Below are 138,363 nucleotides of genomic sequence, written 5' to 3'. Positions count from 1 at the left end.
TGTTACCCAGGCTGGAGTGCAATGGTGCGATCTCGGCTCACCGCAACCTCCGCCTCCTGGGTTCAGGCAATTCTCCTGCCTCAGCCTCCTGAGTAGCTGGGATTACAGGCACGTGCCACCATGCCCAGCTGATTTTTTGTATTTTTTTTTTTTTGGTAGAGATGGGGTTTCACCATGTTGACCAGGATGGTCTTGATCTCTTGACCTTGTGATCCACCCGCCTCGGCCTCCCAAAGTGCTGGGATTACAGGCTTGAGCCACCGCGCCCGGCCAGATTTCTTTTTAGTAACACACAGTTCTGGCTCTCATTGTAGAATATTTCCTGAGTATATGAGTGTCCTTAAATATCCATTTATATTTATGAGAGGCATTAAAAAGTGCTTCTGTGGGAACTCTGTGTCCATTGGTAGGTCTTAAAGGCTAGTGGGATTCCCCTAGGGTGATCAGGAAGCAGGGTGGCATTTTCATTGAGGAACCCTCAAATGTCAGTATTTTTAGTACCCATAGCTGAAAATAATGAAATTATCAAGCAATAATACAATGCTATTCCTTTCAGATTCCAGATTGAAATGGCCCACCAAGACCTATCATAATGAAGTTATGGAAAACTAGAGATCCTAAAAGTGTCTTAAGAGCGGGGGGAAAAGTCATAATCCAAGGACTAGAATTCAAAATGGCATGAGCCTTCTCAATAGAACATCGGAAACTAGAAGACAGTAGAGCAACTGACATCTTCTTCCAAATTGTGAAGAAAGTTATCATCTTAGAACTTCTGCAGCCAAATTATCATTGAAGAGAGAGAATAGAATAAAGACATTTTCATACCTTCAGGGTGTCAGAATATTGACCCTCCATGTACCCTTTTTCAGGAAGCTCCTGGAGAATACATTCCCACAATGGTAGCTGTACAGCTGGCCTGGAGAAGAATTTCGTACAGATGGGAACCAGAGGACAGAAGGTTCTCGGGGTGACCAGAGGTGGGGTGGTGGGGGGATGTCAGGAAATATCAAGGATCTCGCCTGTGTAAGCCACACTGAGGAGAGGAGTTTTACAGCTCTGACAAATGTAGCAAATTAGGCCAAAGGAAGACAAAAAGGTTATGCTTAATGCCAGGAAAAATGAAAAGTTGTACAAAGAGATATAGTATGTTATGCGTAGGTCTTAAAATCACCTGTAAACACTACATGCAGAGTCACATTAACATAAGTAACCACTGCCGAAAGGAGGGGAGTCAAAAGTGTGTGAGAGTAAGGATGAAGAGAGATAGTCTTATTTTTCATAGTATGAAGTCAATAATGTCAAATTTTTTAAAAAGGGTAATACAGTCGTAGTATTTATATAAAAGGAGGTAAACACCAGAAGCAATCGCTAAAAGAACAGTCTCTGGAGCACTGTCTGTGGAGAATGACAAGTGAGTGGGAAAGGCTGAGGCAGGGGCCTGTTGTTTTGGGTAACAGACTTTTTTTTTTTTTTTGAGATGGAGTCTTTCTCTGTCACTCAAGCTGGAGTGCAGTGGCACAGTCTGAGCTCACTGCAACCTCTGCTTCCTGGGCTCAAGCAATCCTCCCACCTCAGTCTCACCAGTAGCTGGGATTACAGGCATGCGCCATCATGCCTGGCTAATTTTTGTATTTTTAGTAGAGGTGGGGTTTCACCATGTTGGCCAGGCTGGTCTTGAACTCCTGACCTCAAGTGATCCACCCGTCTCAGCTCCCAAAGTGCTGGGATTACAGGTGTGAGCCACCGCACCTGGCCCAGACTTTGGAGTAGTTCTGACATTTAAAACTCTGCCCATGTATTACTCAGAAGCAAATGAGATTTAAGTTGAAAAAGCAAGCAAGCTGGCAGAGGAGAGTCCTGACCTCGGGTGTAGGCGCTGGGAAAAGGTGCTCTGCCTCCTGAGCGATCTGTTCCCATCAGGCTAAGGTCTCAGAGGGGCAGAGGACAGATGGTGTGTGAGCAGCCAAGGGCATTCCTTCCTTTTCTCAGGCATCCACTCATAAAATTCAGGTAAGCATAATGTGTTCTCTAAATTGGGTCAGTTTTTCTTAATACAGCTGCAACGTGCACATTAGAAGAACAGAGAACAGAAATGCTGTCAAGATTCTGGCATCAGATTTCTTTCAGATTTTTATGGTGTTGGGGATTCCTAATTTTCCATTATCTTCAGATATTTTAAGTAAGGAATTGAGAGACAATAGAAGACTACTAGGAAGCTGCTGTTTTTTACTGACATCTGGGCTTTTTTAAAAAAAATTATTTTTTTAATTATTATTTTGAGATGGAGTCTCACTCTGTCACCTAGGCTGGAGTGCAGTGGCACAATCTCAGCTCACTGCAACCTCTGCCACCTGGGTTCAAGCAATTCTCCTGTCTCAGCCTCCCGAGTAGCTGGGACTACAGGTGCCCGCCTCTATGGCTAATTTTGGTAATTTTAGTAGAGACAGGGTTTCACCCTATTGGTCAGGCTGGTCTCGAACTCCTGTCCTCAAGTGATCCACCTGCCTCAGTCTCCCAAAGTGCTGGGATTATAGGTGTGAGCCACTGCACCCAGCCTTTTAAAAAATTTTTTTTGAGACAGGGCTTCACTCTGTGGCCCAGCCTGGAGTAAAGTGGTGTGATCATAGCTCACTGCAACCTTGAACTCTTGGTCTCAAGCAGTCCTCCCACCTCAGCCTCTCAAGTGGCTGGAACAGGTGCATGCCACCACGCCTGGCCAATTTTATTATTATTATTGTTATTATTTTGTAGAGATAGGGGTCTCCCTATGTTGCCCAGGCTGGTCTTGAACTTCTGGGCTCAAGCAACCCTCCTACCTTGGCCTCCCAAAGTGTTGGGATTACAGGTATGAGCCACTGTACTTGGACTCTTTCTTTCTCCCCTCTCATTGGGGAATAATTACGGTAAAATGCACAGATCTCAAGCATACAGTGGATGAGTTTTGACAAAAGTATACACCTGTATAACCAAGCCCTCAGCCAAGATAGACAGTACTGTTAAAGCATCCCCCTGTGTTCCTTCCAATGCCTATCAGAGGCAACCCTTATTCTAAATTATATCCCTATAGGTTATTATTATTATTAGTATTAGTATTATGTGAGACAGGGTCTCGCTCTGTCACTCAGGCTGGAGTGCAGTGGTGAAATCTTGGCTCACTGCAACCTCCGCTTCCCGGGTTCAAGCAGTTCTCCTGCTTCAGCCTCCCAAGTAGCTGGGATTACAGACGCCTGCTACCATAATTGGCTTTTTTGAGTAGAAACAGGGTTTCAGCATGTTGGCAGGCTGGTCTCGAACTGCTAACCTCAGGCGATCCTCCCATCTCAGCTTCCCAAAGTCCTGGGATTACAGGTGTGAACCACTGCATCTGGCCCCCTATAGATCATTTTTACCTGTTCTTGAACTTCATATGAATGGAATCATACTGCATGTATTCTCTTATATCTGACTTCTTTTACTCAACATGATGTTTTGAGATTTATCTGGATTATTGGGTGCATTAGTAGGTTCCTTCCTTCCTTCGTTCCTTCCTTCCTTCCTTCCCTTCTTCCTTTCTTCCTTCCTCCCCTCCCTCCCTCTCTCTCTCTCACTTCTTTTATTTTTTGTAGTGACAGGGTCCCACCATGTTGTCCAGGTTGGTCTCAAACTACTGGCCTCAAGTGATCCTCCCACCTCAATCCCAAACCACATGATTACAGGTGTGAGCCACTGTGCCTGGCCTCATTTCTTTTTACTGATCAGTATTCCTGTGTATGAATATACCACAATTTTTTTTTTTTTACTTTTTGAGACAGAGTTTTGCTCTTGTCACCCAGGCTGGAGTGCAGAGATGCGATCTTGGCTCACCGCAACCTCTGTCTCCTGGGTTCAAGCAATTCTCCTGCCTCAGGCTTCTGAGTAGCTGGGATTACAGGCGTGTGCCACCACACCCAGCTATTTTTTCTTTTTTTGTATTTTTAGTAGGGGTTTTGCCATTTTGTCCAGGCTGGTCTCGAACTCCTGACCTCAGGTCATCTGCCCACCTCGACCTCCCAAAGTGCTGGGATTACAGGCGTGAGTCACAGCGCCTGGCCACCACAATTTGTTTATCAATTTGCTGAGCAAGTCTCATCTTTCTGGTGATCAGCCTTGTTTCTGAGCTGCAGCAAGCCTTCTTTGGCCCTTTTAACTAACATGCTAATGGAGTTGTTGTCACTACGGAGTTGGAAGTTGAAAGAACTAGGCTTTTTAAAGGACCAGCATAATTTACACATAAGCTATAAATGGAAACTGGATACAATACATGCTCATTTAGGTTAAAGCTATTTCTGTACCAGAAGACCAATTAAAAGCTTGTGGCGGCTGGGCGCAGTGGCTCAATGCCTGTAATCCCAGCACTTTGGGAGGCTGAGGCGGGCAGATCACTTGAAGTCAGGAGTTTGAGACTAGCCTGGCCAACGTGGTGAAACCCTGTCATCTCTATTAAAAATATAAGAATTAGCTGGTCATGGTAGCACATGCCCGTAATCCCAGCTACTCAGGAGGCTGAGGCAGGAGAATTGCTTGAACCTGGGAGGTGGAAGTTGCAGTGAGCTGAGATTGTGCCACTTCACTCCAGTCTGGGCAACAGAGTGGGACTTCCTCTCAAAAAAAAAAAAAAAAAAAAAAAAAAAAGCCTGTTGCAATAACCCATGTATGAAGTGGCTGAAGTCTAGAGTATGTTTTTTGTTGCGAGAAGAGAGAATGAGGGACAAATAGCGTAAATATTTCATAAGAAGACTTGACAAGGCTTTGTGACAGACTAGCTGCATTACATAAAGATGCAGGAGGAATCAAGTCCTATTTCAATGCAGACACCCGTCTGTTGAGTTCCTCTTCTCTTCACAGCTTGGGCCAATCAGCCCCTCTGCAGGCTCTGTCCAGTCAGGGAATTTAAGGAGCCCTGGCTCAATAGCTCAGCCTGCCTTCCAGGCTAATTTATACCTTTCATCCTACTTCTGGTATCCAAGCTCTCACCACAAACCTCAGGTCTTTTTTAAAAGCGTAGTGATATTATGGAAAGAACACTGAATTTGGACTTGGTCAGTATTTCCTTTTTTCATTCACTGAGGCTCTCTACATCTCAGTATCTCCACTCCTCCAGACTGTTTGGTAATCAGAACAATTGACTTCAAAGTTCTTGTAATGGTTCATAAAAACTGAATTAAGAAAAGTCACCTGTGGGAGCGGAGTAGGTGGGATGGGGAAGAAGTAGGAGTGAAACTTTTTAGTGCATAACTTTTTATACTTAAAAATACTTTTTGAAACATATGAACATATTACTATTTCAAAAAATATTTTTGAAACCTGAACAGAATAAAAAACATCTCTATAAATTAGGCATTCTAGGCTGCTGAAAGGAATGGGGTGCAGAGATTGGCTACCACCTATTTGTGAGAATGTTGAGGTTCATTAGCCAGGCAGTTCTGTCACTTTGAGGCAGATGGATTGCCGTTTCTGCTTAATGACCAAAAAATGGGAAATGGGTTACAGTGGAAAGAACTCTGCTCTGGAATGAAGACATCTGGGCTGGGTCCTGGTTTAACTGTGTAACTTAGGTGGGTTCCATTCTCTCTCCGTGTCTTCTGTCAACTAAAGGAGAGGGACTGCATGATCTCTGAAACTCTTCCAGCTGTGACATGCTAGACTATAATGCTAATTTCTAAGCAACAGAGGTTGATTCCAACTCTAGGATGCAGTGTGCAATTAATCCTAATTTATCAGCATTGTCCCACATCATGTTACACTTATTGATTCAGAAGTGAGCACTGTCTTAGGTTGAGTTCCTCAGAAACAGAATTTAAGATGGGAAGGTGCATGCAGAAAGGTTTTTATTTTTATTTTTTCTTATTTCATTTTTTAAAATATTGAGACAGTGTTATTTTTTCTTATTTCATTTTTTTTAAAAATATTGAGATAGGATCTTGTTGGGTTGCCCAGGCTGGACTTGAATGCCTGGGCTCAAGCAATCCTTCCACCTCAGCCTCCTGAGTAGCTGGTACAGGATTGCATCTGTACCTAGTATAGGCAGCACTACTGTGCATGGCATGCAGATTGCTTATTGAAAAGTGTTCTCAGGACATACAGCTGTGGGGAAATGAAGACCACAGGGTTGGGTGTAGAAAGAAGCTGACCAGCAAAATAGTTGCTGGATAGTTACAATGAAGCTTTATCAGGTCCCACTAGGAGGTCAGGAGCTGGGATAGCCCTTCAGAGTTGTCCTAAGTTGAAGTGTATTCCCCCATCAGCCTGTCACTGGCCTCAGGCTGCACCCTAGGAGAACATGAAATGGTTTCCTGAGGCTGAGAGCAGGAATATCCCCTGCAGTGGAAGGGTGGGTGTATCTGCAGGAAAAGGGGTACTGGGCAAGGCCCCACATAGCCACCGTAGGCATATGACTCAGTTTAGATGAACAGAGATTCTCTAGGGGCTCCCGAGAGAGAGGCTTCTAGAAATGACCTTTGTCTATCTGGATATGGACAAGGACTTATGTAGCTCTGGGAATTGTTGGCAGGCATCTCACATCAAAGTCAACTTTAATGACATTGGTGATCTGCTAAATCAAACCAAGCCTGGAGCCTGAATTACCCTGGACTTTTAGTGTCAACTTTTGTTGAAGGTCAGTCTTTTGGTTATGTTTTAGTTACTTACAAATGAATGCATTTTATTTCTTTGAGCAAGGATGGGTTAAGAAAAACAAAAACAACAAATCAATGTATTTTAACTGACCGATCTGCCAACATGGAGCTGCATTCCCTGGCAATCACCTGCTGAGTAGTAGCTGCCTCCCTTTTAGATGGGTCACTTGCTTTCCAATTTGCTGGTGCTCAACTAGTAAGTAGGGATGGCAGGAGAGAGTGAAATGAGAGTCTTCTAAGAGTAGAAAGTCAATAGATAATGTCTAAAATGGAAAAATCAAGAAATAACAGAAACGTGTGTTTATAAATATGGAGTGAATATTAGAAATAACAGCTAAAAAAGTTGACAGTAGTTGAAACTTTTTAGTGCATACCTTTTTATACTTATTTTTTTATTCCTTTTTTTTTTTTTACTTTTTTATACTTTTTTTAAAATAATTTTTTTTTTTTTTCTTATAGAGACAGGGTTTCACCATGTTGGCCAGGTTGGTCTTGAACTGCTGAGCTCAGGTAATCCACCCGCCTCGGCCTCCCAAAGTGCTGGGATTACAAGCATGAGCCACCACACCCGGCCTACCTTTTTATACTTAAAAATACTTTTCGAACCATATAAACATATTACTATTTCAAAAAACATTTTAAAATCCTGAATACAATAAAATAAAAATATCTCTATAAATTAGGCATTCTAGGCTGCTAAAATGGGGAGTTATATCAGGGTGAGGTGGAACAAAGGACTTCAGTTGATTTTTGTTAAGGCTTGAAGTACTCTTGGATTCTGAAACTCTGTGTATCCCTGTTGAGAATGTGCACTGGGTGGGCCCAGTCGGTGGCTCACGCCTGTAATCCCAGCACTTTGGGAGGCCGAGGCGGGCGGATCACAAGGTCAGGAGTTCGAGACCAGCCTGGCCAACATAGTAAAATGTTGTCTCTACTAAAAATACAAAAAAATTAGCCAGGCGTGGTAGCAGATGCCTGTAATCCCAGCTACTTGAGAGGCTGAGACAAGAAGAATCGCTTGAACCTGGGAGGGGGAGGTTATGTAGAGCTGAGATCATGCCACTGCAACTCCAGCCTGGGCTACAGAGTGAGACTCCGTCTCAAAGAAAACAAGAAAAGAAAAGAGAATGTGCACTGGGCATCTCACTCGGCTCTGTGACTCACCCATCTCCTAGTTCTCTAGTCATCCTTGGGCCTTTCCTCTGAGTAGGGATTTCTCAGGTGCTATCTGAATAATTGTCTTAACTACCCTTTCTCTCCTTGTGAATGCCTTCACTCTCTTGTCTTCTTTTCCTCCTCCAGATCTCTCCCCTTAAGCTTTAGGTTCCTGTTTCTTCTACAGGATTTCTTCCGCCGGATTATTCTGGTACAGGAAGCACGATTTTCCCTGCCTTACCTTTAACTTGCACCAGGAGATCCCCAAGGTCCCTCTCAGCTCTAACACTGTGAAGTCTGAGAAGTATGGAAACATCTTTCTAATGTCACTTAAGTGATAAAGTCTCTTTCATTTATTTAATATTATTAGCCATCTTTTTTCTTTTGTGAGAGGAAACAGGTGGCAACCATGTGCAACAACCATGTGCCAAGTTTGATTTTGCTATCACAGGGATTTGCTGTTTTAACATGACTTTACAACCTGAAAGTTTTTATTTCCTCTCTTGAGTCATCAATAAAATGTATACAAGGTTATATGGATTAAGTGAGTCAATGTTTCTAAGGCTTCTAAAAAGTACCTAACATATAGTTATTAATGAGCACATTTGTGGTAGGCATGTGTTTGTGTATGTGTGTGCACTATGCTTTAGGGATAAGAAAATACTACTCTTGGGCCGGGCGCCGTGGCTCACGCCTGTAATCCCTGCACTTTGGGAGGCCGAGGCGGGTGGATCACGAGGTCAAAAGATCGAGACCATCCTGGTCAACACGGTGAAACCCCGTCTCTACTGAAAATACAAAAAATTAGCTGGGCGTGGTGGCGCGTGCCTGTAATCCCAGATACTCAGGAGGCTGAGGCATGAGAGTTGCCTGAACCCAGGAGGCGGAGGTTGCAGTGAGCCAAGATCGCGCCATTGCACTCCAGCCTGGGTAACAAGAGCGAAACTCCATCTCAAAAAAAGAAAATACTACTCTTACAAGTCACCTTGAGGGAGACAGACATTAACAAAAAGTGATATGTTCTAATGTGATTCAATGTGATAATGTCTTGTATTAGGACTATGTTAAAAGGAATAGGACCAAAGTACTGTAGAAATCCAGAGAGGCAGAAAGGACAAATTCCTGGGGTATGTAGTGGCCCAGGAAGATTTTGCAGAGGGAGTCATTTTAGATGGGTTTCAAAGGACAGGTAGTAGCTTTTCAGGTTGACAGAAAAGCTGTTTCAGAGAAACTAGCATAGGCAGAGTTAAAAGAAGTGGATTTAAAATACCTAGCGTGTTGGGGGACTAGGGAAAATGCTTCATTACTTTAAGAATTGTAGCTGGGACATGGATGAACCTGGAAACCATCATTCTCAGCAAACTGACAGAAGAGCAGAAGATCAAACACCGCATGTTCTCACTCATAGGCGGGTGTTGAACAATGAGAACACATGGACACAGGGAGGGGAGCACTACACACTGGGATCAGTTGGGGGGAAATCGGGGAGGGACAGTGGGGGGTGGGGAGCTGGGGAGAGATAGCGAGGGGAGAGATGCCAGCTGTAGGTGATGGGGAGGAAGGCAGCAAATCACACTGCCACATGTGTACCTTTGCAACAATCTTGCATGTTCTTCACATGTACCCCAAAACCTAAAATGCAATAAAATAAATAAATGGGAAAAAAATTTGTAGCTACTGAAAGAATTGTGGTAAAGAGGAGAACTTCCATGTGCTGGTTTCAAACAGCACATAACAAAGAGAACTTCCAAGATTAGAAGACCCTCAAGAAGCTTCCATTCTGGATGGGAAGAATCTCCCATGCACTACAATATGTGATATTCCCTTTTGTGTGTGTGTGTGCGTGGTAAAATTCATGTAACAGTCACCATTTTGAAGTATATAATTCAATGGCATTAGGACATTCACAGTGCCATACAAATGCCACTGCTAGCTAGTTGCAGAACATTTTCATCAAAAAAGGAAATCCTGTACCCATTAAGCTGGCACTCCCCATTCTGGCCTCCCCCAGTCCCTAACAGCTACTATCTGCTTTCTATCTCTATGGGTTTACCTATCCTTCCCTTCCCCTTTCCCTTCCCCTTCCCCTTCCCCTTCCCCTTTCCTTTTCCTTCCCCTTCCTCCCTTCCTCCCTTCTTCCCTTCCTCCTCTCTCTCTCCCTTCCTTTATTTCTCTCTCTCTGCTCCTTTCTTTCTTTTCTCTTTCTTTTCTTTCTGGATTTGGCTCTGCCACCCAGGCTGGAGTGCAGTGGAGCAAATTCGGCTCACTGCGACCTCTGCCTTCTGGGCTCAGGTGATCCTCCCACCTCAACCTCCTGAGTAGCTGCAACCACAGGCATGCACCACCACACCCAGCTAATTTTTGTGGACATTTCATGTAAATATAATTATATAATATGTAGTCTTTCAACACTGTGAACAAGTCGTACAACATCTTAATAATATTATGAAAATAATTTTGACCTAATGAACCTGCTGAAAGAGTATTAAGATCCCCAAGAGGTATGCAACTAGACTGAAAACCACTGGTCTAGGTCATCAAGAAGTGTGGTTCCAGCTTCTCTTTCCAGCTTCTGTTTGCACCAGGTGATCGTCAAGCCCCTGTGTCCAGCCTGAGGGCTCCCTATCTCAGCTGCTCATCTCTATGAGGACTGTCAGCCATTTCTACAAAGCTGAGATTAGCCCTACAACAATGGCTTCACATTTCTAACTGCTCAAAGGAACCAAACAACCAAATGGGGACACATTTTATTAGTAGTAAATCTGAAAGTTTTCTTAAAACACACTCTGACACAAACATTTCCTATCAAATGCTGATCACTACCTGCCACGATCATTACATTTTTAATGATTTCAATAATTCCCTTTTACTGGAGATGAGAGCCATCATGTACTTTTGAATATCAAGCAGCAGCCCATGCCATAAATTGCTAACCCCTTTCTCCTCTAATGATCACAGCTTATTTTATTCTTTAAGTATTCTTCTCAGAGTAATTAGCATGCTTATTATACAGCATATTCAAATGTTAATGTGCACACTGTACTGACGCTATTGTGAGACTCGTTTTGCTCAGGAGCTAAAATTATGTTGCCATTCTGCTTGGTGCTAGGGGTTCTGTGCTTGAAACCTGTTTCCCACATGCAAGGAGCCAAGGTTATTTAATTGGAATGCTGAGCTAGAATGAGAAGAGTCTGACACTTAATATAGAACCTGTAAGCTAAACGGGGTCAGCAAGTACAGGGCCTACACACTTTGAATTAGCTATCAATCACTGGGGAGACAATCAATATTTGAGCAGACTGGCTTAGGGGCATGTTTGACATCGTTCCTCCAGGGTCTCCAACTAAACTCTGCCTCAGCAGGTTAGACGGCCAGAAGTCACAGTTCTGACAATTGGAAACAATTTCCTTGTACTGAGCTGAAATCTGCTCAAATTTTCACTTGTTTATTTTTGCTCTGTCCTCTGGAGTGCTCTGTAACTGCTCTTTGGAGACAGAAGACAGTGACCGTCCCTGTGGTCTGCTCTCCTAAGGCTCACTTCTCCCAGGTCCTTGTATGGCATGTCACCAGTCCCTTCACCATCGTGGTCAGTTGTTTGCGGTGACCTTTTTTTTTTTTTTCACTCCTGGGTTTTGTTTTTGTTTTAAAGAGAGGTGCTCAGAGCGTGAAACAATGATCCAAGAGTGGTCTAATCAGTGGGAAAGTGAGTAGGCCTATCACTCTTGTTGGATGCTATTCTATTGGTTCTTTTTAAGAGTTTATTATCTTGTTACCCGCCACGATTCATAATCAGCTAACGCCACCAAGTCTTCTAAACCATATATGCTACCTTGGCAGTTAGCCATTTAGACCCAAATACAGGATTGGAAATTGATCATTGTTACGTATATCAAGTTGAATCTGGTCTAGTGTTTGGCTTGTCAAGAAATGTTTCATTTCTTGGATTCTGAATCTATCTTTTCCACCCACAAATGTACTCAGTCTATTAATACTGGTCTTTTAAATGAATCAAAGTTAAAGGTGCCAGACAGCAAAGATCTCTGGGGATGGACCACTTCACCTACTACCAGAGACTTCCTATCAAAGTATTCATGTAACCAGTTATACACACACACACACAGCCCCAGTACATACAACTCCATCCCAACTGTTCCATTCTCTAACTCAAGTTGACAGGGAGGGAAAACGTTAGAGAATATCCCAGGTTACTAACTGGTTGGTTCAGGTAGCCAGGAAAAGAAGGGAGGAGTGAATATGGCCTACTGAAGGACCAAAAGTGTGGAAACAGGATCCAGTGAGGATATATTACCTAGACCCACACACCAGCAAAGGTTGGGAGGTGCCAAGGCTGAGTCAAATGGAAGGTGGTTCAGGGTTCTGCCTTGATGACAGAGAGGAAATCAATAGCCAGGAAACAGGTTGGGCGTGGTGGCTCACACTTCTGGAGGCCAAGGTGGAAGGATCACTTAAGGTCAGGAGTTCAAGACCAGTCTGGCCAACATGGTGAAATCCCATCTCCATTAAAAATACAAAAATCAGCCAGGCATGGTGGCACACGCCTGTGGTCCCAGCTACTTGGGAGGCTGACATAGGAGAATTGCTTGAACTTGGGAGTTGGAGGTTGCAGTGAGCCGGGATTGTGCCACGGCACTCCAGCCTCCCAAGGCTCCTCTGTCGCTCTGGGTGACAGAGCGAGACTCTGTCTCAATAAATAAATAAATAACCAGGAAACAGAGCTGATGTTGGAAGCTGGAAGGTAGCCAATGAGCATGTCAAAAAGGGGAATGAAGCAAGGAAGGACCACGTGAAACAGAATCTGGACATGCTAAGTGGACTCCAGAGCTGTGCTGTCCAATATGGTAGCCACTAGCTGCAATATGGCTATTTGCATTTAAATTAAAGCAAAATAAAAATTTTAAAAATCAGTCCCTTAGTTGCATTAGCCACATTTCAAGTGCTTCAATAGCCATGTGTGACTAGTGGCTACCATATGGGATAATACAGAAGACAATTTCTATCACTGCAGAACATTCTGTTGCAGAGTGCTGCTCTAGAGCATTCTAGGTGTACTTCTAGAAAAGGGCTATAACGGCCGGGCGCGGTGGCCCACGCCTGTAATCCTAGCACTTTGGGAGGCCAAGGTGGGTGGATCACCTGACGTCAGGAGTTCAAGACCAGCCTGGCCATCATGGTGAAACCCCTTAAAAAAAAAAAAAAAAGAAAAGGGCTATACCAGGGAGGATACTATTTTAATGTGCTTATTTTTCTTTGTTTTCCTTCAAGACTCAGCTCAAATACTAATTCTTGTGGTAATCTGTCCCTATGTTTGGTGTGTAATTGTATGCTACAGGCAGCAGAGCATTCTGTGTGATACAGCTTTTAGTGGCAATGCATGGATGTAGACAGGACTTAATATGGAGACCTCAGCACAGCGGTTTCTTAATCCTTAACCTTCCTCTATCTTGGGAAGGCTTCTTCCTTGACAAAGTAATTTGTTTTGAGGCTAAGACATGAGGGTGTGGGCAGGAGGAGAGGAGGAAGGGAACACTGGCCTAGACGGTCAGATCTGCTGAATCCAACTCTGTATCTGTAAAAAAAAAATTATAAAATTGCAATAAAAAGTTTTTGATCTATTGTCCACAAACATTACATAGGCCATCTTGGCCAGACAGTCCAGAAGGTGAAATCAAGGTTTGATTTGCTTGATATAAGGTATCTTGTCATCTTTTTATTTTTTATTTTTTTCTTTCTTGGTATCTTGTCATCTTACCCATGGGCGTTCACTAAGTTTTCAGTCTTCCTTCTTTCTCTTTTAATTTCCTGTCCCAGAAGCTCTTAGAATTTCTAATAAGAAAATCAATCAGTTCTACCTTCTAAATCTCTCTAGAATCTGTCCCTCACTTCAATACCCCAGTTCATTTCTCATCTCTTTCCATTCAACCCTCATACTGCCACCGCTCTACGAGGTGCACCTGCCCATTGCACTCTCCTCCCTAAAACCCTTCTGTGGCTGCCATGACATATAAAGGCCAGGCTCCTTGGACTCCAACTACTTCTGTTTCAGTTCTTCCACTCCCTGATGTGTAACATACACTCCAACCTCCCTGTTACTGTGCCCGGACCCAAGATGTCCTTTCACTTCTCTGTGCCTTTGTACTTGCAGCTCCCTCTGTCTGAAATGTCCCTGTTAAAGTCCAGTTCAAATCTCATCTTTTCTGAGAAGCCTCCCCTGAGCCTCAGTCCTCAGACGGATTTCAGTGATCCATCAGCTATGCTCAGACACTACAGGCTCTGATCCTAACACATCCTATGTATAACACTCACGAGTCTGTTTTCTCCCACTAAACTGTGAGGTCTCAGGGGCAGGCAGCACATCTGACTCATCTCTTATCCCCAGTGGCTAGCACAGAACCAGAGTCATAATAAATACTTACTAAATGCCTATTAGGATGAACAACAATGTGTGCCTTTATAAGGGACTATGAGAATCCTCTGTGTGGCCGCCTGTTGCCATGCTTAGGGCTCACCCATGCCGATGGAGTCCTAGCGAGCAAGTGGCCTCAGTAGTTGAAGATGTGGGGAAAAGCAAGAGGCCTGCAGCTGTTCCTGCTGAAAGCCTCCCATCTGCTGATTGTTAACCCCAGCAGACAGTGTGGCCACACAAGTCCATTCCTTGTTTTTTGTGAAAAAACACAGGACCCCTTGAAGAATGCTCTTATAGTGACCCATCTGTGGCTAACTCTGGGGAAGAATTATGGCAAAGGGGAGGAACCTCTTAGTAGAATGGAGAAACATGAGGCTGGGCACAGTGGCTCATGCCTGTAATCCCAGCACTTTGGGAGGCCAAGGCTAGTGGATCACTTGGGCTCAGGAGTTTGAGACCAGCTTGGGCAATATCATGAGACCTCGATTTCTACAAAAAAATAAAAAATAAATAAATAAACTTGCTGGGTGTGGTGGTGCACGCCTATAGTCCCAGCTACTCTGACAGCTGAGGTGGGAGTATTACTTGAGCCCAGGGGTTTGAGGCTATAGTGAGCTATGATTGTCACTGCTCCAGCCTGGGCAACAGAATGAAACCCTGTCTCAAAAAAAGAAAAAGAAACATGAACCATTGCTACTCTTTCATAGCATGTGGGATGTCTCTGGTTATGGAATGTAGGCACTAAGAGCAATACTTTTATACAGTATTTAATTTAAATTTTATTTATTTATTTATTTTTTGAGACAGGGTTTTACTCCCATCATCCTAACTGGAGTACAGTGCAGTGGTGTGATATCGGTACTGCAACGTCACCTCCAGGGGTCAAGTGATCCTCCCATCTTGGCCTCATGAGTAGCTGGTACCACAGGTACATACCACCACGCTTGGCTTATTTTTGTATTGTTATTATTATTACTATTTTTTTGTGGAGATGGGGCTTTGCCATGTTGCCCAGGCTGGTCTTGAACTCTTGAGCTCAAGTGATCCACCCACCTCAGCCTCCCAAAGTGCTGAGGTTACAGGCATGTGCCACCACACCCATTCTTATACAGTATTTTAAAATGTACACCATACCTTAATGGTTACCAAGAGGCTTCCAATAATATTATCTTTTTTCTTTTTTTTGAGACAGAGTCTCACTTTGCCATCGAGGCTGGAGTGCAATAGCGTGATCATGGCTTACTGCAGCCTCAATCTCCTGGGCTCAAGGAATCCTCCCACCTCAGCCTCCTGAGTAGCAGAGACTACAGGTAGGCACTACCAACCCTGGCCTTTTTTTTTTTTTTTTTTTTTTTGAGACAGGATCTCATGATACTGGTCAGGTTGAATATCATCTTCTTTAGCCCATTATTTACCCTGAGTGGCAGGCAGGCAAGGCAGGGCTGGAGTTGTTATTTGTTCATAAGAAAACTAATGTCCAGAGAGGTGAAGTGACTTGCCCAAGGTCTCACACATTGTAAGCAAAGGATCATAAAAGTGAAGTCCCTTTCTTTGGGCTATGAAGTAATAATCAGAACTGTAACACATGGGAGCTATTTTTTAAATATTTGCTGGCATTTTGTGTTAATAGAATGCTTAAAATCAGAAACATTTTCTAGTAAATTGAGTCTATAGAAGGCTTTCAGGCATCTCTTGGGAAGTTTGACTAGATGACATTAAAGATTTCTTCCAGCCAGGACATTCTATGAAATTTAGTGTTTACTGTGTCCCAGGTTCATGTAACTCCTGAAATGATCAGCTAAGTAATTCCCAAAACAAATAGCTCTCCTGCCCAACCCAGCATCCCTGTCTGGCTTATCAAAGAGTCTCAAGCTTATTATTTACTTATTCTATCACCAACATCTCACTGTTTTTTCTACCCCTTCACTTCCTACAACACAGCAATCCTATTACTTGATCAATTGTTCATTTCTTCTATCAGAGATAACCATGAATTAAAGCTAGAGGAATAATTTCTATACAAGACTAGAAAGCAGAAATGTCATCATGCATTATTGAGTTCTTAATTTAATTCCCATTAAGGGGGAATTAAATTGACTGGATTAGTGAAGGTTCACTCGATCCATTTCTTTTCAGAGAGATGACTAAATTCATTTGGGTGCCATATTTGGTAGTGGGATGTGCTAAGGGAGTTTTTGATAGGTCAGTGTAGGTGCATCATTTTCTAGGAAGGACAGTCTGCCTTTGTTGGCTGGACAAGCTGTCTGACAGCATTCTCCCAGCCTCCCTGCATAAGAACAAAATATTATAAATCCAATATAACTCTATCCACTGCACCACATCACCACAAACTTTTCAGGGTGACAATTGCTCCTATTAGTTAGTGTTTCCTGAGACAGACATGAAATGCAGTCTCCAATTTTAATGATATTCTATTTTTGTTGTCTAATAGGCTGCTATAAAAATGGTATCCTATTTTCATTTTCATCAGGAAGTCCCAGGCCCTTCAGATAGAAGTATTGGTAATTCGTAGGCCAGGCGTGATGACTCACACCTGTAATCCCAGCACTTTGAAAGGCCAAGGCAGGTGGATCACCTAAGGTCAAGAATTCGAGAGCAGCCTGGCCAACATGGTGAAACCCCATCTCTACTAAAAATACAAAAATTAGCTAAGTGTGATGGCATACGCCTGTAATCCCAGCTGCTCAGGAGGCTGAGGTGAGATAATTACTTGAGCCCAGGAGGTGGAGTTTGCAGTGAGCTGAGATCGCACTACTGCACTTCATCCTGGGCAGCAGAGCAAGACTCTGTCTCAAAAAAAAAAAAAAAAATGCTGTGTGTAATTCTTGGTGTTCCTAGCAGTCCTTGAGGATAGTGATTCTGCCAGGGTTTAATTTTTCTCTTGATCAGCAAGAACATTCTGACATTTAAACATATGAATAAGGTGTACTTCTTCCTGATGGTGGCGGGGGGAGACCCTCATTACAAAGTTCTAAGGCAGACCTGCCACCTTCTTTACTTCCAGTGGTGCATCAGACTTTGCAATGTAACTCCCACACAGGTGTCTACCATGGCTGAGCAAGGCTGGCCTCTTTAGAATGAGACAAGAGCACTAACAATAAAGGGTAATGATACAGAACATGAAGAAGCACAAAAGGTTCTTCATCCTCACATTGGCTTTGCACAGGATATATGCTGATAAAATCAGATCAGATCAGGTCCTGAATACCGTGTGTTAAAGGTATTCACAGATGCTTAGGAGAATGCCATGCAAGAAAGACCTGGCAATACATTTCCTGCCTGCTAAAGTAACTCCTCCTTTTCCCTCTCCAACCTGGCTAAAAATATAACCTAAGTGTCACTAAATTCTAACAAAGTACAAAAAAGCCTAACATTTGTTGAGCAGATTGTGACAGAATATCAATTGGCTAAGTGCTGGGTATGCAAACATCCCCAGTGCTAACTTACCCAGAGGACGACTAGGCGGGAGGGGGAACAGAGGGTGTCAGAGAATTAGAGAGCAACGCCAACTGCCTCTAACAGAAAGTGCTGGATCCAGGGCTCGTGACCTAGTTGACAGGTCAGAATGGTGCAATTGCCATTTATGTCCACCTAGTGGCAGCAGTTACAGCCAGAAGCACCTGTGCCTCAATTGGTTCAGGCATTGACTGGTACACGCCATGTACCAGGCCTGCTGGCAGCCACCTGGAATGGAACCATTTGGAAGGTTGCATTTGTCAACAGTGGTCCCTTTTAGGTAGGGACTAATCTAGGTTATTCCAACTCTAAACCCCAAGTCCATGTGATAGAATCTGCTGGAAACAAGGTGCTAAAGTTTTCAAACAAATGAGCTTCATCATGTTAAGTTCTAGTACATGTTTTATGCCAGGGATCTAAAACTCAAAGGAGTAAGAAGTTAGCTAAAAGAGGTGAGACCAGTATTCAACTAAGGACCCGTGGTAGCTGATATGAATAACACTGGGTTGGTGGCAGGCCAGGGAGTAAGTGGGTCTTATGTTCTGTGCCTTCTGAATATAAACCAGCCACTGAAAAGGGCAGTTTGGTTTTAGGATAGATTTGTACATGATCTAGAATTTCTGTGAAAGGAAAAGAACTATATAGGTCAGCATTTTCTAAGATGTAGTATGCATTTCACTCAAGGCAGTGGAGATAATTTTTGATGGAACACCTTTTATTTTAATAGTTCAGTATTTAAGATGTCTTTGAAGAACTGTATTATACCACAAACCTATGATTTCACAGGTGATATTTTTGGTTTTCCATTTATGATAATGATATACAAGTTTCATTTTATTTATTATTTATTTTTGAGAGAGGGTCTTATTCTGCTACCCAGGCTGGAGTACAGTGGTGTGATCATGGCTCACTGCAGCCTTGACCTCCTGGGCTTAAGCAATCCTCCCATCTCAGTCTCCCAAGTAGCTGGAAACAGAGGCACACACCACCATGCCTAGCTTTTTTTTTTTTTTAATTTTTGGTACGGATTGGGTTTCTCCATGTTGCCCAGGCTAGAATTTCATTTAAAGTACTTTTAGTAAAAATGAGTTTATTTGAAAAAAAAAAAAAAAACAACTAAGTAATAGCAAAAGAGAATGTCAATATAAGAACATGACAAATATCCCGAAGATGGAGTATAAACAATTGGAAAGTTTGAGAACTACTTCATTAAGCTGGGTGATGAGGTGAGTTGACTTGTAGACAAAGGAGTTTGGAATGTCAGATAGGTGAAGAAAAAAGTAGAACTTTCAGAGGATCTGGATTCCAGTTCCAAGTGCCACTCAGCCTGTGTGACACTGGCTTCTCTCTGGGTTTCCATTTCCTTATCTACATAATAACTTTAATGCTCTACTTAACTTTATTATTTAGTGGTTCTATTTCACTTTTTATTACTGAGATTATAAACAATCATCATAACAGCCAGCACATAAAGTCTGCTTTGTGGCAGGTACTGTGCAGGATGCTTTCCATAAGTCATCATTCTTATTCTAACAACAGCCTTAAAAGGTAGGTATTATTATTATTATTTTGAGACAGGGTCTCACTCTGTCACCCAGGCTTGAGTGCAGTGGCATGATCTCGGCTCACTGCAACCTCTGCCTCCCGAATTAAAGCGATTCTCCTTCCTCAGCCTCCCAAGTAGCTGGTACTACAGGCAGGTACCACCACACCCGGCTAATTTCTGTATTTTTGGTAGAGACAGGGTTTCAGTATGTTGGTCAGGCTGGTCTTGAACTCCTGACCTCAGGTGGCTGACCCACCTTGGCCTCCCAAAATGCTGGGATTACAGATGTAAGCCACTGCACCTGGCCAAAAGGTAGGTATTATAATGCCTGTTCTACATATGAGAGATTTGAGTCTGGAAGATTTTAATTAACTTGCCCAAGGTCACATAGAACTTGATTTGAATGAACTTGGATCAGATTCCGGAGCCTATGTTTTTTCCCCTAAGCCTTGCTGTGTCCTAGTAGTTGATTCCTATTCACTCTTCAAAACTAAGGTCAAGATCATCTCTTCCAGGAGGGCTTCTTTGACCTCCTCTCTCCATCCTGTTTGGACATCTCTCTCCTCAGTGTTCCCTTAATTTTCTAAGTATGTCTTTTGCTGTTGTTGTTGTTGTTGTTGTTATATTTGCCTTTGTGTCCCCAACACCCTGCACAGAATAGGTAGTCAACACATGACTGCAGAAACAGGGAGAGTGTGAAGGAGAGGAAGAAAGGGGACAAAGGAGAAGGAAAGAATTACAAAAGAAAACATATTGCTACCTTATTTTATTAAATACTAAAGAAGCAGAACTGAGACACAAGAGAGGAAGGTGGTTAAGCATATGGCCTCTAGATCCAAGCCACCTACCTTTGCTACTTACTAGGACAGCACCTTAGAGCCCAGATTTAAAGCCTGTGCTTTAGTTGCTTCCTCTATAAAACAGGGGTATCAATATCACCTTCCTTAAAGACTGTTGTAAAGACTAATGAGTTACTATAGGTAAAGTGCTTAGAACAGTGCTTGAGATGTAGTAAGCAAGTATATTAAATATTGGCTATTATTATTCTTTCTGTGAAATGTATAAAAGTGAATGTAACGTTATTACATACATATAACGCCTCTTCATTTCCCAACTGATTGACTGATGCCAGGGTCTTTCTAAGGCAGTGTGAATAAAGACAATTATACCTAAAGGATGAAAAATGTAATAGCCTTGTCTTTACAATCCCATGGTAGCAGCATTAAGCACCCCATCTCTACACTCAGAACATTTAGAAATATTGATATTAAAATTATCACACTGTGCTGAGTGCGGTGGCTCATGCCTGTAATCCCAGCACTTTGGAAAACTGAGGCAAGAGGATGGCTTGAGGCCAGGAGTTTGAGACCAGCCTGGACAACATAATGAGATACCATCTCTACAACATTGCTTTAAAATTTAACTGGGCGTAGTGGCTTGTGCCTGTAGTCCTAGCTGTTCAGGATGCTGAGGCGGAAGGATTGTTTGAGCCCAGGAGTTTGAGGCTGCAGTGAGCTATGATTGTGCCACTGCACTTCAGCCTGTGTGACAGAGCAAGACCTTGTCTCTCAAATAAGTAAATAAAAAAATTATCACACTGTATTATATTCTAAATCCAGTTTACTTGTTGTCTACCACCCTCAATTAGGCTGTGAGTTCCTTGAAGGAAAAGACTCTCGTTTCATTTCTTTTTCTGTCTCCAATTCTTAGCAAAGGGCTTAGTAAGAAATAAATGCTTAATAAATGTTTGCTGAGTGAATACAGTAGATGTGTACACATGAACAATAAATTAAAAATATTATGTAATATTCACCACAAAAGAGGCTAAAATCAAGCACAATTATAGCTCAGAAGGGAGAGACCACACCTAGGCAGGTGAAGGCAATAGAAAAGAATGGTTAAATCTCTAAACTTTAGAGTCAGACAGCCTTAGTTTTGAGCCCAATTTTGCCAGTCATAAGTTTATGTGATCTAGGGATATAGTCTCTTTAAACCATGGTTTTGTTTTCAGTGAAATGGGGATAACATTAGTTGGAAGAAAATGAAATGAGATCCTGTATATAAAGTTTTACCCCTTATGAGTTTGTGGAGTGACTAACATCTCATCATATCATTGTCACCTTTGTCATCGTCATCATCATCAAAGGCTTTATGATGAAGGCACTCACTATCTGGATGGGCAGACACACAGAAGGCTGAACAACCAGAAGTTATGAAGATAGGTCCTGTGGGTGTTAGAAAGATTCACGGCCAAACAGGAAAGGCAAGTGGCAGTATTCAATGGAAACATTGCATAGTTCCAGGAAAGTAATGGGAAAGAACATTGGGAAGTTAGATTTAAATGCCAGAATGGGAAATTTAGTCTATATTCTGCAGGCAATACTGAGGCTTTACAGGACTCTAAACTTGGTAGTGACTGGTTCAGAGCCAGCGGTAGGAGGAATGTTCTGGATGTTTGTGCAGGATGGACTTGGGAGGGTGAGGGCAGATGAAAGCAGATAAGCCACTTAGAGAGCTTTTCCAATGCTTCCAATGAGAAGTTGAGGCCGCTCCCTGGGATGGTGGTATAGGACAGGTAAAGAGGGAATGAGCATGTGGGACTGGGAAGAATGAACTGGCAGAACTCTATCCAGCTGGATGTGAGAGACAAAGTGAAGAGGCAGGTTCAAAGAGAGTTCTGAAGGCTCAGAACTGATAGCCAGGCAGGGTGCTACTATTCTAACAGAAATAAAGCACAGGGAGCCTAGTTTTAGGGGAGAAGATAAATTTGCTTTTAGTTATGCTAAGTTTGAGGTGCAGTGAGACATCCAGGTAATAAATGATGACCAAGAAACATGTGGAAATATGATCTTAGGACTCAGACATATTTATTTAGAAGACATCTGCAAAGAGGTAGTAGCTAAAAGTATATAGTTGGAATTGTCTTTGGGTGAGAGTGTTACTCAAAAGGATCAGGGACTCTTGGAAAACACCTCCTACACCTAGGAGAGTGAAAGAGAAGCCTGTGAGCAAGGAGGAGGAGGAGGAAGGGGGGAGAGAGAGAGAGAGAGAGAGAACACCACACCATCAGAGAGGCCAAGAGTGGAGCAAGTTTCATGGAGGATAGATCCCATGTACTCAGAGGAATTATGGGCTGCAGAGAGGTCAAAAAGAAAGAACTGAGTATAGACCATGGGTTTGGCCATTAGGAAATCATTGATGATTTATGAAAGAAGAGTGCATGAAAGAAAAAAAAAAACTAGATTACAGATGCAAAGCAATGAAATGGTGTGGGAAGAAATGGAGGTACTGAGAATACATTAGTTCAAGAAGTTCAGAAATGAAAGGACAGAGATAAGCTGGCGGCTCAAGGTGGGACCAGCATTGCTCTTCCCCAGATAAATGACCACTCACCAATGTTTATTCAGAGATGCCTATTTGTCTATGCTCTAATAGAAGGGCGTATTTGTGGGAGGATTCCAGAGAAGGGACTTTGGAACAAACTAGATTGAAAGGCAGGCTACAGCCATTCTAAGTTATAGAACATGTTATCTATATATGTACAGTAGCATCTGTTTTAGCAGACAGAAGTCATTTATCATGCATCAACAGACAGAGAGGGGAACAAGAAATTCTCCTTCCCCACTTAGGAAAACAAAGCTTGGTCCAGTCTTTGAAAAGTATTTAGAGGCTTTGAAAAAGTATGTCAGCAAGGAAGGAAATGCTAAGAAAAACAAGTGTTCATTGTCTTCCCTTCCATGACTTTTCAACCCAAATGCATTTTAGGAAATTGCCCGGGTGCATCATTACAACACTCTGATATCACTGTTAACACTGTCCAGGTTGATGAGACTCATATCTGCAGTTTTCATTTTATAAAGAGCTCTCATGATCTCTTTTATCCTTATGGAATCCCCACAAAGTATTACCTTTCTCCATTTTAAAAGGGAAGAAATTAAGTGATTTTCCCCAAATTACCCAGCCAGGAAAATGATAGAGCCCTGTACTCCTTGTTCTTTTCAGTGTATGCTTTCAAATAGTATGGTCTTCACAGTATGACACTCTGGCTAAGACACGACAAACCAAAGTGTATCAGGACTCATCTCTCTGGTTTTGGAGGCTCTATAATTTTATCAACATAGCCTAAAATGGCATTAGCTTTGGGGGCACTTTTATCTGGTCTTGTTTTTGACTAAACAGTATGCAGTATATGCATTACATGACCTGAGCTATTTTTTCCTGTGCTCTCTTTTCACCACCCGTCTTAAAGGGCCCTCGGGCAGAAGTTTCAGCAATGTGTTTCCTTCCCTCCTACATTTGCCCAGTTCAGTCAGGCCTCTGAAATGCATGACCAAGTTCTCAATACTTACACCTGCTCCAGATGGTCAGGAGACAGGAACACAACTCTCTCCCTCAATACCTAGTTTGTTCTAGTAGGAAGAGGGCCAGGCCAGGCTTGGTAGCTCATGCCTATATCCTTAGCATTTTGGCAGGTGAAGGTAGGGGGATTGCTTGAGCCCAGGAGTTCGAGACCAGCCTGGGCAATGTGGCAAAACCCTATCTCTACAAAAAAATACAAAAAATTAGCCAGGCATGGTAGTGGTGGTGTATGCCTGTAGTCACAGCTACTCGGGAGGCTGAGGTGGAAGGATCACCTGAACCTGGGGAAGTATAGGCTGCAGTGAACTGTGATTGTGCCACTGCACTCCAGTCTAAACAACAGAGGCCCCATCTCAAAAAAAAAAAAAAAAAAAAAAAAAAAAAAAAAAAAAAAAAGGAATTAGAGGGAATTGGAGCCTAAAGGCCCAGATTCTGGTACAAACTACCAGTCTCATTCTGTGGTCTTAGTTATATCACCCAATGCAGTGAGCACCAGTTTCTTGATCAGAAAAATGAAGACAATAATAGCTATGTTATAAGTCTGCTACAAGAATCTGGTAAAACAAGTGTGAAACACTTGCTGGGTTTAATTTTCTGCTATAGCCACCTTGAAATTCTTAACAATTTTTGAAGGAGGAGCCCTGTGTTTTCATTTTACACTGGGCCCCCCAAAATTATATAGCTGGCTTTACCTGCATGCCCTTGGCCAAGTTACTTCACCTCCATATCTGTAATTAATTGAAATGAACTGAACTGTTAGGAAATCAATTGTGAGGACAATTCTCAATCCTTCCTCTACTTTAGCAAAGTTTGACACCATTGATTAGTCTCTCTTCCTTGAAACTTTCTTTCCTCTTGGCTTCCAGGACACTATATTTTTCCGGTTTTCTTCTACCTCAATGGCTGCTGCTTTGCTGTTTTCTCCCTACCCTGTTAGCACATCCAAAATGAAACTCCTGATCATCTCCTCCAGGCCTGCTTCTCCCAGTCTTCTTCATCTGTTCATGCTAATGCCATCCTTCCAGTTGTTCACACCAAACCTTTATCCTGATTCTTTATGTCACGCCACATACAAGTTATAAGTTAATCCAGAATCTGACCATGACTTCACCACTACCATCATCCAAGCCTTAATCACCTCTCCTCTGGATCATTACAATATTCTTCTGATTGTTCCTCTTGCTTCCTCTGCCCCTGTCCCACACATTAGCCAGAATAATTCTTTAAACATGTAAGTCAGATCATATCACTCCTCTGTCCAAAACCATGCCATGACTATCCATCTCACTCAGAGTAGAAACCCTACAAGGGGCAATAACAGGCTTCTTCTCTGATCCCACCTCCTTATCACTCCCCTCCTTGGGCCATTTGCTGGTGCCTCTATACCTGGAATGCCCTCCCAGATATCAGCATGGCATATCTGGCCTCTCATCTGCTTCAGTCGTGTTCACCTGTCACCCTATCAGTGGAGCCTTCTCTGACCACATGATTTAAAATAGCAGCAATCATCCTATTTTCCTTATCCTATTATGCCCAGCTCAGTTTTCTCCAAAGCACTGATCACCATCTGATACATTATATATTTTACTTATTTCCTTATTGTTTATCTCTCCCCATTAAAATGTAGGCTTCATAAAGACAGGGACTTTGCTGTTCAATTACTTTATCCAGCACATAGAACAGTGCTGGGCATGGAATGAATGATACTAGAAAGAGCCCTGGCACAGATGATAGTATTGCCATTATGAAGTCACAGCAGCATCAAGCCCTGAGTGAGTAAAGTACTGTGCCAGGCTGCATGTCCATGAAGCAGGGAGAGAGGGCAATTATGGGGACTACATGAGCCAAGCCTCCCACCAGATCATACTGTGGAGACAGAAAAGTGGACCAGGAGTTGAAACTGCTCTCTAAGGGTTTATGGCCTAGAGAGAGGTTTATGTATACATGCAAATAACTCTAGAACAAAGCAGCATTTGTTAAAAATATGTGGACTTTAATGGCTAACACACATTCTGGAAATTCTAGCTAGAGAATTCTAACTAAATTTCTAACTATAGTTTTCTACAGAGAGACCAGACCATGAACTATGGTTTGTAAACTTACTGTAGGCTATTTCTGTCTCAAATTCCCGCTCTGGCCTGTTTATCATGCCAGAGACACCTTGCCTGACTTCCAATCTAGTTTGCTCCAAAGTATCTCTCCACTGGCTCCCTCCACCCAGTATTACCTTCAATTTACTGTTAACTTGAAACCCCACCCTCTTACAGTCCCTCCACACTCTGCTTCTAGATACAGCGAACATGGGGCAGGGGTGGAATCGACTTAGGTACATCATAACAGGATATAAAGAATCTAAATATTATTTCCTTACAATACAGATGTACATACCTTCTCCTCTATGAGTCTACAGGACACAGAGCTCAGGGACTGCACCATCCAACTCTATAGCCTCACAGCCTTGCTCAGTATGTAGCACAGAGAAGGCATTAAATAAAATTTGCTGAATTGTTGAACTGGGTGTTATAAGCTCTGAGTAAGGATAATTTTATTCAAGAAGTACCTCTGCATTCTCTGAAGGTGTCCCAGAGGGATTCTATAATGTTATTTTATTAAACTATCCTAATGTAAAGAAACAACCTAACTAGTAAGAATTAAAATATATCAAGTAAAGGGACCAATATTTAAAAGACACTATTTTCTAATTTTTAAAGTTACTTTGAGATCTTTAAACCCCACATCTGATAATCTAAAATTTTCAGGAGATAAATTACAAAGAATGCCTGCTGTTCTACGCAGGATTCCTTTGAGTAGGCTCCCTGAAGTTATCTGGATTTTCAGATACAGAGATTTACTTAAGAAAAAGACCAGGGAACTGAGAGAGGTAAAGCTAAACATTAGAATTTAGTAATTAAAAACCAAGTTAAATTTTAATGGCAGATACTTGGGTGTTTGTTATATCATTCTTGATACCCTTCAGTGTATCTGATAGCTTGTTTCTCTAATATGTTTACATCATACACACATTTTTATACCCAGGAAAGATTAAGCACACAAAATGATAACCTATCTCCTAATCCATAAGAGATGCTGCTGGCAATAAGTAATAAGTATAGGCAACTCTCTTCCTTGGTTCTCAGTTTCTTTGTATATAAAATAGGGAGGGACTACATGATTTGGGGCTCTTCCTGTTCCAATGTGTTAAGACTCCATGGAAGTAGTGGGCGTCTATTCACATTACAAAGGTCTTTCTTTATAAAGAATTCTTTTCAGATTTTCTCTTTCTTTAGTGCATTTAAACTACAACTTGGTTTACCAAAATCTGGTTACTGTATTTTTATTGGTAGCTAACATTTATTGACCAAGTTAAACATGCTAAGCACACATAAAATGCCTCATATGGATTAGTGGACTTAGGTATCCCAGTAACTTTATGAGGTAGATACCAATATTGTCCCCATGTTATAAATAGGTAAATTAACTCGAAGGCTATCTAACTTGCCTCAGGTCACTGAATTAGGGAATGCCAACACTGGAATTCAAACTCACTTCAATCTGAATATGAACACACATATTAACCCTGCATCTCCCATACTGGCTTCCTGTATGAGGAGGTGCTCAGGGTTTCTTCCTTAGTTGAACCATAGTAGTCTGTGGCTCCTTGTCTTCCAAAATGGGGTGACTGCTTGGAGACAGGATGTTTCCTTTGATGATCTTAACTTAATTTCTGCGATACAATGTGGTGATATTTTCATTAAGAAATAATTTTTTACCTTCCCCTATATGAGTAACAATGGATTTCACTAGTTATCTTGAGTCACTTGTGAATGATTTAGTAAGCAAAAAAGGGTACAAAATTACTGTGAATTTCTAACTTGGTTCTTTATGTCTATTTCTTATCGAAGTCTAACAGCATACACAGCAAAATTGTACATTATTTTGCAACAGATTAAGGTGAAAAAATCCACATACAGGAAACCATGTAAGATTAACATATATCATACTTTCTAAACATTTTCACATCCATTATTTTCACTTTCACAAGAACTGTATGAATTAGGCAAGACAGAAATTATTTACTCATTTTGTAAATGCAGAAAGAGAGTCATAGAAAAGGGAGGTGACTTGCCCTGGGCCACTGAGCTGGTTGGAGCCTACATTGTGTTCTATACCAAGCCACCTCCGTCTGTAAAAGGAACATCGGATCCAGACACTTCCTGGCAGATAGAACCAAAAGAGTGCTGACTGGAGGCTGTGCCATGCCAGGCTGTGGCCAGAGAGTTTCCCTGTATAAATAGCAACCTATGCTAGAGGTTGCTGGCACCCGCCATTTCCCCTACTCACACCTGTGCAGTGTGATAAAGAAAGTAGAATTAGCCTGAAGTTGTGGTCCAGCCAGATAAAACTTTTAGGCGGGAAGTCAAGTGACAAGCAAGCTTGTGTGTGTGTGTGTGTTTTTTTTTTTTTTAAGTGTTAGTTGTTTTTGATATTTTTAAAAAGCGTTTAGACTGCTTGTGGAAGTCAGACCAAAATAGCAGGAAGGTATTACAGCAAGATGGATTTCGGAAAGGACCAATCTTATTTGAAGCACCATCAGATACTTGATCCTCTTCAAGAAGAGAACCATTCTCCAGGTAATGAAAAATACCTTAAGGGCTGGTGGCTATTGGGAAGAATTTGGGGTATGATAATTTTCTCTTTGCAGTGGATCTGGCCAAAAAAAAAGGAAATATACTTAAATGAAAGCTAATGAGACTACCCAATACTTTCATTGGGTAGTTCATCCAATAATTTCATTAGATGGTTGCGGTAAAACAAGTGAGTTCATACATTTCTATGGTAGCATAAATTTGGTCAAACTTTTGGAAAGAAATCTGGCAATAAGTGGTGAGAGCTATAACACTGCTCATTCTTTTGACTCACTAATCTCAGTCCTTGGATCTATCCTAAAGCAGCATTTCTCAAAATGTTTTGTGGAACCTTAGGCCTTCAGATACTCTAAGACATTGTTTTAAAATTTTTTTCCTCCACGGATCTTTTTGGCATTCTGATGAACCCATAGGCCCCTTCTTTGAATAAAAGTTTTAAAGGCATAAAATTAAATATATAAAATTACAAAGGAAATAATTATATTAAGATACAAATATCAAAATTAAAAATTGTGATATAGTAATCTATATACGATTATTTATAGATGCATTAGATAACAATATCCAGTGGTAGGTAATAATAATAGTATCAAGTCAAATAAATTATAGCCAGTAAGTGATATTTTAAGGTATCTGCAACAATAGCAATATTATATAAAAAATATGTGATTTCTTAATAGGGACAAAGTCGTATACTGTGGGGGAGGGAGAGCATCAGGAAGAACAGATAATGGATGGTGGGTTTAACACCAAAGTGATGGGATGATCTGTGCAGGAAACCACCATGGCACGTATTTACCTATATAACAAACCTGCACATCCTGAAAATGTACCCCTGAACTTAAAAGTTGAAGGAAAAAAAAGTCATATACTGCCAAAACTACTGTGGTTTATTATCTACATTCATAATTGAAGGAAATGTCAACTTTAATTAGATGTTGGTAAAATAAAGGTATAATTTTTCTCTATAAAGAAACCTTATCCCAAGAACAAGAGGTACCCTGGTTCAAGGGGCATGCTCTATCCTTCAGAGGTCCCAGTGCAGATGTGCATCACTTCACAGGCTCTAGGAAGCTCTACATTAAAGACTCATTAATTTTTCTCTACCTTATTTGGCAGCAGAAACTTTTTTGATCATACCCTTAATTTTCCAAAGAACTTGAAGAAACACCATTCTAAGGAAAAAATCCAAAAGAAAAGCTATATGCAATGACTATGCTTATTATAATTTGATATACAAGGCAAAGATTACTAGCAACAACCTACATGTTCAATCCAAGAGAAAGCACTGGGTAAATGAGAGTACATCAACTAGATTATGTATTATATTGTCATCGAAATTATCATTATGAAGACTACATCATGGAAAATAGTTCTAATATAATGTTAGGTTAATAAAAAGATAAAATTGTGGTATGCTATTCTTACAACTTTGTATAATAAAAGTAATGGACAGAAATGAGTATAAAATGAAAACAAATTATCATGTTAAAGACAGCAAAATATGGCTGCTTTTTTCATTATTTGTACAATATGTAAAATTATTTTGAAGAAATTAATAGGTTGGTAGCACATTTATGTACAAATACTCTGTATGAGTAGGTCTCTGACCTTTTCATTCAAAAAGATTTGCTGAATGTCTGCTTCCAGGCTTTCTCCAGCGATACAAGGATAAATGAGATGTAGTCCTTGTCTTCAAAAAGCTAGGAGGAAAACCTAGCATAGAGATTCTGCTACTTGACTGCAGGACTTTTGCTGATAAACACCACAGTTCATCACTTTCTCTAATAACTTTCATTTTATTACAGAAGTCATTGGAACCTGGAGTTTGAGAAACAGAGAACGACTTAGGAAAAGAAAAGCCGAAGTGCAAGAAAAGGAAACGTCACTATGGCTATTTGGGTATGGCAGCATCACAAGGGAAAGGGAACTAATATATTTATTGAAGATGTTATGCATCAAGTAGTGCTGTGCACTTTTACATTGCTGTATTTTATCTTTCCAACGATCCTGTAAATCAGGCATTGTTATCCCTATTTTACAGAAAAAAAGAGACTAAGCCTCCAGTGAATTAAATCTCTTGCCGAAAGTCACACACACAGCTGGTAAAATGGTGGGAACAGATTTTTTTCCCTGGTCTCTTTTAATTAAAGCACTGAGCAACCAAATTATATTGTAGAGAAGCCCGGCATTTAGCTCCTATGGTAATATAAACATAGAAGCATCTTGTTGGGAGTGGAAAGCATCATTGAAGAAGCCTCCAAGATTGTTCTCCAAGCTTTCTATTAGCTAAATTTTTACTGAATGAGTATGATTAACTCTCCATGGAGTAAGCCAAAACATTTGCTGTAAATGAGTGACACAGAGTTTAGATCACCTATATGTTTACCTGTACGTAAACACAGGAAGGGAATACAAGAGTGTGATTATAAATTAGGCGGCATCTAATTGCATCCATTTCAAATACGATTGTGACAACTGGGGACTTGCTTGCTTGGGAGGGGAGCCCAAAGAGCCAACAGTGCAGCATCCATCTAAGCCAAAGTGTCTCCACCTTGGCACTGCTGACACTATGGGAAGAATTGTTGTGTGGGGCTGTCTTGTGCACTGCAGATGTTTTATAGTATTTTCTGGCCTCTAGATGTCAGTAGCACCTTCTACCCCAGTTGTGACAACAAAATGTCTCCAGTGGTGGTGTGGGGGGGAGACAGGCAAAATCACCCCCAGTTGAGAACCACTAATTTAAGCAAAACACTTGTCCTATGAAAGGACATTTTCCAATCCCACAAACCCCACCATGGACTGAGCACTGTCTGTTCTGTTACAACAGATGTTTCTATAACACCAAGCTCACATGCAATTGGTAAATAGAAGAATGATGTCAGTATAATACAGGAGTTTTGTTGGTTCATGATTTTTTTTCCTAATCAAAAGGAGCTAGAATAGTAGGAAGAGAATTACAGCTTTCAGCTGGAAAGAAAAAGCTTTCAGCTTGGCTGCTGTATAGGCAGGATTCTTTTCAGCCGGCATCCAGGGTTCCCTCCCCAGAGATGCACAACACCAGCCTTGCACAGCTCTCCACCAAGTGACAGCTTGCACTTCCCTCCTGTGCCCAACTGAACGGCAACCCCTGCTGGCTCAGAGGTCAGGTCTCAGCAGCTTCAAGCCCGCAATTACACTATATTTGCATTTACTATCCCCTGAGGCAGCCTCCCACCACAGTAAGCCGCTTGTCTGAACCATCCAAGTTCTCTCTCCTGGTACCAATTATTGTTTTAGTTAAAATGTTGCATAGGTTTTGAATCATTTGTCCCAAGCCTATTTGCCGCACCTCCATAACCACTGTGTCTTTATAGAGGATGATTTTGCAGAAAGTGAGTTTTTTTAGGAATACATGTATTATTTTATAGTAGAAACTTCTGTACTACGGTCCTTCTGTAACTCTATTGAAAATTATCCAGTTAGCTCCCAAATTCCATACCCACTAAGCAATCTTCCAATCATTACTTGGCTTCCTAAGTACTTACCTACAGAGAGAGTGCATTTGTTTGCAAGCCCAGTGCCCAGGTATTTTCTTTCCCTTTTTTTTTCTTTTTTTCTTCTTTCTCTCTCTCTCTCTTTCGTTCGTTTGTTCATTCATTCATTTTTGAGACAGAGTCTCACTCTGCTGCCCAGGATGGAGTGTAGTGGCTGATCTCTGTTCACTGCAACCTCTGCCTCCCAGGTTCAAGTGATTCTCATACCTCAGCCTCCTAAGTAGCTGGGACTACAGGTGCCTGCCACCTTGCCCAGCTAATTTTTGTATTTTTTAGTAGCGATGGGGTTTCACCATATGGCCAGGCTGGTCTGGAACTCCTGGCCTCAAGTGATTCGCCCACCTCAGCCTCCCAAAATGCTTACAGTCATGAGCCACTGTGTCCAGCCAGCCCAGGTATTTTCTACTATGTGTCTTTGTATTTCTGGTCATTTAAAAATTGGTCTTTAGGTTTATAGGTCAGTCTCCTTAAATCTGATTGATGAGATCTGCCCCTGATAAAAGAAGCTAGTTTCAGTGTGCTAACAGAATCAGGTTTCTGGGCTTGCTGGGCTGAGGGTATTCGCTCAAGTGGATAACACCTTGGGCGAGCCTGTCAGCAATTGACTGGATTTGCTCTGGTGATACATCTCTATAATGCTAAGGCCTGTGCCCTCTTTTCTCACTAAAACATACCATACAGTGAAGCTTTATTAGTTTCAGACAGAAGCAGCAGAGTGCATGATTATGAGCTTGAGTATTAAAGCCAGAGTGACTAGATTTGTAGCCTGGCTCCCCTGTTTTGTAGCCAGAGCCCTTGGAAATATATGGAAAATAAATAATTCTCATTATAAATTAATAGATTGGCACTCTGGTTTATACACTAGTCTCTTTGCGTTTAGTCTGTGTTACTTCACTACCCCTGAGCAAACTCATACAATCGAATTTCTAGGCCTGCAATCCAGGCACGGCTCCTCGTCTGTGCAGCCTGCAGGTGGATGATGTATATGGCTTGATTATTAAATACAAGTGTTGGGCAAGTTACTCAACGCCTCTGTTTCAGTTTTGTCATTTGCAAAATGAAAATAATACTACCTACTTCATAGATTGATGTAAAGATTATATGAGATAACAAAATAAATTAAACAGTGCCTGACATACAGAAGCACTAAAAGTGTTTCATATATTCATATTAGAGTACTAATTTATATTTGAATAATTCATTCATGTAAGTTATGATATATAATTTTATAACCACCACATGAAATTGGGCAGATATTATTTACCTCACTTCACTTACAAGGCAACCAAGGCATGTGGAGGTTAAGTGACTTGCCCACAATCATGAGAGAGTACAGACTAAAGTTTAGGCCACAGAGGTATTTTTTGAAAAACTACCAGGGTAGAACATGGACTATTATATTACTCAGATCTCCTCATATAGAGATCTACATATTGAATAGCTAAGAAAAAAAATGTGTTTCCTAAGGAATTTGGATATGCTATTCATACCTTTTTTCAAAAAATTTACAAGAACTTTATAATTTATCTTGTCACTTGTAGCAATACTGAGATGCCATAATCATCATCTTTAGATTTCCTTTTAAATACAATTTTCAATGTTATTTTTGACTGTTTTATCTATATCTTCTTTTTCCTTTTTTTCCATAGCCTTATATTAGAAGTGAACACATATCCTTTTTTGATATTGACTTCAAACTGTGTTTGGTAAAGTAGTCTTTTTAAAAAACTTTTTTACAATGGAAATTTCAAACATACACAAAAAATGGAACAGGGTATAATTTTTCTAAATACGCATGGAATGATGGGCATTATAAAGATATAAAAAACACTGTTTTTTATCTCCAAAGAATGTCTAAAATGTTTACTAAAAGAAATATAGTTTATTCAGAAACAACTGCAGTATGAGACAGCCTACGATATAAAAAACACTGTTTTTTATCTCCAAAGAATGTCTAAAATGTTTACTAAAAGAAATATAGTTTATTCAGAAATAACTGCAGTATGAGACAGCCTACATTCCTTGCCTTTAGCATGGTACTCACAATAAATCCTATAGGAGTGCTAGGCTGGGAGAGCATTTTAGTCCTGTTGTCTGTTAGAGAAGGCTCCATGGAGCAGGTAGCATGAAACAGAATTTCAGTAGATTTAGAAAAACGATGAAATGATTATTTATAGTACTTCCCCCAGCCCCCAGCCCATCTGTATTAGCCATCTGTATTTGCCTATATTTGCAGTGCCTAACAATTTGTCACTGGCTGCAATTTCTATGCATATCCTTTCATCTTCTAGATCTTTAATCTATTAATTAGGGATAGGTATAATATGGCCACTAATGCCCATCTACCAGGGTTCTTAACTTCAAGAAGTATTTTTGCAGCTTTTGACCCATTTACAGTATACCTCATTTGAAATGTACTGTAGCAACTTAGAATTCTTCACACTAGACAATGTATTGTTAATCAAGCCATCTACAGCATCCACCTGCAGGCTGCACAGACGAGGAGTTGTGCCAAAATTGTATGAGTTTACTCAGGGGTAGGGAAGTAACATACACAGACTAAATGCAAAGAGACTCATATATAAACCAGAATGCCAGTCTATTAATCTGTAATGAGAATTATTTATTTTCCATAACCAAATTTTAAGAACATGCTATAACATGTGCGTACACACACACACACACACACACACACACACACACTACCAAGCTCCACCAAGAGGGTTCCAGGTAAGCAAGGCATCAACGCCAAGAAGTCCTGGAGAAACATTCCCTCTCCTAAGAATTGAGAACATCTAGCTCTGCTCCTTCATTTTACAAACAAAGAGATTGAAGCCTAGAGAGATTAAGTGACTAGTTCATGATCCTTGTGCAACAAGGCAGTGGGGGACCTGGCACTGTTATTACAGCATTTATTTGAATTCTGTAGCACCATTATTGACACTAATTCTGATCTCTCGGCAGAGAACAGAAAAAACGCAAGCAGCAGAGAACAGGAAAAGGAAATCAAAGAGGCAGAAAGAGACAACAAAATACAGAATTGAAGGTGGAGCCTCAGTCACAGATAGAAAAGGAAATAGTGGAGAAAGCACTGACACCTATAGAGAAAAAAACTGAGCCACCGAGGAGTATAACCAAAGTATTTCCTTCAGTAGCCCCTCACCAGAAAGTTGTGCCTGAGGAACGTTTTTCTGAAATATGTCAAGAAGGTAATATACATCAGGAGAATTCTTCTGAGTACCAAGATATAGCAGTACAAAACCATTCTTCTGAAACACGCCAACATGTGGCTGAACCTGAAGACCTCTCTCCTAAAATGTACCAAGAAATATCTGGACTTCAAAGCAATTCTTCCAAAATATGTCAAGACATGGCTGAACCTGAAGACATCTCTCCTAACACATGCCAAATAATAGCTGTAATTCAAGACCATCCTTTCAAAATGTACCAAGATATGGCTAAACGAGAAGATCTGGCTCCTAAAATGTGCCAAGAAGCTGCTGTACCCAAAGTCCTTCCTTGTCCAACATCTGAAGACCCAACTGACCTGGAAGGATGCTCTCTTCAAGCATATCCAAAACCAGATGTGCCTAAAGGTTATATCCTTGACACAGACCAAAACCCAGCAGAAACAGAGGAATACAATGAAGCAGATCAAGGAAGAGCTGAGACAGAAGGCTTTTTTCCTAAAACACAAGAAATAGCTGAGCCTAAAGACCTTTCTACAAAAACACACCAAGAATCAGTTGAACCTAAACACCTTCCTCATAAAACATGTAAAGAAATTACTTTGCCTAAAGCCCCCTCTCATAAAACAATCCAAGAAACACCTTATTCTGAAGACTATTCAAGTGAAATAAACCAAGAAACACCTGGGTCTGAAAAATATTCACCTGAAATGTATCAAGAAATACCTGGGCTTGAAGAATATTCACCCGAAATATGCCAAGAGACACCTCAGCTTGAAGAATATTCACCTGAAACATACCAAGAGACACCCCAGCTTAGAGAAAATACACCTGAAATACACCAAGAAACACCAAGGCCTGAAGACCTCTCTACTAAGACATATAAGAATAAGGATGTGCCTAAAGAATGCTTTTCTGAACCATACCAAGAAACAGGTGGGCCCCAAGGCCAGGATCCTAAAGCACACCAGGAAGATGCTAAAGATATTTATACTTTTCCTCAAGGTAAGGGCTGTTTATAGCCTCAAGGTAGGTATATCTTCCCTAGAATAGTGATTTATAATCTTCTCTGACAATCCTGGGTTATTCCCAGTTATTTCAATGGATACTATGAATTTCATTGGCTAGTTTTAAGTAAACAATATTTTCATGCACCAATGTCTGTCTTGGCATATTTCAAAAAGTTAAAAAAAATTGAAAATGCAAGCAAGTACAGTAAGTACTTACTCATACTCACTATCCATTATAAGATGCTATAGTCCATGAAATAACCCCAATATAGGACAAATTATGTGCAACACATTTAAAAAAAATGATTAAGTCTACATTAACAAGAAAGCTTGATGAATGAAGTTTTTCTAGGAAATTTAATTTTCCTGATAAATGGAAGGCAGGTAAATTCATAGTACAAGGTACTGAAGGAGGCACAAAGGTATAAAATATGATCCTGTTACTAGGGAACTCATTTTCATAGGTTTTATCAGGTTTACCAAAAGCCCTTTCTATTTCAAGATTTGTTCCTGAAAAACTTTTTCCTAAGCATAGCATTTTGAAAATAATGCAACCTTTGTTTAATTTCACTTGCCTCAGAAACATAACTGAGAACTTCAGTTCTCTTTGTATAATACTGTAGAGAGTATAAGAAATGGACTGAGTCTATCAGTTACCCGGGCTGGAGTGCAATGGCGCGATCTCTGCTCACCGCAACCTCCGCCTCCTGGGTTCAGGCAATTCTCCTGCCTCAGCCTCCTGAGTAGCTGGGATTACAGGCACATGCCACCGTGCCCAGCTAATTTTTTGTATTTTTAGTAGAGACGGGGTTTCACCATGTTGACCAGGATGGTCTCGATCTCTTGACCTCGTGATCCACCCGCCTCGGCCTCCCAAAGTGCTGGGATTACAGGCATGAGCCACCGCGCCCAGCCCCCAGGAAACTTTTCTAAAGAAATCCCTTTGGTAGTTTATTTGCTCTTTATCCTAAAAGATGACTGTAACAAAAACATGGGGTTAGTTGGTTTCTAAGTAATACCGGTTTTGAGGAACTACTTTAAAGAAATACATTGCAGTGAAAAGCAGACATGTGAAGCGCTACGTGCATTCACAGGATACCCTGCTGGAGAAGCAGCTCTAACTAACACAGCGTCCTGATTCCGAACAGTTTCATTCTAAACCCAGCAAGGTCAATATAGTCAATTAATTCACGCTCATTTTATTTTTTGCTTTGTTTAACCAAACAAATGGGAATATCTATTTTTGCTGATTATAAAAGTATTAAGTATTCATTATAATAAAGCAACATGCAAGTGAATATCAAGTAAAGGTCCCCTATAATATCATCTTCTATCTCCAGTTTCCAATGTTAAGGTTGTTTTGTTTCAACAAATGAGACAGTACCCATCCTATTCTGTGACTTGTTTTTGTTTTCATTTACAATATGTATTGGAGCCATCTTTTTTTGTTGTTCTCTGAAGTGAATGAATTGAACCAAAGTATTGGAGCCATCTTTATGACGTCTTTTGTAACATCTGGGTGCTACTGTGCTATATGTATGTGCAATAATTTAGTCAACCAGTCTCTCTGTAAGGATGAACACTTAGGTTACCGCCAAGTTTTACTATTACAACAATGTTCAATACATATCATTGGGAATAACATTTATTTAGTTAACATTTATCTGGTACTCTTCTATGTGCCAGACCATATTAAATATTTTATGTGGATTGTTTTATGCAATGTTAAAAACTCTAGTGGATAAATAAAACTCCCATTTTTAATATAAGGAAATGGAGGCACTGGAGGCTTAAGTTTGTCTGCTTATTTCCTTTGAATCAATCCCTAGAAATCGAATTGTTGGGCCAAAGGGTACCCACATTTAAAGTCTGGATTTACAGTCAGTCAGACTAACCTCCAGACACGTGGTAGCAATTCACACAAGACAGGTGCCTTTTCTCATACCTTTGTCAGCACTGTATATTATGACATTTAAAAAATTTTTGCCTGTCTGCTAGGTTAAAAAATACATTTGATCTTACCTAAAAGGCTAAGAAGCAATAGGTTAAAAAATAAAACTCACCTAATGGTCTTAATTACCCCCTTTTATAATTAATGCTACTAGACATCTCAGGATTATTATAAATATAATTTTTAAAAGAATTGTCTGTTTGAATCTTTGTCCCATTCAACATTTTTGATTTCTTTTTCTGATTAAAAAATCTCTTTAAATAATAGTTTTTACTGTATATATGTTGCAAATATTTTTCCAGTTGTCTTTGATTTCGTTTAACTTTGTTTATAGTGGTTTTTGCCATACATAATTTTAATTTTTAGGTATTCAAACCTACTAGTCTTTTTCCTTATGGTGTCTGGTCTCTGTGTTCTACTTAGAATCCTAAGATTATTAAAAACACTATTATTTCTATAACTTTACGGTGTTTAAATATTTACTCCATCTGTAGTTTCTTTTTGTGAATGTTGTGAAGTAGTTTTTCTTCCTCCAAATGGATAGTCAATTTTCCCAATACAATTTATTGAATCTGTTTATTTGATTTTACAGAAATGAAAGAAAAACCCAAAGCAGAAGAACCAGAAATACCAGCAATTATGAATGAGATTCATCCAGAAAATGATGTCTATAGTTATGTTTTGTTTTAACATTGCTCAACCATAAAGTTGTAGTCCAATGGAACATACAGCTTAATAGTTTATGCGTGGCTTTCTCAAAATGTTGTAAAACTTTCGACAATGCTCATTGATACTTACTATTTTTTCTATTTGTAGACCATATCTGAAATAACTAACATTTTTTAAGGCTCTACCACATAGATAATATTATGCTAGGGTGTGTGTGAGTGTGTATGTGTGTATATGTTGAGGGGAGGATAGTGGTGGGAAGAGACAAAGAAGGGGAGAGGACTGGATAGTGGAAAATCATGTAAGTCTTAAGAGCAGATAAATGACTAAGACTGAACACTTAGATTTTGGGGAAATGTAAGTGTTACATTAATTTTCTTGTAAATGCTGTCCAATTATTAATGTAACAGTAGCATCAAAATTTTTTTCAGGCTTTAGTTGGCTCTTTTGGTTAGTTTTAACAAATTTCCTTAAAAGATATTTTGGAGTGATGAATGTAGTTTACTTTTGTATTTGAATTTTGATTTTCTGTTTTTACTTTTTAAATTGTATTTGTGCAAAATGTACATTAAATCATTATTACATGCTTAACTGTGTGGATGGCATAATGTTAAGGACTGTGGGGTTAGAAGACCTATAAAACAACCCATGCAGGATTTAATTTAGTTTCATGGGGAAATAGAAAATAACTAAAAAAGAAAATGTTAAGTGTTAGTGCCATTTGAATGGTAGACACAAACAGAGAATGCTCACTTTTTGCTGGAATGACCTGAAAACATTACACAGGTATGGAGCCTTGAAAGATGAAAAGGATTTGTGTAGATGAGGATAGCAGCATTACTGTATGTGACACAGAGAAGGGTAACATCAAGACATGTTCAAGAGAATGGCAGGCAAACTATAGTTAATGTAGGCTCCATATAAAATAGTAGTAGGCTTGCATGAAAAAGCTTATGTTATTAAAGCATAGAGATTTTTGCATACCTTACCAAGAAGTATATCATTTGTTAAGTAATAGGGAATGAAGTAAGATTTTTGAACAATGGAGTGGCAATTTTAGTATTTTAGGAATATGATAAAGATGGTGATAATGGTGAAGATGAACTGAAAACAACAAGAGACAGGGGGCAGGAATAGAAACTATTCTGGATGGGAAGATGTCTGAAAATCTACCCTGGTATTTTTTGTGTTCAGTTTTCCTTCTGTTATTACAGAGGACTAAGGAGATTTTTGCAAATAAAGGTTCATTCAGCAAGAACACACTTGCACAAGGTTTCTGTATAGGCACTATGCTAGGCTACATCAAAGAACAAGGCAGAGACTTTTGCAAATAAAGGTTCATTCAGCAAGAACACACTTGCACAAGGTTTCTGTACAGGCACTGTAGTAGGCTACATCAAAGAACAAGGCAGAATTCCAGTCCCTCAGGTATTTATGGCATAATGAACATGAGAGAGCAGTGGTTCTCTCAACCCTTCTGGTACATTAGACTCACTTGGGAAAGTTTCAAAAATACATATATGTCTAGACTTATCCCCCAGGGATTATGATTCCCCCATCTGAGTGATGTACAGGCATATTTATTGTTTGTTTTATTTAAATAATAGTTTTTGGAGAAATAATTTTAGAATTACAGAAAAGTTGTCAAGATAGTACAAAAGTTACTATATACCTTTCACCCAGTTTACCCCAATATTAACATCTTATATAACCATGGTCCATTTGTCAAAACTAAGAAATTAAATAGTTACGCTACCATTAACTAGAGACACTATTCTGTTTTCATGAGTTTTTCCACTAATGTCCTTTTTCTGCTTTAGGATCCAATCCAGGATATAGCATTGCATTTAGGATGTTTTTATTTTAAAAGCACTCCAGACAATCTTAATGTGCAGCTAGGGTTGAGACCCACTGGTACAGTGGGATGTTACAATATTGTTTCCCTCCTATCTGCCTACCCCCTTTTGGGTATACATTAAATTTTTTACCATCAGGATGTATTCACTGTAAAATTATTCATACCCCCATTATATTTATTATACAACATAATGAGGGCAGCACAACCATATAATAGTTCCTTACCTCTCAGTGACACTTCAACATTTATACTTTCACATAAACTATTTTATTTGATCTGTACAAAAGTCTGTGAAAGAGGCCAGGCTGTGATTATCGCTTCCACTTAGAGATGAGGGGATAACACCATAGAGGGTAGGTACTCACCCAAAGTCACATCTGACTTCCTCAGTGCTTTTCGTTTCTTCTTTGGAATGCTTCTGTCTCAAGTTCACCTGCCAGAGTGGGTCAAAATTAGAAGGAAAAAAGAGTAAACTGAAGTCTCAAGTTCCAATAGTGTTGCATTAAGTGTACAGGAGCACAAAGATGAGATGGGGAAGTAGAGGGAAAGAGGGATGCAGTACGTTAGGGGAAGCAGAATTTCTCTCTCCACTTCTAGGGACCCTTTCTGCCTGCCCTCTTACATCACTCCCTGTATTCACACACAAATCTCTGCTTTCTCACCATTCTTGTTCAAACATCAGTGTGTATCTAAAATTCTTCCATCGTTCTTGGCTTACAACCTTGAGGTGATAGAATTTAAGTTTTGCAAGAATCCACCTAGCTTGACTTTGTGCTACTCTCCACTCATGTTAAGCTCTTAGAAATCCATGAAACCTATGATATTATATTCAAAATGATGTGTGAGATGGTCCAAAGCTTTTATTGATTCTCAAAGGGTCCTTCACCCAAATGAAAGGTTAAGAATCATTCTACTGAGAAGCGTTTCTAAAAGTAGTACAAGCTGAAGACCACAGAATTATTTAGGTCATTTCTTTAAGGCAGATTTCTAGGTCCTATCTCTGGAGAAGAGGTTAAGTCTTATTAACTGCAAATAATCAGATATAACTCCAGACAGATAATAAGAACTTCAAATCATAGACTAATAAGTGTGATGCATGTTTAAGTTCCTGTTTTCAGTCCAGAGTAATTTTATCTTTAAAAGATGTAGCAATCTATTGCACTAGTATCCCCAAGTCAGCTTTGCATTTCAGCACTTGTAATATTTGGTAATTACATATTTTTGTGCATCATTATCAACGTCTACCATGACCTCCAGCAGACCGAATATCTCTCTTCAAACCTAGTCTTTCCACAAATTAAGCGGAACTATCATTTTCAGCAACACCACCATCTAGTGGCAAGTGCAGTAATTCTGGCTCAGTTTTACAGCACACATGTAACTCCAATGGTTCTAAACTTGTTTCTCCAGCTGCCCAGAACTGTTCCCCCGCCCCCCCAAAAAAAAAAGAAAAAGAAAGAGTAATGGCAGCCTTTTCTAAGTTGTCATACAAAAAAGACCTGCCAAAAGACAGTATATGAATTTGATCAACTTTATCTTTTAAACCACAATCTTTAATCCTTTGGCTCCTACTGCTTGGTATTTTCTACTAGAAATCAACAACAAATGGACGGACATAGAAACATCTTTTCAAGGTCGTTAGGCTTTTCAATCTGTGAACTCATATGCTTTTGAATATTTTATATTGCTGATAACATGTTAACAGGTAAAAAGATAAAAGATTAAAAAATTTCTCCCAGAGTAAAAAGTACAGAGAAACTTGCTATAGGTGAGACAACACTACAAGTGGGTAAAAGATAGGCTATCATTGAAAGGACAACTGGTCATTACATGGGATTAAAAATAATTCTTGTTAGCTCTTAGCTTCTCAGAACTGTCCAGAAACGACAATAATCCTCTCAATGTACATGGCATGTTGACTCTTATAATTTCATTCTCACTTCAGTTCTGGTAAGGTGTGGAGCACAAGAAACAGTCCCCACTCCTTAACCTTAGCACATAGTAAGGCTCCTTTATAACATCCACCACAATTGAAGTAAGATTTATTTGGGGTTCATTACTGACAAAGCATATAGAAAAAGTGGAGCATAAAAAGGATAATCACATGTGTTTTTCCCCTCACCCAAGAAGAATTTCTTTCTCTCTTTTTTTTTTTTTTTTTAAGAGACGGGGTCTCACTCCGACACCCAGGCTGGAGTGCAGTGGCGCGATCACGGTTCACTGCAGCCTCGAACTCCTGGGCTTAAGCGATCCTCCTGCCTCAGTCTCCTGGGTAGCTGGAACCACAGGTGCCCGGGAATTCTTAACATTGCTTAACGTCCAGTCCTTCCGCTCTGTGATAATTACATATACACATCCTTTAAAAATTAGGGTCATACTGGATGTGTAGGTTGCTTAATAATGTTTCGAGAAAGACATAGTTGCGCGTAGTTCTTCATCGATGTGTGCTCCCTCTCAGAAAGCGCGGGAACCGGAGCCGCAACCTGGAAGGGCCGGCAACCGCAGCAGCTTTGCGTAAGATAAACGATATCGTGGTCCCGAAGGGAAACACGCCTAGGACACAGGTTCAACGGTTCATGTAGACCTCCCAGCAACCCGCAGCGCCACGCTGCGCGGGCGCACTCTCCTGGGCTGGCGGAACCCCGCCGGCGAGGCTACTACGCTTGCGTCAGCCATGAAAAGCGGAAGCGGAAGACTGGACGCCTCGCTGGGCACCTCAGCAACCAGTAGCCATGCGCGGCTTGGAGAAGCCAGGGCCTCGGCCTACAGCGAACTTGTGCGGCTGCGTGAAGCCGGCTCTGGAGACAGGTAACTTCCAAGAGACTGGCGGTGCCGTACTCTAGAGAGGCTTACCTCCAGGCAGCTCACTTCATTGCCGAGAGGGGCGTGAAATGCAAAATCTAGAACTGACGTGCGTCATTCTCATACTTACGGCGAAGGCATAGGTCACGTGCTGCTGCGATCACGTGATGTGCCTAGGCGCGCGGGATGACGTCATCCGGCTTGTTCCGCTTTGGTACAAGATTTATCTGCTTAGTCTTGGCTCAGCCGGTTGAAGCGTAGCAGTCTTTCCCTTAGGGGGTTCTCCGTGCCATAGGGAATGGGAAGTGGTGTTAGGCGCGTTAGAAATTAGTAAATGCCGTAGAAGAGAGGCATCCTGCCCTGTAAGAATGAGGAGAGAGAAGGGGGAAAGTTTGGGGGGGGAGAAAATAGTTTTAAATTGGGCCTAGAATTTGTTTCTCTTTACTCACACGTCTTCGTGGAGGAATATATTAGCTTTAGAAACTAGAAAGCAGTGTCAGAAAACTAAAATAGCCTGCCAGAGAAAGCCATTGTCAATATCTTGGTGTCTACCTTCCATTCTTGTTTCTTTGCATGCACACTTGGAAAGTGAGGTACTATGCGACCCCACTGTTTAGTAACTCTAAAAGAATTTTAAAAATATCTTAACGGGGCAATTCATGTTAATTTTAACGCTTTGTTTTATTATTATTAACTTTTATAGAGGCAAGCTATTTTATTATTAATTTTTGTAGAGGCAAGCTCTCACCATGTTGCCCAGGCTGGTCTCAAACTCTTGGGCTTAAGCAGTCCCCCTGCCTCAGCCTCCCTAAGTTTTGGGATTACAGGCATGAGCCTCTGCAACTGGCCTAACGCTTTGTTTTAGAGATGTGCTCTGATTTATGTAACCAGCTTCTTGTTACTGAGCATTTAGGTTATTGCCAGTTTGCATTATTCTAAAAGAAAGCTCTTTAAGCCGAAATCTTTGTGTACATTCTAAAGTTTGAACTTTGTTAAATTTCCAGGCAGTGCTATTACCTGGTGAAATGTGCTCAAAAAAAAAACAAATTGTTGTACACTGCCAGATTACAAGTCTAATATTTTGACAGGAAGGAAAACGCAGAAGCCAGGGCTCAGAAGTCCACAGTATAGGTTTAGGGAGCTAGAAAATCTAAAGTTTTGAATAGAACAGGGAGGTGGGAACCTTGATGACCAGGCTAAGAAATACAAAGTCTGGTAACATGGAACATGTAGAGTTTGAAGAGTTAGCGTCACACAAGAAACTCTAGGAGTATTTTGAGAAGAGAAAGAACTTGCAGTGGGGAGAGAAAGCATAACAAGGGCAACTTAATAGTCCAGGCAGAAATTTTTAGAGCAAGACGTGTAGACAAGCCTTGTATACAAAACCCCTTACATTGATCACTTGCTGTCTTTTTACTTATTACCGTTAACACAGTTGTAATGTTTAGAAGAGGAAAAAGCCTGAGCAGGGACTTTAAAAAGCACTTCTTGATGGGTGCCTTCATTTTACTGGATGCTTACATATTTTATTAGTACTCTTACAGCTTTCCAAAGTAGATATTATTATCCTTGTTTTAGAGATGAGAAAACGGATTCAGAGAGATAAGCTGGCTTTGCCGATGGTCACGCAGCTAGTGTAGTGGCCCTGTGTTGTTTTATCCTTTCTCTAGTCTGAAACTGGTCCTAATTCTCCCTTGCTCCTTTGAGGAACCACTTCTCCCCATTTCCATGAGGTTCTTGTGCTCATATTTGGCATACCTGTGCTTGTCTTCATCCCTGCAAAGGCACCTAGCTAGGATGGTTGATTTACTTGTCCTCTGTCAGTGTACTGGAAACCCTTGAGGATGAGAACCGGTTCTTATTTGTACCCCAGGCCCTTAGCACAGTGCTTACCAAATGATAGGTGTTTACTGTTCCTTTGGTTTTTGTTGTTGTTTTGAGATAGTCAAGGGGACGAAGACCAGAATTCCCCCGGGCAAATGGTCTCAGTTCTCTGCTTCAAATAGCATTTATGTTTCATACCATTATCCCCAGGAGGGCACAGAGAATATATAAATATGTCCCAGAAGAGTTCACACATACTAAGATATGGATATTTGATATTTTGAAAGTGGTCCCAAACGTTTTAGAGTAGCAGAGTTCGAGGAACTCTTACAAAGTAGCTCTTGAGTATACTTTGAGTTCGTTGCTAATGCAGTTCATTGTCTTGCTTGTGTTCTTAAGGAGATGCACAAAGAGGATAGAAATAAATCTAATTGGCAGCCACTTATATTTGTTATATATGTGTAATCTGTGAAAAACAGGCATAGACTGATTCAGTGGAATGATAAATCAGCTATAATATAAATTCCTAGGTCCCAAATCAAAGAGTCAAGGGCGTCTTTGATCATGTTACTGCTGACAGGACATTTCCCATGACATTGAAGCATGGCGTGAGATTCTCCCCAACCATTAATTCCACTGTAGTAAGAGTTCTTGGTTTGTATCTTTTCTCTAAACTTAGCACAATGTCTGGCAATTGTAGACACTTGGAAAATAGTATTTCTTTTTTCTCTTTTCTTATACTGCTCTTTGTGGAGCAGGGCAAACTCATAGGCAGTGTACCCAGAGTACCAGCCAGAAAATGTTTCTTGAACAAGTGAAAACAAGACAGGGATTCTGTGGTTAGGTTAGCAGTCTTTTTTGGACATTTATCTTCCAGTCATATAGAAGATACACTAGGTCATTTGGCTTCAGTTTTTTCTTTTTTCTTTTTTTTTTTTTTTGAGACGGAGTTTCGCTCTTGTTACCCAGGCTGGAGTGCAATGGCGCGATCTCGGCTCACCGCAACCTCCGCCTCCTGGGTTCAGGCAATTCTCCTGCCTCAGCCTCCTTGAGTAGCTGGGATTACAGGCACGCGCCACCATGCCCAGCTAATTTTTGTATTTTTAGTAGAGACGGGGTTTCACCATGTTGAACAGGATGGTCTCGATCTCTTGACCTCATGATCCACCCGCCTCGGCCCCCCAAAGTGCTGGGATTACAGGCATGAGCCACCGCGCCCGGCCCAGTGTTTTCATTTTTAAGATATTTACTGTATCTCTTCCATAGAAGCATGGATGAGAATCAAAAAGAAAAAAAAATGCCTGTAAACATACTTCAACAAAAATTAAAGTTGTGAAAAAAATACAGAGTATGCATGGATCTTAGACTCATCATATTGAGAGAGAAAAAGCAAGTCTGAGAAGACAACAGTTTGATACCTATTTTTATAGATCATAAGACAAAAATCAATGAAATGCGGTTTAGGCATGCATGTACATGTAATAAAATCATATTTAAAAAGGAAGTGAATGATGAAGACCAAATTCAGGCTTATGTTTATCTCAGAGGGAAAAGAAGGGTGTGAGATAAAACCTAAAAAGACACAAGTTGGGCTGGGCGTGGTGGCTCATGCCAGTAATCCCAGCACTTTGGGAGGCTGAGGAGGGCGGATCACGAGGTCAGGAATTCAAGATCAGCCTGACTAACATGGTGAAACCCCATCTCTACAAAAAATACAAAAATTAGCTGGACTTGGCACATCCCTGTAATCCCAGGTACTCAGGAGGCTGAGGCAGGAGAGTCACCTGAACCCAGGAGGCAGAGTTTGTGGTGACCAAGATCGTGCCACTGCACTCCAGCCTGGGAAACAGAGCAAGACTCCATCTCAAAAAAAAAAAAAAAGACACAAGTTGTTGGTAATGCTCTAGTTGTTGGGGTGGGTGGTGGGTGCATGTGGTTTCATTATAATATGCTGTATAACTTGTATGTTGCATATAATATTTATGTGTGTCAAATAATATAGCTTCTAGAAATAAAAAGTAATGAAAGAATACTTGAGGGACAGCCCCAGACCTATAGTCTTACTGCTTATGCTGGTAGGGTAGATTTAAAGAATCAGGAAATAAAATAAAAGTCTGAAATGTCTTTATATTATCTCTCAGAATTGATAATGCTCTCATGAAATGTGAAAATAAAAAAGTTATCTATAAATTCAAAGTGGTAGTCATGGAGACCTTAGACTTTAAATTTATATTGATGGCCTTTTATTTTTCTTTTGAAATATGTTATTGCTTTTAAAAAATTGTGTGTGTGTGTGTGTGTGTGTTTTGTATGTTTTTTTGAGTTGGAGTCTTGTTCACCAGGCTGGAGTGCAGTGGCATGATCTCTGCTCACTGCAACCTCCACCTCCCAGGGTCAGGCGATTCTCTTACTTCAGTTTCCTGAGTAGCTGGGACTCCAGGTGTGCGCCACTAGGCCTGGCTAAGTTTTTTAAAATTTTTTTACTTTTAGTAGACATGGGGTTTCACCATGTTAGCCAGGCTGGTCTTGAACTCCTGACCTCAGGTGACCTGCCACCTTAGCTTCCCAAAGTGCTGAGATTACAGGCGTGAGCCACTGTGCCTGGCCTAATGTTTGTGTGTGTGTGTGTGTGTGTGTGTGTGTGTGTGTGTGTGTTTATTTATTTTTTAAAGACGGGGTTTCACCATGTTGGTCAGGCTGGTCTTGAACTCCCGACCTCAGGTGATCCACCCACCTTGACTTCCAAAGTGCTTGGATTACAGACGTGAGCCACCATGCCTGGCCTAATTTGTGGTTATTGAAAAAATTTCAAATATAGAAATTACAAAGTTAATATAAAGGTAATTTAAAAATCTCACTACCCAGATTAACAACTATTTAAAAAAATTGGTGAATATTGGCCTGGTGCCGTGGCTTACACTTGTAATACCAGTACTTTGGGATGCCAAGGTAAGCAGATTGCTTGAGGTCAGGAGTTTGAGACCAGCCTGGCCAACAAGGTGAAACCCCTTCTATGCAAAAAATTAGCCGGGCGTGGTGGCGCACACCTATAAATCCCAGCTACTTGGAGACTGAGGCACAAGAGTTGCTTCAGCCTGGGAGGCAGAGATTACGTTGAGCCAAGATCGTATGCCACTGTACTCCAGTGTGGGCAACAGAGTGAGACTCTGTCCCAAAAAAGAAAAAAAAACTGATATGTATCTTTCCAGGTAGCTTTCCAGACATAGCTGTACATGTTTAAGTAGGTAAATATATAACAAATTCCCATAAGTGGGATTATGTTATACATATTATTTTACTTTTTTGATTTCCATATTAATTTGTTTAGACTGACATAATCTTTTCTTCCATGCACCATGAATTTTTTGAGTACCTACTCCCTTGCAGGCATTATACTAGACATTGAGAATGCAGCAATGAACAAGACAAAAAACTCCTGCCCACATGGAGCTTACATTCTAGAGGGGCAGCAGGCTACTGGACCAAGGCTAACTTGAAATCTACCCTGCCTCTAGATATTATAAGCTCCCTTTATTTCTTAAATTAGTTTGTTTCATATGTTCTGTTGCTTTCAATTGAAGAGTTCCTTACTTATGTACAACCAGTGTTTCCTCATTTACTATTCTCTGCCTTTTTTGTTGTTGTTGTTAATTTTTTCACACTCTAGAGGATTCTAGAGTGGGACCATTCTCTGCCTTTTATTTAATATTCCGGCCAATCAAAATAGCTTGTTCCCTGCGTATACTATGACATTTCTCATTTGCTTTTGTATACACTGTCTCCTCTATTAGAAATACCCTCATAGCTCTGGCCAGAGTCACATAACTTAGTTTTGGTAGCATAGAATTTTAATTGTGGTCATAGTATGTATTATGAAAATGGCCCCTTCCTTTTATTCTTTCTTTCTTGGACTGTTATTCTTTCTAGTATATCTAAAGGTATATTACTATGTGCGTATGATGTATGTGTATGTGATGATGAGAATACTTAAATGTTTTCATGAATACTATAAAAATCATTTTTATAGTTGTACAACACCAAGATTTTAAAACTATGAAACCAATGCATTAGAGAAAACATGTCTTACAATTTGGTTTTTTTTTACAATTTACAATTGTAATTTACAATTGTAATTTACAATTACAAAATGTAGACATTTTGACTAATAATTTCTTATCTAATTTTCTCCCATAGGGAATATTTTAACTGAGCCAATTGGCTACTTGGAATCCTGTTTCTCAGCCAAGAATGGTACTCCAAGACAGCCATCCATTTGTAGCTATTCTCGAGCCTGTTTGAGGATTAGAAAGAGCATCTTTAATAATCCTGAACATTCCCTGATGGGCCTAGAACAGTTTTCTCATGTTTGGTAAGTTATTTTATAGTTAGATATAGGACTTGGGGCCAGAACTTGCCCCTGAATAAAGTACTCCAGTTAAAGGCAAGCTTGGAATCTGCCATCCAGACCACCCTCATCTTTTTGTTTTGTTTTGTTTTTGAGACGAGTCTCACTCTGTCACCCAGGTTGGAGTGCAATATCAGCGCACTGCAACCTTTGCCTCCCAGCCTCGAGGTATCCTCCCACCTCAGCTTCCCGAGTAGCTGGGACCACAGGTATATGCCACCATGCCTGGCTAATTCTTTTTTGTATTTTTGGTAGAGATGGGATTTTACCATGTTGCCCAGGCTGGAATCTTCGTCTTTTGCATGGAATTTTTTTTTTTTCTTTTGACAGGTGCAATAGTGAGAAGGGAAGAACAGAAAGTTCAATCTGTAGCTTACCATGAACAATCAGTTGAGATAACTCACTGCCTTCAGACCAGCCTGTTCTATGGAATTTTGTCCTGTATTTTTGTATATGATTGTCTGTGTTATTTAGACATCCTCAGGGAAGCTTGGGATCCACTGAGGTGGCATGTTCTGTTTGAAGTTGGTTCTAATTGTGATGAACACCTGCTGAGTGAGATTGATAGACCTCCTTGATTCTGCCCCTGGGTCATTATTCTATCCTCTAGACCAGGGATCAGTAAACTAGCCCATTTTTGTAAGTTAGTTTTATGGGAACACAGTCACGCCCATTTGTTTCTGTATTGTTTGTGGCTGCTTTTGTGCTGCAGCAGTGGAGTTGAATAGTCTCCCCAGTGACTGGTTGGCCTGCAAATCCTAAAATACTACTCTCTGACTTTTTACAGAAAAAATGTGCAGATCCTCCTCTAGACTCACACAGAATTAAGTCTACTCCTGAAAGACAAGACACTGTAGAAATCTAGATGCCTTATGTGTTACCTATATTAGGGCCTGTGTTATACTAGCATTATTTGTGTCATTTCAAATTCTGTCTGTGTTCATTATTCTTCACCTCAACATCAGCAGTCTACCTCAGTCTATTTTTTTGGGTAGAGAACTGAAAATTAAGTATTTATTCTGAAATAGTTTATTTTTCATGTTAGTTTGGGGCAAGAGTATATTAGAAAGAAAATGTGTGTTCTCACCTAGTTTGTATTATGATCCTGATTGAATAAGTTAAAAACATCGATGGTGGAAAAAATGGGTTCAGAAGTATATAAACAGATTTATCCTTATCACTCCCATTTTTTCCCCCTCTCCCAACCCCAATCACTCATCAGAGATTATTACTGTTAACGGCATGGTGTAGATCCTGCCAGACCTTTTAATGTTTTCTTTTTTGAATATACATAGAAACAAATATATACCTACAGAGTAGGTATTTATTTTTTAAAAAAGTGTACTTCACTTAGGCTATACCATGGAGAGCTTTCATGGCAGTAGATTTACCTTTTTTTTTTTTTTTTTTGCTTTATTAGCTGTCTATTATTACAAAATATAGATGTACCATGCACACTCTTGTTAATGGAGGGCTATGTTGTTATTATGATAATACCGTGACAGACCTTCCCTTAGACACATTTTTGGCCACTTGTGCATTTTTATGGACAGGATATCAGAAGTGGATATGCTGGGCTAGAAGATAAGCATATTTAGAATTTTGGAGAACTACTTCAAAATTATCCTCTAAAATTAACCAATGTATACTTCAATAATATATTCAAATGACCTTTTTACTGCACCCTTCTCAACACAATATGTTAGCAGTTTTTTACGTTTTTGCCTGACGGTGAAAAAGAGTATTTTTGTTTTTTAGTTTAATTTCTAAATTTAGAAATTTCTAAGTATTGGTGAAGCTCAACAGATTTTCTTATGGTGCTTAGCTACTTGCCATTTTTTTTTTGTGAATTACCTATTCATATATTTGTGTTCTTTGCATAGTATCCTATTAGTAATTTGTAGGAACAATTTATGTACCACAGATATTAACCCATTGTCCATTATGTATGTAGCAAACGTTTTCTCTTAGGCTGACATTTTGTAGTACATAAATGTAATGGTTTCATGAGTTCAAATCTGTTAGTCTTTCTTCATGGCTTCTTGGTTTTGTATATTATTTAGAAAGGTCTGGTAATGCCAAACGAAAAAAAAAAGGAAGGTCTGATCAAGTTATTTAACATTTCCGAACTTCAATTTCCTCATCCCAAAAATGGGGGATAAATTATATTACTTAAGATTGTTAAAAAGATTGAATGAAACAAGTGTAAAAATGTTTTACCATACTACCTGGCAAACAGCAGACACTTAGTAAATTTAGTTTATTGGGTACTTGACAAAGATCTCTTAAGTTCCTATTGTGTGCCAGTTGTTGTGTTAGGTGCAAAGAATGTAGAGATGAGATTCTGCCTTCCTTTAGGGAAGGGGGATGGTGTTATTTTCTTCCTACCAGATTATAATTTAATACTATTTAAAAGATGATTTCTGTTAATTTGTGGGAGATTGCATTTTTTTCCCCATCAGATCATCGTGATAAAATAACTTGTGCTCTTTTCTTATTCCATGGTTTGGTTTGTTTTCAATAGGATTTTGTTTGTTTTTCACAAGAATGGTCATTTGAGCTGTAAGGCAAAAGTGCAGCCGCCTAGGCTGAACGGTGCGAAGACTGGAGTTTTTTCCACAAGGAGCCCTCATCGCCCCAATGCAATAGGATTGACTCTGGCCAAGCTGGAAAAGGTAGAAGGTAATCATTTCATTTCTACTTTTACCTTTTTCCTTACCCAGAAAAGTCTTATAAATAAACACAGCATTCACCACTGGCTGTTTTTTCAGACAAGTACCAATGATTTTAACTCCTGAGAACCACAAGACATTGAAGAAAATACGGTGATTAAAAGAATGTTAGCATTGAAAAATGTTGAAATAAACTCTCATAGAATGCTTAGAGTTTGTTTATATTATTACATATATCCCAAACTAGTAAATTATTTAGAAATAACACAAAGATTTCATAATCATTAAATTAGTAACCAAAGTTTCTCTTGACTTGGAATGTAATAAATACAGAATGATTTAAAATAATTTTTCAGTTTAACACAGGAATAACTCATTGTACATGCACATATGAAAAACACATAGACTGGTGGTATATTATTCCTTCCTTGTAGTCGTGGGGAAATAGACATCATGGCTGCAGCGCAGATGTCAACTGTACAATGTGGCAGGAGTCTGGGATGTTCTTGTTCACTTCAAGAACAAACATTGGTCAGGTTATAGAAGTTTTAAACTAACTAGCTTTAACTGTGTGTTCATATATAATATAGTTACACATGTATGCAAAGCATTCCATTTTTGTTTTCTTTTCTTTTTTTTTTTTTTTTTTTTAGCATTCCATTTTTGAATCACTCTGACCTAATAGATGCATTTGTTAGGCAGAAGATGAAATGGCAGGTAAACTAGGAGTCAGGAGACCGTTTCAGGCTTCAGCCTACTGGTTGTGAAGTGGGCAAAGGAGAAGGACCTGCTTCCTCTGTGATTCAACAGGATATTTTGAGACTCTTGTAAGACAAAAGTTCTGAAACTGCTTTCCAGGCTATTGGGCACTAGATAGATGAGAGCAGTTATTTTGCTTGTTCTTTCCCATAACTTGAACTCCCTCACTGGATTGTACTCAACTAGGCCTTAGGTAGTTGTCCCAGAAAAATTCAGTACCTGATCCACCTTGAATTTTATCAATTTGTAATGGCTAACCAATTTGGGTAGCAAGTACTAGAATATTTTATGATTATTCATGTAACTCACACATATTTTCTAGCACTGAATATGTGCCAGGCAGGCATTGTCCTAGGTGCTGGAGCTATAGTGGTAAACAAATCAGATAAAAATAGAAATCCCTGCCCTCAAGAACTTAATGTTTCAATGGGGGATGTTAAGTCAGAAAGATTAAAAGGCAAACACAGTAGCACTGTAGACATTACTATATAAGCTTTATGGTAGCTAGTGTTTGTGCAGTGCTTTACAGTTAGTGTTCACATACCTTATCTCCCAGTGGCTCTGTGGCTTTGATAAAGTAGCAATCCCCATCTCATACATGAGGAAACTGGGGCTCTTTAATGTTAGAGAATCTGTCTAATAGCTTCCAGCCAGGTGGTTGTCTGACTCTAAATCTCTTGAACTCTTACTTACGCTACAGTGCCTTTCTTTTTCCTACAGATATTGTTAGGCATAATTCATCATCTAGCAAATCCAGAATCAGCTTTCCAGAGCTCCAGTCTCATTTATAATAAACATGTTTCAGAAATCAGGGTCCTGTATTAGTTACATTTTTCTTAAATGGAGACGGAATCAAATGTGACTACATGCAGGTTTTCTGTTCTCATTTGGCTTATTTTCTAAGAGTCAGGTTAGCAGATGACTATTTGTAGCAGGAACTGGACAGTGTCTGTCCAATGGGATGACTGGAGTCTTGTTTTTAGTATTGGTAATGCAGACTTATGTGCTACTTAATCGTTTGAGTCTTCATGGATGTATTAGATTTCTATTGTTATGTAACAAATTACCACAAAATCATCAGTTTAAACAACACACATTTATTATGTGTTTGAAACATTATTATGTACCTGTGGGTCAGAAGGACAGGCACAGCTTAACTCGGTCATCTGCTTAGGGTCTCACTAGATTGCAGTTAAGTTGTCAACTGAGATGAGTTCTTATCTGGAGGCTTGACCATGGAAGCATCTGCTTCAAGGGTACCCAGACTGTTGGCCACATTGATTTCCTTGCTATTGTAGGACTGGGGGCCTCAGATTTTTGCTTGTTGTTGGCTGGAGGCTGCCCTCAGCTCCTAAAGGCTGTTTGCAGTTTCTTGCTACATGGGCTGCCAGCATGCCTGCCTACTTCAGCAAACCCTCAAGGAGAGACCCTCGAGTCAGTCTTCCAGTCAGCAGCAGTGCTCATGAAAAGCATAGTCACTGGAGGGACATCACACCTCTTTTGCCATATTCTGTCGGTCAGAAGCCATTCACACTCAAGGGGAAGGATTATATAAGGGCATGAACTTCAGGAGTTAAGGGATCACAGGGCCACCTTTGGATCTGTTTGCCACAGTAGAAACCCTCATTGGTCCCACAGAGATATATTGAGGACTACTATGTCTCTGGAACAGAAGCACCAATGATACAAAGATTAGCTGTCCCCAGCCTGTGTTAAGGGGCCTGCCTGCTGTCTAGGGACAAAGACTCTAAGCAGGACACTGCCTGACCATGGGGAAAGGGCTGTAGCAGAGGTTTGTGCACAGGCTTTTCTATGGGGACTGTAGGAATGAATGCTTTTGTCTGAAGCAGCCAGAAAGGCTTTGTAAAAGATGTGTGCTTTGAGGGCCTCAAAGAGCAAATAGGCGTTTGATAGGTAGAGAAGAAGATGGGCTTCCAGGTAGAAAAAGGATGTGTGTTGGTACCAGGTCTGTGTGAGAGAATTGTGAGTAAGCGCAGTGAGGCATGAGCAGACAGTGTTAGAGGATTCTGGGGTATGATTGTATTCTCTAAGTGTTTGCACTGTTCTTCATTTTTCACATTTTTATGTCATAGGTGGAGCTATATACCTTTCTGGAATTGACATGATACATGGCACACCCATACTAGACATCAAGCCCTATATAGCTGAGTATGACTCACCACAAAATGTGATGGAGCCTTTAGCAGATTTTAATTTACAGAATAATCAACATAAACCAAAAACTGTGTCCCAGTCTGACGGCAAGACTGACAGCTGTGACCAGCGACAGCTCTCAGGGTGTGATGAGCCACAACCCTACCATGGCACTAAGGAGAAACCTAAATGTCCTGAAGACAGGACTTCAGAAGAAAACTGCCTGACACACAGTGACACAGCACAAAGTCAGCAGGCATTCCCTATGCACAGGGAGATCACAGCGGATTTTGGTTTGGAATCAAGAAGTGATCAGAGTTCCAGCGTGGCAGAAGAGCAAATTGGCCCATATTGCCTGGAGAAGAGCTTTTTAGAGGAAGGTACAGATAAGAAGCTAGAAAGAGTGGAAGGAGCAGCAGTCCTGCAAGGAAGCAGGGCGGAGACACAGCCCAGGGCTCCTCACTACCCTGCTGGAAGGGCTGATGGAGCTCCCCACAGCGTGGTTCCTGCCTGGGTGAGAGAGGCCCCTGTGGCCACTTTAGAAGTGCGGTTTACTCCTCATGCTGAGATGGACCTTGTGCAGCTCAGTTCACAAGGTGAGCCAGGTATCTTCAGTTTCTTCATTCTGAATGAGAGATGAATTTTTACTCTGAGATTTAGCCAAGTTTAGCATTTCTGAGGTCAGTTATATGGAGTGTTTTTCAGTATGACTGGTTTTTAGGAAACAGGTGTAAAATAATATTTTTGCAGCACCATCATATGATAACTTTTGTTGGACAACTGTGTGGTCAGCACATTTAGTTCCAGGCTGTCAGAACATTGGCAGAGGGTGACTGCTGCCTCACAATGTGGCCCATGACTTTCAGCCCCTTGTCTACTTGTTACAGTAGTTCTTAGAGTCTTCAAATATCATTCAGAAGCTAAATTGTGCTTGTTCTATACTTAAGTACATAAAGTTTTCTCATTTGTTTTGCTGTATGACTACAGAAATGTTACATTGTACTCTGACAGTCAGGTAGCCCATAGCTCAGCCTCTGGCACAGAGGACTCCAGGAGCACGGGAATTGCCCCAACAAAGTCCCACTGCTAGAGGCATATACTTTCTTGCAGAAGAGAGGCCACAGGGCTCTTATGTGGAGGCTGCTTACTTTAACACATGGTTCTTAATAAATGTTATCTGGTTTCCCTAGCCCACAGCAGATCCCAAGCAGCAGCCTAGAATGAAGGAAGAGGCTGTTAATATGTGGATACAGCAATACCAGTAAAAAGTAACTAGTTGCAGGCTGGGCCTGGTGGCTCACTCATGTAATCCCAGCACTTTGGGAGGCCGAGGTGGATGCATCACTTGAGGCCAAGAGTTCGAGACCAGCCTGGCCAATTTGAGGAAACCCTATCTCTATTAAAAATACAAAAAATTAGCCAGGTGTGGTGGCAGGAGCCTATAATCCCAGCTACTCAAGAGGCTGAGGCAGGAGAATCGCTTGAAGCTGGGTGGCAGAGGTTATAGTGAGCCAAGATGGTGCCACTGCACTCCAGCCTGGGTGACAGAGTGAGACTCCATCAAGAAGAAGCCAAGGTGATGTCAGATTGCAAAAAGCTGTTCTTTGTGTTACAACTCAGTAAAGAGCCAGTATAGCCGTATAAACAGGGAAGTTCATTTATTCATTCTACAGCTGTTTACTGAGCTTCACCTAGGTACCAGACATTGGACTAGGTTCTTGGAATACATCACTGAACAAAACAGATTTGAAAAACCTGTGTTCTCATGCAGCTTGCATTCTAATGAGGAGGAGAGAGACAAACTAAAGCATAATAAGCAATCATTATGCTTATTATTTGGTACAATAAGTTATTGTACCAAACATACTCAACATTATATAATATTAGAAAGTGATAAGAGTCTTGGAAAAATTTAAAAGAGAATACAGCGGGATTGGGGTGTTACTATTTTTATTTTTGAGACAGGGTCTCACTCTGTCACTGAGGCTGGAGTGCAGTGGCAAGAACATGGCTTACTGCAGCCTCTACCTCCTGGGCTCAAGCAATCCTCCCACCTCAGTCTTCTGAGTAGCTGGGACTGTAGGGGCGCACCACCACACCTGGCTAATATTTTGATTTTTTTTATAGAGACGGGGCCTCATTTTGTTGCCCAGGCTTGTCTTGAACTCTTGGGCTCAAGGGATCCTCTGTCTCTGCCCCACAAAGTGCAGGGATTACAGGTGTGAGCCACTGCACCTAGCCTGTTGCAATTTTAAATAGGTGGTCCCAGTGGTCCTCACTGAGAAGACACATATGAGCAAAGGTGAAAGAGGTGAAGACATGAGCCAACCTGTCCACTGAAAGGACATGCTAGCCTGAGGGACAGCCAGTGCATAGCCTCAAGGTGGAGGGTTCGTGGCACATTTGAGGTCACGTGGCCAGAGTGGACTGAGGAGGGCTGAGTGGAAGGATATGAGGTGAAAAAAGTACTAGAAAAGGGATGAGGTCACCTAAGAGTTTTATAAGCCATTGTAAGGACTTGAGTTTTGCTCTTGAGAGGAGTGAAAGGCAGAGGAACTTGATGTCTGTATCCCCAGAGAGCAGGAGACCATCTCTGGGTTCAGATCACTGCCTGGGTGATTTCTGGGTTATCACACTTCAATGACATGCACAGGCAAGCTAGAATTCCTTATTGAGACAATGAAGACTTTCATTCCATATCCAGAAAATAAAGGCTTACACAACACTAGGTTTTCCCCTGCTTTACAAGCAGGGAGAGAATGAAGAGGCTAGTGGGATATTTGGCTTTGATACTCCAACCTGAAGGAAGTTCTTCTGATGGGAAAAAGAAGTCTAAAAGTTGGTGCTAGAGACACATGACATCTGACTCTGAGATTTCCCCATTTTTTCCTGTCAGAGCCTCAGCCAGCCCATACTATTGCCTTTTGCAAAGGAAAAGCCACCCCTTCCTCTGGATGGAGGCAGCCACTTGCCAGGGCCCAAGCACTGGTTTTAGCCCCAACATGCCAACCTCAGCAGGGTGCCATATGCAGGGCACCCCCTGCACCTCTGGGTGCGGCAGTCTTATGGTCACAAGTGGCGATGTCACTTGAGGGTTGTGCTTCTCATTCGTTCTTAAGCCTTTACTTTATTTATTTATTTTATTATTATTTTTTGAGACAAAGTCTCCCTCTGTAGCCCAGGCTGGAGTGCAATGGTGCGATCTCAGCTCACTGCAACCTCTGCCTCCCGGGTTCAAGTGATTCTCCTGCCTCAGCTTCCCGAGTAGGTGGAACTACAGGCGTGTGCCACCACACCCAACTAATTTTTGTATTTTTAGTAGAAACAGGGTTTCACCGTGTTAGCCAGGATAGTCGCGATCTCCTGACCTCATGATCCACCCACCTTGGCCTCCCAAAGTGCTGGGATTACAAGCGTGAGCTACCACGCCTGCCTAAGGCTTTACTTTTAAACAAATCTTTGGATTTTAAAATTGATCTCTTTATTTTAAAAAGTTCTGTTAATAGAGATTATATCATCACTGTATACAGTTGATGGGAGGAGGATGATCGGTTGTAAAAGGATTTTGTGGTGGAACAAAACAGTCCTGCCTCCTAGACACTTTATGTTTACACTTACCTCTTGTCCCATGGTTATTGTTGAATGCAACCTACTATGGAAGGTTCTGTTTTTCTAACTGCAGTGCAGTATGCGTCAGGTGTTTGAAATATGCCTTATTGATTTAAAAAATGGTTAAAATGAGAAATTAGGCAGTGTAACTACAAAACAGGAACTGATTGATCGCAAACAGCAAAATGCAGAGCCGTTGCAGAAATGAGAAATGACTTCAGGAAGTTCTGAGTCTAGAAGAGGGTAAAGGTGTTGAACTGAGAGGAAGTTTGGTGCTAGAGTAAAGGTCTGGGCAGAGTGCTCTGGGCATTCTGAGAGGAGAATCCTGACTTGGGTCGGGGAGGGTGTGTGGGACGAAACGGTGCTTGAGCTTTGCCTGGCAGGATGAGTAGGCAAGGAATTGGGGAAAGGCACCCATGCCCGATGAACAGCCAAACAGAGGCTGGAGCCTCTACCAGAAATGCCGTAACTGGAGAGTGTGATGAGCTCCTAATTTTTGAGTGGCCTTCGGAGCCATTTTGTATGAGCCATGCAGTAAAGGAAACTTATTGCGATATAATTGATTTTTTTGTTTGTTTGTTTGAGATAGAGTCTTGCTCTGTTGCCCAGGCTGGAGTGCAGTGGCGCGATCTTGGCTCACTGCAACCTCCGCCTCCCATGTTCAAGTGATTTTCCTGCCTCAACCTACTGAGTAGCTGGGATTGCAGGTGTGTGTTACCATGCCCAACTAATTTCTTTTTTTTTTTTTTGTATTTTTAGTAGAGACGGGGTTTCACCATGTTGGTCAGGTTGGTCTTGAACTCCTGACCTCATGATCTGCCTGCCTCAGCTTCCCAAAGCACTGGGATTACAGGTGTGAGCCACTGTGCCCAGCCCATATAATTGATTTTTGACTAAAAATTGTACTTCATGGCTTTATTTGCCCAACTTGCTTATTAGATATAGCCCATAGTGATTTTTGGCTGCTTATAGAAATCAAGTCCACTCCAAAGGGATAAATATCCACCACCACCACAGATGGTATTTTGAGTCGGGGCAGCATTTTTAAAGTCCATACCTTCCTGGAAGGGGCTGGCCTTCATCTGGATGTATGGGATGTTGAAAAACTAGGTTGCAGTTAGTTTTTAAATTTGTTTTATACATACTGTATTTTAAAAAATTAAAATACATTAAAAATCCTACAAACATAGGAAGTTTTGCTGCTCCTTAGGGACACGGATGTGAGACAGTCCCAAAACAAAGAGACGTTACTGGTAACTGTGAAGCTGTGACACCAGCTTTCTTGTGCAGCCTCTCTTGCCTGTAGCTGGTGTTCTGGGTGTGTGTGGGTTCTCTTTCTTGTGGCTTTCTGAGGATGCTGGGACTGTCATGAATTTCCTTGTCTCTGTTCTGAGAAGAAAATGACAAGGAATGAAAGTCTATATTGAGTATAGAAAAGTGACATTTTGGATGTCAGGAAAGTGTCATTTTGGTTGACGGAAGATGAAAGCTCACCTCTTCTAGTTAGGAGACTAAGGAAAAATGCTACCATGATTTTTCTGTTCAGTAGAACGAAAATTTGGGGGTGTACAAGTTAAGCCTAATGGCAATAAAGACCTCTTAAAGGTGACAGTCTCCATAATGATCAAATCGATTTCCAAACCCTGTCCATGTTAAGTGATTTTTAAGGAATCAACCAAATTCCATGCTGAAGTTTGTTGTGAAATTTGACCTGCATGATACTGCTCATTGTGTTCTTTTCATTGCAGATGTTGGTCAGGCATCATTTAAATATTTTCAGTCAGCCGGGGAAGCAAAGCGTGCCATTGAGGCTGTGCTGTCAGCGGACCCTCGGTCTGTGTACCGCCGGAAGCTTTGCCAGGACCGCCTTTTCTACTTTACTGTAGACATAGCGCATGTCACTTGCTGGTTTGGTGATGGTTTTGCAGAGGTTCTGAGAATCAAGCCGGCTTCTGAGCCTGTTTATATGACTGAGCCTGTGGGGTCCTTGGTGTCTCTAGGGTCTTAAGGAGCCTCTGTCATGTCTTTAAGATAGCATCATTTATCTTTGGTTGTGGCTTTTGGATTTTCCGAAGAAGCTAACGTACCGAGAAGCAACACTTTGTGATCTCGCTGCTTTCATTGATTTGGGCTGTTCAAAATGTTTATTTGAAAAATGCATACTTTAATAAACTAAGAGATAGAAAATACAGAGAAATCATTCTGAAGAAGCTAATGTACCGAGAAGCAACACTTTGTGATCTCACTGCTTTCATTGATTTGGGCTGTTCAAAATGTTTATTTGAAAAATGCATACTTTAATAAACTAAGAGATAGAAAATACAGAGAAATCACCGAATGCTTTTTGATCTGTTGATATTAAAGAATCCAAAGGTGATGCTGTCTTGAAAATTTCTGAAAGAAGCTTTTCTTGGTGTATTTGATAAAATTAGACAAAGGTCATTCCAGCAGAAACTTTGAAGTTGAGGGGATCTGTTCAACAATTCATATTGGTTTTCCTGTCTGTCTGGAAAAGCCTAACCTTTCTATTTTATTCCAAATCCGACCTATATCTTAGGAAACTAACAAATCAAAAACAAGCAGTTAAGAGATAGTTTTTGAGATTAAATTTCTGTATTTCAGAGACTTTGTGACATACACACATATGTATATGTATGCATATTTAATACCGATTCTAAAATAGAGACTCTCTGAGATTTCTTTGGCTGTCTTTGTATCAGAAAGGGAAACCACCCCCAGAAGTTCAAGAAAATAATTACTGTTTTTTAATATACTCACTCTGTGACTATTTATTGAGAACCTACTATGGACTAGGTTTTGGTGATAAAATGAGATGAACAAGGTGTTCTTGTTGCAAGTCATGGTTAGTGGAATAAGTAAGACATAAACAAATTACTGTATTACAGTGTGAGAAATACAGTATTACAGTGTGAGAAATACAGTAATTATATGTGGTTCCTCTGTAGTACCACATAGGAAGCAGTTGTAAGAATGTATTGCCTATAGGTGATTTTAATGATGTGATCCCAGATAACTGAGGATTTATGATCAACATAACCAAATTAGACACCTGTCAACACGATACATACTTTCCTAATCATGATTGTAAATCTTAATAGCTGATTGAAATGAGCTGATTGGAATAGTCTTGAATAGTTTTGAAATGAGCCCTACTGCCTGTGGATACTTGTGCAGAGTCATTTATGGCTGATGACACTGTACTCCTAAACCAAATTGGTTTGTAGTTGCCTTTAATGTTACTTAGAACTCCTTGGGGAAGTATCTTTAATTTGATTTTTGATTTTTTTTTTTAAAAGATGAGGTTCTCTTGTGCCCAGACGAATGCAGTGGCCTGATCATAGCTCACTGCAACCTTAACCTCCCAGGCTCAAGGAATCCTCCCACCTCAGCCTCCTGAGTAGCAGAGTCTACAGGCTCATGCCATCAGCCTCACTATTTTTAAAATTTTTTGTAGAGACAAGGGTCTTGCCTTGTTACCCAGGCTGGTCTTGAACTCCTGGCATCAAGCAACCCTCCCTCCCCAGCCTCCCAAAGTGCTGCAATTACAGGCATGAGCCACTGTGCCTGGGCTAATTTGATTTTTTTTTAAAGCTTTTGATTTTGAAATCATCATAAGTTCATGGGAAATTGCAGAAATAATAGAGGTCCCATTTACTCTTCACCCAGCTTTTCATTTAACTTCTTCCAGTGGTTCCATCTTACATAACTATAGTAAACGCTAAAGATAGGAAGTTGACACTGGTACAGCCTATACTTTAGTTTGATTTTGTTCTTTTTTCTTTTGAAAAGTCGTTTTGAAGCTAAATCAGGGTTTGAAGCACAAAATGTTGTTTAATATGTTAACAATGACTCTCGGGGATGGTAACCAACCACCAGCCTGATAACAAGAGGACTATTAAGTTGTTTGGGGTTTTATTATACAGTCTCAGGATTTTAGAGCTAAGAAGGATTTTAGGCCAGGTGTGGTGGCTCATGCCTGTAATCAGCACTTTGGGAGGCCGAGGCACGTGGATCATTTGAGGTCAGGAGTTCGTGATCAGCCTGGACAACATGGTGAAACCCTGCCTCTATTTAAAAAACAAAAATCAGCTGGATGGTAATGGCGTGCACCTGTAATCCCTACTCTGGAGGCTGAGGCAGGAGAATTGCTTGAACCTGGGAGGCAGAGGTTGCAGTGAGCTGAGATCGTGCCACAGCACTTCAATCTGGGTGACAGAGTGAGACCTTGTCTCAAAAAAATAGAAAGGGTGTTAAATATAATCTGGCTCAGTCTTCTTCCAGTTCCTGAGTCTCTTCAATGTTGCCAGTATTTGGCCTCTCCAGGCCCTGCCCGAACACCCTCAGAGATGAGGTATTCACCCCTGACCTGTGCAGCTTATTCTTTGTGGGCAATGCTCATTATTAAAATGTTCTTTCTGAACGTGAGCTCCACTCTGTCTGACAACTCTGCCCACTAGTGATGCCACGCGGTGAGGCTGGTTGACCTTCCAGGTTAACCTGTCAGGCCTTCCCTAGGCTGAGCACCCTCATTTTCTTCCGCTGTTTCTTATAACGTGATCTGAAGCCTCTTCCAACTCCTAGTCCTTCTTGAGTCCGCATATGAGCATTTGTCTCTGTGGGTGCAAATTTAAGTGTCCTTTATGAGGAAATGTACATCTCTAGTTGGTGAACTTCCATCCCTTAGAGAGAGAAATAGAAGCAAAGATTTAAAACAAGCTGTTTCTTTATGTCTTGGAAACTTTTAATTTATCCATCCAAGCTTTTTTTTTCTTTTAAAGCCTTTGAGAGCAGGCCACCATCCAAGCTTATTTCCACTAACCTAGAGAATTAAATATATCTGATTTGTAGCACAAAATAAATAAAAGGTAAAAGTTCTCTCCAACCCTCCATCAAGTGGTTTAAAAACTGTCATTGATTTTATGTCTGGAATTGAAGTTGTTTTGGTGCATGCGTGCATACACACAGATACACACTAATCCTAAAAATGAGACGGAGATGAGCTGCAAGAAAACTCAAAAGTGCTGTAAGTATAACTCTCAAAAATAGTGTTACAGCTTTAGAGTCCTTTTGTGTTCTGTTTGTATCAAAAGCACATTTAGGAGGTTCTTTATAGGTGGGAGGGGAATACATCAAGAGGAAGAGGTTGCTTGATTCTTGGTCCCTTAGATTATGAAGACTCTCTGGCCAGAGTTTTGGAAAAGGGATTATGTCTACAAGTAAACTTATGGTTTCAGGACTGCCTTAGAATCTTTTTCAAAAGAAGAAAGGAAAGTTCTCTACTAGGCATTAATGGCACCCACCTTAATTTTTAGCCTTTGCCTTTTGGTTCCTGTAGGGGGAGCCCTTGATAGCAGGTTTTTCCGCCTTCGACACTGGCTTGGAGGAAAACTCCAGTTCAAGCTGTTTAGGTAATTTTGGCGTTTGGCCCACCTGCCCCAGCTTTGAAGAACAGTAACTTGTACAGGCAATGCTGACTGATGCTTGTCAGTCACATGTGAGAAGAGATTAGGAAGATGAGTGGCATGTATTTATTTTTTTTTTAAACTGTAAGCTTGGCTTCAGGGGTGGGATTGATTATGTGGATCTGTGCACAACCAGGTACGCTCGTTAGCTAAGCCCATGAACACACACGGACAAGGCACCGACTGTGCTTCTGTGTTTGTGACTTTTTTTCTTGGAAAGAAGAAAATGAAGTTGAATTGAATCCATCTCTTATTGGTAGGGTTTTTAAAATGCTACGGTCCCGGAGAAAGCAGGGGAAGACTCAATAAAAGTGAAAGTCTGCATCACTGAACTTTTACCATGTCCTTGTAACTGGGCTATGCACTTTTTGTACATTGGTTGGAGGTTAAGTAATGTGCTCAAACTGGTCAGCTGGTCGGCCGCACAGCTAGGATTCCAACTCACCAGCCTGGTGCAAGTCCGCTTTCTTCTCAGCCTGGCTCTACCGCCTTCCTCAGTACAGAAGTGGGTGCTTAGCACACCATGCTGGTTTATTGGAAGGTCAGCAGTTCCATATGCTTCAATACAGGACACTTTGTCAGAGTGAAGTCATGGAAATCCAACTACTCATGAAGAATGCACAGAGGAATAGAGACAGAAACACCCATTTCCACAGGATCTGCATGGACCCTCCTGGGAAGCAGGATGGGAAATGTGAACAGCACCGGGCTTGGCCTCGGAACTTCAAGCACTTGCTGCCCTGACATGGGCTAGGTCATGACCTCAGGCAAGCCGCTGCACCCTGCCTCCAGCTCTGTGACCTTACAGAGTTGTTGCAAGGATAATGCTTGGGAAAGTGTCTTCGGAACTCTTCAATAGCCTGTAAACCTAGGTAATATTTTATTGTGCTTCTCTTCCTTGATAGCCTTTCTCTACCACTCTGTTCTGGCTTACCTGGCTAGATAAGCCGAGTTCAAGAGGATCTAAGGGGCCTCTAAAATTCAATGTATGGATGGTTTGTTTTTGGTTTTGGTTTTGGTTTTTTGAGGCAGTCTTGCTCTCTGGCCCAGGCTGGAGTGAAGTAGTGCAATCATGGCTCACTGCAGCCCTGTCCTCCTGGGCTCAAGTGATCCTTCTCCTTCAGCCTCCTGAGTAACTGGAACCACAGGTGCTTGCCACCATGCCTGGCTATTTGTTTGTTTGTTTTTTGAGACAGCCTCTCTCTGTTGCTGAGGCGGGCATGCAGTGGTGCAGTCATGGTTCACTACAACTTCTGCCCCTGGGCTCAAACCATCTTCTGACCTCAGCCTCTCAAGTAGCTGGGACTACAGGCACACACCACCATGCCTGGCTAGTTTTTGTATTTTGGGTAGAGACAGGGTTTCACCATGTTGCCCAGGCCAGTCTTGAACTCCTGGCCTCAAATGGTCTGCCTGCTTTGGCCTCCCAAAGTGCTGGGATTACAGGCATGAGCCACTGTGCCCAACCTGTCTTTTTAATTATAGAAATTTTTTTAAGGTTGGGCTTGAGAGGCGAAGGTGGGAGGATTGTTTGAGCTAAGGAGATGGAGGTTGCAGTGAGCTGAGTTTGTGCTACTGCACTCCAGGCTGGGTGACAGAGCCAAACTCTGTCTCAGGAAAAAAAAAAAAAAAAAAAAAAAAAAAAATTTAAAAGGACTATTTTTTTAAAGGACTGTTTTTATCAAGCAATATGATGTTTTGCTAAGGGAAATATCACAAAGTACTCCTCCCTGAAGGATTCAGTTATGCCACAAAACGTCTTACCCCTCTCAGCTGGGTTTCCTTTCTGGGGTTACATGTGGATACCATGAACCACCTTTACCGCCCAGGCAGGCAGTCACCAGCTCAGTGCCTTCCTTACAGGTTTTTTTTGTTTGTTTTTGTTTTTAGTGCCCTTTCTCTTCCACCTTCTTTCCTAATCCTAGCCCAGGTATTGCAGGAAAATCTCTGCATTTCATTTATAGAAAATAAAATTATAATTATGGCGTGAGGTTATTAAAGCAAGCCCTACCTTCCTGATGGAGAAGGGGCAGGTCATAAGTTTTAAAGCTCAATTAAATATATAATAGGGATGTTTATATTGTTAAGTTTCCTGGCTGGGCACAGCAGCTCATGCCTGCAGTCCTAGCACTTTGGGTGGCTGAGGGTGGGCAGATTGCTTGAGCCCAGGAGTTTGGGACCAGTGTGAGTAATGTGGCAAAAGCCCATCTCTTAAAAAAACAAAATTGGGGGGTATATAAGTATATATACAAATGTAAACACAAAATTTAAAAATTAATGGGGCATGGTAGCTCATGCCTGTGGTCCCAGCTACTCTGGGGGTCAAGAGCCTGAGGTGGGAGGATCACCTGAGCCCAGGAAGTCAAGGCTACAGTGAGCTGAGATCATCCCACAGCACTTCAGCCGGGGCGACAGAGAAAGACCCTATCTCAGACAAAAACAAAAAATTTAGTTACCTTATCTAGATAAGTCATAAAATGACTCTCTAGCATTTACCGTATTCTTATCCTTTCTGCCCTTTCTCTGCCTTTGTAGGTTCCAGCAGATGCAATTCACAGAATATTCAAGGTTAGGCCAGTGCACGTGGCTATGAACAGCAAACAAGAGCCTTTTCAATGCCTGCAGTGCAAAAACTCAGTGAGTTATTTTTCAGTGGAGGGGGGCACTTGGCATATGAACTCACACCACAAGAGTCACATTTAAGTTAATATGTGTTTACGTTGTGTTGACAAAAAGGGTAGGAAGCCAAGCGTGCTGGTGTGTGCCTGTAGTCCCAGCTACTCAGGAGGCTGAGGCAGGAGGATTGGTTGAGCCCAGGAGTTCAAGGCTGCAGTGAGCTATGATCATGCCACTGTCCTCCAGTCCAGGCAACAGAGCAAGACCCCATATCTAAAAAAATAAATAAATGCAAAATTTAAAAGTAGGATTGGATGTAATACAATGTTATCTTCTGTGTCTTAGATAGCTTGAAAATTCTGAGATTCTTCACTAATATATCTAATTCTTCATTCAATTCAAGATATATAAAACACTTAAATTCCATGTTAACTTTTGTTTTTAAAAGTTATCCACATGTTAAACACTGAACAACTACATAATAATTCTTCATATTAGTATAGACTTTACAGTTTACAATGCAGTTTAAAATATATTACCGTATTTGGTATCTCAGTAACATTATGGATTAATCGTGCTTCTGGGAGCTAAGCTGCGGGCCTAACCAGCATTTAGGAGAGGGGTCAGCAAATGATAGTCCAAAGGCCAAATCTGGCCCACAGCCTGTTTTGGCACTACCTGAGAGCTAAGATTGGTCTTTACATTTTTAAAGGATTGTAAACAAAATGAAACAAAAACAAAAAACCCAGAGAACTCGTGACAGAGACTGGTGGGCAAAGCCGAACATACCTACAATCTGGCCCTTTACAGAAAAACCCCTGACCCCGCTCCTTGATTTAGAACATTATTTCTCTGAAACTGGTTTTAAGTTCCATAAAAGTTATTTACAAGTTAAGTTTTTGGGGTATCACATGCTTCTAAGTCAGAGACTGTTTTTATTTTTAAAGGATTTATTTATGTAGCCATGTGAGAAAACGTATGACTAGGATATAAATGGCAGGTATTATAATATTTCATTCATATGTGTAAAATGAGGAGGTTATATAAACCCATGTTTGCACATTATTGGAAAATTTCTAGAAGGATAAACAAATATATGCCAACATGGTTACCTTGGGGCTGGTTCTCTGAGGACTCACTGCAGAGGGGACTTTTTGCTTTATTCTCTTTAGTACATTGTGAATTTTCTGTCTAATCACAAGCATGGTATTTTTATCTGTGGAACCTGAGGAAAGTAAAATGCCTAGAACTCAAACTGGAATGGACTGGATATGTTAGTGCAACTTAATAAATAAGTTAGGCTGGGCGCTGTGGCTCATGCCTGTAATCCCAGCACTTTGGGAGGCTGAGGCGGATGGATCACTTGAGGTCAGGAGTTTGAGACCAGCCCAGCCTACCTAATGAAACCCTATCTCTACTAAAAATACAAAATATAGCCAGGGTGGTGGCACACATCTGTAATCCCAGCTACTTAGAAAGCTGAGGCAGGAGAATTGCTTGAACCTGGGATGTGGAACTTGCAGTGAACTGAGATCGTGCACTGCACTCCAGCCTAGGCAACAGAGTGAGACTCCGTCTCAATCAGTCAATCAATTAGACATATATATTTAAGTAGATAACAATATATATCCTCCCACTCATCCATTTAGTAAATATGGTTAGAGACATTTTTACTTTTTCCTGGAGCATGACATAGGGATCACAATACCAAAAAGCACCCAAATCAAACACTGGCTGTGGAGCTGAGCCAATTTGGAACAGGCAAACTGGCTAAGCCTGGGCAGCCTTGTCCCAAGGGTGCACTGACGCTTTCTCTTCTTCCAGAGACAGGGTTATGGATAAGGCTTTGTGCCTCCAGGCAGAAGACAGGTGCCCATGTGGATGATATCGCTGGCAGGGCTGAGCCACCAGAGAGCTCCTTGGCCCAATGCTTGCCAAAACTGTGTGGTTCATTCAATCTGGAGTCTCTGCCGGCAGATCCAGTCACTCGTCAGCTCCACTCACTGGTCTGCTGTCTACTTGCATGTAGTGAGCTAGGCGATTTGAGTGGTAGGAGTTGCTCTGTCCAAGTACGTAGGGCTGACCTTGCTGCTGTCAGAATGGGCAGTCTGAGCTCAGTCACTTGAGGCAACAGAAAAGGAGAGGCTTAGAGTCCAAGATTGGTTGTGCCTTCCCTGGGTAAGGCAGCTGGTCAGGCTGGGATATTGGCAGGTGGTGGAGCAGAGCCTGTATTGGGGGTGCAGTAGGGGTGTCAACAGACTTAGGAGTTCAGGCTCTGTTGGGATTAGGGGAGGAGTTGAAATCTGAGAGAACTGGTAGAACCAAGGCAGGATCTGAGTCCAAGAGGGGATAGGCAGGTTATCCAGGGCACTCAGGGACCTCAAGGCAGCAACCTCCTCATCATACTGGAGCTGTAGATTTGTATTTCTTAGTTCTTTGCCTAACATCTGATCTTTGCCAAGATACAAGGTCACATGTGAAAATGCCTTCAAAAATATAGTAGGATGACATAAATAGTTAGTGCTTAAAACTAGTGGGGCAAAGGGAACCAAGTGATATTAAATGGGAGGCTGAGACGGGGGATGGCTTTGAAAACTGAATTGACTTTGGAACCTCTGCCCACAGAAGGTGATTCATAACTTGTGGTCTAAACCTAACTTGGAAGAATTGTTAAGTTAAAAAAAAAAATCCGTTAAAGTCTCCCAATATTGTGTGGAGTCTTTTGTAGAAAAAAAAATCAGTGTTCTCCAGAGGACTTTAATAGGCCCAGTATCTCACAGCATAATACAGGCATGTACTATACAACAATGTTTTAGTCCAAAATAGGCTGCATATACAACAATGGTCCCATGAGATCATAATATCTAGTTTTACTGTGTCTTTTCTCTGTTAAGATATGTTTAGGTACACAAATACCACTGTGTTACAGTTGCCTGCAGTATTCGGTATAGCAACATGCTGTACAGGTTTATAGCCTAGGAGCCATAAGATATACCATGTTGCCTGGGTTCGTAGTAGGCTATCGCATCTGGTTTTGTGTAAGTATACTCTGTGGTGTTTACACAATGACAAAAGTGTCTCTGATGATGTGTTTCTCAGAACGTATGTCTGTCATTAAATGACACGTGATTGTATTCAAAATGTCTAAGCTACAATCCAAAATCAACAAAGTACTAGGAAAATTTAAACTATTGTCAGGGGAAAAGACAACCAATAGATGTCAATCCTGAGATGACTCAGATGTTGGAATTATCAAAGACTTTAAAGCAGTTTTTACAGCTATCGTGTAAGAACTAAAAGTGAGCACTCTTGAAATGACTGGAAAGATGGAAGTTCTCAGGAGAGAAATAGAAACTACAAAAAAAGAACCCAGTGGAAATTTTGTAACTAAACACTACAATATCTAAAATAAAAATTCATTTTAATGGGTTTAGTATCAAAGTGGAATTGACAGAGAAAAGAGTTAGTGAGTCAGTGAACTTGCAATAGGTGAATTGAAATTATCCAATCTGAAGGACATAGAGGAAAAACATTTTAAAAATGAACAGAGCGTCAATAATTTATGGGACAATATTAACAGATCTAATATGCATGCCATTGTATTTCTGAAGGAGAGGAGAAAAAGATTGATTACAAAAATAAAAATTGATGAAATAATGGCTAAATACTCCCCAAGTTTGGTGAAAGATACATAGATTTAAGAAACACAGCAAGGCCAGGCACAGTGGCACATGCCTGTGACGCCAGTAGTTTGGAGGACGAGAGTGGTGGATCAGTTGAGCCCAGGAGTTCGAGACCCGTCTAGTCAACATAGGGAGATCTCAGTCTTTCAAAAAAAAAAAAAAGCCAGCCCTGATGGCATGTCTCAGCTACTTGAGGTGAGAGGATTGCCTGAGCCTGGGAGGTTGAGACTGCAGTAAGCCATGACTGTACTACTGCACCCCAGCCTGGGTGAAAGAGTAAGGCCCGCTCTCAAAAAGAAAAAAAAAAGAAACTCCACAAATCTGAAATAGGATAAATTCAAAGAAAACAATGTCCAGACACATCATTATTAATCTACTGGAAATGAAAGGTAATGAAAACTATTTTGAAAGCATCCAGAGAAAAATTACAAAACAGAAATTAATCGAATGATTTATTGTAGCAGAACTCAATGAAACTGAAAATAGAACAACAGAGACATACTAGTGAAACAAAAAGTTGGTTATTTAAAAGGATTAATAAAATTGATAAACTTCTAGCCAGATTGGCCTGGAAAAAAAAAAAAGAGAGAAGACAGATTACTAATATCAGGAATGAAAAAGATGACATTATTACAGACCTTACAGATATTAAAAAGATAATAAGGGAATACTACACACAACTCTATGTTCATAAATTTAATATCTTAGATGAAATGGACCAATTCCTTGAAAATCACAAACTATCAAAACTCCATAAGGGAATGGAGTGGCTAGGCGATTTGAGGCAAGGGGCACTTCAATGGGAAACCTGAGGCAGGCTTGGCAGTTTTACCTCCAATTTGAGGCTCAACTCATCTTTAAGGCTTCAACATTCCACATCTAGGGCACCAGCACTGTTGGTGACCAGGGTGGGGGGCATTTCTTGGTCACTGGAGCCCCTTGATCACTCAGATGGCCATTTCATTTCTAGACATCTCCTGGCTCACTGGCTTTCAGGATATCTTCTGGGTGTAGCTTAGGAGTTGGAGTCTCCTTGACATCTTTGACTCTTGAAGGAATCCCTAAATCTCCAACATCCTTTTCCTAAAGTGAAAACGCCGAGAATATGCTCTCCCCTGTGCTGAGCCTCTTCAGACCCTCTACCCTCTGTCCTATGCTTCTGGGTACTGCTTCTCTGTGGCCAGAATCTGTGGGGACGTAACTCCACTCTCATCCATTGGGTGTATCCCTCCATTGTCTGACTTAAAGTGACTTTGGACTATCGCTCTTGTCCCCCTTACACTCTCACTGTGACACGATCTGTCCATAAAGACGGTAAGAGAGTCTTAAAAGTTTGCCTGCTTTTCTTCTTGGACTCAGGGTCCTCTGTGACCAAAACCTGGGGGCCTTCTGGACTTCCTGCTTATAGCTGAGGGAGCAGGGACAGACTCTGGGGTGAGAACTGAATTTTTTTTTTTTTTTTTTAAGATGGGGTTTCGCCATGATGGCCAGGCTGGTCTTGAACTCCTGACCTCAGGTGATCCACCCACCTCGGCCTCCCAAAGTGCCAGGATTACAGTCGTGAGCCACCGTGCCCAGCCGAGAACTGAATTTTTTTGTGATCCTCTTGTCTCCTGGATGCAGCTTATCTAATGATTTCTTTCAAGGATCTAAGCAACCTCAGCTTAGCCCTCATGAAAACCTGGGTGGGTGAGGGAGAAAGGTGGACTTCAGAAGGAGCCGTCATTGGCCCTCTGTCACCTTAAGTTTTATGGATTCAACAACCTTGAGAGGTAAGCTATACCTCTACCTCTGCCACACTCAAAACCATACCACCTGGTCTTCTAGTGCTGTGGATCAAGAAAGGAAAGCTTCCAAGAGGTATTCAGGCAGTATTCTCATTCTTTGAGGGTGCCAAACTTTCAGTTTCCAGGAAGACATAGGACTTCCCAGGAGGGGGCGATATATAGTTAGCAACAAGTCATGAACATGCCCATGGTCTCCAGCCTGCGACATTGGCCCAACTTCCTGTCCAAGTGAATGTTTAGGGTGTTTTCTGATGGCTTCTGGTCTAGGTTCTCCCTTGAACCCTGGACAAGTCATTCCTGAGTGACACTTTAAGCCACTTCTTTTCTCCTTCTCTGAGTCGGACCGTAGGCTCTTCATGGGGTAGCTTTTTAAGCACCAGAATAGATTTTTAAAAAATCCTTCCTCAAGCTGGGCCCCATACTCTGCCTGTCATTCCCTACTGGAACTTTGCTGGGCCCCTCTCAGGAAGCTTCTGGGCACGTTAGTGCCATCTTGCTTAGATCTTTCCTTGCTGCTTTGACCCTTACCACAGAGGACTATGTAAGGGTCCACACTTGCCCTTTGGCTGAGAATTTGTTCTGAGGCTGTATCTGTGCCAGGTGGGGCTGGTGTCGGATGAAGCTCTTTCAGTGATGGCACTCCCCTTGCCTCCAGATCCTGCTGCTGATAGGACATTCTCCAGCAAGGATGGAGATGGGTGCTCGGGTCTCAGAGGCCATGCTATCCTGAGGAATGTTGAGAGCTGAAGGATTCAAGGTTTCCTGAGATCTTTGGACCAAAAATAGAGTAAATGCCACGACTATTCTAGTTGCTTTTGCAACAAGTGCCAATTCAGGTATTGAATTTCCCTTGGGATGAGAGATTGTACCTCCTTCTGGACTCTAGGGAAAGATACCTCACAGGCTCTAATCTGGGGTGAGAGAATGGGAGGGAGGATTGAAGGTAGGCCTGAGGTGGGACTGGGATTGGGACAGGGGCAGGGGATGCAATGCAGATTCTTCAGGCTAAATTATGCTGGGAGCCATTAGGAGAGCATTGAATAAGACACATAGAAAACCGAGTGAGGATCCACCAGCAGAGACCAGGACTGTAGCCTCTAGGAACTTGCTGTGCAGAGAGGTCAGACCCCAGAAGAGCTGGCTCTATTCCTACTGCAAATGCTTCCCCCAGGTTTTGGGATCTGGGAGCTGCTGAGGACTGTCCAGACTGATTTGTATTCAGTATTTCCACAAGGGTTGGGAGCCTGTGGTATTTTGCATGTCAGCAAAAAACTGTAAAGTAGACCCAGAAAATTTCAGTTGATTTTTCCCATTGTTTGGGAAAAAATCCCTCCTGTACTTCTCTCCTTCGTAACCTGGAAATGTACTGTCTCTGTGACTTGTATCTCTAGAGCTCCCGGAAATCAGGGCCGAGGAAGACAAGCTACCATCTTAACACCCGCTGGCAGAGTCCTCCAGAGACAGGCCTCTGAGAGAGGGAGGGCCCAGGCAGAGTAGCTATGGAAGCCAAAGGGGACTACAGAAGGAGGAGCATTTTCCCCAACCCCCATAAACAGCACTAGTTTAGCTTCTATGGTCAGTCTACCTTGACCCTCCCAGCAGGAGTCATCTTGCCTCAAGTTCCCCTCATCAGGAAGCCTGCCCAGATAGCTGCAAGTCAAGAGACACAAGCTTGAGCCAGAAGCAGAATGCAGGCTGGGCATGGTGGCTCACACCTGTAATCTCAGCACTTTGGAAGCCAAAGCAGAAGGATTGCTTGAGGTCAGGAGTTCGAGACCAGCCTGGCAAACATGGTGACCCCATCTCTACAAAAAATACAAATATTAGCCAGGCGCGGTGGCAAGCGCCTGTAATCCCAGCTACTCAGGAGGCTGGGGCAGAAGAATCGCTTGAACCCAGGAGATGGAGGTTGCAGTGAGCTGAGATCACACCACTGCACTCCAGCCTGGGTGACAGAGCAAAGCTGCATCTCAAAAAAGAAGAAGAAGAAGAATGGGGATAGATAGAAGGCCCAGCAGGCCTGGTGGTAGTTGCACTCTCCCACATTGCAGGCCTTGTGGCACTTCCCTTATTCCCCATGCTGGGGCTTCTTTCACATTCCCTTCCTATGGGATTCCTCTCCCATGCCAAACCCAGCAGCACTAAGGTCCTGGAATCACACAGGCTATGCTTAGAAAAGAGATACAGGAAAGGAGAAAAGATTGATCAACACTTGCTCTTCCAAAGAGCAAATAGGTCCAGTGGCAACATGAGCTCCTTTCTGGTAAGCTCTCCTGGCTGGGAAACCAGGGAACTCGGTCACACAAAATGAAGGTGGGAACAAATGGATCATAGAGGAGGTAGGGGGAGGTTGTGGGACACTAGACTCTGACAGCCTCAGCTGCTGGTACACAGGGTGGAGTGGTCAGTGACAGCAGTCTGCAGGCTCAAGTATGTCACCACGTGTTATACTTAAAAGTGCTTTCTTGTATATTATCTCGTATGAGCTACATACCTATGTTGTGGGGGATACAGGCCAACTGTATCTCAAAGAGGCATCTGAGCCTCAGAGAAGTTAAATGATTTGTTCAAAATCAGGACCTCAAAGGTTTGCCTCTAGCTACTCTTCCCACTGCACCTCACAGCGCCATCTAGTGGGTGAGACCCATGGGCCGGCTCCATCATTCTTTCATTTCAGGAAATGGACAGAGCAGGGAATCTGCTAAGCATTCCAAATTCTGATTCCTTCCTATGAATGTCCCTGCTGGGGGCTTTGTCTTTTGAGAGTAATGGGTTCTAGCAGCTGACACAGGCTCAGAGGCTGTGGACTGGGGTCCTCACGGGAAAGGAGAGATTAAGGTTAGACCTTGAGAGTTCTGGGCTGAACAGGCAGAACCTTCTGCTATTGACTGAATGTTTATATCCCCCCAAGTTCATGTATTGAAATCCTAATCCCCTGTCCAGCAGTCTTAGGAAGTGGGACCTTTGGGAGGTGAGTAGATTGTGAGGGAGGAGCCTTCATAAGTGCGATTAGTGCCCTAATAAAAGAGACCCCTGAGAGCCCCTTTGTCTGATTTACCATGTGAGGACACAGTGGGCCTCACCAGATACTGAATCTGCCAGTGCTCTGATTTTGGCCTTCCTACCCTTTAGAATTGCGAGAGATCAATTTATAAGCCATCTAGTCTTTGGGCGTGTGGTATTATGTTATTGCAGCCTAAGTGGACTAAGACACTTAACTGGAAATGCTTTCCTCTCTGTTCCCCCTCATCTCTTCTCTCTGCATTGATGCCAAAAGACAAGAAAGGAAAGAGGGCTGAGGTCCGATGCTGTCTCTCCTCTCTAGGCAGACCATGCTCATGGAGAGTCTTTCTCCATTGCAGAAGTGGAGCTCTTTGTTACTCCCTTTTTATTCATTTGTAAAATGGGTAAAAATGTTTTCCTGTTTACTTCTTTGAAAAACCTTAAAGAAGTGTTATTTGTGTATTCCTCTTTTGAGGAAAGGGACAAAATCTCCAATAGGGTTTGTTCCATGAGATGGGATTGGCTCCACAAGGACTAGGGCTCCAGCCTTCAACTGGAATCTTTTAGAGGCTCAGCACACCTAGATGGAGGGGACTGATGAACAGGATGAGGACTCTGCTCTCCCTGGGTTATTCTGAACTCTGAATAATCCAATCCCTGGCTGGGAATTTTCTCTAAACCCCTCTACCACGATGGTCTGTGAGTACTGGATAGAAGCCCTAGTCTCAACCTACACTCCTCCCTTTTCATAAAGACGTTGCTCTTTTCTTTCCTGAGAGTTCCCATCTCAGTTGTCTCTCTGGGCCAACATAATAATTCATTTAGAAAAGTGGGAAGAGAGACCAAAAAAAAAAAAAAAAAAAAAGATTCAGTCTCTGCTGGAGGCTGGCCTTCAGTTTCTCTAGGGTGGGGACGGGAAGGACAGAGTGCCAGGTGAACTTATAGTCTCCCTCAGCCCGGCTGTTTAGTGCAGAAGACCCTTAACCCTGCAGCTCCTTCTAAATCTCCCCACCCTTCTCTGGGCCTTCCTATTCTCCAACTCTGTCTTTTCATCATGTCAGATATATCCCTTATGCTACTTTCTATTTCTGCCACCTAGAACCTAGACATTAATTGGGTTCATTATCCCTTGAGATCTCAGCTTGACACCCCCTCAGTTCCACAGTGTTTGAAAGTCTTGCTTATTTCCAGGAATTTACCCTGGAGACTTCCACTCCAGCTTCCCTGCATGATGTGTTTTTGTCTTGCATCAACATGCACATACAGTTCAGCCTTGCAGGCCGGGCGCAGTGGCCCACGCCTATAATCCCAGCACTTCGGGAGGCTAAGGTGGGCAGATCACTTGAGGTCAGGAGTTCGAGATCAGCCTAGCTAACGTGGTGAAACCCTGTCTCTACTAAAAATACAAAAATTAGCCAGGTTTGGTGGCACATGCCTGTAATCCTAGCTACTTGGGAGGCTGGAGCATGAAAATCACTTGAACCCAGGAGGCGAAGGTTACAGTAAGCCGAGACCGTGCCACTGCACTCCAGCCTGAGTGACAGAGCAATACTCCATCTCAGAAACAAAGTTAAAATTCATCCCTGCATCCTTCAATACTCCCAGGAGAATCCCCCTTCACAAAAAAAGAATGAGTGAGCAATAGAGACTTTTCTAATGACTGTGCAAGAGTAACAGGAGGGAAGGAGGCCCATAGTATACACCATGGCAAACAACTTAGAAATTCCCTCTTTTTAATTCCTTTTCTCCCAAAGTCTTTTGTGCTGCTGTGGCCCTCAGGGCTCTCACCTCTGTCCTTCATTCAGACGGTACCCTGCCCTGCCCTGCTAGCTGCTCACTCCGCTCTCCCAGGTTCCTCCTCTCCCACTAGCATTATGATTCTTCTCCTTTTTGTACAGAACAATTCACCTCTCCCAAAACTCTGCCCTAACCTGCACAACACCCTGATTTGGGAGTTCTCATAGCAGTTATCACTATAATGTACAATATTCTATATAAACCTAATTATTCCTTTTGTCCTTCCTTTCATAGGTGGTATAGAAGCAAACCATTGTGTTACCTGGTTGTTACTTTAGAAAATGCAAATATTGTTTAGATATGAAAACATCTTAACAGTTTTGTTATTTTGAATATGAGACCTGGATTTGGGAAAGGCAAAAATCAAGAAAAGATCGTTAGAGGATGGCTGGGCATGGTGGGTGACTCACGCCTGTAATCCCAGCACTTAGGGAGTCCGAGGCAATCAGATCACTTGAGGTCAGGAGTTCAAGACCAGCCTGGCCAACACAGAGAAACCACACCTCTACTAAAAACACTAAAAATTAGCCCGGTGTGGTGGTACACGCCTGTAATCCCAGGTATTTGGGGGACTGAGGGGGGAGGATCGTTTGAACCTGGGATGCGGAGGTTGTGGGGAGCAGAGATTCATGCCACTTCACTTCAGCCTGGGTGACAGAGCAACTCTCTCTCTCTCTCTCTCTCTCTCTCTCTCTCTATATATATATATATATATATATATATATATTGTGTGTGTGTGTGTGTGTGTGTGTGTGTGTACACATATATATCAGATATGCAAGGTGCATTAGTTAGGATATAAATTTTGAGAGGAGGTAGATTAACTTAACAAAAATTATATAAGAAAGGGAACATATTTATAGCTTGGTTTATCAGAAAATAAACTTTATACATCATAATATACTCGTATAGTAAACACTGAATAGCTATGTTGTAGATGTAACTATTTTGGTAGACAGTGGTAGGGATAAACTGGAGAGAAGTGGGTAGAGAGGCAAATCCTTATCTTCTTCAGTTGGAACTGCCTGTAATCCTAGCACTTTGGGAGCCTGAGATGGGTGGATCACCTGAGGTCAGGAGTTTGAGACCAGCCTGGCCAACATGGTGAAACCCCATCTCTACTAAAAATACAAAAAATTTGCTGAGTGTGGTGTTGAGTGCCTGTAATCCCAGCTACTTGGGAGACTGAGGCAGGAGAATTGCTTGAACCCAGGAGGTGGAGGTTGCAGTGAGCCGATATCGTACCACTCACTGCACTCCAGCCTGGGCAACAAGAGTGAAACTCTGTCTCAAAAAACGAAACAAAAAAATGAAAACAAACAAACAAAGAAAACCACATCCACAATTAAAAAAATTTGAAATTGTAATTTCTGTAACCTACCTAATATCCTTTTCCCCTTGTTTACTAACAGAACACTGATTTTACTTGGGAAAGCTGAGCATTCAGCTAAAAATTAAAAATCTGCCAATCTTTCCTGCAGTGGGAGTGGCCTTGTGACACAATTGTAGCCATTGAAATGTAAGGAGAGGTCCCTGGTGGTGATGTTGAAATGTAAGCAGAGTCAAGAGGGTTTCCAGGTGCAGTGGCTCATGCCTGTAATCCCAACACTTTGGGAAGCAGAGGCAGGGGGATAGCTTGAGCCTAGGAGTTCAAGAACAGTCTGGGCAATGTGGCAAGATTCTGTCTTTATAAAAATGTTTTTTAAAAATGGCCAGCATGGTGGTGCGTCACTGTAGTCCTAGTAACAGCCACTTGGGAAGCAGAGGTGGGAGGATCACTTGAGTGCAAAGAGGTCAAGCTGCAGTGAGCCATTTTACATATATATGGTGATATATATCTATATAGTGATATATATATATATATGGTGAGATATATATATATAAGGTATACAGCTAGATATATATATAAGTAACACATATATAAGTAACTTAGATATAAGTAATATATTTATGGCAAGTTACTTATATCTAAGTTACTATATGTATCTATAACATATATATATAACTTATATATGTGCCCATATATATATATATATATGGTAAGTCAACCTTCATATATATATATATATATATATGTATATATATATGAAGTCAACCTCCCTATGTATATATACACACACATACCATATATAGATGAAGGTTGACTTAACTAGCACTTTCCTTTTGGGCCTTTTCATCCTTCTGAATCTTGATGGCATGATTCCATTGCCTTCTAGAAACTGTAGAAATGATGCCATTATTCTTTCTGCCTGAGATGCAGGCATATGGCTGGAGCTCTGGCAACTGTATTGAAAGACTGAGACAGAGGTATAGGGTCACATCCTTAAGATCACAGCTGTAAAAGGGAAAGCTGTAAGGAGCAGATCCTGTGGCAGTGTTAACTCTGAACTCCTTCTGATACAGAGAAAATAACACTGTATCTTCAGGTTTCTGTTACTAGTGCATTTCCTACTTGATAATCAATATGTGGATATATAATAGGGTAGTCTAACTGCTACAACAAATAGATGCCAAAATGCATACTGACTCAAACATAATAGAGTCCTTTTTGCATAATGGTACTGGGCAGGTAGGAGCAGACTGGTGGGTCAGTCTTCCTTCTTTCCCTCATTCAGACACTGACTGATGAATGCTTTTTTTTTGAGACAGAGTCTCACTCTGTCACCCAGGCCGGAGTGCAATGGCTACTGCACTAGTGCAGAAGTGCTACTGCCACTTCTAAGCCTGGTCCCTAAAACCACCATGCACTCCTCTATGATCTTTCTTCCTCTTTTTTTTTTTTTTTTTTTTTAAGATGGAGGCTCACTCTGTTACCCAGGTTGGAGTGCAGTGGCGCATTCTCAGCTCACTACAACCCCTGCCTCTGGGATTCAGTCAGTTCTCATGCCTCAGCCTACCAAGTAGCTGGGATTACAGGTACCAACCACCACACCTGGATAATTTTTGTATTTTTAGTAGAGATGGGCTTTCACCATGTTGGCCAGGCTGGTCTCAAACTCCTGACCACAGGTGATCCACCTGCCTTGGCCTCCCAAAGTGCTGGGATTACAGGCATGAGCCACTGCGCCTGGCCGATACTATTTCATTATAAAAACAGTTTATAAATATTGCCTTGTAAAAAAAAAACGGCCAAATTAGTTTATAAAAATAAAGCAAAAGGGCTGGGCACATTTAGTCATGCCTGTAATCCCAGCAGTTTGGCAGGCCGAGGCGGGTGAATCACCTGAGGTCAAGAGTTTGAGACCAGCCTGACAAACATGGTGAAACGCCATTTCTACTTAAAAAATACAAAACTTAACCAGGCATGGTGGCAGGTACCTGTAATCCCAGCTACCCAGGAGGCTGAGGCAGGAGAATCATTTGAACCTGGGAAGCAGAGGTTGCAGTGAGCCAAGATTGTGCCATTGCACTCCAGCGTGGGCGACAGGCCAAGACTCCATCTCAAAATAATAATAATAATAAGTTTCTGCTACAGCTTCCTCTGGCATTCCTGTCCCTGCCTCTGCTACCAGTCTCCCCAAGTGTGGGAACTATTTCTTTTTTTCTTTTTTTTTTCTTTTTTTTTTGAGATGGAGTCTCACCCTTCGCCCAGGCTGGAGTGCAGTGGTGTGATTTTGGCTCACAGTAACCTCAGCCTCCTGGGTTCAAGTGATTCTCCTGCCTCAGCCTCCCGAGTAGCTGGGACTACAGGCACCTGACACCATGCCCAGCTAATTTTTGTATTTTTCAGTAGAGATGAGGTTTCACTTTGCTGACCAGGCTGGTCTCAAACTCCTGACCTCATGATCCAACCCCCGCCTCAGCCTCCCAGAGTGCTGGGATTACAGGCATGAGCTACTGCATCTGGCCATTTAAAAAATATTTTTAGTCGAGACAGGGTTTCATCATATTGGTCAGGGTAGTCTCGAACTCCTGACCTCAGGTGAGCCACCCACCTCGCCCTCCCAAAGTGCTGGGATTACAGGCATGAGCCACTGTGCCCAGCCACGTGAAAGCCATTTCTTAGATCCGTCTTCCTTCTTCTTCTCTAGAGACCCACATAGGACCATATGCTGCTAAACAAGCAGAAAAAAAAAATGTTGAACAGAATGGCATTCTGCCCACTTTGCTTGCAGTGGGCTCACTCTCATCTAACAGCCGCTCATTCTTCCCACGTGTCCAGCCTGGTAGATCTGTGCTGTAGCATGCACTGCTTCAGTCCTGAGAGACTGGCCAGATTCCAGGGCCCTTGTACTCAGTGCTTGATGAAGCCAGAGGAATGCCTGCAGCAGATGAGCACATTCCCAACCAGTGTGCAAATGGTAATGAAATTATTGCAGCTTCCTGTGGGGAGTCAAATGCCATGACCCTAACCCCACAAAGAAGATGCTGATGGGTATGTTAATAGAAATGGATTTTCCAGGATGCAGAGTCCTTGCATTTCACTCTATCCAGGATCATTACCATTAAAGCATAGCGTTATCTTTTCCTTTGATTTTCAGTATCATGAGATCGCATTTGCAAGAAAAGGTTTTCTTAGATTCTCACTTGCTCAACAATGAAATGGGATACCGTGGGAAGTTATGAGTTCCCTGCTTGGGGTGCTGGATAACTGATTGGCAGGGATGTTGTGGAGGTGGAGAGGAGGACTCCAACCCCAGGATGCTATGAGTCTTTAGTGCCCATTGTCCCTAGGACGCCACCAGAGGTACGCAATCTGACGCAAATTTCGCAACACAGCTTCTGAGGTTAGTGATGCAAGTTCATTCAGGATAAAACTGCATGGCTGATGACATGGACCCAGGCTGTTGAGGCTGCTGCTGGGGGCAGAAGAGCCTGACTCACGCTTCACAGTCCCTGCCAGCATTTCAGAGGGAAGTGATGTTGTCTCTCATTCTTCTTCCTCCGCTCTCCCCTAAGCCAGATGTCTGGTCTTCAGTCCTTCTCTCTTTCATTCCACACAACCCCCTGGGAAATCTCAGCCACACCCCAGCCTTAACCCTCATCTTTGTGATAACTCCTAACTCTGTCTACAGCCTTGACCTCATCCCTAAGCAACAGACTCATATAGTTAATAGTTTATTGGACATCTTCATCTCATTGTCCTACATTTCAAACATGATGTATCTCAAATTGGGATGTTTTCTCCTGGCTTCAAATCTGACATCTCTCACCCAGCCAGCCACCCCATACAGAAATCTTCCTACATTCCTCCATCTCCCTCTTAAGCTCGCGTCTACCTTATAAGTCCTGTGTATTCCACTTCTATGGCACCTCTTTTTATCGGCCTTTTTCATTCCAGCTCTATTACCACTGATTCCATTCCTGCAGAGTGAGTATACTTCAACCCAAGTGGGACACCACCTCCACCAGGTGGTCACTCCCCTCCAAAAACAAAACCAGGCATAAAACACAAAAAGACTAACAATACCAAGTGTTGACAAGACTATAGAGCAATGAGAACTCTTGTGCATTCCTGGTGGGTGTGTAAATGGGTAGAACGATTTTGGGAAACTAGTAGTATCTACTCAAGTAGATATATGCCTAGCCCATGACCCAGCAATTCCAATCCTAGGTATGCACCCAGAAGAGTTACCCCCACAGGAGCATGTAAAGACATGTACAGGAAGCTTTACAGCCCCAAACTGGAAAGTGCATAAAGCTCATCAATTGCAGTGCATCCATACAATGGGATATTAACCAGCAATGAGCAAGGGCAAACTGCATTTATGTCTAACAATATGGAGGAGTCTTGTAAACATATGTGGAGTGAAAAAAGCCACACACAAGAAAATAGTGAAAACTAGTTTATGATGTTAGGGTGATTGTTTCTCTTATATGTAAGGAGTTCCTGAAAGAGGGCCAGAGTGGATCTCTGGAGTCCTAGTAATAATTTGTTGTTGTTCTTTTAATCTGAGTGCTATCACATAGATGTGGTCAGTTAAAAACTTTTTTATATATATGTTATATTTCAATAAAAAGTTTACTAAAACATACCCACCTACGCATACATGCTGAAAAAACAAAATCTATTCCATGGTTCCTGATACCTGGAGGAGAAACTTCCAGACTCTGACAGAACACTCATAGATCTCCATGATGTGACCCTGTTTTCCAGGCCACCGCCTTCCCACTGGTACCATGTGTGCCATGCACTATGCCATTCTCCTTGGTGATTGATCTCTGTGCTACTCCTTCAACTTGAATCCCTCTGTCCACCTGGCTCTGTCTGAAGATGCCACTTCCTCTGTGAGGCCTCTCCTGATTTCTGAGACCACAGAAATCTCTCCCTGGGCTGTAGACCCATGGCATGCTGCTTTTCTCTCTCACACAGCTCTGAGCTTTCTCTGCTTGCATGTGTCCCCTTGACTGAAAGCAGCATGCCATGGAAATGCAACCCAGGGAGAGAATTGTGTGGTCTCAGAAATCCGGATAGGCCTCACAGAGGTGGTGGCATCTTCAGACAGAGCCAGATGGATAGAGGAATTCCAGGCTGAAGGATTAGCACAGATACCTGCACGGAGAATATGGAGTAGGCTGGTAGATGGCACACATGCCCTACGTGGGAAGGACGTGGCCAGCTAGACAGATTCATACCTCTCGAGGTGGCAGAAATAGTGTCCGGTTCATTTTTGTATATCCTACTGAGGCTAGTGCTGTGCCTGGTACGGCGCTTGAGCTAACAAATGTTTGAGAAATGATTGAATGTATGCTCTGGGTTAAGCTGTAGTCCACACTGCTAGAAAGCCAAGACATCCAGTGTGCCTGCAGACAAGCTGCAGAGAGTCACTTTCCTTTGGAAGCAAACACATCCTGCAGTCCTTTATTGGCTGCTGACAGCCAGGTCACATGTGTTGTGCAGCATTGTGGGCGTGTCCAATTACACTCAGTGAGAAGGAGCAGCCCCACTAACATGAATAAGCCGTGCAAATATGTGGTTAATGACCATGTCGATCTGTGTCAATTCTTAATCCCGGATAATTAGCAGATAGATAATTGGTGGAAGAAGGGGAGGTGCTGATGGATGGCCCGTCACTTGGGTGAAGCTAATGATCCTTTATGGATTAAGACCCACCCTCTGTAAGTGTTGATGGCTCCTATTTGAAATGCTCCTTTTGAAAGGGCCTAGATCCAAGAAAAGGTGTCAGGAACTCCAGAGCCGGGCGTTGGCACTGGGACTAATTCCCTGGGCTGCTTCCATGAAAGGTGGGTGGATGTCTCCTGCTGCTGCTAGCCTTGTGCAGGCAGCCAGAGTCCTGGACTGCTCCTGACTTGCTGGGTAATCCCAAGGAGGGCCTTTTTCCTTTCTTGGTTTCACATTTGTCTAATAGCAAAGAGCAGGAAGGCTGGGGTGGGGGTGCTGACTTGAGAATCCATTGTAGATGAGAGTTTCCCTCACCTGCCCCTCCTTGACCACATTGGGGGTGTGTCATTTGCTGCCATTGAAATTGTTTAGGTGGACTAGCTGGCCTGGATGATAGGTTGTGGTGGAGGGGACATGCAGGAGTTGAAAGCAGTCACTTGAGACTGAAGCTGGCAGTACCTTACGTGATTTGAGGCAGGGCCAGCTAGCTGTCCACCAGGATGGGTGCATCTGGTGCCACAGTGTGAGTCATCACTGCACAACAATTGCTCAGCCAGCAACTCCATTTCCCAGGCCCCTTTGCACTAAGTCAGGTACAGTACAACGTTTCCTGTTGTTGACAGCCGACATTTGTTCTGATTGGCTGGATGTCCACTCTGACACCCAGCTGGTGTGTGTGCTGAACTAGTCAGAAAGTTTTTCTTTTTTTCTTTCTTTGTCTATAAGGAGCAAAAAGTTTAATAGGCAAGAAAGAAGAGACCAGCTACCCCATACAAAGACAAGGGAGGAGGATTTGGAACAAAGAGAAACCCTGTGTATTGCAGAAAGGGAGTCCATTCTATAGGGAGGTTGGAGGAGGTAGTGTCTGTTTTATATAGGGCCCAGGGATTGGTTTGACCAGGTGTGTCATTCACGTAGCCCACGAAAAACCTGGCCTTCCCACCTTAACCCTTTAATATGCAAATGTGGGTCGCCATGATGTTCTGAACACATGGCGTTGTCTGGAAGTGGCCATCACATTTGGCACAGGTGGTTACCTGGAGAAGATGGCAGGAATTACCATGCAGAGTGACCCCAGTTTCTAATACCCAACATTTGCATATCAAAGCATGCTGGGCTGGCCCTTCAAGCTGCCTTTTCTGTTAGAAAATAGATGGTTCGGGGTTGTTTCTTATTACAGGAAAATTTCCATCGAGAACCTTTATCCTTACTGTCTGTCTGCCTAAAATATTTCTTAATAACTCCTGTATTATTCCCCCCTCAAAGAAAAGTAAACCTAATTGCTATTTGGGGGTGTTGGATGATGAATCTTTCAAACTAGTCAGAAAGTACTTCTAATATCACTCCTAGAGGTATGAATCCCTAAACAAGAAAGATATCCTTTAGTTTTATCCATTTTGCACTTTTAATGAATGGAATCAAAGGCATATATTCATCAGTGACTTTCTTTTTTATGCTCAGAGATTCACATGTATTGTAAGAAATAATATGTGGAGATCCTATATACCTTTTACCTACTTTCACCTAAGGGTAGCATCTTGCAAAACAGTAGTATAGTATCACAACCAGGATATACTTACATAGTATCAAGATCAGAACATGTCCAGCACCACTCACATAGCCCATTTATGCTCACAGCCACTTCCCTCCTACCCACACCCACTCCTTAACCCTGGGCAATCACTAAGTTGTTCTTCATTTCTGTAATTTTTTTATTTCACCAATGATATATAAATGTTATATATTGAAATAGGCTTTTTCCATTCAGCATAGTTGACGGATAAGTGTTGTATATATCAACTCATTCCTTTTTATTGCTGAGTAGTATTTCATGATATGGATGTACCACAGTTTAACTGCTGATGTACCATATTTAACCTGTTGAAGGACATCTGTTTTTTCTCCAGTATTGTTTGTTGCTACTGTGTAAATAAAGCCTCTACAAACATTCATGTACAAGTTTTAGTTTGAACGTAAGTCTACATTTCTCTGGAATAAATACCCAGGTGTGCAAGTGATTAATTGTGTGGTGATTGCATGTTTTGCTTTAGAAGAAACTGTCAGCCTAGTGTGGTAGCTCACACCTGTAATCCCAGTAACTTCCGAGTCTAAGGCACGAAGATCACTTGAGTCCAGGAGCTCACTACCAGGTTGGGCAACATAGAAAGACCCTATCTCTACAAAAATAAAAAGAAAATTAGGGCAACAAAGTGAGACCTCATCTCTACAAAAAAAAAAAAAATTAGCTGGATGTGGTGGCAGGTGCTTATAGTCCCAGCTACTCAGGAGATGGAGGGGAGAGGATCTCTTGAGCCTAGGAGTTCAAGGCTGCAGTGAGCTATGATTGTCCTGAGTGACAGAGTGAAATGCTGTCTCACAAGAAGAAAGAAAGAAGGAGAGAAAGAAAGAAAAGAGGGAAAGAAGGAAAGGAAGGAGGGAGGAAGGGAGGGAGGAAGGAAGGAAGGAGGGAGGAAGGAATGAAGGAAGGAAGGAAGGAAGCAAGGAAGGGATGGTGGGAAGGAAGGAACCACTACCTTGTTTACCAGAATGTATGAGTGATCCAGTTTCTCTGATTCTTTGCCAGCGTTTTTTATTTTAGCCATTCTTATAGGTGTGCAGTGATATCTCATTGTGGTTTTAGTTTGCATATCTTTAGTGGCTAATGATATTGAGCATTTTTTATGGGCTTATTTGTAATCTGTATGTCCTGTTTGGTGAAATGTCTCTTTGGGTTTTTTGTTCATTTTCTGCTTGGATTGTTTCTTACTGTCCAGTTTTGAGTGCTCTCTGTATATTCTAGATGTTAATCTTTTGTCAAATATGTGGTTTGCAAATATTCTCTCTCAGTCTGTAATGTCTTTTGTTTCTCTTAGAATGATTTTTTGAAGGCAAATGTTTTTAATTTTAATGAAGTCAAATCTATCAACTTTTCATTTTATGGATTGTGCTTTTGGTGCTAAGTTTAAGAACTTTTTGCCTATCCTTACATCCCAAAGATTTTCTTCAATTTTTTTTTTCTAACAGCTTTGTAGTCTTACATTTTACATTTAAGTCCATGATCTGTTTTAAGTTAATTTTTGTATAAAGCGTGAGACTTAAGATTTTTTGTTTTTTGAGGGTTTTCTTTTAACCTGTGGATGTACAATTGTTCAGCACCATTTGTTGAAAATGCTGTCTTTCCTCCATTGAAGTGATTGTGCATTTTTCAAATCAGTTGGGTGTATTTGTGTGGGTCAATTTTTGGGTTCTCTATTCTGTTTTAGTGATCTATGTTTTTGTCTGATACCACAGTCTTTATTACTGCAGCTATTTATAAAACAAGTCTTGAAATTGGGCAAATAATGCCTAGAACTCCTAGAATTAATAAGGGAGTCCAGGAAGGTCCATATAATATAATATAAATGTTAAAATATTTATATATATGTTAGCAATGGACATCTGGACATCAAACTTAAAAATATACCATTTATAATCACTCAGATTAAAAAAACCTTAGGTATTAATCGAACAAAACTTGTACCAGGAAATGTATGCTGAAAACTATAAAATGCCAAAATTGATATACAAGGTTTAACATAATTTCTATTAAATCCCAACAAGAGCTTTTGTTAATGTAGACCAAGATTATTATGAAATTTATGTGGGCTGGGCACCATGGGCCGGGTATAGGCCTGTAATCCCAGCATTTTGGGAGGCCGAGGTGGGCGGATCACCTGAGGTTGGGAGTTCAAGACCAGCCTGATCAACATGGAGAAACCCCATCTCTACTAAAAATACAAAATTAGCTGGGCATCGTGGCACATGCCTGTAATTCCAGCTACTTGGGAGGCTGAGGCAGGAGAATCACTTGAACTCGGGAGGTGGAGGTTGTGGTGAGCCAAGATCATGCCACTGCACTCCAGCCTGGGCAATAAGAATGAAACTCCATCTCAAAAAGAAAGAAAAAATTATGTAAAGGCAAAGTACTAGAATTAAAAAAAAAAAAAAAAAAAGGATATCCACCAAAAAACCTACAGCTAATGTTATACTTAATAGTGAAAGGCTGAATATTTTCCCATAAGATCAAAGCAAGGATGTTCACTCTCACTGCACGTATACTCGACATAGTGCTGAATGATCTAGCCAGCGTGAAAAGACAAGGAAAGGAAATAGGAGTCATATAGATTGGAAAGGAAGAAATATTGTATTTTCTATATTGTTTTCATTTTTTCAATTACACCGATTTCTGTTCTTATCTTGATTATTTCTTTCTATTTGCTTTGGGATTTTTCTTTTTCTACCTTCTTGAGGTGCGCTGTGGTTTAAATGTGTCCCACAAAGTTCATGTGTTAAAAACTTGATCACCAGTGCAGCTTTGTTGAAAGGTCCGGCCCTAATGGCAAGTGATTGGGTCAAGCTCACTGCCCTTATGACCATTCATGCTGTTGTCTCAGGAATGGGTTCCTTGTAAAAGGATGAGTTCAGCCCACTCTTGCTTTCTCTTTGCCCCTCCACCATGACATGATACAGCAAGAACACCGTTACCCATGCTGGCCCCTCAGTCTTAGATTTAACAGCTTCTAGAACGATGAGCCAGTGAATTTCTGTTCATTGTAAATAACCCAGTCTCAGATGTTCTGTTATAGCAGCACAAAATGGACTAAGTCAAAGTGGGTGCTTAGATTATTGATTTGAGATTTTTCTTCTTTTCTAATGTATGTCTTTAATGCTACAAATTTCCCTCTCAAGACTGCTTTAGCTGTGTTCTGTAAATTTTCATATGTCACATTTTCATTTTCATTCACTTTCATGCTTTTCCCTTTCTATATCCCTGAAACTTTACCTTTGATTCATAGATTATTTAGAAGTTTCTAAGTATGTGGAGATTTTCTTGTTATCTTTCTCAGAGAACTTCTGAAGACTTTGGAGAACTCACTCTGTAAGATTTTGTTTCTTTCGATTTTCTTTTAATGAACTGGGATATGATCTATCCTGATACATGTTTTTAGGTGGAGTGTTCTATAAATGTTGGTTATATTTTGTTATTGCTACTGTTGAGTTACATATTCTTGCTGATTTTCTTTCTAATTGTTCTTTTTTGTTTGTTTGGAGATGGAATCTCATTGTGTCACCCAGGCTGGAGTGCAGTGGTGCGATCTCGGCTCACTGCAACCTCTGCCTCCTAGGTTCGAGTGATTCTCCTGCCTTAGCCTCCCAAGCATCTGGGACTACAGGTGCCCACCACCATGCCTGGCTAATTTTTTGTATTTTTAGTAGAGATGGGGTTTCACCATGTTAGCCAGGATGGTCTCGATCTCCTGAATTGGTGATCTGCCTGCCTCAGACTCCCAAAGTGCTGGGATTACAGGTGTAAGCCACCACACCCGGCTCTAGATGGTCTTTCAATTATTGATAGATGGGTGTTCAGTTCTCCAATTACTATTGTGAATTTGTCTTTTTCTCCTTTTAGTTCTATCAGTTTTTGCCTCACATATTTTGTAGCTGGTTTTTGGTGCATATATATTTAGGGTTGCTATTTGTTCTTGGTTAGTTTACCCTTTAACATTATGTAACATCTCTCTCTGTTCCTGTAATTTTCTTTACTTCTGAAGTCTACTTTATCAGATAGTAATATAACCCTCCTGTTTTCTTTTAATTAATGTTTGCATGGTACATATTTTTTATCCTTTTATTTTCAACTTGCTTAAATTGTTACATTTGAAGTGAGTTTCTTATGGATATCTGTATTAGTTTTCTATATCTGCTAAACCAAAGTACCACAAACTTCGTGGCTTAAAATGACACACTGGCTGGGTACAGTGGCTCACACCTGTAATCACGGCAGTTTGGAAGGCCAAAAAAGTGAGGCAATTGCTTGCACCCAGGAGTTTGAGACCAGCCTGAGCAACATAGGGAGACCCTGTCTCTGTTTTTTTTTTTTTTTTTCTGTAATAGCTGGGTGTAGTGGCACTCACCTCTGGTCCCAGATTCTCAGAAGGCTGAGGTGGGAAAACTGCTTGGGTCTAGGAGGTCGAGGCTGCAGTGAGCCATGATTGAGCTACTGTACTCCAGCCTGGGCAACAGAGTGAGACCCTGTCTCAAAAACAAAAAACAAAAACCCCTCACATATTTATTCTCTCATAGTTCTGGAGGTCAGAAGTACAAAATCACTTTCACTGGGATAAAGTCAAGATGTTAGAAAGGCTAGTTCTTGCCGTTCTGGAAGTTCCAGGGAAGAACCTGTTCCTTGTCTCTTTCAATTTCTAGAAATTGTAAATTTTCCTTTGCTCATGGCCACATTACTACAATCTCTTGCTTTCATCATGGCATTTTGATTTTGAGGGTATCAAATCTTTTTTTTCTTTTAAAATTATTATTATTATTTAATTTTAGAGACAGGTCTTGCCCTGTTGCCTGGGCTGGAGTGCAGTAGCTCAATCATTGTGCACTGTAGCCTTAAAATCCTGGGCTCAAGGGATCCTTCTACCTCAGCCTCCAAAGTAGCTGGGCCTATAGGCATGCACCAGCACACCTGGATAATTAAAAAAAAACAAACACTTTTTTTTTTTTTTTCTAAATAGAGACGGGGTCTTGCTTTGTTGCTCAGGCTGGTCTCAAACTCCTGGCTTCAAGTGATCTTCCCTCCTTGGCTTCCCAAAGTGCTGGGATTATGGGCATGAGCCACTATGCCTAGCCTCCACTTCCCTCTTAAAAGAACATTTGTGATGACATTGATGTTTACCCAAATAATTCAGTGCAATCTCTCCATTAAAAAATTCTCCGTCACATTTGCTAAGTACCTTTTGCCACAAAGCAACATTCACAGGTTCGAGGGATTAGGATCTGGAGATATATATATATATATATATATATACACACATACATATGTGTGTGTGTGTGTGTGTGTATATATATATATATATATATAAAAGCATGGCTCCATATTTTTCATTTATTTCATTTTATTTTATTTTTGGTGGAGGAGGATTCAGGTTTTTTTTTTTAATTTCATTTTTTATTTCCATAGGGTTTTGGGGAACAGGTGGTATTTGGTTACCTGCATAAGTTCTTTAGTTCTTTAGTGGTGATTTGTGAGATTTTGGTGCATCCATCACCCCAGCAGTATACACTGAACCCAATGTGCCATCTTTTATCCCTCACCTCCTTTCCGCCCTTTCCCCAGAGTACTCAAAGTCCATTGTATCATTCTTATGCCTTTGCATCCTCATAGCTTTACTCCCCCTTATGAGTGAAAACATGTGATGTTTGGTTTTCCATTTCTGAGTTGCTTCACTTAGAATAATAGTCTCCAGTCCCATCAAGGTTGCTGCGAATGCCACTAATTCATTCCTTTTTATGGCTGAGTAGTATTCCATCAGAAAGATAGATAGATAGATAGATCACAGTTTCTTTATCCACTTATTGATTGCTGGGCATTTGGGCTGGTTCCACATTTTTGCAATTGCAAATTGTGCTGCTATAAACATGCATGTGCAAGTATTTTTTCCATATAGTGACTTCTTTTCCTCTGGGTATATACCCAATAGCGGGATTGCTGAATCAAATGGTATTTCTACTTTTAGCTCTTTAAGGAGTCCACACTGTTTTCCATATTGATAGTACTAGTTTACATTCCCACCAGCAGTGTAGAAGTATATTTTCCCACTCTATCCATGCCAACATCTATTATTTTTTGATTTTTTTTTTTATTATGGCCATCCTTGCAGGAGTAAGGTGGTATCACATTGTGGTTTTGATTTGCATTTCCCTGATCATTAGTAATGTTGAGCATTTTTTACATGTTTTTTGGCCATTTATGTATCTTCTTTTGAGAAATGTTTATTCATGTCAGCCCACTTTTTGATGGACCGTTTGTTTTTCTCTTGCTAATTTGAGTTCATTGTAGACTCTGGATATTAGTCCTTTGTGAGATGTATAGATTGTGAAGATTTTCTCCCACTCTGTGGGCTGTCTGTTTTCTCTGCTGACTGTTCCTTTTGCTGTGCAAAACCTCTTTAGTTTAAGTCTCACCTATTTATCTTTGTTTTTATTGCATTTGCTTTTGGATTCTTGGTCATGAAATCCTTACCTAAGCCAATGTCTAGAAGGGTTTTTTTCCATTGTTACCTTCTAGAATTTTTCTAGTTTCAGAGGGGCTGGATATCTTTGAGAACCATCATTCAGCCTATCACAGAGGCATGAAGTTGCACCTAGGCTCTTCACTTGAACTTTTTGGTGTGGTTATACGTGGGGGGTCACAGTTTTCTGTGGTGTTTTGCTAGAGGGGAGAAGTTACTGTCTAAAAATTTTCCATCTTGCTAGGCTTTCCCTGTTCTGCTTATTTGGCTGGAGAAGGCTTTTGGGGGCATTTTGGTTTGTCCCCTGTGGCATTTTTGGGTCATTTTCAGTTCCAAGTCTAGGATATACAAGGCAAAAAGAAAATACATGTATATACATTCACCTGTACTCTGAGTATGTGTGTAGACCTTTGGAAATCCCAAGTTTTTTATAGTCTTCTTGTACATTCTCTACCTCGCACAGGCCCTCAATGAGTATTTCTTGTTTCTTGTACCTCAAAAAGCCTACAAAACAGTGCTGAGCCTCCGGGATTGGCAGCTACTCTCAGGGCAATTACGGCTTGCTCATTTCTAAGAATTCCTAATTTAATTTCATTTTGGGCCTCTGTGAATTAAAAAAAATTTCTTTCCTAATCAGCAATGCATTTTAAGGGATATTTTATTAAGATATTTTAGTTGTTTTCCCTGGAGTTTGGTTTTCTTTGCTGATAGAAACAGAAGTCTCAGTGCTTTTTCCACCAAGATACCTGTCCCCAGATTTCAAAATGTCAGTGGTACTCAAGCCCTTGACCTGGATACACTTTGTATGTGTTTTATAGGGTCAGGGAAATTATTGCTTTCACTGCAATGGGAAAGGTTGGAGGAACAGACTTTAGAGTCTCCTTGACAAGTCCCTGCTGTCTTAACCTAAAAAAAGCAAGGCACAAATCCTTTATGGTGCCAGCCCAGGATCCCTTTATTCTGATACGTCCTCCTAATTTACATTTGCTTTATAGAAGACTTCTTTATTGGATTTAGTCATGATTGAACTGTCTGTTGGTCAATTGCTCTATCCCCTACTAGTCAACGGGAGTATGTGATATACTTCAATATCTTGAAATTGACATACTGCAATATCTTGAAATATATCACATACTCCCCACGGCGTCCCTGGAAGCTGAATTGTGAGCTCAGTGGCTCAGTGAGTGACAACTTCACCTTGACAGTGGACTCTCAACTCATTCATTAGTTCCTGGAGTCTAGGTATTAGCTACTGTTTTGAATTATATCCTTTTTAAGGCCTGATTTTTCTGCTCTCCCTTGAGTTTTGTGAACTGTCTTATGCTTTCTAATATGTTCCTGTGACTGTTTAATTATTCAGAGTTGTATTTTTTTTCTTGCAACCAAATAACCCTGATTAATAGTGTTGTAGAAAGCCTGCAATGTCTTGTTCTCCTTGAATGCCTAGTACAGGATGGGTGTAGAATTAAGAAATAGGTATGTGGATGAGTCTTCAGTGGGTGCCTGATATCCTACAGACTTAGGGCTGTAAGAGTCTTCAAAAGTCATTTAGGGGCTGGGCATGGTGGCTCATTCCTGTAATCCCAGCACTTTGTGAGGCCGAGGTGGGTGGATCACTTGAGATCAGGAGTTTGAGACCAGCCTGGCCAACATGGTAAAAACCCATCTCTACTAAAAGCACAAAAATTAGCCAGGTATGGTGGCGTGTGCCTGTAATCCCAGCTACTCGGGAGGCTGAGGCAGGAGAATCACACTCCAGCCTAGGGGACAGAGCAAGACTCTGTCTTAAAAAAAAAAAAAAAATTCCCCCAACCCTCACCCAGGGAATGAATTCCCTTACAACATCCCCGCTGACTGCTTTTTTCAACTCTGTTTGGACACTCCTCCAGAATGAAGAGCTTGTTATGCCTGAGGCAGCTAGCTTCACCCTTGGCTGCCTCCAATTATCTGAAACTTCTTCCTTTTATTAGCCGAAATCTGATGCTACACAGCATTGATCCTATCTATGCTCCCTCGCCTCCCTTCTCCATTCTGAAAACTCCTTAGAGAGAGACTTCAAGAAAGGAAAATATACCCCAGCCTGGCTTTCTTCAAGCTACACAAGCCTAATTCACCCAATTCCTCCTCCTGGGACACAGGTTGCAGCCACTGCCCCATTCTGTTTGTCTCCTACGACATATTCCATTTGATCAATCTCCATCAAAAAGTGTGAAGCTCATGGGCAATTCAGATACCCAGAGCAGGGTGAAGTCAGGTATGACCATCAGTTCCTCACTGTGGGCGCTCTGTTTCTTTTAATGCTGCTACAAATGTAGTTTATTATTATGAAAACCTCATGACACTCCTGACTCACAGGGAACTTAGCATTGGCTAAGCCTTTAAACACACGCTGTTACCCATTGTGGCTTCCCCAGCTAGTTCATGTGTTATTTGTGTTTTGAACTCATGGCCTTACTTTAAAATATGGCATATCCTACCTAATTTTTCTATAGCATTGTCAGAAGGATCTTGCTGTGGGGTTAGGTAGTTTCTAGATTCCCTTTGTATTATTTGTTCTGGATATGCAGAAGAAGGGAGTGTTAAGAAACACTCCCTCTCACTAAAACAGTGTTCAAACAGATTGGAGCAGAAGTCATGAGTGTAATTATGAAAAAAACCTCAGCCCAGGTTGTAAGGTGTGTTATTCACATCCTTTTGGGAGCAGTTCATTCTAATTCTAATGTGGGACTTAAAGTCCAGAAGAAAGTGGGTTGAATCTGCTGGGTTATTTTTTTTTTTTTTTAAAGAAAACTAGAAAACTTTACTGAAGTGATACTGGAATAAAGATATATATATAGATCAATGGAATAGAGAGTCCAGAAATAAACCAATACATCTATAACCAATTGATTTTTGACAAGGGTACCAAGACTATTCCATGGGAAAAATAATCTCCTCAACAAATGGTGCCATGACAACTGATATCCACATGCAAAAGAATTAATTTGAACCCCTACCTCATACCATATATAAACATTAACTTGGTAGTTCTAATAGGCATGTATACAAGACTCTTCCTAACAATAAAATACATATTTTTCTCAAGTGCACATGACATATTCTCTTGGATAGACCATATATTAGGCCACAAAACAAGTCTTAATAGATTTAAACAAATAGATATCATACAAAGTATGTGCTCTGACCAAAACAGTATGAAGTTAGAAATTGATACAACTAGGGCTGGGCATGGTAGCTAATGCCCATCATCCCAGAACTTTGGGAGTCTGAGGCAGGTGAATCATTTGAGGTCAGGAGTTTGAGACCAGTCTGGTCAACATGATGAAACCCCATCTATACTAAAAATGCAAAAATTAGCCAGGTCTGGTGGCACAAGCCTATAATCCCATCCACTTGGGTGGCTGAGGCATGAGAATCACTTGAGCCCAGAAGGTGGAGGTTGCAGTACGTTGAGATCATACCACTGTACTTTAGCCTGGGTGACAGAGTGAGACCCTGTCTCAAAACAAACAAGCAAACAAAAATCAACAAAAAATCCCCCAAAAAACCCACAGAAAATTCATGAATCTATAGAAATTTAAAAACTCATTCTTAACCAATGGGTCAAAAAAGAAATTACTTATTTAGATATTAGGGATATTAGAAGATACTTGGAGACAAATGAAAGTAAATATACAACTTACCCAAACTTGTGAGATGCAGTGAAAACATTGCTCAGAAGGAAAATTATAGCTGTAAGCTACTGCACTAAAGAGAGAGAGAGATCTCAAGACACTAACCTAATTTTACACCAAATTTTAGTTTGCTCTACTTTTTCTAACTCAAACATAACAGAAGAAATAATCAAGGTTAATAGAAATGGAAATAGAAAATAGAGAATACAAAAACAGTAGAGAAAATCAATGTAACCAAAAGTTAGTTCTTTGAAAAGATCAAAATAATGAACAGACCTTTACTTAGACTGACAAAGAAAACTAAGATGATCCATAAATAACTAAATTTAGAAATGGAAGTGGAGACATTACCACCAACCTAACAGAGATGAAAAAAAGATTATAAGAGAATACTATGAGCAATTGTATGCCAATGCATTAGATAACCTAAAAGAAATGGACAAGCTTCTTGAAACACACAAAGTATGTAAACTGACTCAAGAAGAAATAGAAAAATCTCAACAGATCTCTAACAAGTAAAGAAATTGAATAAGTGATGAAAAACCTTCCAATTAAGATAAGTCTGGGATCAGATGGCTTCACTGGTGAATTCTATCAACTATTTAAAGAAGAATTAAAACCAATTCTTACCAAACTCTTCCATAAAATTGAAATGGAGGGAACACTTCCTAATTCATTCCATGAGGGCAGCATTACTCTGATACCAAAGCTAGATAGACATAAGAAAATTACAGACCAATATTCCTTTTGGATATAGATGTAAAAATTCTCAACAAAACATTAACACATCAAATCCAAGAGCAAATTAAAAGGATTTTCAACATGACCAAGTGAGATTTATCTCAGGAATGCAAGGATGGTTCAACATAAGAAAATCAATCAATCGATCAATCATTCACATTTATACAATGAAGAGGGGAAGAAACTGCATGATCACCTCAATGCCAAAAAGGATGTTGGATCATTTGACAAAATCCAGCATCCTCTCATGATGAAAAGCTCTCAGAAAACCAGGAATAGAAAGAAAATTCCTCAAAATAATAAGGGGTATTTATTTAATTTAAAAGTCCACAGTTAACATCATACTCAGTTGTGAAAAACCTAAAGCTTTCTCCCTAAGATCAGGAACAAGAGAAGAATGCTTGCTATATACTGTTCAACATTTCTGGAAATTCTAGCCAGGGCTATTAGAAAAGAAAAAGAAATAAAAGACATCTAAATTGGAAAGGAAGAGGTAAAACTATCTCTATTCACAGATGACATGATCTTATCTGTAGAAAATCCCAAAGAATCCATAAGGTGACTAGGGCTATTAAACAAATTCAACAAAGTTGCAAAATACAATATCAACATGGAAAATCAGCTGTGTTTCCATACAACAACAATGAACAATCTAAGAGGGAAATTAGAAAAAAAATTCCATTTACAACAGCAGCTAAAACAATGAAATACATTAGCAGCTAAAAGAATGACAGAATGGGAATAAATCTAACCAAGGAGGTAAAAGACTTATAGATTGAAACATTGCTGAAAGAAATTAAAGACACAAAAAATGGAGAAACATCCCTGTTCGTGGATAGAAAGACTTAATATTGTTAAGATGTCTACTCTACCCAAAGTGATATACAGATTCAATGCAATCAAAATTCCAACAGAAACAGAAAAGGTGATCCTTACATTCACATGAAATTGCATTTTGAATAGCTGAAACAAATCTTGGAAAAGAGAAATAAACTTGAAAGCATCACACTATCCAACTTTGAAAGTTACTACCAAGCTACAGTAATTAAAACAAAGCTACAGTAATTAAAACAATACTGGCAGTCTGGGCACAGTGGCTCAAGTCTGTAATTTGAGGACTTTGGGAGGCTGATGTGGGAGGATCACTTGAAGCCAGGAGTTTGAGACCACCCTGATGTTGCAATATAGCGAGACCCTGTCTTTACAAAAATTGAAAACAACAACAACAACAAACAGGTATGGTGGTGTGTACCTGTAGTCCTAGCTACTCAGGAGCCTGATGCAGGAAGATCCCTTGAGCTCAGGAGTTTGAGGCTGCAGTGAGCTATGATTGTGTCACCGCACTGCAGCCTGGGAAATAGAGACCCTGTCTCTAAGAAAAGAGAAAAAAAGTATTGGCATAAGGACATACATATAGACCAACAAAATAGGACAAAGAGCCCAGAAATAAACCCTCATGTATATAGTTAATTGATTTGCTCAGAGGTGCCACAATTAATGAACTGTGTTGAGACAAGAAGATATATCATGCAGAAGAATGAACTCGGTCCTTTACACCATATACAAAAAAGAACTAAAAATGAATCAAAGACCTAAAGTGAAGAGTGAAAGCTATATGAGACTCTTAGATGAAAAATTGGGGAAAATCTTCATGACATTGGATTTGACAATGACTTCATGGATATAACACTAAAAGCGTAGAAAACAAACAAAAAAAATTGAACTTTATCAAGATTAAGAACTTGTGTGCATCAAAGAATCTATCAAAAAGTGAAAAAGACCTAGTAAATGAGAGAAAATAGTTGTAAAGCATGTATGTGATAAGAAATTAATATTCAAAAACATAAAGAGCTTCTAAAATTCAGTAACAATAAAACAACCTCATTCAAAAATGGGCAAAGGACTCAAATAGACATTTTTCCAAAGAAAATATACGAATGGCCACTAAGCACATAAAAAATGCTCAACATTGTTAGTCATTAGGGAAACGCAAATCATAACCACAATGAGATACCACTGCACGCTTACTAGAATGGGTATAAGAAAACAGAAACAAAAGCCCAGAAAATAACAACTGCTGGTAAGAATGTGGAGAAACTGGAATCCTCATGCTTTGCTGGCGGGAATGCAAAATGGTGCAGTCACTGTGGGAAACAGTTTGGTAGTTTCTCAAAAGATTAAACATACTGCTGGGCACAGTGGCATGTGCCTACTAAGAAGCTCTGGCTGCCTGGCTAGAAGACCTAGACTGCCTGGCTTCAACTCTGCTCCCACTGTTTCCTAGTTCATAGTCACTACCTCCTTAGGTGAGTTTTGAGGCACTAAGACTTGTCAGGTATCAAAGCCAGGACTAAACAAATGTTTTTCTCACAAAGGCAGACAGCCTCTTGGGAAGCTGCAAAGTATCAACAAAGGTAAGATTTGATGGTTATGAAGAGTACAGCAGCTGTGGCTCACGCCTGTAATCCCAGCACTCTAGGAGGCTGAGGCAAATCATGTGGATCACCTGAGGTCAGGAGTTCAAGACCAGCCTGGCCAACATGGCAAAACCCCATCTGTACTAAAAATACAAAAATTAGCCAGCATAGTGGCGGGCACCTGTAATTCCAGCTACTTGGGGGGCTGAGACAGGAGAATCACTTGAACCCGGAAGCTGTAGGTTGCAGCAAGCCGAGATTGCGCCACTGCACTCCTGCCTGGGCCACAGAGTGAGACTCCATCTCAAAAAATAAATAAATAAATAAATAATAAAAGAGTACAGCAGAGGCTTCAGGCTTCTTTCACACCTGTGTTGTAGTTTGCAGGGGACAGTGAGAGCAGCCTTAGTTTCCTGAGGTTGAATTTAGGTAGAAATCTTCAAAATGAGGCCCAAAAGTCCCTTGCTGAGAAGGCATTCATCAAGGGATCATTCTCTGGTCTAGCCAACCTTGCAGTTCCGGGAAAGCTGCTTAAGTTCATTGTAGTTTGGATTTGGGTGGAAAGTCTGTTTTGGTTCTAGAGTTTTGCTCCCCTCTCAGCCCAGCTGCAGGCCCAGACGGGTCCTTGTTGGAAGTCAGCCCTCCTCCCCGAAAGGAGGAAGGGCCCTCCTGTCTGTGGTCGGAGGCATTGTACTCGCTGGATTCCAGGCTGTCAGTCTCATGGGTGAGCTCCTGGGATGCTTAGCCTGCAGATTGTTTTGTTAGTTTTCTCCTGCAATTAATTTGGAAATTACCCAGCTACCCGCAGCCTCTCCCAGGTGTTCTGTAAACTGCAGGCCTGCTCCTGCAGCTTTCGCCTTGGTGGAACCGATGCTGGCTGAAGCTGGGAGGGTTCTGGGTGGGGTGACAGGAGTTCCACAATGGCAGGGCTTGTTTTTAGCAAAAGCCAGTTCCCTTCAGCTTGGTCACTAACCATCCTACTTTGTTGGATCTGAAGCAACTGGATCCACACACTCAAAGACTAATTTATCTTTAAGCCTTGTATGCCCTGTGGAGATAGGCTGGGGGTGTGGAGAATCCACCCTACTCAGAGGCCCAAAGCCAGAGGATTCCCAAGCTCCTATCAACACTAACAGGCGATTCTCCCAGCCTCCTGATTCCCACATCCAGGGAGGAAGGGGCCTCAGACTTCTGGTTCATTTTACTGAGGATTCATTACACCTGGGTTGAGGGTCGGTCCCTCCTGTGTGCAACGGTCACATGATCTTGAGCTCATCACTTCCTTTTCTTGGACCTTAGTTTCCTCACCTGCAAAGGGTATATTTGAAACTTGCTGCTTCCCAGGAGAGTGTGAGGATCCAAAGAGATAACACCTGTGAAAGTGCTTGGTACCCCCTGAACAAAGTGGCTTTTGGAAAATGTCAGGATTATTATTAGTTGTGCTCCTGCTGAGCTCCTGGAGCTGTGAAACGGTCCTAGACTAGGGTCTACAATGATAACTGACTGTAACCCGGAAAGTTATTTTTTCTGGCTTCTCTTCCATAAAACAAGGGGTAGAGCTAGATAATCTGTTACCTGCACATTTATTTATAAGAATGGAAAGAGCTCAAATGGAATAAATCAAGAATCAGTTTTCCCCGGCCCTGTCAGGGTCACCTTCTGTATCAGTTAGGATTCATTTTGTTGTTGTTGTTGTCATTGTTGTTTTTGAGACAGAGTCTCATTCTGTTTCCCAGGCTGGAGTGCAGTGATGCAATGTCAGCTTACTGCAACCTCTGCCTCCCGGATTCAGGCAATTCTCCTGCCTCAGCCTTCTGAGTAGCTGGGATTACAGGTATGCACCACCATGCCTGGCTAATTTTTGTATTTACAGTAGAGACAGTGTTTCACTGTGTTGCCCAGGCTGGTCTCGAACTCCTGACCTCAAGTGATCCACCCACCTTGGCCTCCAAAAGTACTGGGATTACAGGCGTGAGCCACTGCCCCTGGCCAGCCACATGCCTGTTTCTCTTCCCGTTTCTTGTTAAGACCAAATAAATGTGTTTCAGAAGTCCACAGCAGACTTTCCTGAACATCTCATTGGCCCAGAAAGTATCCTGTACCTATTTCCAAATCAATCCCTGGCAAGAGTGATGGGATGATTACCACACTTACCTTATGCAAGTCAAGATTCACCGCCAAGGGATAAGACTTCCCTAAAACACATGACCAACTGAAACCTGAACAAAATCAGGGTCTTGTGAGCAAAGAAGAAGTGAAGAAGATGGGTGGGTAGACAACTAGCAGTGTCTAAAACACCTTCTTCTCAGGTTTAACAAGATAAGCTGATATTTATATGCCAGAAAGAGGGTGGATTCTTTCATGCCTGTCTGGAGTTGCCCACTGGACAGTTGTCCTCAACATGGTCCATCTGGTCACCCGCAGGTCTGCCATCAAAAGCCCTGAGCACAGTCCCCAGGAGAGGACACCATTCTTTCTTTATGAGCACCTGTGCAGGGAAAATGAAGGCAGATCCCACTTGACACAAGGTTGAATCATTGTGTGAGGTTTTGATAAAAATTTGGAATAAAAGAATTGTGTTATGATGTGGGAGGGGGAAGTTTTGAAAACATTCATATTAAATGTAATTTTTTCATAGTATGAGAAACCCTTCATAGGACTGCTTGTGGAAAAGCCATGTTCCTAATTGCACTCCCAGTCCCAAGGTCTGGGCCTTTGTGAGAGAGTGACATGGTCTGGCTGGCCTTTGAGCTGGGTCACACATTGGCTGCTGTAGGGGAAACCGCCAAGGGAGCAGGGGAGGAAGCAGGGGGTCCTTAAGAGGCCGACACTGTGATCCAGGAGAGATAAGAGGGTCCTGCTGGGCTGGCAGCTGTGGAGGCGTGGCATGGGGTTAGGTGGTTCCTGGAGAGGGAATGGTCAGGGCAAATTCATGATGACGGGAACACACGGGAGTGTCAGAGAACAGCAAGTGGTGTGTTAGCTTCAGCCTAGGGGTGTGGGAAGGCAGCTCTGGGAGATACAGCTGGCAAGAAGGTTGACATAAGGATCACTGAGGGTCCCAAGTGTCAGGTGAGGCGCTGAAGCATTCTACTGCAAACAGCAGGGAGCCTACTACATAGGGCTGGAGCTCAGCCTCAGGGAGGTAAGGCTGGCAGCAGGGACAGAATGGAGGCAGGAATCCCCTTGGGAGGTCCTGGCTGGCTGCTGGGGCCATGAGCAGAGGCGGGAGTTAAGTCCTGGTAGGCGGTGGCTTTCAATTTATTGCCTGGGTGCAGAGTGCCTCCATGCCTGAGAAACCATGGCTGGGGCTTTGCCCTGACCACCCCCACTTGAGAAGCTGTTCCAGGTTCTCAGATAGCGAGATAAACCGGTGCTCTGCACCATGGCTGAGATCCACCCTGATTCTGGCTTCCCAATCTCTTCCTCACCCTGGGAGGGGCTGACAGCTGTTCCCCAGGCCTCTTTGACTACATACTTCCTGGTTAACCCTTTTAGGCTGAGCTGGAAATCTGAGCTCTCAGAAGAGGGAGTGTGGGGCTGGCTGAGGGACTCAGGGACGCCACAGGGAACAGACAGCCTTCCTCTTTTGAGGCCAAGCATTGAGGACCATGCCAGGGGCTCTTCTTTGGCCTCAGCCAGAAAGAGGAGATGCTGGAGAGAGGCAGGGGCAGGAGAGCGGAATTCATTACGGGTCGTCCATCTGCCCCCCTCCCTGCCGCCTGTCCGTCCCATTTAAATTTTTGTTGGCTGCTTAGTTTGGCCTGAGAAGCACTAACTACACTACTTTCTAGGTAGTTCTAAGCTATTTAACAGGGAAGTCCATCCCTCAAGCTGCACTCCATCCCCATTCCTTAGCCCCTACCTTTACGTCTTCACCAGATTACTTTTACTTCCATATTACCTTCATTAAGATGATAATCAAATGCAGTCTTTATTGGGGGAGGCATTGGTGCTAGCCCAGATTGGACACTTATAGCTGTAAGATCTTGGGCAAGTCCCAGGCCCCTTCTTTGGCTCTATGGAGGCTCCACACACACTCCCAGTATTCCTATTTATTCCCATTGGGAACTTATACAAGCAGTGAGATGAGAGTCCTGGTTCTCCCCATGTTAGGGGATCCTGGGAACATGCTTTCCCAATCTGGGCCCCTGCCCCGTCCTTCATAATACATGCCCCTGTCTGAACTGCTTTTCATCAGGGACATTTCCACCACCACCACCACCACCCCAGCCACCTTGTCATGCCTACCCTCAGGAACAGGCTGAGCACATACAGAAAGCCAAGCTCAGGAAGGTATATGTGTTCGAGGCAGGGGAGGGTTCCTTAGGGCACTGAGGACCTTAGAGTTTCTACTACAGGATCCCTTTGCCCAGACTGACCTGGAGACAGGGACCCCTTCCAGTTGGCCATTGTGTCCTGAAAGCTTCGTTTTTCTCCTAAACCCTCAACTACCTCAGAGTTGGGGCCAGAGCTGACGGGTCAGAGGCAAAGTTTATTCCATACTCAGGCAATTGACTGCTGCTTAGGGGGAGTATAGAGATTGAACCCAAAGTCCCTACAGTGCCTCAGCCCAGAGTCAGGACCTGGCTTCCTGCCCTGGCTCTGTCACCCCAGCTTTCAAGATGTTTCCAGATATACTCTTGTTGAATATCATTGTCACAGTCACCCATAGAGCTGGAAACAGGAGGTGAGGTACAGTCTAAAGGTAGGATTCCAAGACTCAGAAAGTTCCCAAAGGAGGAGATGAAGCACTCCACCCCAGCTCTGTCCCCTTGCCACTCAGTCTTCTCTGCGCTTTGCAGTCAGAGCCAGAAGGTAGCCTTGCAGTGCTAGCTGGGGTTCCAGGCCAGAAACAGAAGGCTTCTGGAAGTTATTCTGGCATCTCTAATCTCAATAACACATTGTTTCATATTTTTCAAAGTTCCTTCTCTTTGATCAGGGAATAGGAGTCACCTAAGGGTCTTATAGAAAGGCAGGTTCTGATCTGGGAGGTCTGGAGCGAGGACAGAGAACCAGCATTTCTAGCAAGCTCCCAGGGAATGTCCTTGCAGCTGACCTCAGTCTCCTGTGTAAAACAACAGAAGAACTTGCCTCCCTTCGCCCCCCAAGTCTCACTCCTGGCCCTTGTAGAAGCGCATATTGCATTCAAGTGAGCAAATGAAGAGGAGTTAGAGAGTGTGAAAGGGTGAGAGGGGGCCTGCACCCAGTTTTATAGATGGGGAAACAGGCCCACCCCATGCCAGAAGAACCTTGTTCAAGACCTCACAGCAATTCAGTGACAAAGTCAAGACCCGGGCCTTTTGTACAGGGGAAAAGACAAAACCAAAATCAAAATCCAGAAAAGATATTCACATAAGCGTTAACCATGCATTCTCTGGGCCAACTATGGGTTCCTTTGGGTTTTTTCCCATCTTTTTTGTTGTTGTTGTTGCTGTTATTTCCTTCCCTCTTTATTTTTCTTACCTGTTATTTCGTTTAAAACAATGAACACGTGCTGATTTTGTAATAGGAAAAAAATTTTAGTAAAAGAAAATTCTCACAAAGTTCTTAGTAAATGAGATTATGTTCGTGAATGTGTTCGGTAAACTGTAACTCCACAGGGCAGCTCCGTCATCGCTGTGTAGTTCGGCTCAAACTGTCCAGAAGTCATTTCGAGGACGTTATCCTTACTCTTCTCGGAGCCCACAGCGCCCAGATGGGGAAAGCCACCGCTGCCGCCTAGGCCAACTACCGCAGGCAGCTTCCTGCTGGCCCGTCGTCGCCTCTGCGGTCGGGGCACTTCCCCCAAAGCGCTGGCCGCAGGAATCTTTCCCCTTAAGTCGGGGAAGAAGGTTCTCTAATCCATTTTCCGCAGTGAAAGACCTCGGGCCAAGTCTGCTTTTGTTGCTGGTTCCCTAAGCTTAATTGCAAGCAAACTTAATTTGAAAGAAAATTCGTGATACAGCTCTAGGGTGAATTCTAACGAGCCTTGGGCAATTAGGGAAGAACGCGTCTAATTATCCACAGCCCGGGGGCGCCTGCACACGTCGCGGGGGGTGTGGGGTGTGCAGGGGCTGGAGAGGGACAAACGATTTTTCTGTGTTCATAAAATGAAGAAGAAAAAAAATGAAAAGGCACCTCCAGTCTCTGAGTCCCCAGATGAGGGACTGGGAGGTCCCGTCCCGTGGTTTGCAAACTCCTAGTATTAGAAAGTTCCAAGACGTACAGCGGAATGTTCTCAGGATCCCAGTCATGCAGACTAAGGGGGCCGCCCGCAACCCCGCTGTGGGTGAGGCGTGGGGGCGGCGGGCACTGTCTCCGAGGCACTGGCTCCCCTGCGCGGCGCCCACACCCGGCCCGGGCGGTGCGCGAGCTCAGGGTGTCCTCGGCCGACGGAGGCTGAGAAGGGCCGTTGCTCTGTTTTCAATGCCTTGATCCCAACCCTCGCGCGTCTCCATGTCCCTTGGGTTCCTGCAGCACACACCCAGATCCCTCACCGCAGCGTCCTTTCTCTCCTGGTGCTGACCCTCACCCTTGGCACAATCTTACCTGTCCCCCAAGTTGACACGTAGAATGGGGGGCGAGCACGCCCGCTCTTTCCCAACCTGTCTTTCTCCTTTCCGGGGCTTTATCGCAACACTCCAGGAGGGTTTGTTACAAGCTCTTATTTAAAGCCTTTCAGCCCTGCTATGCCCTGCGCTTTACAGTTTACAAAGCACTTTTCATATCTCCTCTCGCTTAACTTCAGGAAAATTATCTGAGGTAGCAGTCACAAATTCCCATTTCACAAATGACAACCGGAGAGAAGGGACTGATTTAAGGTTAATGGTGCTGTCAAAGCACTGAACTTGCTAATCAGGAAACAGAAAGGCTCAACTCTGGCACTAACAGGGTGCAAAAACCAGCCTTCTGCAGCCCCATTCCTGCACCTGGGCTCTTCCTCAGCCCAGAACAAAACTTTTGGGCAGAGGACTCTTACTTTCCCATTTGTCCCAACCAGGCAAGGCATCCTGACCTCTGTACCTGGGACAGCCAGCTTGTCTAGCTGCATGGTAGAGAACCCTTGAACTCCATACCTGCAAAGGTTCCTAGGGAGAGGATGGCAGCCCAATACCCGCACTCTTCCAAGGACACAAGTCTGGGTCTGGGATTTGGGCCCATGGGTGGCAGGGTCAGGGCTTAAGTGCCTTGAGCCTCCAGATGGTCATTGACCACCACCAAAGCTGGGGAAGGCCAGCACCTAGAGCTGCACTGTGTGACACAGTGTTGCTACTGAACGCCTGGCAGGTGACTAGTCCAAATTTAGAGAAGCTGTAAGTGTAAAATACACTCCAAGGCCGGGGGCAGTGGCTCACATCTGTAATCCCAGCACTCTGGGAGGCCAAGGCGGGCGGATCACGAGGTGAGGAATTCAAGACCAGCCTTACCAACGTGGTGAAACTCCGTCTCTACTAAAAATACAAAAATTAGCCGGGTGTGGTGTTGTGCGCCTGTAATCCCAGCTACCTGGGAGGCTGAGGCAGGAGAATCACTTGAACCCAGGAGGTGGAGGTTGTGGTGAGCTGAGAGAGTGCCATTGCACTCCAGCCTGGGTGACAGAGCAAGACTCCATCTCAAACAAACAAACAAACAAACAAAAACCCTCTACATTGTAAAGCCTTTGTGTGAAAGGAGAGTAAAAACATCTCCATTTTTATGTCGATATCAATTTTTCATATGTTGGGTTAAGTATATCATTCAAATTAACCTCAGCTGTTTCTTTTAACTCTACTAATGTGGCTACTAGAAAAATTAAAATTACACATGTGGCTTTCACCCTATTTCCAATGGAGAGCACTGATTTACACAAATCCCCATTTGGACTGAACCAAGTTCTCATGTCTTCGTGAACAGGATAGTGCAGTCCCCAAAGTAAAAAATAAAAATTACCAATGTTTTTCACACAATCTTCTTTTTCACACTCCCAACCTTTCCCTGTCAAGTTCATACAGAAAGAGGCTGCGTTTCTCTTGCCAGAACTCACTTGCTCAAAGATTTTTATTAAAACAGTCCATCTGAACACTGCAGTTTATCTAAAAGCTGTGAATGGAACCTCTGAAATATTTAATGTTGAAAATGTTTGCTTTAGAATTGAAACTTACAAGATTTCTCAGGGGAAAGGTGGGAGAGATATTGGACTTTCTCTGATTTTAGTGAGCTGCTACTTAAGCAAGATCCAAAACGAAGTTAAAATTCCAGTTTCTTTCTAAAGCTCACTTTACGGACTGCCCCAATTTATTTTTCTCTTGTTGCATGGGGAGGCTGCTGAGGTGTAGCAGGGGTTGCTGGGGATGGAAAGGCCCTCCCCAACTACTGAAAAGTGTCACCAACGGGCTCCCTGAATCCTCTCATCTCCTTAAACTTTAGTTCACCCATTGGGTCAGAGCTCCTTGATGACAAGAAACTGAACAAATGAACGAATGTATTTCTATCTGCCTTATAATGGAAAACCAGATTTATGACTCGGCAGTAACAGCTACCGAATGACCAGTACATCCTGCTCAAAAGATCAGTAGGTTCTGATATAATTGCTGCCTGGAGCCAGTCCTGGGATTTTAGGTTAGACGCTTGGCCATGAGCTTCTTTTCCATTCCCTAGAACAGCGGCGAGGCTTTGGGTGGCTACTCAGAGGCCGAGTGGCCCATCATTGCTGCCAAATATGCAGGGCAGCATCCAAGATGATGGGGCCCTGAATGACAACCCGGGGGCAGTGGGTAGAGTCCTGCAGCCCTCTCGAGTAACAGATGGGAGAGACTGAAGGTTCAGGTGTTGGGACTGGGGCGCCGAGGCACAGTACAACTCGGAGCTAGGTCTCAAGTTCTCAGAGGCAGGGAAAACCAGCCCAAGTCAACCAGGGAAGAGATTTCTGCCATTTAAAAAAGAAGGAAAGGCTATTTGTTTTGCAAATTTGTCCTCACTTTCAGAAGAAAGGCGCTGCGGCGGAGCCTTTTATTGTAGTAACGCAGTTAAAGGCGCTAGAGGCCGAACCGCGTAAAAGCGGCCGAGTTTCCAGCAGCACATGGAAGGCTGAAGTTAAGTGATTCCCCACAATTTAGATTCTGGTCTCTGGTGTTGACACTACGCTGCCCTCTGATTACCGCCAAGGACTCTCCCCGAGGAATGCCAGAAAGCATCTCCTTTGGGGCCTTCGCCCCATCAAGGGTCGCTGTGCCCGTCCAAGGGTTCTGGCTGCCTCGACCCACCTCCTCCCATTTACAAAGTAAATAGGGTGCATTCGCTGTGCGCGGGGAGACTGAGCCTCTGTGGCCCTCTCGATCCCTTCTATGTGGTTCCCAATTGAGTCCTCTCTCCGGTCCTGTTCTCAGGTTGCGGGAAACGTAGTTCGTGTGAACAGCCGAGATATCTATGAGTTTTTGTTCATACGCTCAGCTCACATGGCGGACACGAACCGATCTATCCCGCCGGAATAGGCGGCTGCGTGGCGAGCATGGTAGGCGCCTGCATTGCCTCCTCCGAGCTGCCCACCAGGGTTGTAGCAGGGCCCCAGAGCTCCGAACTGGCCGGGAGACGTGCGCCCGTAGAAGTCCACCGCGGTTTCCACGCAGCCACTGCTGCCGCCCGTTGGGGGCGAAGCAGGTCCCGCCAGGCGGCCGGCAGCGGCAAAGATCGCGCTGCCTGCGCCCTGCGCGTACGCGCCGTCGGGGCCCGCGAAGGCGGCAGCATAGGCCGAGGTGTTGGCCTGTCGGGCTCCGGTGCAGCCGGCGGGCTGGTAGCCGGTGGTAGTGGCGGGAACGCCAGCTGAGGCAAAGGCGCAAGAGCCGCGGGGCCCCGACGGCGCGGGACCCAGCTCTGGGCTGAGCGGCCGCTCAGGAACCAGGCCGAAGACGCGGCAAGGGCCGGGCGACGCCGCGGGGTAGTAGACCGGAGGCGGCGCGGCCAGCGACGGCGGTGCATAGCCAGCATAGACGGCGCCCGGGTAGGGCGGGCGCGCGGCGGGCATCGCGCCCGGGAAGATGGCGGCAGCGGCTGCGGCGGCTGCGGCTGCAGCGGCCGCCGCGTCGTGCATATAGGCCGGGTAGGTGGAGAGGTCCGAGCGCTTGAAGCGCTTGCGGCGGCGCAGGAAGCTGCCGCTCTCGAACATGTCCTCGGCGTTGGGGTCGAGCGCCCAGTAGTTGCCCTTCCCCGGGCGGCCGGCCTCGCGGGGGATCTTGAGGAAGCAGTCGTTGAGCGTGAGGTTGTGGCGGATGCTGTTCTGCCACTTTTTGGGGTTGTCGCGGTAGAAGGGGAAGCGCTCTGTGATGAACTTGTAGATGCCGCCCAGCGTGAGGCGGCGCTCGGGCGCGTGCGCGATGGCCATGGCGATGAGCGCGATGTAGCTGTAGGGCGGCTTCCCGCGCTGCAGGGGGCGCTTGCGGCGGCGCCCGCCCGCCCCGCGGCCCGCGGCCTCCCCCGGGACCCCGGCCCCTGCCGCCGTCTCGCCGCGCTCCTCCTTGACTGCAGCCAGCACCTCCGGCTGCGGCGGCGGCGGCCCGCTCTCGGCCGTCATGACACGGGCGTCCCGCGCCCCCGGGCTCTGGGTCCCCGCCGCTCTCGGGGGACGGGGGCGGACCTGGGGTCCCCGGAACAAACGCTCGGCCCCTCTGCGGAGACTCAGGGCGTCCTTGCGGGCTGGCCCCGAGAGCACAGCGGCCCAGGCCGGCGTGCGCTGGAGGCTCGGCGTCCGCCGTCTGGGGCTGGCGCGGTGCAGACGAAGGCTCGGGAGTGACCCGCCCGCCGACGGCTCAGCCCGCGTGGTGCAGCTCGAGGCAGGCAGCGGCGGTGGCCTCGGGACCGGGACTGGGCCCCGGTCGCCGGCTGAAGGGTCCGGTGCGCGCTGGTGCCGGGCGGTCGAGGGGTCCAGAAGTGATCCCGAGGTTGTTTGGGGTGGCTGCAGCTGGTCTGGGGTGCCGGCTGGTTTGAGGATTACCGCTGAGGTTGTGCACACAGAAGAGGCTTCGGGCTTGAAGGCCAGAGCGAGGGTAGTTGGTGCAGGCGCGGGGCGATCTGGCGGGGGCAGCCCATGCCCTGCCCCTGAGGCCAAGGCGGCGGGCCACGCCACGGGCAGAGACGCGAGGAGAGGGCAGCGAGGTCGGGGCGCGGGCCCAGGCGGGCTACCTGAGGCTGCTCCTCTCCGCGGCGTGGGTCTCCAGCCCGGCGGACCTCTGGCGAGGCGCTCCCCTGCACACGCCTGGACCGGCTCCTCCCTCCGCCGGCTTCCCCTCCTTAAAGGGGCCAGGAAGCGTGGGGCGGCACCGGTTCCCTGCCCGCCCCCCCAACTGCCCGCCCCCCGGGGCTCGGGCGCACCTCCCCAGGTAAACAGCTGTGGCGGCGCGGCTGGAGCCCCACAATGTCAGGGCGGGGAGGGCGCTTGCAGATCCCCTGGGCCGGCTCCCTCCGCGCCCGGATCAGGAGACCTCGGCGCCCGAACTCAGAATTTTCGGACTTCTCAGGCCTCTGCCAAGGGCTGGGACTCGCAGGTGAAAGAACGGGCTCGTCTCACTTTTTTGTCCCTAGAGGGTGAGAATTGACCGAGAGGGCGCCAGGTGTTTGTGGGAATTGGGAGGAAGAAGTTCCGGGACACCGGATCCTAGGACCTTTCAGGATGGTTTCCAAACCCCAATTGTGGCTGCCACGGCCACTCGGCACTCCAGTCCCCCCATCTTTAGATGAGGATTCCTAGGCCCGAAAGGGAAGGTGACTTGCCGTGGCCCCACTGCGACTTCTCCGATTAGCGGAGTCTCCAACCTGTGTCTTTTTTAGACTGAGCTTCCCCACTGTGTGGTAGAGGTAGCCACTTTCCCTTTTGGGGCCCCAGGTCCCTCGACTATACCGGGGGTTTGGATCTCTCAAAAGTCCTTAAGAGACAGATATTTAGGGAAAGGCCACCTTCTTACCCCCAATCATCCGTCTTTGAGAGGCCCAGGATCCCTCTCTATTTGATGGATAGTGGAGGTGGAGCACGGATTAAAGATGACGCAGGATAGGTAACTTCCTCCTCCAGTTCCCTGGAGCCAGGATAGCTCTGAAGACCCTCAGAGGCCACCAAGCAGCCCCTTCCCGCAGCAAGAAATGAGGGCTGCAGGTTCTGGGGGAGTGGAGAGAGAGCTGCGACGGGTGGGCACGTCTCCAGGGGAAGGGGCGGGCAGTCGGGATATGTATGCTTCATGGGTGTCCAATTTCTGAGTTCCTTTCCTACTGTTCCTGAGCCGGGACTTGGTCCTAACCTGAGATCCTCGCGGCGCGGCCCCTCTGGCCTGGGTCGCTCCCTGGCCATTCAATGGAAGATCCAGGGCCTGTCCTTGTCCCCTTTCAGGGTCTTAGTGTTCTACTCTATTAAATATCGGCTGAAGGGCATGTGCTGATCTCCGAGTCCCCTTCTAGCCGTAGGATTTGGGCCCTCCCTTGGCGCGGGTTCCAATGGCTCCAGCCCAGACGCAGCTTTCAGGCTCTGGGGCTGTGGGTGCAGCGCCACATGGAGGGTGCCAGGTGAGCATGGTCTATCCAGGGTGTTCGTCGCGTTGCGTTCTTTGTGGTGGTAAGATGAGGGCGGGCTTAACCCGGCCAAGCGTTGGGGAACTGCCTTCGGAAGAGCGAGGCAAAACCCAGATCCTAGCTCAGTCGACCAGGTGTGTGGAAACGCTCGAAGCGTTTGCTTGACAACCTTCCCAGGCAGAGGGGTGGTTGAATGAAGGGAGAGGGGCTTTACACTAGCCAAACAAAACTATTGGCTTCCTTCTTCCCAAGTAATGAAGAAGCAAAAACCCAGATTTAGTCCTGTTTCGTTTTTACAAAGGGGAAAAAACTTGAAATTTTAAAAATTTAACTGGATTATATTATAGGCATCCTTTAATACTGAATTCAGTGGTTCTTAGTATTTTCAAGATTCTGAGATTCAGATATCCAGATTTTAAATTCTGGACGACCATTGTCTTAACGTGATTCCATAAATCTAGAGAATGTGATCTTGTAATTCTAAGATTCCATGACTGGGAGTCAAACTTCTTTGACTATGCTTATATTCCTTTGACTTAAGCTTCTAGTCAAAGTCTAAAATCCTATATATTAAGATACTGATACTAAACCAGGCATGATGGCTGGAGCCTGTAGTCCCAGCTACCTGAGACTAAGACAGGAAGATGGCTTAGTGCACAAGCATTGTGCCTGTGAATAGCCACTGCACTCCATCCTGCGCAGCAGAGGGAGACCCAGTCTCTTAAAACAAAACAAACAAAAAACTGGAACATTAAGATTTTGTGCCTGAAAATATTATGCCACTCTTGAAGCTGCTACTTCTCTAGTTTTTTATTTTTTTTTTCCACTCTAAGTTATGTATTATTTAATTGGAATTCCTGTCTAGGGATGTCTGATTGGAAATTTGAATCCTGTAAATCCACAATTCTCTTTTTCCTTAATTCTAAAATGTTAGTGCTGGATCCACTATTCTGTAGCTCAGATAATCTGATCCTAATAATTTTTCTAATGTTCATGATTGTATGCTTTAATGATTAGTCCCAGGACTTTATGATTCTCTACTTTAAACTGCAACAACTATGGTTAAAAGCTTTCATGTCTCAGGATTTTCTGATCGTCAGTGTCTTGTCTCTATGACCTCATTCTTCTAGAATTCTGATTCTTTTCTCAAGCTTTATTGATATCAAGTTACTCCTGTGGCACAGACCGAGACCTAGAATCATGAGATTAAGAATTTCCAAGATCATGATCCTAAGATTTTCACAAAGGACCCCTAAATTTCTATCTCATAAATGTTCTATTCAAATAATGCATTTGAAGATTCTGTGAGTCCACAGTGAGTTCACATTAAATGATTTGGTGAGCACACAGGTCACAAGTTTACCCATTTGGATCAAAACCATACATAAAAATCACCTCGGTGCCTCGGTGCACAGGCATTTCCTTGCTCTTCCCATTGCTTCCTTCTTGGTTTCTTGAGCAGGAACGTGGTCATGGCCAAGTTCTCCCCTTTCCTCTGGCACAGTGCTCCTTAACGTTTGTGAATCATCTGGAAGCTAGGAAGGGCAGGTTCCAGTCCCTTGTTGATGTGGGTAGGCCAGTGATTTCTGTCTGCTTCCTGCTGGTCTTCAGCCCTTCAAGTATTCCCAGCACCCTTGGAGAAGCCTGCCTGCAGCAGGCCATTTTATGTGCAAAGGGGGCTGGGGTGGAGGCAGGTGCTATTGGGGATCTGTACAAGATGTTTTTCTGCAACAGCTGCTTTCTCCAGTTTTGAATTGCCCTTGGAGACTTTGTAAATAAAAACAAGAGGGGCCCAAGGAGTCAAGGAAAATTACTCCAGATTCCTTGATGGAGATTCCCCTGCTTGCAGTTCTTCTATTTAAGGAAATCACTCTGGATTATGGAAGGGACTTGAAGAGAGGAAAGCCTTGGGCTGAGAGGGAAACTCAGGTCTTTGGGTTCTTACTCTTTGCCCTCAAAGCCTCTCTGTCTTTTTCTGAGTTCTGAGAGCTTCACTTATACTTAATTCCTTGGCCTGGGCTGCCCTTTTTACTGAATAACAAAACTCCAGGCCTTCACACTTGCAAATCTGATCCAAGGATCTCCTTACAGCAGCTCGCAGTGACCTCTGTTTGGGTCTCTCTGGTGCATGCTGTCTGGGTCAGTGGGCTGTATGGCCCCAGAGAGCATCAGAGCAAGACACTGCCACAAAAGGGGGCCCCAAGTCACACTCAGCCCTGCTGACCCCAGAAGACATCCTTCTAAAGCAGCACCAGCATTGTGAGGGCTTCCACCCAAATCACTCAAGACCCACCCAGCGACTTTAAACCATCCACTGCCCTTCTTAGGCCCCAGCTTCTCCATCTATGAAGTGTGTGTGTGTGGGTATCCCATATCTGCGCCTTCTCTTCCACTGAGTCGAGGTGATAAAGTGGAGCGCATTACAGACGCATGATCGTATTCTTCCTCTTTTAAATTGTTTCAAGGCAAAACTTGGACAAGGAAAAAAAGACGAGATGCTGAGGAAAATTTCAGCCTGTTCCACTCACGGGCCGCGATGAAATGCATCCCCTCCCCGCCCTGTCCCACGGAAGAAGCAGCGATTGCTTAAAGTATAACATTTTCTGTGGTCTAGCCCAGGATTTTGAGTCTCCGAGGCTCCCTCAGGCATGGACCATTTCGGCTCCCCCAGCTCCGTGAGCGCTCTCTCCCTTTAAGTTGGTCCACTTAAATACTATGAACAGAGAAACACTGTCACCTCGTCACTCAGTGACAGGATGGAGGATCTTGGGGCCCAGGACGAGGAGCCTTCTGCTTCCCACCTCCCGGTTTGCTTGGATCCCGCCACCAACGTTTCTTCCGTAGATGAGATGCACCTAGCCTCTCCTACCTCCCTCCCCCTAAAACCTCCCACAGAGTCCTCTCCCAGCACAATCTGCTCTGGCCTGGGGCACTCAGGGTTCTCAGAGCAGCGGGGAGCGCAGGAGCCTGTTTGGAGGTCCAGGAGCTTTGCAAACGCAATGAGAAGGGGAAGTCGGCTCCAGACGGTGCGGACTTGTCCCACCACGCAGCACAGCGTATCGGGGACAGAGTCAAGCCGGACCCTGCCTCCGCTCCAGGTTGGCTCCACGCGCTTTCCCTGCGTTCCAGACCCGAGGACCAGGAAGCACAGGCCACCACCCGTGTCTGAGCCAACCTAGGCGGGCGGGCGGGAGTTCAGCTGTGGTGACAGGCAATCCCAGCAAAGCCGTGGCCTGGGGCAAAGGTGGCGGCCCACAGGCACATTTTAATTAGATTCTGGGACCCTGGGCACAGGATCGGTCCCCAGACACCGTCGGGAGTCCAGGTTTCTTGGTCTGGGTCCGAAATCGGTGCGCGGCCTCGGAGCACTTGGAATCCTGAAAGTTGCACACAAGATTGTGGGTGTTCATTTCAGGAGAGAGTCTATGGTTTGCAAGACAATCTCAAAAGAGCGGATGATTACTCCCCTTCCCCCTTAAAAAAGGAGATGTATTAGCCTGGATTCTAGTTCAACCACTAGAGGCACAGGAAGAGGCAGTGACTTTTTCCTCTTCCCCAGGCCAGCCTCTGCTGGGATCCCTTCCCGAAGCTCAGTCCGGCCGCCTGAGGAGGGACAACGGGGCTGGTTGCCTCCCGGTACAGCTCAACCCGGTTGCTTGGCTGCTTGGCGCCCGAGGTCTGAGGTGGACAGTTGGGAGGTGTCGCGGGGAGCTGGAAGACACTGGAACCTGGTTACTCGAGAGCAGCCAGCTCTCCTCTGTCCTCTTCCCCACTCCCCCTCGGGCTGCGGGGTGTGTGTGTGTGTGACCCTAGTCCTGGAGCGGGCGTCCCTCTCAGTTTCATCGTAGGTCTTTTTGCCTCTTATGAATATCCGTGCATGTGTCCTGCCTTTCTGGGCGCATTTCCCCCGGGTGACCCGCACGGTAGCCCGCGGGCTGGAAATATGGGGACCAGTTGCACACTCCAGCCAGGTTCCAGTTACCCATACAAGCCTCTTCTGTCCTGAAGGATGGCACAGAGAGTGGCAAGACAGGACAGAGGGACATCCACCCAGGAAGACTCTGGAGCCGGTATAAGTTGGATCCTCGGCTTTTCTGCCCAACAGCTTCCTCTGCTCAGCAGAGGAAGAGAGGCATACAGGGTTTTTCTCTGCATATCCAAGGCTCTAAACAGTCTGCTCCCAGCGAGTGCTCTGCTGGCTCTGCATAAACCTTCAGTGCTTCCCATCATCTTCCTGCAAGATCAAGTGCTTACCTGGGCCTGCCATTCAGGGCCCTCCCTATACAATGCAGCTTCTTTCTACTCTCCCTTGGTCTTTCCTTTCCCAGCATCTGAGGACACTGGCCCTCACCAAGTCTTCTGTCACAAGGTGACCCTCCTGTGAGAACCTGTTACTCAGTTCCTGTCTCTGCCTCTTCCAAGATGTGCAACTTTGGCCAGTCACTTATCTACTCAGCCTCAATTTGCCATTCTATAAAATGGGGATGAATACTAATATAAGAAAGTTGTGAAAGTTAATAATGTTAACTCAGGCATACAAACTCTTCCACGCACACACACTGTTTTAACCAGTTTGCACATATTAAATACACGAATGTATCAAGAGACCCAGGTGCTAGTCTCAGGCCTGTCACTAACTGGACATTGGGAGCACATCCAGGAGAACTGGCAGAGAGCACTGGATCTGGAAGGCATGGTAATGGAAAGATAGGCCATCTAGACAGGTGGGCAGCTGTAAAGCAGCCCAGAAGCAGAAGTCTTGCTGGTGATAAGCAAGCATGAGGGGAGATTCAGACTCAGAGCAGCATCTTCTACCCTAGGATCAAGTACTGGGGACCCTGGGATGATCCTGGGGTCTAGAAATAAGAAGCTTTCGGGGGCAGTTTGGCTAACTTGACCCTACTGGGCTGGGGTCTGAGGGTCTCACAGGAGTGTCCTTTCTCCCTGGTGTCCTGGGAACTTAGGGCCTTGAATGTGCATGCAGCCCTTGCCTTTGCCTGGGCAGATCTAGCCCAACTTTTGGTGGGAGGGTCAGGGAAAGGTTCAGCACTGAGCTGGGGCCCGGCCTCTGTAGGTTCGGAGGTGTTTTTGTCAGTCCTGAAGGCATCTGCATGGTCATCATGCCCATCAGCCAGTAGGGTAGGACTCTAGGGGGCTCTGGCGCTGGCCAGGATAGCTGGGCTTGCCCTCCTGTTGTGGGTTTGAATGCAATCCAGGGGTATGAAAAGGTGAGGAACAGCTGCTCAGGTCCCTGTAGGGGGGCCTCACCTTGGGTAGCTGGTATGTGTGGCTCCCTGCCTTCCCTGAGCCCTGGCCAGGCCAAACCATCCATAGGTGGTGAGATCAAACATACTCCGGGAACAGGGCTCTGGGTCAGTGGGCAAACACAGTGGTGAAGCCCTGGATGTGTGTGCAGGTTGTGAGTATGAAAAAAAGTGAAAGGAAGGGGAGGAAAAATCGCTTCTGAAATGGCCAGTAGGTAGAGTTGACAAGGCTTAGGAAAGGTTGTCAATTAGCTGCGTTGTGGTGTTGGTGTCCCAATAGTCCTCTGACCACTTAGGCTCTGGCCTACAGGACTATTTTAGGCAAAGCAGGGGCCCAGCTATGGAAAGAATCATACTAATGCTCTCTGAAAGCCTGCACAGGCTTCTGTCACTTTGGTTTTCAGTTTTAACCCTCTCATAGACTTTCTACTATATTCTCATCTCTGGTTTGTGGAGCTGCCTCTGAAAGTTGGGGCATTTGCTGGCCAGAGATGATTGACATCAGCTTTACCCAGTGAATGAACAAGACTTTCCAAGCATAGGTAAGCAGCTCTACTCTTTCCCTGGGTTCACTTTGTTAATCCACCCTCTAGTACTCCTTCCTTGGGAAGTGGATTTCTAGAATTTGTCATTTATTAGTATTGAAATAACCTAAAGAGTCAAACAGTGACAGATGATTTCCACCGAGAGAAGAAAAGGGGGCATCCTTTACACCGCACCCTAAGCCTGTCCAGCATTTTATCAATGACTTAGAGCAAGCTCATCCAACCCACGGCCTGTGGGCCTCATGTGGCCTCATGTTGCCCAGGACAGCTTTGAATGCTGCCCAACACAAATTCTTAAACTGTCTTAAAACATTATGAATTTTCTTCTTTTCTGTCTTTTTTTTTTTTTTTTTTAAGTTCACCAGCTATTGTTAGTGTTAGTATATTTTATGTATGGCCCAAGACAGTTCTTTTTCTTCCAATATGGCCCAGGGAAGCCAAAAGACTGGACACTCCTGACTTGGAGGAAGACACAGAAGGAAGGCAGTCTGATCAGGCTTGTGGCTGACCACACTGAGGTGATAATGCTGGGAGTTGACAGACTGCAGGCGTGGAATAATCACCGGGTTGGGAGCCTGAGCCAAAACCAACAAGAAGACATTTTAAAAACTGTTATGAAAACATTGTAACATTACAGGAGACAAATCAGGAAGAAAAAAGTCATACACATGCCAATTATCTATCATTCATCTATTAGAATTTTCTGTTCTGTTTTTCTTCTCTTTGTGTTCTTTTTATTTTATTTTATTTTATTTTATTTTTTGTCTTTGCTTTTTTTTCCTTCTCTTTGTGTTCTTATACATAAGTATGCATGTTTATATAGGTGTAACCATAACCTAAGTATAATTCTGTAGTTTTTGTACAATATGCATTTGCATTATTTTGTAAACATAGCTAAACACTGCTCCTCACTTCTTGTTTTTCATCTGTAATTGTGAAGGAAATGGTCTAGTGTTGATTTAACCCTTTCACAGTAGCTGGGAAACTAGGCAATTTCTAGTATCTTTGATGTAGGTGAAGTTACTACGAATGTGTTTGTATAAAGAGCTATTTATATTTTTTTGAAATATCCTTAAGACAAATTCCCAAGAACAAGATTTATGGGGCCGCAAATATTTTATGGTTAATATAGTGTTACTAAGTTGTCTCCAAGGGTATCTTGTAAGTCATAAGAATCAAGATAATTAACGTATTTATCACCCCTAAAAGTTTACTCCTGTTGTTTTGCAACCAAATTATCCCCTACTCCCATTACCCATAAGCAATCACTGATCTACTTTATCATTATAGATTAGCTTGCATTTTGTAGAATTTTATATAAATGAAATAATGTAGTGTACACTATTTTGACATTCATTCATGTTATGGTATTAATAGTCTTTTCCTTCATATTGCCAAATAGTATTCCATTATATGGGTATACCACAATTTGTTTGTCCATTCACTTATTGATGGACATTTGAGTTGTTTCTATATTTGGTTATTACAGGTAAAGTTGCTCTGAATATTTGCGTATAAGTCTTTATGTGGATATATGTTTTCATTTCTCTTGGGTAAATACCTAGGAGAGGAATGTTTGAGTGATATGGTAGTCATATGTTTATATTTATTTCTATTTTTTTAAAAAAATTTTTCAGTAGAGATTACTCCTTTTGAAAGTATGGTTAAATTTTTTTTCTTTTTCTTTATTTTTAGCTTTTAGTTTCAGGGATACATGTCAAGGTTTGTTACATATGTAAACTTGTGTCATGGGGATTTGTTGTACAGACATTTCATCACCCAGGTATTAAGTCTAGTATTCAATAGTTATCTTTTCTGTTTCTCTTCCTACGCCCACCCTCCAGCCTCAAGTAGGCTCCAGTTTCTGTTATTTTCTTCATGTGCATGTGTTCTCATAATTTAGCTCCCACTGTGAGAATATGCAGTATTTGAATTTCTGTTCCTACCTTAGTTTGCTAAAAGTAATAGCTGCTAGCTCCATCCATGTTCCCACAAAAGATATGATCTCGTGTTTTTTTTTTTTTATGGCTGCAGAAAATATGGTTAAATTTTTAAGAAACTGCGAAATACTTTTCACAAAGTAGCTGTATTTCTTTCATTTCCACTACCAGTAGATGAGAGTTCTTTTGCTCTACCTCCTTACTAACACTTGACATGTTCAGTCTTTTAAATTTTACCTATTTTAGGGAGTGTATAGTGGTATCTCATTGGTAGTTTTAGTTTGTATTTACCTAATGACTAATAATATATTTGTTATCTACTGCTGTGCAACAAATTGCCTCCAAATTACTGGCTTAAAACAACAAACATTATCTCACAGTTTCTATGGGTTAGGATTGTGGCTTAGCTGGGCTGGGTGTGGCCTAGTCCAGGCTCTCTTATCAGGTTGCAGTTGAGTAGAAATCATCTCAAGGCTGATTGGGACTGCAGAATCCACTTCCAGTTCACTTATGTGGTTGTTGGTTGAACTCAGCTCTTCATCATGCGGACTTCCGTAGGCTGTCCAAGCATCCTTGGCCTGGTGATCTGAGAAAGAAAGCTATAGAGAACCCAAATGGAAACCACAGTCTTTCTGTAGCTTAATCTCAGCTTTCTATCACTTTTATTCATATTCTATTTGTTAGAAAGGAGTGAATATGTCCAGCCTATACTCAAGATGAAGGGATCACACAGAGTGTGAATACGAGGATGTGAATATCATTGGGGACCATCTTAGAAGCTGCTTACCAAAAACAATGTTGAGCTTCTTTTTATGTGCTTTTTTCCATCTGTAGATCTTCTTTGGTGATATGTCTTTGGTGAAATTCTGGCCAATTTTTTATTGGGTTGTTTGTCATCTTATTGAGTTGTAAGAATTATTAATATTCTTTATAGCAGTACTTTGTCAAATACATGTTTTGCAAATATTTTCTTCTAGTCTGTGGGTTGGCTTTCCATTTTTGTCACAGTGCCTTTTGAGGAGCAAATGCGAATTTTGATGAGGTCCAATTTATTGAATTTTTAATTTTATAGTTGGTGCTTTTTGTGCCCTATTTTAAAAATTACTAAAATATTCTATATTATTTTCTATACATTTTAGCTCTTATATTTAGTTGATCTATTTCAAGTTGTTTTAGATGGTGTTAGGGTTGAGATTCATTTGTTTTTCAACATGGGTACTCATTTGTTCCAGAACTATTTCTTGAAAAAATTATTGTTTTCCATTGAATTACCTTGGCACTGTCATTGAAAATCAATTGTCTTTAATGTTATTTTTCTCTCTGCTTATACTGGATGGTTGATTTTTTTTTTAAATTAATAAGCCTACATTAACATGTATATGGTGTATAGCATTGATGAATTTGATTTTCTTTATTTTAAAATTTTGATTGCACACATAAAAAAGTTTTGTATATTCATGTTTGAATATTTTCCTTTGTAATTTTTTTCTGTTGATTCAATTAATAGAGAATCATTACTTCTTTGTAGTTGAGATAAATGTTACCCTGTTCTTTGATCATTTTTATGAAATTTAAAAACTATATATGAGACAGAGTCTTCCTCTGTTTCCCAGGCTGGAGTTCAGTGATCTTGGCTCACTGCAGCCGCTACCTCCTGGGTTCACACAATTCTCCTGCCTCAGCCTTGGAGTAGCTGGGATTATGGATGTGCGCCACCACACCCAGCTAATTTTTGTACTTTTAGTAGAGACAGCATTTCACCATGTTGGCCAGGCTGGTCTTGAACTCCTGACCTCAAGTGATCCACCAGCCTCAGCCTCCCACAGTGTTGGGATTACAGGCGTGAGCCACTGTACCTGACCAAAAACTATTTTTTTTTTTTTTTTTGAGACAGAGTCTCTCTCTGTCACCCAGGCTAGAGTACAGTGGTGTGATCTTGGCTCACCACAACCTCCGCCTCCCAGGTTTAAGCGATTCTTCTGCCTCAGCTTCCCAAGTAGCTGGGACTACAGGCATCTGCCACCATGCCTGGCTAATTCTTTTTGTATTTTTAGTAGAGATGGGGTTTCACTGTGTTGGCCAGGCTGGTCTCGAACTCCTGACCTCGTGATCTGCCTGCCTCGGCCTCCCAAAGTGCTGGGACTACAGGCTTGAGATACCATGTCTGGACAAAAACTATTTTTAAACATAAAAGCAATATAGTCAAATTACAGAAGTTTTAGAAAATGAAATTTTAAAAGATTATTTATCTTGCTATAACATAGCTATTATTACCATTTTTGTGTTTTTCCTTCTAGACTTTTTTTATGCACATTTCCTACAAAGGTTTGTATTCCATTATTTTAAATTATTCAGCTTAATTTATCTGGAACATACCACTCTCATCCTCTCTCCATAGCCCATTAGTTCTGAAGTTCTATCTTTCCTACTTCCCCCAAATTCTTTCAGTTTATTTCTATTCATTTTCATTTCCATTGTCCTGGTTTAAGCTACAACAATCTCTTGTTTGGTTTGCGATAATGACCTTTTTAAAAAATCCAGCTTAATTAGATACATTTTGCATATCATAAAATTCACTGTTGTAAAGTATACAATTTTGTGGGTTGTAATACAATTGCAGACTTACACAACCATCACCACTATCTAATTCCAGAACATTTTTTTTTTTTTTTTTTGAGACGGAGTTTCGCTCTTGTTACCCAGGCTGGAGTGCAATGGCGCGATCTCGGCCCACCGCAACCTCCGTCTCCTGGGTTCAAGCAATTCTCCTGCCTCAGCCTCCCGAGTAGCTGGGACTACAGGCACGCGCCACCATGCCCAGCTAATTTTTGTATTTTTAGTAGAGACGGGGTTTCACCATGTTGACCAGGATGGTCTTGATCTCTTGACCTCGTGATCCACCCGCCTCAGCCTCCCAAAGTGCTGGGATTACAGGCTTGAGCCACCGCGCCCGGCTCCAGAACATTTTTATTACTCCATAAAGAAACTGTATACCTATTAGCAGTCACTCCTCATTTCCTCTCCCTAGCGCCTTGCAACCACTAGTCTACTCTATGGATTTGCCTATTCTGGACATTTAATACAAGTGGAAATATACAATATGTGGCCTTTTGTGGCTGACTTCTTTTACTTAGCGCATATATATATATATATATATATATATATATATTTTTTTTTTTTTTTAGATGGAGTTTCGCCCTTGTTGCCCTGCAGTGGCGTGATCTCAGCTCACTGCAACTTCCGCCTCTTGGGTTCAAGAGATTCTCCTGCCTCAGCCTCCTGAGTAGCTGGGATTACAGGTATGCACCACCATGCACGGCTAATTTTGCATTTTTAGTAGAGACGCAGTTTCTCCATGTTGGTCAGGCTGGTCTTGAACTCCCGGCCTCAGGTGATCCCTCTGCCTCAGCCTCCCAAAGTGCTGGTATTACAGGCATGAGCCACTGCACCCGGCTACTTAGCATAATTTTTAAGGTTCATCTATATTTATTACTTCATTCCTTTTTATCACTGAATAATATTTTGTAATAACATTCCCTTGTGTCTATATGACATTTAAAAAAAAGTCATCCTTCAGTTGATGGACATTTTCATTGTTTCCACTTTTTGGTTATTATGACTAATGCTATGAACATTTGTGTACAGGTTTTTGTATGGAAATGTTTTCAGTTTTCTTGGATATATACCTAGGAGTGGGATTGCTGGCTGTTTGACATTTTGAAGAATTACCAGACTGCTTTCCACAGCAATTCCACCATTTTACATCCTTCCCAGTGGTTCTAATTTCTCTACATCCTCTCCAGTACTTATTATTCTCTGTCAGTTTGATTTTTAGCCATCCAAGTGGGTGTGAAGTGGTAACCAATTGTGGTTTTGATTTGCATTTCTTTAATGACTAATGATGTCAAGTGTCTTTTCATATGCTTATCAGCCATTTGTGTAACTGCTTCAGAAAACATCTTTCAAATTCTTTGCCTATTTTTAAATTGGGTTACTTGTTTTACTGTTGAGTTGTAAGAATTCTTCACATATTCTGAGTACAAGTCCCTTATCAGATATATGGTTTGCAAATCTTTTCTCCCATTCTGTGGGTTGTATTATGGTGTCATTTGAAGCAAAAAATTTTAAATTTTTATGCAGTCCAATATATCTTCTTTTGTTTCTTTTGTTGCTTGTGCTTTTGGAATCATATCTAAGAAAGCATCCCCTCATCTAAGGTTACGAAGAGATTCTTCTAAGAATTTCATAGTTTTGCTCTTAGATTTAGGTCTATAATCCATTTCGAGCTAATTTGTGTATATAATGTGAGGTTATAGTCTAGCTTCTTTTTTTTTCCCCATGTGGATATCTAGTTTTGTTGGCATCATTTGTTGAAAAGACTATTGTTTCCTTTGTTGAATGGTCTTGGCACCCTCATCAAAAATCACTTGATCGTAAATACAAAGGTATATTTCTGAACTCTAAATTCTATTCCATGAGTGATTTTTGTATGCACTATCAACCTTACATTCCTGGGATAAATACCTCTTGGTCATGGTGTATGATCTTTTTATATATATTGTTGGATTAAGTTTGCTAGCATTTTGGTGAGTTATTAACATCTTGCATTAGAGTGGTACATTTGTTACAATTGATAAGCCAATGTTGATATATTATTATTAACTAATATCCATAGTTTACATTAGGGTTCATTCTGTGTTTTATAGTTCTATGGGTTTTGAGAAATGTAAAATATCATTTTTTCTTCTTTTATAATATAGGCATTTATAGCTATAAATTTCCCTCTGGATCTGTGTGTCTAGCATTATGCCAGTATCACACTGCCTTGATTACTGTAGTGTTGTAGTAAGTTTGAAATCAGGGAAGTGTGGATCTTTCAATTTTGTTCTTATTTTTTAAGTTAGTTTAGGTATTCTGTGTCCTTTGCATCCTCATATATATTTTAGGATCAGCTTATCAATTTTTATAAAACAAACAGATTTTGATAGGGATTATGTTGGATTTGTAGGCTTGGGCAGTACTGCCATTATAATAATATTACATCTTCTGATCCATAAACATGGGGTACTTTTCCATTTATTTAGGTTTTCTTTAATTTCTTTCAACTACGTTTTACAGTTTTCAGTAGGCAAGCCTTGCAATTAGTTTGTTAAATTTATTTCTAAATGTTTTATTCTTTTTGATGCCATCGTACATGGGATTATTTTCTTAATTTCATTTTAATTTTTCATTGTTAGCATATAGAAATTAATTTTTGTATATTGGCTTGTATCCTTTAATTTTTATTGGACTTGTTTATTCTAATTGTGTGTGTGTGTGTGTGTGTGTGTGTGTGTGTGTGTATGTGTTCATTAGGATTTTCTTTGCAGGTCATCTGCTAATAGAGGTGATCATCAGGTCATCTGCAAATAGAGATAGGTTTACTTGTTTCTTTCCAATATGGATGCCTTGTATCTGTTTTTCTTGCTCTAGCTAGAACCTTCAATATGATGTTGAATAGGAATGGGAAGAGCTTTCACTCCTATTCAACATGGTGCTGGAAGTCCTAGCCAGAGCAATCAGGCAATAGAAAGAAATAAAAGGCATCCAAATAGGAAACAAAAAAGTCAAATGATTTGTTTACTGATGACATGATTCTACATCTAGAAAAACCTTAAAAAAGACTCCACCAAAAGGCTTCTAGAGCTGATAAATGACTTCAGTAAAGCTTCAGGGTATAGAATCAATATATAAAAGTTAGGGCCAGGCTTTTATGGTGGCTCATTCCTCTAATCCCAGCACTTTGGAAGGCCAAGGTGGGAACATCGCTTGAGCTCAGGAGTTCAAGACCAGACTGGGCAACATGGTGATACCTCATCTCTTAAAAAGGTATTTTAAAAAGTCAATATACAAAGATCATTAGCATTTTTTTTTTTTTTTTGAGACGGAGTTTCACTCTTGTTACCCAGGCTGGAGTGCAATGGCGCGATCTCGGCTCACTGCAACCTCCGCCTCCTGGGTTCAGGCAATTCTCCTGCCTCAGCCTCCTGAGTAGCTGGGATTACAGGCACGCACCACCATGCCCAGCTAATTTTTTGTAGTTTTAGTAGAGACGGGGTTTCACCATGTTGACCAGGATGGTCTTGATCTCTTGACCTCGTGATCCACCCACCTCGGCCTCCCAAAGTGCTGGGATTACAGGCGTGAGCCACCGCGCCCGGCGATCATTAGCATTTCTATATGCCAATAAAGTTCAAGCTAAAAGCCAAACTAAGAATGCAACTCCACTTACAATAGCCATACTCACAAAATAAAAATACTTAGGAATACATCTAACCAAGAAGGTGAAAGGTCTCTACAAGAACTATAAAACATTGCTAAAAGAAATCATAGATGATACAAACAAATGGAAACACATCCCATGCTCATGGATTGGAAGAATCAATACCATTAAAATGGGCATACTGCTGAAAGCAATCTACAGTTTCAACACTATTCCTATCAAACTACCAATATCATTTTTCACAGAATTAGAAAAAATAATTCTAAAATTTATATGGAACCAAAAAAGAACCCAAATAGCCAAAGCAATCCTAAACAAAAAGAACAAAGCCATAGGCATCACACTACCCAATTTCAAACTATACTACAAGACTACGGTAAGCAAAAGAGCATGGCATTGCTACAAAAACACACATATAGACCAATGGAACAGGACAGAGAACCCAGAAATAAAGCGACACACCTACAAACATTGGATCTTCAACAAAGTCGACAATAACAAGCAGTGGGCACAGGATTCCCTATTCAATAAATGATCTTGGGATAACTGGATAGCTATATGCAGAAGAATGAAACTGGACCCCTACCTTTTATCATATATAGAAATTAATTCAAGATGGATCAAAGACTTAAATGTAAGACCTAAAACTATAAAAATCTCAGAAAAGAACATTAAAAATACCATTCTGGACATTAGCCTTGGCAAAGAATTTAGGACTAAGTCCCCAAAAGCAATTGCAACAAAACCAAAAATTGACACGTGGAACCAAGTTAAACTAAAGAGTTTCTGCACAGCAAAAGAAATTATCAACAGAATAAACAGATAACCTACAAAATGGGAGAAAATATTTGCAAACTATGCATCTGACAAAGGTCTAATATCCAGAATCTATAAGGAACTAAAACAATTCAGTAAGCAAAAACAACCTCATTAAAAAAGGGGCAAAGGACACAAACAGATACTTTGCAAAAGAAGACATACACGAGGTCAAGGAATATATGAAAACATGCTCATCATCACGAATCATCAGAGAAATGCAAATAAAAACCACAATGAGATACCAGTCAGAATAGCTAATATTAAAAAGTTCAAAAATTACATGCTGGTAAAGTTGTGGAGAAAAGGGAACATTTATACACTGTTGGTGGGAAAGTAAATTAGTTTAGCCACTGTGAAAAGCAGTTTGGAGATTTCTCAAAGAGCTACCATTTGATCCAGCAGTCCCATTACTGGGCATATACCCAAAGAAAAACAAATCATTCTACCAAAAAGACACATGCTCTCATGTTTGATGCAGCACTATGCACAATAGCAAAGATATGGAATCAACCTAGATGCCCATCAACAGTGGACTGGATTTTTTAAAAAGTGCTATACATATACCATGGAATACTATGCAGCCATACAAAGAATGAAATCATTTTATTTGCAACAACATGGATGCAGCTGGAGGCTATTATCCTAGGCGAATTAACATAGGAACAGAAACATTGAATACACATGATCATAAAGATGGGAACAATAGACACCCGGGGCTACTAGAGGAGGGAGGGTGGGAGCTGGGCGAGAGTTAAAAAATTACCTGTTGGGTACTATTCTGACTACCCAGGTAAAGGGAATTATTTGTACACCAAGCTTCATCAACGTGCAATTTACTCATGTATTGAACCTGTGCATGTACTCCCTGAATCTAAGAGTTTAAAAAAAACTGGAAAGAATGTACATCCTTTTCATAGGGAAAGGATTTGGTTTTTCACAATTAAGTATGATGTTAGCAGTGAGGTTTTTCATATCTGCCCTTTTTCAGATTGAGGAAATTCTCTCCTATGCCTCCTTTGTTGAGTATTTTTTTTTAATTATGAAATGGAGTTGGATCTTGTCAAATGAATTTTCTGCCTCTATTGAGATGATCATATAGTTTTTGTCCTTTATTCTATTAATATGTCATAGTATACTGATTGATTTTCATATGCAGTACCAACCTTACATTCTGAGATAAACACTACTTGGTCATGGGGTACAATCCTTTTTATATGTTGTTGAATTCAGTTTGCTAGCATTTTGTTGAAGATTTTACATCTACATTCATAAAAGCTATTGATCTCTGCTTTTCTCATGATGTCTTCATCTTGTTTGGTATTAGGGCAATAGTGGCTTCACGGAATGAGTTGTGAAGTATTCCTTCCTCTTCTATTTTATTGGAAGAATTTATGAAGTCATGGTGTTAATTATTCATTAAACATTTAGTGGAACTCACCAGTGAATCCATCTAGGCCTCAACAGACCCTCTCCTGATCCCTTAACTGTTTGTGTTTTGTTGTTGTTGTTTTTGAGATAGGGTCTTGCTCTGTTGCCCAGGCTGGAGTGCAATGGCACGGTCATAGAAGACTGCAGCTTTGAGGGCCTGGGCTCAAGCCATCTTTCCATCTTGGCCTCCTAAGTAGCTGGGATTACAGGCATAAACCACCATGCCTGGCTAATTTTGCTTAAATTTTTATTTCTTTTTTTTTTTTTTTAAAGGTAATCAGTTATTTAATTAGATTATTAGGACATTTAAAATACCAATTTGTGAGGATAAATTCCATTTGTCAGGGCAAACACAGATCGCAGGTAGCCCTGGAGCTGAGGAATAGCTTTGATTTTTGGTAAAATTTGTGAGTCCACAGCTTTCTGATCAATCTTGCGCTGTTTTGTAATCTCGTATTTCTCTTTTTCTGTGTCGAAGATCTCACTTTCCTGGTGTGTGGGCTTCCACAGCTGCTTCTTCTTGAAGTAAGCATCAGTAAGATGTTTTGGGATTTTTACATTGCTGATATCAATTTTGGTTGAGGTGGCAATGACAAATTTCTGGTGTGTTCTTTGCAGAGGAACTCGATTGAGGACTAGAGGTCCAGTCACAAGTAAAAAGCCACTAGCTAGCTGCTTCAGGAAAACCACCCTCTTGCCCCTGTGGCGTCCAGTGAGGTTGATCATAATGGTCCCAGGGGTAATGCTGGCTCGCAGTTTTCTCATGTGCTGACTGAAGGGTGTTTTGCCATGGCTCAACAGCTTTCAAGGCACATCTTCAGTATGGTAATACCTAGGCATTTTGCGAAGTTTAACCACCCGGGTACCTCCGTTTTTGTCACCACCAACTGGTTTTGTAACAGTTGCAAGAAGCTTCTCCTTCTTTTTCTTTTCAACCTTGGATTTAGCCGCTGAGTACTTCCTCTTGTACATGGCCTTTCTGGGATACATGGCAGATCGGGAAAACCTGCTAATTCCTCTGACAAGAACAGGATTGTGGCTGCAATGGGGCCTCCCCTTCTTGGGCTTTTTAGCCTTGAGGTTACCCTTTTTCACTTTGCTACCAGCATCAGCCTTCTTGACTTCAGGTTTCTTCTCTTTAGTATCCGGCTTCTCAACTTTTTCACCCGCCACCTTGCAAGACAGGAAAGAGAACTAAGACCCCAGCTTCCGGTCTATCAAATTTTTATTTCTTTTATTTCTGCCGAGATAGGGTCCCACTATGTTACCCAGGCTGGTCTCTAGCTCCTGGCTTCAAGTGATCCTCCCACCCTAGCCTCCCAAAGTGTTGGGATTAGAGGAGTGGGCCATCACGCCAGGCTCAACTGCTTCTGATGATTCTTCTCACTCCCCACCCCAAATATACAGGGTACAGTAATGTTTTAATCAAAACAGCATTGTAGGTGGGGAATGAAAGCCTGCTGTTACATGTTGCTGTAATTTCACAGCTGCTGCAGGTATTCTGGTGATGCTACTGTGCTGCCCAGTTACCCTGAACACATTATTTTTTCACTGCATTAATAGTATGTTATATTTTTTACTATCAAGTTCTAAGGTATAAATTAGCATAAGAAAATGATTGCTAATCAGTGGCATATAAATTCAGAGTCAGGAATGATGGCGATGCCAAACAACCAGATTGTCCACATGGGTGGCTGGGAGAGTGGCACCTTTGCTTTCTGATGGTTCAATGTACACAAACTTTGTTTCATGCATAAAATTAAAAAAATTGTATAAAATTACATTTTGACTATGTCTATAAGGTATATATAAAACATAAATAAATTTTCTGTTTAGACTTGAGTCTCGTCCCCAATATAATCTCTTTATGTACATGCAAACATTTCAAAATCCCCCAAAATCCAAAATCTGAAGCACTCTGTTCCCAAGCATTTTGAATATGGGATATTCAACCTGTATTTTATATATACACATATATGTATGTATGCATGTATATATATGTGTATATGTATATATATGTATGACTACCTTTCAAATGTATGTCAAGCTGTGTGACAAATAAAATGCAAATTCATTTTAAGATGTTATTAAATTTTTGGTCATCTTTTTGGACATAAAATTTCTCCGTCAATGTTATGAAAAATTTATCTACCTTGTATGTTGCGAGGACTGTGGAATTTATAGCTGTTAAGAAAGTACCTTCAAACTCAAAATGATAGAGAAGCACTAAGACATTCCCCAAGGTCTCTTCTAGCCTGATGGAGTAATATTAACAATATTCTATTTTCTGAATTAGCATGGAGCAGGGGCAGAGTATAATGTAAAACTGTAATGCCAGTCATCATACATACTGTGTTCAGGGTGCTATTCTGACAAGAGGGCATTGCGGGTTATAGGAAAGAAAGGCTTTACCAACAGACAATGAAATGAGCAGGCCAGGACCTTAGGACAGAGATTTTTATGGGAGGACAGTAATAGGTTATTAGGAACTGATTATATGGTAGAAATAATGCAGGGGAAATGGTGGCCACTTTCACCATTGAATGGCAATAGCTGTTGCATAACAACAAATGATGTAAATTAGTCTTTTTTTTTTTTTTTTTGAGACGGAGGAGTCTTGCTCTGTAGCCCAGGCTGGAGTGCAGTGGTATAATCTCAGCTCACCGCAACCTCTGCCTTCTGGGTTCCAATGATTCTCCTACCTCAACCTCCCAAGTAGCTGGGACTACAGGTGTGTGTCACCATGACCAGCTAATTTTTTATATTTTTAGCAGAGATGAGGTTTCACCATATTAGCCAGGATGGTCTCGATCTCCTGACCTCGTGATCTGCCCGCCTTGGCCTCCCAAAGTGCTAGGATTACAAGCATGAGCCACCACGCCCAGTCTCTTATTATTATTATTTTTTTAATTGATGAGAGAAGAGTTGTGAGGGTGGAAATTTTCATCAAAAGAACCGAAATAGCATGTTCTTGAGTAGAATTTATATTAGCTGCAGGAATTACAATTTCCTACTGTTTTGTAAGAATCTATCATAATGTTTTAACTAATAAAATTCCATTTTTTTCTATAACTAAAAAAAAAAATTTTAACACTCCGCAGGGCAGGAGGTATTGACCAATCAGAATATGCGCTGGATCGATCAGAATAGAAGCCTAGTCAGACTGGGCCCCCTGCAATGCCAGGCTTTAACCTTTTAGTGGCAGGATCTCGAGGTCAGTCCTGGGCGTCCAAGGGGAAAGGTTCAGATAACCAGGACAGCTGGGGTAACGGGGTAGGTGTGGGGAAGGGAGCTTGGGCAGTGGGTATGTATCTGTGGGCATGGCCGTATTTCAGTATCTCCGTATTCAGAGGTTACATGTAGGCTATCCTTCCAGCTGTGGCACTGAGTGGCATATGATGCTCTCAGCCCAGGCTTGGCCTCTTGCCTCCCACACAGCTAACACTCCATGGCCACAAGCCCACCTGGTATCACTGCATGCACTCTTCTGCTCCACATTTGACTTTAAAATGCTCTATTATGCTGGGCAGTTTTCCACCCAGGTGGTAAACTTGTGAACCTCCAAATCAGGCTTTGGTTGAATGAGTTCATCTCCTGCTCACAGCCTGTGTACAGGTAAACTGTGTAAAGGAAAGAAGGCTAAATTTGGGGCCAGGAACCCAGTTCTGGGTTCACATCTCACCTCTGATACTGTTTCCTCATATGCCTCTGGGTAAGTCAGTTCATCCCGGTGACCTCAGTTCCATGGTCAGTGAAAAAGGATGGTGACTTCTGCCATTGTAAGGCCCCTCACAAGGTTGTGCTGAGGTGTAAATAAGAGAAAGGAGGTGAAGCACTTTGCAAACTGTAAAGCTCAGTGCACACATTCATGAGTCTGTGTTCCATAGACCGAAGGATCTGGCTGTTCAGAATGTTGTTTATCTGTTTCTGATTAAATCAGGAGTTACATAGCTGCCATTTATTATTATTATTTTTTTATTTTATTTTTTGAGACGGAGTTTCGCTCTTGTTACCCAGGCTGGAGTGCAATGGCGCGATCTCGGCTCATGGCAACCTCCACCTCCTGGGTTCAGGCAATTCTCCTGCCTCAGCCTCCTGAGTAGCTGGGATTACAGGCACGCGCCACCATGCCCAGCTAATGTTTTGTATTTTTAGTAGAGACGGGGTTTCACCATGTTGACCAGGATGGTCTCAATCTCTTGACCTTGTGATCCACCCCCCTCGGACTCCCAAAGTGCTGGGATTACAGGTGTAAAGAATGTTTCCTGACTATCTTCAAATATGACCATAATGTAGCTTTGGCTTTCACGGAGGGGAGAGTGGGCTGCAGAAGATGTGATCTTTATTTCCCCTTAATCCTACAGCCTCATACAAAATCAGAGCTGAAATGGACTGCCAGAGAATACCTACTCTACTTCTCTTAGTTTAACCAGTGGGATTCCTGAGATCTAGAGGGGACCAGTGAGTGCCCGTAATGCATTATTAGTGGAGCCAGAACCAGTTGTTTTGATTCCTAGCTCTTTTTCTCATAGCATGTGACGTGTCTTGTGGCAAGCTTTTTCTTTCATTCAATAGCATTTATTAAATCCCTTCTAAGTGTTGGTTTCTGTGATAGCCATTGTGGTAGACAAGTTGGGTGCAGTTCTGTTTTCAGATTGCTCTTGACTCTGGGCAGAGATGGCTCTTTTGGAGTCCTGAGAGAAGGACAGGTAAAGTTCTATCTGTATAGGTTTGGCCACCTCCTTTGAGGGTGAAGGTGTTTTTTGAGAATAGTCAAGAAGTGTGATTCTGTAATTCCAGCACTTTGGAAGGCCAAGGTGAGGGGATTACTTGAGGCCAGGAGTTGGAGACCAGCCTGCTCAACATAGCAAGACCCCCATCTCTACAAAAATTTTTAAAAACTAGGCAAGTGCAGTGGTGCACACCTGTAGTCCCAGCTGCTGTGGAGGCTGAGATGGGAGAATCGCTGAGGACTTTGAGGGTGCAGTGAGCTATAATTGCAATGCACTTCAGCCTGGGTGACAGGGCGAGACCGTCTCAAAAAAACAAGTGTGATGAAGCTCTGCAATGCTGACCTAATACCAGTGAATGACCAGTGTTCTCACCTTCCTGCCTTATTTAATTTTTACAACAATTTCCCCTCATATTGCAAATGAGGAAGTTGAGGCTCAGAGAGGAGAAGGGATATGGCTGGGGTCACAGATCCGGAAACTATCATAGTCACTTTGATGGATTCCAGGGCCTTGTAGGTCTTACGAAATGGCTTAATTCAGGTAGAAAGAGCAGGGCTCAGGTGTTTGGGAGACCTGGGTTCAAATTCTAGCTATGCCACTTCCCAGGTGGGTGACTTGGGCAAATTACTGTTAAAGAGACTCAATTTCCTCATATGCAAAATAGAGAGATAATAGGGTATGTGCCTTCGGGGCTCCTTGAAGGTGAAATTGGTGACTGAGGGTAGAGCCCCTAGCAGTGCCTCACATACAACCATACAATGGGAACTCCATACATGTTCCTTTGCAGCCTCTCCCTGCCCCTGCTGTGGTGGCTTGGTCAGTATTCCTGGCTCTCTGGAGCAGTTCTGTGCTTCCAGGAGAGAGGCTTGGAGGGTTTTCCTCCGTCAAACAATAACAAGGGCAGGGGCAATGGTGAGGTTTGCTGAAGGTGCAGGCCTGAAAACTGGGGCTCTTTCCCCCAAATCTCTATCTTTCTCTTTTCCTCTCTCTCCTTCCCTCTCCCTCTATCCCCTTCTCTCTCTCTCCCCTCACTCTCTCCCCTCCCCCTCCCGCTCTCTCTCCCACCCCTGACCCCTTTCCTCCCTGTCTCTCTCCTGGGTGGAGTCTACTCCAGGCTTCTGAAGGCAGTGTGGATACCCAGAGTGGCGGGCCATGCCTGACTGCACAGGTGTCGGCTCTGCCTTGTCCCTGCTGCATTCCGGCTTCATATGTCAGCACCTATGAAAATCGTCCAGGTCCTGGGTTTGAATAGCCCCTTGGCTGCCTGGGAGACAGGAGGCTGGCTCTGTTTTGCCTGTCAAATCATCCGCTTTGTTTGACTATGGGCAGGTAAACCGGGTCCCCTTCCATAATGCAGACAGGGCCATCAGTGTCAGGGCTGATTTTACCAGGCTCAGGCTGAACAAACAGCCATCTGCCCCACCAGTGAGGCCGAGGCCAGACAGCGGCAGGGGCTGTATTCTTCAGGAGCAGTTTGATGACAGGCTCAGAGCAGATGCTGGCACTCCATTGGGAGGGAACTGAGCTCAGACTTGCCTCTCCCAGCCGGCACAAATCCTCCTTTCTTGGCTGGGTCTAACCTTCCGAAGGACTCCCACTTTCACTCCTGCCATCACCAGCGTGTGATACAATGAGAAAAAGAAATGGGAACAACGAAAGAAGACAGAAATCTTGCTACACAAAGAGTCCATGAACATCTACAGAAAACCCCATCACCTGCCAGATTTCTTCTTTTGCTTTAGTGCTAGGAGACTTGAAAGGAATTTAGTGCTGGTGGTAATAATTAACTCACCCTAATGGTCTGGCAACATCCTCCACTCCTTTTAATTGGTTCTCTAGTTTAAAATTCATCTTTCTTGAAGGTATTTTTTTTATTGTGGTAAAAAAACATGTAACATAAAATTTACCATTAGTGACATTGAGTAATTCACAGTACCATGCAATCAATTGTGCATTCATAATCTGTACCACTGTCTAGTTCCAGAACGTTTTCATCATCCCGAAAGGTAACGCCTTATCCATTCCCCATTCTTTAACTTTTAAGACATCACAGATATCTTTGTGAAATGAGTAGGGGTATATATTCTAAATAAAAATAAAAGAATGGATAACTTTTACATTTCCATGCATTAGCTGTACACATTCACCTTTTATTTTTCCACATTCATGTTTGTTTTATTTTCTTTTGTTCATTTAGGGTCTGAATTATGAGCCATTTCTGACCTGTGTCATTTCAAATTTCATTCCTTCATTTCCCACGCCTTTTTTCTTCCTTTCTCTCTAATCTCTTCCTTCAGATCTTCAGGTCTCCTGTCTATCTATCTAGGTACCTATTATATATTTGTATATCTATCTCATTCATCATCTTTCAAAAATCTATCCTCTATCCATGTGCCATCTGTGTATCTGTCTACCTATCAAAAATCTGTCATCTGTCCATCGATCATATATCTATTACATCTCTATCATATTTCTTTTCTCCATCCATCTGTCTATGCCTCTCTTTGTAAATCTAGATAATTGGCTCTCAGTCCTGCAAATTAAAATTACCTGGAGAGACACTGAAATCACCTGAAGAGTTTTTAAGATCTATGGATTCCTGGACTCCATTTCACGCCAATTGAAACAGAATCTTTTGGTGTGAGGCCTGGACATCTCCATATTTTAAAAGTCCTCCCAGATGATTCTAAAACATAGTGAAGGTTAAGAAGCACTCATCCTGGCTAACACGGTGAAACCCCATCTCTACTAAAAATACAAAAAATTAGCTGGGCGTGGTGGCACATGCCTGTAGTCCCAGCTACTCAAGAGGCCGAGGCAGAATTGCTTGAATCCAGGAGGCAGAGGTTGAGCCGAGATGGTGCCACTACACTCCAGCCTGGGTGACAGAGTGAGACTCTTCTCAAAAAAAAAAAAGAAAGAAACACTCACTTAGAGATATCTCTCTGATACTTAACCTTCTGCAAAAACTCCTTATCCTGTCCTAGCTCTGGTCCTCAGTTAGTCTATTTTTTACATAAATGGAAGTTTTCTACATGGGATGCTTAATAATTTGCCTTTAACAATATGTAAAAATGACTTTCTATGTAACTATTTTTAAGAGCATCATTTAAAATGTTGCCTAGTATTCTATTAACATATATGTTATATTTATTTAGTCTTCTGTTGGGATTTTGATTAGGATTACATTAAGACTATAAATGGATAAGGGAAAACATGTATATTTGATATACATATTTAATTTAAACACTTGGAATTTTAAGCATATACAAAGCAAATAGTATGAGGTACCCCTCAGTATTCATTACCCAGCCCTAACAGCCTTCAATCCTGTACAATTCTGTCCTATTTGTGCCCCCATCTTTTCCTGTGGTCAGATTATTTTGAAACAAATCCCAGACATCATTTAAATTCATCTGTAAATATCTCAGAATATATCTCTAAAAGGTATCAAAACCCCAGTACTGTTGTTGTACTCCCCCAAAATTAACAATGTCTTTAATATCATCAAGGGTAACTTGATGACTTGTTAAAAGTCAAGATTTAAATTTCCACTCATCCATTCATTTCATGAATGTATTTATTTTTGTTTCTACATTTTGTTTGGGGTTGATTTAAGTAGTCTCATCTCATTTAATACATAAATTATTGCTTCATCTTTTATTTTCTCTTTGGAATCTATTTGTTGAAAAAACTGGATTGTTGGTCTTGTAGACTTTTCCATATTCTGAATTATATTTTTATGGTGTAGTTTAACATGTGTTTACCTTCTGTATTTCCCATAAATAGGTGACTGGGGCTAATACTTTGTATGACATTGAGCCTTCCAATTCATAAACATGTTTTATTTATAATTTGTTTACGTTTTCCTTAACGTCTATCAATAAAAGTTTTCTGTCTTCTCAGTAAAGGCCTTATGCATCTTTTTAAAATTATTTCTAACATGGTCTTTTAAAAAAATAATATTGAAAATATTAGCTCTTCTTAAGTTGAAATTTCTACTTGTTTACTACTGATGGATACAATACCACTGAGTTTTTACATTAATTTTGTATTTGGCAACTGGTTAAACTCTCTTAAAAATCTAGTAATTTATTCTAAATTTCTTTTCGTTTTAGGCGTAATTATATAATTTGTGAGTAATGACATTTTTGTTTTTTCCTTTTAAATATGTAACTTTTTTCTTGCTTTATTGCTTTCAATACAGTGATGAATTAAAGTGATGATAGTGGGCATCCTTGTTTTGATCTCCAAAATAATATTTTAATGTTTCACAAAGAAATACAGTATTTTGCCATAGTTCTTTTTTTTGGGGGAGGCGGGAAACACCAAGTTAAGAAATTTCCCTCTATACCTAGATTTTAGGGAATTGTATCAGAGATTGGATGCTGGTTTTTCAAATGCTTTTTCTGCATTTATTGAGATAATCATATTCTTTAACCTGTTAATGTTAATCTGATTTTTTAAAATGTTAAATGTTATTTTAAAGTTTTCGTGTCTAATTTATGGTATCATCATGAAGTATTGGGGAATAGTCCTGTCTATTCTGTTTGGGCTGCTATAACAAAATAACTCATATTTGGGCAATTTGTAAACAATATACATTTATTGCTCATAGTTTTGGAGGCTAGGAAGTCTGAGATCAAAGCAACAGCAGAGTCAGTGTCTGGTGAGGGCTTCTCTCTCCTTCCAAGAAGGCACCTTCTAGTTGTGTCTGTATATGATAGAAGGGGTGAACAAGCTCCTGGCTTCTTTTATAAAGGTGCTACTCATGAAAGCTCTCACCTCCCAAAGGCCTCCCCTCTTAATGCTATTGCACTGGGAATTAGGTAGGGGATTGCTACCTAATCTCTGAATGTTTGAGAGGGACACAAACATTCAGACTACAACAAGTCCCATTTTCATTTTCTTTTTTCTTTTTTCTTTTGAGATGAAGTCTCGCTCTGTCACACAGACTGGAGTGCAGTGGCACAATCTCAGTTCACTGCAACCTCCGCCCCCCGAATTTAAGCGATTCTTTTGCCTCAGCCTTCCTGAATAGCTGGGACTGCAGATGCCAGCCACCACATCTAGCTAATTTTTGTATTTTCAGTAGAGACAGGGTTTCACTGTGTTGGACAGGCTGGTCTCGAACTGCTGACCTCAGGGGATCCACCCACCTCAGTGTCCCAAAATGTTGGGATTACAGGTGTGAGCCACCACACCTGGTGCCATTTTCTATTATTATTATTTTTTTTCTTAAGTGTTTGATAGATTTTGCTGTTAAAATCTTTTGGGTTTGCTAATTCCTTTGTAGAAATATTTTAAACAATTCAATGTGTGTGACAATTGTAGGACTACTAGGTTTTATGTTTTTTTCTTGTCAGTTTTATTTTTTTTTTAATTTAATTTTTTTTTTTTTTTTTGGGACGGAGTTTCGCTCTTGTTACCCAGGCTGGAGTGCAATGGGGCAATCTTGGCTCACCGCAACCTCTGCCTCCTGGGTTCAGGCAATTCTCCTGCCTCAGCCTCCTGAGTAGCTGAGATTACAGGCACACGCCACCATGCCCAGCTGATATTTTGTATTTTTAGTAGAGACGGGGTTTCACCATGTTGACCAGGATGGTCTCAATCTCTTGACCTCGTGATCCACCCGCCTCGGCCTCCCAAAGTGCTGGGATTATAGGCTTGAGCCACCGCGCCCGGCTTCTTGTCAGTTTTAAAAAAATTAATGGACTATTTTTTAGAGCAGCTTAGATTTATAGCAAAATTGAGAAGAAAGTACAGAGAGTTTTTACGTACTGCAGTCCCAACCCTCAACACACACATAATCATCAACTTCCCCCAACTTCCCCCACTAGT

At 42.2% G+C, this 138,363-nt stretch overlaps 3 protein-coding genes, 1 long non-coding RNA gene and 1 pseudogene across 7 annotated transcripts; 3 read left to right on the top strand and 2 right to left on the bottom strand.

The window, feature by feature from the left end:
- Positions 1-27,906: 27,906 nt before the first annotated feature.
- HEMGN (hemogen) lies at positions 27,907-39,205 on the top strand. The gene is made up of 4 exons (XM_032240156.1): positions 27,907-28,245; positions 30,069-30,162; positions 34,761-35,989; positions 38,538-39,205. Exons 1-4 carry the CDS (start codon positions 28,167-28,169, stop codon positions 38,633-38,635), a joined length of 1,500 nt encoding a protein of 499 aa, XP_032096047.1. The 5' UTR covers positions 27,907-28,166; the 3' UTR covers positions 38,636-39,205.
- Positions 39,206-42,730: 3,525 nt separating this feature from the next.
- On the top strand, positions 42,731-61,749 carry TRMO (tRNA methyltransferase O). 3 transcript variants are annotated; one of them, XM_032240151.1, is made up of 5 exons: positions 42,731-43,280; positions 49,293-49,467; positions 52,028-52,185; positions 55,028-55,684; positions 60,446-61,252. In XM_032240151.1, exons 1-5 carry the CDS (start codon positions 43,205-43,207, stop codon positions 60,703-60,705), a joined length of 1,326 nt encoding a protein of 441 aa, XP_032096042.1. In that variant the 5' UTR covers positions 42,731-43,204; the 3' UTR covers positions 60,706-61,252. The 3 variants fall into 3 exon arrangements, with proteins under 3 accessions (XP_032096042.1, XP_032096043.1, XP_032096041.1); XM_032240150.1 differs by having other exon boundaries at positions 42,732-43,280; positions 55,028-55,693; positions 60,446-61,749; XM_032240152.1 differs by lacking the exon at positions 49,293-49,467 and having other exon boundaries at positions 55,028-55,693; positions 60,446-61,749.
- A 1,119-nt stretch (positions 61,750-62,868) lies between these two features.
- LOC116524739 lies at positions 62,869-66,930 on the top strand. The gene is made up of 2 exons (XR_004257470.1): positions 62,869-65,052; positions 66,716-66,930. It is a non-coding gene; the product is annotated as an uncharacterized LOC116524739 (long non-coding RNA).
- A 39,834-nt stretch (positions 66,931-106,764) lies between these two features.
- Positions 106,765-110,233, bottom strand: FOXE1 (forkhead box E1). The gene has a single exon (XM_032240149.1). It carries the CDS (start codon positions 109,544-109,546, stop codon positions 108,431-108,433), a length of 1,116 nt encoding a protein of 371 aa, XP_032096040.1. The 5' UTR covers positions 109,547-110,233; the 3' UTR covers positions 106,765-108,430.
- A 17,829-nt stretch (positions 110,234-128,062) lies between these two features.
- Positions 128,063-128,794, bottom strand: LOC116524736 (annotated as a pseudogene). The gene has a single exon (XR_004257469.1). The product of XR_004257469.1 is annotated as a 60S ribosomal protein L6 pseudogene (transcript).
- Positions 128,795-138,363: the final 9,569 nt, after the last annotated feature.

This window comes from Sapajus apella, unplaced genomic scaffold (assembly GCF_009761245.1).
Source record: "Sapajus apella isolate SASKATOON/1434 unplaced genomic scaffold, GSC_monkey_1.0 scaffold46, whole genome shotgun sequence".
NCBI lineage: Eukaryota > Metazoa > Chordata > Mammalia > Primates > Cebidae > Sapajus > Sapajus apella.
This window is presented reverse-complemented; position numbering and strand designations above follow the sequence as displayed.

What these genes read in the sequence shown, in the direction of transcription:
- HEMGN (XM_032240156.1), top strand. Translation starts at nt 28,167, where the DNA reads ATGGATTTCGGAAAGGACCAATCTTATTTGAAGCACCATCAGATACTT. An exon ending in AGAAGAGAACCATTCTCCAG is followed by an intron (nt 28,246 to 30,068) that starts GTAATGAAAAAT and finishes ATTTTATTACAG; the next exon opens with AAGTCATTGGAACCTGGAGT. An exon ending in TATTTATACTTTTCCTCAAG is followed by an intron (nt 35,990 to 38,537) that starts GTAAGGGCTGTT and finishes TTGATTTTACAG; the next exon opens with AAATGAAAGAAAAACCCAAA.
- TRMO (XM_032240150.1), top strand. Translation starts at nt 43,205, where the DNA reads ATGCGCGGCTTGGAGAAGCCAGGGCCTCGGCCTACAGCGAACTTGTGC. An exon ending in GAACAGTTTTCTCATGTTTG is followed by an intron (nt 49,468 to 52,027) that starts GTAAGTTATTTT and finishes TGTTTTCAATAG; the next exon opens with GATTTTGTTTGTTTTTCACA. An exon ending in CAAGCTGGAAAAGGTAGAAG is followed by an intron (nt 52,186 to 55,027) that starts GTAATCATTTCA and finishes TTTATGTCATAG; the next exon opens with GTGGAGCTATATACCTTTCT.
- FOXE1 (XM_032240149.1), bottom strand. Translation starts at nt 109,546, where the DNA reads ATGACGGCCGAGAGCGGGCCGCCGCCGCCGCAGCCGGAGGTGCTGGCT.